General features: G+C 41.1%; 1 protein-coding gene across 2 annotated transcripts; it reads left to right on the forward strand.

Annotated features, from left to right (window-relative positions):
• The first annotated feature begins 30,599 nt into the window (after positions 1 to 30,599).
• Positions 30,600 to 98,955, forward strand: NPR3 (natriuretic peptide receptor 3). 2 transcript variants are annotated; one of them, XM_055325674.1, is made up of 8 exons: positions 30,600 to 31,947; positions 42,007 to 42,129; positions 52,466 to 52,632; positions 83,875 to 84,010; positions 89,343 to 89,437; positions 90,782 to 90,917; positions 92,385 to 92,472; positions 93,513 to 98,955. In XM_055325674.1, exons 1-8 carry the CDS (start codon positions 31,176 to 31,178, stop codon positions 93,622 to 93,624), a joined length of 1,629 nt encoding a protein of 542 aa, XP_055181649.1. In that variant the 5' UTR covers positions 30,600 to 31,175; the 3' UTR covers positions 93,625 to 98,955. The 2 variants fall into 2 exon arrangements, with proteins under 2 accessions (XP_055181649.1, XP_055181650.1); XM_055325675.1 differs by having other exon boundaries at positions 92,388 to 92,472.
• The last annotated feature ends 45,224 nt before the right edge of the window (positions 98,956 to 144,179 follow it).

Consider the following 144,179-nt stretch of genomic DNA (forward strand, 5'->3'; position numbering starts at 1 on the left):
GTTGGCCTTCCTGGGGCGCCTGGTGTCTACTCAGCCCTGGCTGTCAAGCCCTCTTATATATGTCTTAGTTCCTTCCTTCTGTACAATCCCAGAGCACAATCCTGAGGAAGTAGGCTTCCCTCCGCTTCCTTTACCTTCCTGAGTTTTCATTGAAGACATGCTCTGGGTCTACCTTCATTTTCTATTTTCAGCAGTCCAGCTTCCGTGTGCATTCTTCCTTTTCTAAATATGCCTGTCAGGAATGACTTGGGCTTACTGGCATCCAAATTCTCAGGCTTGCCAAAGAGATGTATGGCGGTAGGTTTGTTACTTGAATTTGTTTCTCAGGAACTTGTGACTGAATTTTTATACGTGTTTATTCCTGAATCTAAAGAGCTGTGTTCCTTTCTTTCTTCTTTCTGTTCTTTCTTTCTTTCTGTTCTTTCTTTCTTTCTTTCTTTCTTTCTTTCTTTCTTTCTTTCTTCTTTCTTTCTCTTTCTTTCTTTCTTTCTTTCTTTCTTTCTTTCTTTCTTTCTTTCTTTCTTTCTTCTTTCTTTCTCTTTCTTTCTTTCTTTCTCTCTTTCTTTCTTTCTGACTTGGCATTGTAACTGACACATAGGAGGCAATCAGGGTATGTTTGTTGGGTTGTAACGAGTGATGTTGACTGATGCTGTACCCCACAGTGTTTGAACACCTGATGAGCTGAAATTGGAAAAACTTCTGACTTTTAATTTGTTTGGTCAGCTGTCCCTTTGTTCTGGGGGAACTAGTTGAGACAGGCCTTTAGTACTGAAAGGTGAAGCAAAGACCTTTTGGAACTGACAGGTGTTTGCTAAATGACTAGTCTGTGTACACGGGGGGTGGGGAGCGATATGGTGGGCAGAGCCAACTCGCTGCCCATTCTCTTTGCATCAGTGGGGTTCTTCCAAGTACAGATCCAGGCCATGGAGTTTTGTACGTCAGTGCTCCAAACACTGGAGCAATGTGTATCTATTCTTGCTCCAGTATCAGTAGCAGAGACTCTGAAGAGTGTGGGAACACACACAGGCCCCAATCTTCTCTTGCCTTATGCTGGAGGAGAGACTGTGCCAAAGAGCTTTGCTTGGAGCAAAGCGACCTGGGTGGGACTTGGCTGACCCCAAATGGTGTTATTAAAGATTGAAAACCCCATTTGGCAAATGTACCAATACAGAAATGCGTTCTGATGTCTTTGGGGGCTAAAGAACAATACTACAGCCCTGGGAGTGGAGGCTGGAGTTTCCTGTGAAAGGAACGGACAGTCTGACCACCAATCAGTCATCCTGGAAAGAGGTCAGCCCTGAGGAAGGAGGTGGGAGCATAAGGGGTGGGTCTTAGCAGAGGCAGAGGAGGAGTGTCTTTTTCCTAAGCCCTCAGGTCAGTTAGCCTGGAGCACTTTAGGAACTATTTTCCGGAAAGCATCTATTTCACACACTCTTAGACTTACTTTGAGCCCTCCATTCCAACTGCCTTTCCCCTCCAAAAAGCCAATTCTTTGCCCCACGATTCTTTATTTTGGTAAACACGTTCATGTGTGTCCTGGTGGCTCACAGCACTTAATTATTGGTTTATCCAAGATGATTGTAAAGAAACAACGACATAAAATAAAATGCTGAAATGTCAAAGTGAACACATCAGTGATGATCTATGTTAGTGTCACAGCAGGGCTATGTTGATTTTCTGATGGAACAATTCTTTGTCGTATGGGACTGGCCTCCCCATTATAGGGCATTTAGCATTCTTGATTCCCTTAATTTTTATGACAACCAAAACCCACCCCACACAAATCCAAATGCTCCTGGTTGTAGGAAAGTACCATTCCTGTTGAGAACCATCAAAGCCTTCATTGCCTAGAAGTTATGAAGTCTGAAGTACTTGTGAGATTGCCAAAATTCCAGAGTGAATTAGAGAGCCAGAAAAGAAACCAAGTCCTCTCACTCCTATATGTGAATCTTATTATCCTCTTCACCTGAAATTAAGAAACTAAAGTTCAGTCCTTAATTGGTTAATTAATAATTATTAATTATTCATTAAGAATTCATAAATGGCGAAGCCTGTAGTCAGCCCCAGGCCTGGGTGCTTTCAAAGCTCATCCATTACACTTGATCACATGATGCTCATAAGTTAGCTCATATCCAGTTAGAAATGAAGACCCTGACATGCTTGGCACTTTCTACAGGATATCTTCCCCCAGCTTACAGCTAAAAAAGTGATGATCCATAGATTTTTCTTTCCTTTCTTTCATATATATATATATATATATATATATATATAGATTTATTTATTTAATTGAGAGAGAGAGTGAGAGAGAGCATGAGCAAGCAGGGGGAGGGACAGAGGCAGAGAGAGATAATCCCAAGCAGACTCCCCACTGAGATCAGGGCCCAAAACAGGGCTCAATGCTGAGACAAGACCCTGAGATCATGACCGGAGCTGAAATCAAGAGTTGGACGCTCAACTGACTGAGCCACCAGGTACCCCCATAGGATTTTTCTGGTATTTCTAAAATGTTCTAATTTTTCTCATGTAAGGTACAGTAAAAGTTGACATCTTTAAGTGACAGATGGTGCAGAAATCTCTTATTTTTTTTTTAGTTATTACTCAACTATTAACTCATTTGGAATTGTGCAAGTAATTAAACTTGCCCAACCTTGCATTCTTTCAGTATGACCAACTTCATCATGGGAGTTTTCATACAGACATAAAATGTTGACAAACATGTTATTATTATTTTTAAAAAGATTTTATTTATTTATTTGAGAGAGAGAGTGAGAATGAGAGAATGTGAGGTGGGAAAGAGGAGAAGCAGACTCCCCGCTGAACAGGGTGCAGGGCTCGATCCCAGGACCCTGAGATCATGATCTGAGTGGAAGGCAGATGCTTAAAATACTGAGTAACCTAGGCACCCCAAAACATGTTATTATTAATGTATTACTATTAAAAGCAAATTCTTTGAATTTCTAACTACGGAAATTAAGGGCTATATATAATATTATGTGTAAAATGAAACTAAATATCTTAAAAATATTTTATTTATTTAAGAGAGAGAAAGAGAGGGAGAGAGAGAGAGGGAGAGAGTGAGCGAGCATGCTCATGAGCTGGGGGAGGGGCAGAGGGAGAAGCAGACTCCCTGCTGAGCATGGAGCCAAGGTGCATCACCAGGGCCTGAGATCATGACCTGAGTTGAAGTCAGACGTTTAATCAACTGAGCCACCCAGGCACCCCAAAATGAAATTGTATATTAAGAAGATATTTCTGTATTGCCTCTTTTCATAAACCTAGACCATTAACTAGTTCTCTTGATCTATGTAATCAGGATCATCCTGAGATTTGGAACTAGCACATGCAAGATTACATTTTTCTTATGTGGGTGATATGAGAGCTCTTCTTCACTGAAATATTCTCAGTGCTATTTGTTCATGTTTCTAAGACACTTGTAAACAAGGCATAATTATAGATTAAAGAGACTGATGCCATCAGTGATAATCAGAATCTTTCTGTTATAGATGATCACCCAGATAATCAAAACATGCTGATATTAAACTTTCTGAGATTATTTTAGAAATATAAATGCACAATTCAAACATTCTTGAAGGAGCCTATCTTACCTATGGAAGCATTGCTTTTCAGCCATCAGTGTTTTGTTCCTTATTTTTTTAAAGATTTATTTATTCATGATAGAGAGAGAGAGAGAGAGAGAGAGAGAGGCAGAGACACAGGCAGAGGGAGAAGCAGGCTCCATGCCGGGAGCCTGATGTGGGACTCGATCCCGGGACTCCAGGATCACGCCCTGGGCCAAAGGCAGGCGCCAAACCGCTGAGCCACCCAGGGATCCCCTGTTTTGTACCTTATTAAGATGCTATAATTCTGATTCTAACTCAGCCATAGAATTTAGAATAATTTAAAAAAATGTATTTAGAAAGTCAATACTTGCAAAATCTGGTTGAGTTGATCTTTTTAAAAGGAGAAGAATGTCATTTAGTCTTACTGGGTCAGAAATATTTTAAAATCAAGTGTTGTGTTTCACAATCACTGGGAAGCCAAATTCTCCACATGTGCATTTACTCAGAATAGCTGGATAATTATTAGCCATTTTATAACTAGAGGAATGGTCAGAGTCCCAACCTTTACTAACTCAATTTACATGCTTTAAAACTAAATTTGACAAACATCTATTACCGTATTGGTAGGAATTGGAGCTTTCACCCACTCCATAGAGGTCATCACGAGGCTGTAAGGTTTTTTTTCTCTCTCTTTAAATACAACTTGCAGAAGACCAAGGGCATAAGAACTACCAGATGCATATGGAAATTTATACACCATATATAGTAGGAATTCATAGCAGCAAATCATTGTAAAACCCTTTCCAAAGGGTTCATCACACATTTATTCTAAGGATGATGCCATTGCTCGAACCACCTGTTCCTCAAACTGGAGCTCATGATCCCTGGGGTTCCAAGGATATAGTCTCAGATATCCATGCATTCTCCATAAGAAAGTTTAAAAGTTGCATTTAAGTTTCTAAAATACTCTAAAAAATTTTAATATCGGCATGTTATGGAGCATCTGAGCGATCATCCCGTAGCTGACGATTGTCAAGAATTTTTAGGTCTCTGTTTGCCTTTGTGTTTCTGATTCATTAACATCAAATAGTGCTCCTCTAATTATTGTGGGCTAATAAGAAAAGAGCACAGATATGATGGTCAAGTAATGACCTGGCCCTGCTGCCCCAAGGTGGGACAATCCCTGTGGATTGAAGGGATAAGGGGTGGGAGAACTGAGTCGTGGGCAAGCACGCCACAGCACAGCTCTGCTGGACTCTGAAATGCCTGCAGTGAGGCAGGCAGGACCAGATGCACGTTGGCAGTAGCAGCTCCGCCTCCAAAAAATATCAGCTGTCAAGTTCAATTTATGTAAGTAACTTGAATTTCACTGCTTTTGTCGTTTTGATTGGATTGAATTTTAAAATTTGTTGTGGCTTCATGATCCTATAAGTGCTATAAATCCAAGGATTTCGACCCCCATTTTCATAGTCGTACACATCTAAGTAACGTTGTAGTAAAAAGTAATTTAAGACACTAGATGGTCCATGAACTTTTTTAATAAAGATATTTTGTTTATTTTGTTAGAAGCGGTCCTTTTGAGAAACAGTACTCTAAACATTTTGGACCTTTTCTCTAGCATTTGCCTCTGGTGTGCCTTTCCTTGCCTGTTTTCAATATTCCAGATCTTTCTCCTCTGAGCGTGGATGTGCTGAGGTCACTGCAGCAGACATTTTGTTGCCTGTTCAGCACCCATGCAGCCTACTGATGGCTCCTGCCCCTCTGTTTTCCTTTCTGGAATGCAGTCTTGGTGGAACTGCCAATCCCGATGCCCCCTCCCACCTCCACCCCATTCCCTGGCCTGGGGCTGGACAGAGGATCCAATGATGTCAGACAGCCTGTCACTGGAATTTGAGGCTTGACAGCAGAGTGACACCAGGACTGAAAAGGTGGAGGCCCAAGGCAGCCTCCTGCCTGTTAGCTCCTGCTACTTTATTCCCTAGTTTTACCTGGATTCCGTCCTTTCCAAAATTTGCCGGTCAACCATTGCTTTAATTCTGTGGGCCGACGTTACTTTTCAACCAGTCACCACCACTTCTTCTTCTTCTTCTTCTTCTTCTTCTTCTTCTTCTTCTTCTTCTTCTTCTTCTTCTTCTTCTTCTTCTTCTTCTTCTTCTTCTTCTCTTCTTCTTCTTCTTTTCTTCTTCTTCTTCTCTTCTTCTTCTCTTCTTTTCTTCTTCTTCTTCTTCTTCTTCTTCTTCTTCTTCTTCTTCTTCTTCTTCTTCTTCTTCTTCTTCTTTCTTGTTTCTGTTACACATAACCATTGATGGAATCACAAGGGTTAAGTCTGGTAAAAAGGGTCAATGATAATGGGAGGAAATTTTGTCTGGGTCAAAAAAATAATGTCAGAATAAAGTCATATGTATAGCATTTATTGTGGCTCCTCATCTGGCTGTTCATTCCGTAAACACAACTGAAAAGAAGCTGTGGAGCCTGGTGGCATTAGCGTCAAATGGTGCTGGTTCTCTCACTTACCAGCTGTGTGTGTAACCTTGAACATGTGCCTCAAACTCCCCAAGCCTGTTTCCTCATAGGTAAGTTGAGGATAATAATAGTAAATACCACATGGTATTGTTGTGAAGAGTAAATGAGGTAAGATACATAAAACTGATACTAAATACTTAAAATATAAAGTGTTGTTATTACAATTTTGATATGCCTTATGAGATGGTCATTGAGCTCCATGCTGGGGATGCAAAAGTAGTAAGAGAAAAGAAGTCCATTCACATTTTCTTGGAGAACACATTGACTTTGAAGAAGCACACTGGTAATCCGCCTCAGGTGGAAAGCAAGGAATTAAGCACCTCCAAGGAAATGCTTAATTAAAAGTTGAGTGGGAATGGGAAGAGGAGAGAGATTAGTCCAAGAATGACAGACTGGGGATTTGAGAGTGAAAAGTGTAATATGATGCAGCCTATGTAAAGTTAGGGGACAGTTGTTATCTGTGTTTTATTCCTGTAGTTCTTTGTGGGGTTGTAGAATTAAGGGACAACTCCAGGTTTATAATTCATATTATCCTCAGAAAACAGACCCTTGAAACAGGATTTTGGGGTTGGATTGTGTGTCTAGTCAAGAAGCCCAGAGATCACGTGCTTGGTAGGGGTGACGGGAGAATGAGACATGGATAATTTGTGGCACCTAGCGGCACCATGACTACCCAAATGATCACTGCATGATGAAGAAGTGCAGATGGAGGTCAAGACAAGGCAGATGGCGATCATGTGGCTGTGGGATTTAATTGCAATAGTGATAGTCGTGTTTGTAAAAATCATGGGGACACCTGGTTTCTTCTAGATAGTCTGAGGGAAATGAAAAGCTTTAAAGATAAACTTAAGAATACACATAGGGAACCAGAAGGCCTTTATGACAGCTTGGAGGGAATCCTTCTTTTTTTTTGTAACTGCAGGGTTGATATGGCTGAGGGGTAAAGGGTAAGGAAGGTAAAACCTGCTAGACTTCTTACCCTACGGCAAGGGCACTGGTGAAGCTGGAGTGGGACATGAGGCCTGGCTGATTTGAAGACACTTAGGCAGACATGGACAAGGCTGAGAACTTTGAATCTGTAAGTTCTCCTTATCTCTCCTGCCTGCAGAGGAAACCGTACTCTTCTCTGAGAGAACAAGCCTTCCCCTCCTAATAGCCTTTTATACTTGGCAATTGCATCCCAAGCCAGTGTCACCACTCATTGCTTCTAGGCCCATAACAAGAGTTAAAACCAACAGAGCCCTGATGGAGAGGCTCAAGGGCTGGTCTGGGAAGACAGAGTTTATACACAGCTACAAGATGTCACCAATCTGAGATGGCAAGAGTCTGGGGAGGAACTGTGAGAGTGGATTCTAAAGGTGTTAGACCAAAAAGGACACTATGTGAGGCTCTTTTGGTCTGAATTATTAACATTGGAGCATGCTTCTGGGATTCTAGATGTAACGCGTTGGCTTCAGTGTGCTACACTGGCTAATCAAAATCTGGACTCAACAGCCATGGTGTGGCAGATTGTGTTTTCTGAAGTGTTTGTAATATATATCCCGTCCCATGTGCTTAGTCCTAGGGCTAAGTCAGTTCTCTTGCTCTCTATCACAGTAGAGTTTGGAGGAATATTGGTCATTTTGATATCCCATAGTGGATGGAACTATGCTAATGGCGAGGATATAGCAAACCACTTTGATCTCTTACCAAGAAAAAGGTATGCCTTAGGGTGAAAAATAAACCCTGAGAAAGTTTAGGGCTTTGATATCTTTGTTAGTTTTTAGAGCCTAGTGATCTGAACATTTTGGGATATTCTTCTAAAGGGAGAGACATGTTATTGCACCTTGCCTTGCTCGCCAGTAAGAATGAGGTATGATGCTTAGTGAACCTTTCTGCATTTTGGAGGCATGTGCCCCATTTGGGCATGCTGCTTTGACTCACTTACTGGGTAACCCGTAGGAACAGTTTTGAATAGGGTCTGGAATAAGAAAAGGTTGTGCAGCAGGTCTGGGCTGAGGTCCCAGCCACCCTGCCATATGAGCCTTATGATCCAGTAGAATCAGCAATAGGAGAAAATTTCTTTGGGAGAAGAAACTCCAATATAAAAAAAATAAATAAGATTTTTATTTTCTAATTTTTATAAAATAATACATGCTTATTGTGGAAATTTAAAATATACAAGGAAAAAGAAGAAAATAAATCAACTATAACCCTACAACTCATATAACTGTGGATCCTATTTTGGTGCATATCCTCCCGGTGTTTTGTTTCATTTTGTTTTGTTTTTTTCCTAATGGATGTTAGTACTTGTCTCTTTCTACAGAAGAGCAGATTGTATAGAACATAGAATTCTATAACTTACATTTTTCATTAAGTATGTTAAAAGCACTTCCTTATTCTTCAGCAACATTATTTCAAAAATGTGTTTCATGGTTCCTTGTATGGATATCTCATGATTTACTTAATTTCTTAGCTGTGGATAGTTAGAATGTTTTTGATTTTTAGCTATAATGACAGGTTTTGCTGACCAACATATTTTAATTTTTATTTTATTAAAACGAACCCCACAACCTGTAAAAGAAAGAAAACTATTACTTGAAAAGTAATATATATTTAAATTTTAAAAACTGAAAAAAATACAGATAGATTTTAAACGGGAGAGGAGGAAAGTAAAGTGTGCCTCTATCCTTACGATAATGTGAAGCTTTCTGAATGTAATACTTTTGTGATTTAGGTGATGGGCTCAGTTTCATATCCCACCAGCTTTGAGCAAAGTCTGGGACAGAATTATATGTCAAACCCCCAGATTGTATAGATTTCCTTTTGTGTTTCTCCATCAGAGTTGATGAATGTCAAATAGCAGTTCTACATGACATTTTGGTTTGGGTTAATTCTGCCAAAAAAACAACTTGCCTGAGAGTGGCCTTCTGTATTAATCATGATTTCTAGTTTCTGTATTTTACGACATTTGACATCTTGGGAGGCCTTGCTGGCTGGGGAGAGACTGCCCCTTCCCGGGCTAGCTGGTTTCTAGAGAGCACCAACGACTCCCTGGTGAGCGGCTTTCTCATCGCATCCAAAATCTGACTCCCCAGCCACTTCCTTTCCTTAACTCACACACCAAACCACTGCTTCCCGTGCCCTAAATCAGGTCCTGGACAGCTGGAGACCACCCCTAGAGCTTAGAGCCCCGTGAAATTATATTCAAACTATTCATCTTCAACTTGTTCAAACCTGTCAATCCTGCCTTACTCATTCCTTCCCCAAGAATTAAGGGCCTGGCTCATCCTTTCTTTGCTCCTTCCGAGTCTTGGTGCTTTCCTACACCCTGCGTGGTGTGGTGGGCCCCCCCTCCTTAATGGTAAACATTCTAAAGCTGCCTAGGGTCCCAATTCTATGCCCTTCCTGAGCCTTTCCCAGTTTATAGCAACATCCACGCAGGGCTGGTGTGCATCTAGCATTTTAGGATTGCCTGAGACCTGAAGTTCTGTGGACAGAGATTTCCCCCCTAATACAGAATGCCTTTTGGCTATTACAATTTATTTTTTATTTCTCTTGTTTTATTATTATTATTATTATTATTATTATTTAACTGGATCATCATGGTTTTTCCTTGTTCAAAAGAAGAAAACAATCCATTATTTTGCTTCATAATCTTTGAATAGCTGCATGAAACCAGAGGAACGCTGGATTTTATATGATGAGGATATGTCTATAGAAAATGTAAATTTTATCCACTGTGAATCTTCCCCCAAAGCCCAGTAATTGGGCATATAAAAGATGTCAACCAAAGCTTCTGTTTGATCTCCATAGCTCTGGCAGTTTAAAAGTGACTCCTGCTGAGAACGAGAAAAGTGCCTGCTTACAATGAGACTAGGAAGCACAGGGACTTCTAAGATAATGAGTGGTTCCCTAGGAAAGCATAAATCAAACAGAAGTAGAACCTGAGGGCTTATGTATGTATTAAAAATATTTTTTACCCTGCAAAATAAACTTGGTGGATTTTTTTTAAATGGCTTACTTGATAAAATGCTGAATTTAGAAAATTAAAAAAATTCGGTCAAACATTAAATGCTCACTGAGTAGCATGTCTACACACTACAGGCTCAGAACAATAATTGCAAAAGTTCTTAATAACATAACATATGATAACACAATTAAGATATACTGAGGAATGATGGAGTCCCTAAGTCTTCATGCTTGGCTTCCCTTAGTGGCAGTGGGTATTTTTAATCCCTTCACTTTCCAGGCCCTCCTTCACCCATGAGATGAAAGAGTAGGACTGGTTCCTTTCAGTTCTAAAATTCTGACATATCAATAATTTACTTGGGATTCTTTCTATGACTATTCCAAGCCCATCTTTAGATCTTTAGATTAGAAAACTCTCCGGTAGAGACCTTTCCTCTTAATAGATTAGCAGTCCCAAACACGTCTGATAAATGTCAAAATGTAGATGCATGCATTTACATTTTATAATGAAGAAATGAAAAAAAGGGGGCTCCCTGGGTGGCTCAGTCCGTTAAGCATCTGCCTCTTGATCTTGGCTCAGGTGATGATGTTGGGGTTGTGAGCTTAGGCCTCGAACTGGGCTCCGTGATGGGCGTGGAGCCTCCTTAAAAAAAAAAAAAGAAATGGGAAAAAAAAAGATTAATGCCTAAAATGGAAAACGCTTTGACAATGATTTCTCAATGCAAAAAGAGTAGATGGCGTTCAGCAGGGTTGTGGAGTTGGGGAGCCCACCTCACTGGGCGGCTCTGAGTTGCTCTCCACTATAATAGTGACACTTGACACTGGCAAATTCAATCCCAGTTCTGGTTGAATCCAAACACCTTGTTTTGCCTGTGGAATACTCCTTTAGGAATGTGGGCTTTTGAGTTAAATAACTGGGTTCAGATTCTGGCCCTGTCACATGCTTCCAGTGCTACTGCAGGCAAATTATTCCATTTTTTGGAGGCTCTAGTTTCATCATCTCTGTAAGGAAGCTGATACTAATGCCTACTTCAGAGAGTTACTGTGTGATGTCAACGAGCTAATGCCTGCAGGGCACTCAACAGTGCCTCGTTCTCACTGAGCAAGTGCTCAAAAGGTGGCTCCTCTTATTGTGCTATATTGCCTGCCTTCTTGGATCTCAATTCCATGTCCTTATGCTCTTGTGGGATTAGGAAAAGTACAGAAAAAATGAGATATGATTTATAAATAATATAAAGGAAGTTGAGAGGGTGGAAGTAGGGCATCTGGTATAAGAGAAAGATGAACTATTTCATGAAGGTAGAAACTAAATCCTAATAGAGTTTACAAAGGCAGAGAAATTAACTTATGAAATGACAAATAAAAAAAAAATCAGTCTCAGATTGGGAAGGAACAGGATATTGTGACTCTCATAAAGCTTTTGTATCACAGACATTTTGATGAGCAGATGGCTTAGGGTGTGATTGTTATTTGGGTGGTAACAGCAGAAAACCACCAGTGGTTTCATCCCTTCTTCATAATCCTGGAGAATAAAATGAAATAGATTCAAGGTCATTGGGCTTTTTCCTGCTTGGAGTCATAATTTGTCTTTTTCTCTCCTCTTTTAAGAGTTCAACCCTTTGTAAGAGCACTTGGCTCATGTTCTAAGTCTTGATGGGAGAAGACACCACCCTCCCTCATCAGAAGCCAAAGGGAACATTTTCTCTTCTTCCAACCCTCACACACGGCCAGAGGCAGGCCTTGACCTGAGCTCTGCAACGTGGACACACTCTCAGACTCTGGCTCCTCTAGGAGGGATACAGTGACGGGCGGACTGGGCTCTTCTCGCCAGGACTACCCTTCCTGAGTTCTGAGGATTATCTATTTCCCTGTGGTGAGCTCCCTCTCCCCTCAATTCTTGGCACCTCGAGTCACCTCCCATTGAAATCCCTTTCTGCAGAAGAGAACCTGTGTGGTTTGGTTCCCCCCAGGAGCAGTCTGGGAAAGAGCTTGAAAGTGAGAAAGTCCTTTGGCTTTTTTACTGGTTAGGAGAGTGGAGAAGTGAGATGGGAAGAGAGGCAACTGCTAGAAGGTGCATAATCACAGCCAGCACAGTGGGCCCCTGGAGGTGCCCTCCGCGGAACTCTGTGAGCCTGTGGGAACAGGGATCTTTGAGTCATCTTGCTCTCGGGGGGGGGGGGCAGGTCCTGGGGGAGTGGGTCCTAGCCTCAGGGCCCTCCTGGCTGCCCTTGGCGCAGGCGGTCTCCTGCTTCGGGGAGAGCCTCCAGTCTGAGCTGCAGCCGCTGGCAGTGGAGCCCGGGCTGCAGTTCACGGGGGATCCAGGTGGGCTGCCGAGAGCACCTGCTGCAAAGCCAGCCGGGCCCAGTTGCCTGAGAATCAGAACCGGGACGTGCGCCTGCTAGAAGCAGGCCGGTAGCGCCAGCATCGCTGGCTCCCGGACATGTGCACGTCCTCCTGACAGCCTCAGCCACCCGGGTGCCCCTCCTTCCAGATGCCTGGACCTCGGCAAAAACAGGCCTGACGGTGGTGCGCTGGCTGCCAGGGAGTGGGGACAGGAAAGGCTCCCTCTGACCCTGTTCCCATGGTAGGAGGCAGAACACTGAATGCCGCCTACTTTGTCCTGAAGTTGGGGGGTTGAGGGCCAGGGAGACTTTGTGGGAAGAGCCCCGACAGATCCTCATTGCAACCGTCACTTGGCATCTCCGTTTTCACGTTCATTAGCATCCTCAAACCCCACAGCCAACCTGGGCAATCACCTGCCTAACATGATGGGTTATTCTTCATGTGACTAAAAATGCCCTCACTTTTCCCCCTAAGGAAGACCAACCCGAATCACATGGGTTATGGCAAACAGCTCTGGCTCAGGACTTCTCAGTGGGGTCTGTCCTTTCTCTAGTTCTGCGCTGATCCCATCTCAATATTTCTGCAGCTGGAGAGCAGAACAAAGGGTGAAGCCCTAGTGTGTGATGAGAAGAGTGATAGTGCTCCGGAGGCGGCTGAGTTCCCAAAGTAGACAGCCTGTGACACCAACGTCAGGGCCGCGACTGGGCAAGAGTGGTGCCCTATGACGTGGGATGGGGAAAATCTTGAAGTCCCAGACTCATCTGGGCATCCTGAGCCTGAGGAAAGGGCGTACTAATCCCATGAAAAGCCACCCTCCCTGCTTGCTGGAAGACAGCACATGGTGTCTGCCAAGCAGCCCACCACGCAGCCCCTCAGGATCCACACCCATCTCCTCTTCGGGCCGCGGCTCAGAAAAGAGAGCATGGGAGTGGACAAGACTCTAAGGCCAGAAAGCCCACCTGCTGGTTACGCGCTGGGGAAGGGCCCAGAGGACAGTCCATCGAGCAACATGTTAAAGAATGCTCTGTCGAGAGGGCACCAGATTTGCTGAGAGTCTCTTTGGTCGTTGTCCCTGTAGGTGAGGCTGATGACAGAACTGAGCTTCCTGATAACGGAGGGATAAAAGGACTCCAAAATAATAAAGAACAGCAGGTCTTTAATCATCAGGAGCAATGAGGCTACAGGATCGGAGGGTCATGGGGGTGGGCAGGGCTGATGTCCAAGAAGGCTACAGAGTTAATAGATGAGCTCCCCTGGAGGGAGGCAGAGGGGCAGGCAGTAAGGGTATTGCTTAATTTAAGCCATGGAGAGAAATCAAGGATGGAAACTAAAAGGGCTGAATGCAGCCAGACCTAAAAGTCATGATCCTTTGGTCAGATGTAACCAGAGAAACAGAACCAATAGGAGATATGCATTAAAAAGTTTATTCTATGGGATCCCTGGATGGCTTAGTGGTTTAGTGACTGCCTGTGGCCCAGGGCGTGGTCCTGGAGACCCGGGATTGAGTCCTGCATCAGGCTCCCTGCATGGAGCCTGCTTCTCTCTCTGCCTATGTCTCTGCCTCTCTCTGTGTGTCTCTCATGAATAAATAAATAAAATCTTAAAAAAAAGTTTATTCCAGGTGCCTGGGTGGCTCAGTCAGTTAAGTGTCTGCCTTCGGCTCAGGTCATGATACTGGGGTCATGGGATGGAGCCCCACATCTGGCTCCCTGCTCAGTGGGGAGCCTGCTTCTCCCTCTCCCTCTGCCTGCTGCTCCCCCTGCTTATGTTCTCTTTATCAAATACATAAAATCTTAAAAAACAAGAAGAAAAAAATGGAGATTTACTCCATAGAATTGGCTTACATGTTGTGGGGCAGGCAAGGCAAGTCCTAAATTTATAAGGCAGGTTTTCAGGAATGGCAGGTTGGACTTCTTGAGTAAAAGCCTTATCTGCTATCCACAGGTGGAGTTCCTTCCTCATGAGAGCCTCAGGTATACTCTTTAAAGCCTTTTGACCAATTTAATCAGGCCCATTCAGGTTATTTATCATCTCCTTCACTTAAAGTCAATGGACTGTGGACTTTAATTACATTTACAAAACACCTTCACAGAAACACTTAGATTCGTGTTTGGTTAAGTAACTGTAGGACTATAGCTCAACCAAGTTGATTTATAAAACTGACCATCAGAGTATCTATAGCATTAAATTTGATCCCATTTAAAAATCGGATCTTAAAAAAAAGGCACCAAATTTATAGATGCAGAGAACAGATTGGTAGTTGCCAGAGGAGGGGGTAAGGAGTGGCAGAAATGGTTGAGGAGAGTCAAAAGGTACAAACTTCCAGTTATAAAATAAATAAATTATGAGGATGTAACATACAGCACGGTGACCATGGTTAATATAACTTTATTGTGTATTTGAAAGTTGCTAACAGAGTAAATCTTAGAAGTTCTCATCACAAGAAAAAAAAATTCTATAGCTACGTATGGTGACAGATGTTAACTAGACTTATGGTGGTGATCATTTCCCAACATATGCAAATATCCAATCATTGTTATACCTGAAACTGAAACTAATATGTTATATGTCAATCATACCTCAATAAAACAAAATATTAATGTTTTTAATTTCTTTTTAAAAAAGACTTCATTTTTTCCTTAAGTTTTTATTTAAATTCCAGTTAATGTACAGTGTAATATTAGTTTCAGGTGTAGGACTTAGTGATTCAATACTTACATACTTCTTTGACATTGGCCATAGCTACTTCTTATTAGATATGTCTAAGGAAAAAAAAAAGCAAAAATAATCTATTGGAACTTCATCAAAATAAAAAGCTTCTGCACAGCAGAGGGAAACAATCAACAAAACTTTTAAGGCAACCTGCAGAATGAGAGAAGATATTTGCAAGTGACATATCAGATGAAGGGATAGTATTCAAAATATACAAAGAACTTATAAAACTCAACACCCCAAAAACACATAATTCAGTTAAAAAATGGGCAGAAGACATGAATAAACATTTCTCCAAAGAAGACATCCAGATGGCCAACAGACACATGAAAAGATGCTCAACATCACTCGTCGTCAGGGAAATGCAAAACAAAACTACAATGAGATATCACCTCACACCAGTCAGAATGGCTAAAATTAACAACATAGGTAACAACAGGTGTTGGTAAGGACGTGGAGAGAGGGGAACCTTCTTATACCGTTGGTGAGAATGCAAACTGGTGCAGCCACTCTGGGAAACAGTATGGAAAACAGTTCCTCAAAAAGTTAAAAATAGAGCTACGCTACAATCCAGCGATTGCACCACTAGGATACAAAAAAAGGAAAAAAAAAAGACTTCATTTTTAAAGGGCAGTTTTAGATTCATAGCAAAATTAATAGGAAGGTAGAGAGATGTCTCATATACTCCTGCTCTTACGCACGTATAGTCTCCCCTGAATGATCAGTGTCCCCCACCAGAATGGTACATGTGTTACAATCGATGAACCTATACTGACACATCATAATCACCGGAAGTTCATTGTTTACATTAGGATTCATTCTATGGGTTTGGACAAATGTATAATGACATTTATCTACCGTTATGGTATCAGATATTTTCACTGCCCTAAACATCCTCCACGTTCTGTGTTTTCATCTCTGTTCTGTCCCCAAACTCTGGCAACTAGTTATCTTTTTACTATCTCCATAATTTTGTCTTCCTAAACTGTCATATACTTGGAATCATACAGTATGCAGCCTTTTCAGATTGATTTCTTTTGCTTAGTGATACGCACTTAAGCTTTTCCCATGCCTTTTCGTGGCTTGAGAGCTCATTTATTTTTAGGCAGAATAATATTCCATTATCTGATGTACCACAGTTGATTTATCCATTCATCTACTGAAGGACAATTTGGTTGCTTCCAAGTTTTAGCAATTATGAATAAAGCTGCTATAAACATCTGTGTGCAGGTTTTGTGTGAGTAGAAGTTTTCAATTCCTTTGGGTAAATACCACGGAGCATGATTGCTAGATCATATGGTAAGAGTATGTTTAGCTTTGTAAGAAACAGCCAAACAACCTTCTGATGTGGTTGCACCATTTTTCATTCCCATCAGCAATGAATGAGAGTTCCTGTTGCTACACACCCTCACCAGCATTTGGTGTCGGTAGTGTTTGATCTTGGCCATCCTGTTAGGTGTGTTGTGGTTGAATCATTTTTTTGACCCGGAAATTTTTAGATCTTTCCATTACTTTTGAGTTATTTGAAAACTCTTTTGTATAAAGAGTTCACCAATACCACAACAAATAAACCCAAGTGTTATTGGGTACCTGGTAGGACATTTGAGTTTTCACCTGTATTGTCTCATCTATACTCTTGTTACCCTCTTTCATTTTTGAGGAAAGTGAGATTTAGGGAAATTGCCTAAATTCACTCAGCTGGAGTTCAGTCTAGTTCTATTTGGCTTCAAAGTCTATGGCTTTTTATTTTGGAATAGTTTTAGGTTACAGAAAAATTGCAAATATAGCACAAAGGGTTCCTGCATTCCCAATGCTATGGGCTGAATGTGTATGTTCCAGAATTCATATGTTGAAGCTTAAACCCCAGTGTAATGATATTGGGAAGAGTGACTTGGTGAGGTGATTAGATCATGAGTGTGGGGTCCCAATCATGGGATTAGTGCCATTGTAAAAGAGACTCCAGAGAGCTCCCTCACCCCTTCCACAGTATGAAAACACGGCAAGAGGATGGCCCTCTATGAACCAGGAAGTTCACTAGACCCTGAATCTGGTGGCACCTTGGTCTTGGACTTCCAAGCCTCCAGAACTGTGAGAAATAAATGTTTTTGTTTAAGCCATCCAACCTATGGTATTCTTATTATAGCCACCTGGATGGACTAACACATTCTGTTTCCCCTAATGCTAACATCTTCTGTAACTGCGGCACATTTGCTGAAACTTTGAGCTTAACATTGGTATCTTACTATTAACTAAGCTCTAGACTTTATTCAGATTTCACCAGTTTTCCCACTAATGTCCTTTTTCTATCTCAGGACCCAATCCAGGATACCAAGTTGCATGTAGTGAACTTGTTGTTTTAACCATTTCACTCGGATTGCTCTACAGAGATTTATCATCTACAAAAAGGTATAAAGTTCCATAATTGTTCTATCAGCCTAATATTGGAACTGTTCAGGTCAAACATTTCTGGTTTTCTTAGAATATGCCAATCACTTTGATTTTCAGATATGCTTTGATTTTTGGCCTGACCTAAAACCTCAGAAACTTTTCTGAGCTTTCTGTAATAGCTTTCAGTAACACTTTTTGAGTTTCTTGGTTTTCCAGAGAAACAAACTCCCAAGTCACCATGTTAATGTTATTCGGAACTCTGCTGTCCTCTTGTCCCGATGACTTCCTTCGAAAAGGCTTTCAATGTCCTTTTTGTCTCAGTTCCTGTTGCTATCACATTGGTCCATACAGGAAAAGATTATTTCACATCTGGGCTATTATATGAACCCTTAAAGACTTTCCTAACCTCTAGATTCCCTTCAGTTCCAAACCCATCTTTAATGTCAAGACCAGACTAACCTTTTAAAATCATTAGCTTCATCATAATATCCCCCTGCCTAAAAATCCTCAGGCTCTGCTCAATGATTTCAGGAGAAATTTTCAAGTTCTTATATGTTATTAACAGTTTTCCCTATTCTTTTTCCATTCCATCTTCCTATGACTTTCCCATATGAACTCTTCACCTCAATGAGTCCATCCTCTGAGTCTAGCCAGCACACCGTTAACTGACTCAAAGCTCATGAGACTACTATAATTTGGGGTGTCCGTTGTCCTTTCTTTTCTTTCTTTCCTTCCTTCCTTTTTTTAAAAAAATATTTTATTTATTTATTCATGAGACACACACACAGAGAGGCAGAGACATAGGCAGAGGGAGAAGCAGGTTCCCCGTGGGGAGCCCGATGTGGGACTTGATCCCCAGGACCCCAGGATCATGACCCGAGCTAAAGGCAGATGCTTAACCACTGAGCCACTCAGGTGCCCCTGTTGTTATCTTTTTTCTATGTTCAAATATTTCCCATCTTTTTTTTTTTAATTTCCCATCTTTTAAAGAATGGTTCAAGGTTTATCTGATGGCTCTCCAGGACCTGTAAAGAGTAATTCTCTCCTCTTAGTCATTCAGAACTTGCAGCGTTTAAGTTTATCAATGTGCCTGAGTGATGATGGGAAGTTGATTTGTAATTCTAATTATTTCTAATTAATTCTAATTATGTACCCTCATGTGTCTTCTCATTTTATTATTACCACCACCCACGTATACACAGTCTCTGTCTAGGCAAGATTCTCTTGCCTTGTGCTCCCTGGATATAGCTGAAACAAGGACAGAGCTTTGAAAGACTTTCTGTAAAACAGGAAAAAAAAAAGGAAAAAATAAATACTATGTTTCAAAAAGCCACAAGTAACCCAATGTACATAGTACAAATTACTCAATTTACCTTGATGTACTAGTTAGGATTAAGTTCAGAAGTACTGGTTAAAAACTCAAACAAAAAGAGTGGCTAAAAAAAAAAAAAGAATGGCTAAAAAATATAGTTTGTTCACTCTTATAAAAGAAACCTACCAGTCTACCACTGGGGACTCAGATACTGATTTTCCTTCTCCACCATCCTTGGCACAAAGTCTCCATCCCAAAGGTCATTTCACAATGTAATATGACTGCTGGAGCTCCAGCCATCATGTACGTATTCCAGGAAGGAAGAAGTGAAAAGGCTGACAGATTCATCCATTAGTTGATGGACCCTTGGGCTGTTTCTACAGTTTGGCTCTTATAGATAATGCTGCTATAAGCAGGGGATGCATGTATCCCTTTGAATTAGGATTTTTATTCTTTGGGTAAATACTTAGTGGTGTAATTGCTGGACCATAGGGTAGTTCTATTTTTAACTTTTTGAGGAAAATCCACTGTTTTCCAGAATTTGATTAGCTATATTTAGCTTCACATTGTCATACTTAGTTTCAAGGGAGGCTGATCAATATAGTTTTTCAATAAAGAAGATTATTGCCTTGAATAAAATGGGGTTCTGTTAATAAGGACAAAGGGAAGAATGTATATTGGGTGGAAAACTAGCTCTCTCTGTCACAGATTGCATCCATGGCTGAGAATTCCTGTTCAGTAGATGTCCTCCAGCTCCAAAGCTCGAAGTCTCATTGCCTATTTTGTTTGTACCTTGAACTTTTCTCCAGTCTTCATGTGGGGATGTTGTCTTAAAACCCATTATCTCAGTGTTCTCTCAATCTTCTGGGCCAGCTTAACCCAGAAGAGTTAAATATTTCTCTAGGTTTCAGTTTTTGGCCAGGGAGTCATACCTTTTTCTAGGTGACTCTCAGTAAATCAGTACTTTTAGTGTAGTATGCTGTGGAACTGTCCTCTAGAATAGTAGATTGTTATTTTAGTGGCTCCCAATGAAGCATACATCTGGCACTCACTATCTTACGTGGTACCCTCCCACGTTGATGTTAGGTTTGGCTATGTGACATGCTTTGGCCAATGAGACATCAGCAAATGTCAAGCCTGATGTCCCCAGGGCTGGAACTATCATTGCACTGACATAATAAAGTCTATAATATGAGAAGCCCACAGTCAATATCATACTCGATGGTGTAAAGTTAAGAGACTTTAGGATCAGGAAAGGAAAAGGATGCCCACTCTCACCATTTCCATTTAACATAATATTGGAAGCCCAAGCCACAGAAATTAGGCAAGGAAAAGAAATGAAAAACATCTAAGTTGGAAAGGAAGAAGTAATATTATCTTTGCAGATGACATGATCCTATGTAAACAAAACCTAAAGACTCCACTAAAAAACTGTTAGAACTCAGTTACTACATGAATAAATTAATTCTGCTAAGTTGCAGGATACACAGTTAACATATAAAACTCACTTGTGTGTTTCTATACATTAACAATGAACTATCTGAAAGAGAAAAAAAGGAAACCCATTTATGGTGGCATAAAAAACAATAAAGTAGGAATAAATTTCACCAAGGAAGTGAAAGTTCTTTGCACTGAAAACTATAATACATTGATGGAAGAAATTGAAGACACAACAATTGGAAAATATACCAACCCAATGTACTTGGATTAGAAGGATTAATATTGTTAAAATGTTCACAATACTGAGAGCAATTTACAGATTCAATGCTATTCTTATCAAATTCCAATGGCATTTTCCACAGAAATTAAAAATAAACTATCCTAAAATTTTTATGGAGCCTCAAAGGACCCCTAAACCAAAACAATACTGAAAAGAACAAAGTTACAGTGTTGCACTTCCTGATTTCAAACTATATTATGAAACTATAATAATCAAAACAGTGTAATTCTGGCATCAAAACAGGCACACAAACCAATGTGTCAGAATTGAGAACCCAGAAGACCCATGCATATGCAGTCAACTAATCTTTGACAAGGGCATCAAGAACACACAATGGGGAAAGGATATCTCTTTAGGATGATATTGGGAAAACGATATCCACATGTGAAGGAATGGGATTGAACCCCTATCTTGCACCACTCACAAAAATTAACCTGAAATGAATTAAATACTCATATATCAGACCTGAAACCACAAAACTTATAGAAGAAGACAGGGAAACAGCTCTATGACTTGGTCTTGGTAATGATTTCTTGGGTAAGATACCAAAAGCATAGGCAACAAAAACTAAAACAAACAAGTGGAACACATCAAACTAAAGAGCTTCTGTTCAGCTAAAGAAACCATCAATAAATTGAAAAGGCAACCTGTGGAAGGGAAGAAAATATTTGTGAATCATATATTTGATAAGGGGTTAATATCCAAAATATATAGTGCCCATCCCAAATAGCAAAAAAGTAAACAATCCAATTTAAAAATGAACAAAGAACACGAAAAGACTGTATTTCCAAAGAAGATATATAAATTAATGGCCAGCAGATGTATGAAAAGATGCTCAATATCGCTTATCATCAGGGAAATGCGAACCAAATCCACAATGAGATATCACCTCATATCTGTTAGGGTGGCTTTTATCAAAAAGAGGAGATACATGATGAAAATGTGCATAAAAGAGAACCTTTATACACTATTGGTGGGAGTGTAAATTTGTGTAGCCATGATGAAAAGCTGTATGACAGTTTCTCAGAAAATTAAACATAGAACTACCATATGATCCAGCAAGCTCACTTCTGGTAATCTTTCCAAAGGGAGTAAAATCAGTGTCTTAAAGAGATATCTGCACTCCCAATGTTTACTGCAGCACTATTCACAATAGCAAAGATATGAAAACAGCCTAAATGTCCTTCAATGGATGAGTGGATTAAAAAATGCGAGATCTATTTGTATATACATATTTACATATATTTACATGAACGTATATAATGTAATATTACAATGAATATACAGTGGGATATTACTCACCCATAAAAAGGGCATAATGTAATTTGTTTTTTTCTTATTTTTATTTTTTTGCATAATGTACTTTGTAACAACATGGATGAACCTGGAAGACATTATGGTAAGTGGAATAAGCCAGACAGAGAAAGACAAATACTGTATGCTATCATTTATATATAGAATAAAAAAGAAAGCTGATTCCATAGAAACAGAGAATGAAATAGTGGTTGCCAGGCGCTGGGGGGAGAGGGAAATAGGGAGATGTAGGTCAAAAGGAATAAAAACTTTCAGTTATAAGAGGAATTAGTTCAGAGGATCAAATGTACAGCATGGTGACTATAGTTAATGACACAGGACTGTATACTTGAAAGTTGCTAAGAGACTCTAAGCGTTCTCACCAAACACATAAAAAGAGTTAACTATATGAGGTGATGCATATATGCATTAATTTTCTTGAACTTGGTAACTTGTCTACAATGTATATGTACACCACATCATCACATTGTACACTTTATTTTTTTTATTTTTATTTTTTTAAACTTTTTTTTTTAAATTTTTTAAATTTATTTATTTATGATAGTCACACAGAGAGAGAGAGGGGCAGAGACATAGGCAGAGGGAGAAGCAGGCTCCATGCACCAGGAGCCCGATATGGGATTCGATCCCGGGTCTCCAGGATCGCGCCCTGAGCCAAAGGCAGGCGCCAAACCGCTGCGCCACCCAGGGATCCCACATTGTACACTTTAAATATGTATGATTATACTTGTGAATTATTCCTCAATAAAGTTGGGAAAAAAGAGATTACCAGGTCTAAAAATTAAACCAAAGTAGTGATACAAAATTTTCACCTAATAGTTAAGATCTATCCGTGTTACTCTATGTGAAAATAAGAAATAGCATAATACGATTTCTATATTGGAACGACACAGGCATGCACAAGAAACATTCTTTTTCAAGAATATAGACCTACCTAATGCATATATTAAACACATAAAGAGGATCCCATGCAGTAAAAGGAATGTGAAGAGACCAATGAAGGAGAGAAAGTAAGACAAGAATCTTGCAGATTAAAAAAAAAAAAAGAATCTTGCAAATTGATAGGTGCCAGATTGTGACAAGAATTGATGATACAGTTAACTAAAAAAAATTTGTGCCTGAGGTGAAAAAAACCTCATAGTGATCATGACATGAATGATTTGCAATTTGAGACAATTTTGTACACTTACATACACTGGAATATGAGAAATTGTCCAGGTAGAAAGTCATTTCCATGTCATACCTCGAGACTTCGAAGAGTCTGCAATGTAATGGATTCAGGTTAAAATAATCTTTACTATTTTCCCCAGGTAGTTAGTAAAGGGAGAAAGGGACGAAGTCCTGAAAAGAGGACATTTTCTGTAGGATGGAAGAAGAGGAAAAGAATATTTAACGCCAAAGGAGTTAACAACAATTGAAAAGTAACAATGTCAGCTTGAAGAAACAATTTTCTCTGTTAGTGTTAGGGCGAAATTTGATGTCACAACATGATCACCGCAAATATGAGAGGGCAAATGTCAAGAATTTTCCTGATGTTTTCCTCATGGCATTCTTTTCTATTTTAGTCTCATGTATCAGCTATCCAAGATTTAATACCTAGTGGAATGTACTTGCTGGAAAGAAATTAAAAATTATATTTCACAACATTGCACATAGTGTAAAAAAATTTATCCTCATCACCTTAAATTCCTCTTCCTGACAAAAGATAATGTACTGATTTTTTTTAGGATACTGTAGTTTTCCCACGAGCAAGGAAATAATCAAGAATTGAATATGAGTGATGAGATGTTGGTGAATGAGATGTTGGTGAATCAGTGTGTTAAAGACGTCCTAAAATTGGCATTTAGGATTTCTGGCCACTTATATCATTTGTGTATTCAGAAATCCAACATGGTCATATCTGAATGTCTTGAAAATTATGGGCAGCCCGGGTGTCTCAGCGGTTTAGCACTGCCTTCTACCCAGGGCCTGATCCTGGAGACCCGGGATCGAGTCCCATGTTGGGCTGCCAGCAGGGAGCCTGCTTCTCCCTTTGCCTGTGTCTCTGCCTCTCTCTCTCAATCTGTGTCTCTCATGAATAAGTAAAAAATAAAATCTTTAAAAAAAAAGAAAATTATGAATTTAGAAGTTTATATATATGAGTTTGTATCTACGAGTGAATTTCTCTTTGAATCATCTTTTTTCCCTTTCATTATTTTGTTATTTCTCTTCTAAATTATGTTTTATGGAAAATTTATATTCTTTGGATTTATCATTGGTGAGAAAAATTTTAAGTGCCTCCTGTGCCTTTCTTGAAGGAGGGAATGCAGGATTAAAGAAAAAACTGCAGCTGTCATGAAGCTTATATTCTAATAGATTAATGCTCATTAATTCAGAGTATAAACCGTTGAACATTGTGATGTAATAACACCAGGAAAATTATTTTTATGTTTTTGAAATTTGATAGAATTTTGTCCTGATATTGTTTCTCCTAAACATAGCACAGTTGACTATTATAACGTGATTTTCTATCACATAGAAGTAAGTATAACTTGGGTCAGATCACAGCCCCAAACAAAACAAATGAATGTCTGATACAGTAGGTTTAATTAAGCCATAGAACACGATAGTCCTTGGCTCACTGTAGGTATCTTAAAAGGTTTGCTGAATTGCACAAGAGCGTTAAACCCTGGGCCTGACATTTTTATTACCTGGGTACTTAGCACATTAGGATATGTTTTATTCTTTTCTCATTATTTGTGATAAATGCCCATGATCTATAAATTAAATACATTCCTTCCAGCACAATCCTCTGTGCTTTCATACAATCTGCTTATTGCTTCCCCATCCCCAAAGTCCTGCCCCTCTGTGCAAGCTGCTTAATTTTTTCCCAAAAAGGGAAATCACTCTCTGATATATCCCTGGCTCCCCTGGCTCCCTTTAGCTCTCTCAGGCTAGAGGCCGCCTGACTTTCTGGAGGAGCCTCTTAGATGGGAAGGGCAGCTGTGGGGGGCAAACATCGGCTCCTGCTCTCTTTGCTCTCTTGTGCAGAGGGAAGGATATTGAACACGCTCTTGTCTCAAGCTTACCAGGAAATATCTGAGGTTGGGAATCACAGTGATTGCCCAAAAGGTTCCCCCAGGGAAGCCACTGTCACCAATCATTATTAAGTAAGGCCTGGTGATCAGGCGATAGATAATTCCAAGCAAGTTACACGGAAGGCTTACTGTTTGGGGTTTTGAATTAATTCCTTCATTCCATAAACATTTATTGAACACTTACTTGGTGCAGTACTCTCTACCAGGCATCAAAGGGAATTTAATAATGAGAACTGCCATTTATTAATTTCCTACCATATACAAAGCACTCTGCATCTATTTTTTTCCTTTTTTAAAAACAATTTTATTTATTTATTTGAGAGAGAGAGAGAGAGAATGAGAGAGCATGAGGGAGGCTGGAGCAGGGGCAGAGGGAGAGCCAGACTTCCACTGAGCAGGAGCGGGATTCGGGACTTGATCCCAGGACACTGGTAGCATGACCCGAGCAGAAGGCAGACGACTAACCGACTGAGCCACACAGGCATCCCCTCTGCATCTCTTTTTTTCTGATCCTTACTTTTACAATACTAGGACAATATTACTATCTCCAGTGTAAAGAAATGCAAGAAAATCGAGCTCAATGAAGACACCGAAGGTTGCACAGGGAGGGGATAACCTGCCCATGTGCTGGAAGGGTTGTCTGTGGGTGCTCTTTCCCCAGGATGCCACTTGGAAGCCCAGACCCCAGCCCAGACATACCTCCCTGTACAGGAAAATAACATCGAGTGTGGTCATGACCCCGAGGAACACTGTGGAAGCCCAGAGGGGAGAGATGAGTGTGGCTGAGGTTTGGGGCTATTAGCAAAGGTGTATGGGGAAATAGCATCGTCTAAGAGAGTAGGACCCAAAGGCCGTGACTTTGCCCTAAGGAGATTTTCCCAAAATTCCACTCTATGTATTTTTATTTGTGCCTTCACAAATCCTTTCTGGAAAAGCGCAATGCACTGTACAACTAAAGACACCAGCTGAATACAACAGTAACGGTATGCATGCAGGTGAGGCACGCACACTGCTTCTCGTCAATGTGCTACTCTACATTAAATAACTTCCCTCTAAATCAATGATAGGAAAATTCTTCGTGTGGCTTGCAAATCCGAGGGAACATACGCCAGTACTCGGGCTAAAGCAGAGCAGCTCCACATTTTTCAGAAGTCTTTTTCATGTCATTTTGTCTCAGGACGTCTTCAAAGAAGTGAAAAGAGATCCTGGTTAATGGGAACCTAAGAGGACAGGACACAGAAACCAATCTGGCCTCAAGGAAGCAAGTCCGTTAGAGCTGTTTTCAAAAGAATAACCCCGGGCCATCTGGAACTGCAGTTTCTGGTGAAATTGAATCACAAAATCAAATAGAAAAAAATATGCAATTGCTATTATTTATAGCGCTGGGAAAAAAATCAGAGATTCGTAAAATAGAAGAAAAGGGGTCAATGAATAGAGTCGCTGCTAAGGAAAGCTGAAACCCAGAGGCAACGTCGTCGATTTAATTTTTTGGCATTCACGGATTTCTCTCCCAGGTCTTGAATGGTCTCCCTCTAAAACATTAGCTATATGTTAAAACTAAAACCTCAATGCTCATTAAATTACAGAAATGTTCTGAACTGTGTGTAATATTCTTTCATCTTTTCTGCCTCTAGGGGGAAGTGTGTTTTCACCAATTCTGTCCCTGGAAGATATTTTCTCTGTGGGCCGCAGGCTTCACAGGGGTATCCTTCAAGGTGACCTCAGGGCTGGCTTCAGGAGGGAGAAGATGTTCTCGGAGAAAAATCTTGAAGTTCCCCCCCCCCTTTTTTTCCCTTTTTTTGGAAGGCCCTTTACTTTAGAAGTTGCCCCTGGGGTTGTGGTGGGGAGGTTATAGAGAGTATTAAAATTGGTGGAAAAAACTTCCTTATGATAGTTTCTAGCGCATTTCACAGGATGGCATGTCGAGGTTCTCTGGACAACGCTGTCTTTCCTGGTGGCAGAGTTAACACGTAGACACTGGACACGTCAAAGAGTTGGCAAACGAACACTGCATATAGAAAAGTGACCACCTTATTTTAGTAGCTTAACCTTAAAAAATAGTTTGTGGACATGGATGAAAACGTTTCTAAATCCTATAAAAAAAGTCTACTAGCTTTTGTAATAATCATGTTAGAGCTAACATTGCCTTTCATGTCGTTAATTTTATTTTGCAGAATTTCCCTGCAACTTTCTTTTGTTTTTCTTCAGCAATTGTAGCCAGAAACAAAGTACTAAATGAAAAGGTTAGCGATCTTTTTTTTTCCATTTCACTGTTTTATAGAGTTGAAAGGAACATGTTTAAAAATTGACTCTAAGGGATGAATTGTTGCTATTTTCTTTTTTCCTTCTTTCTTGGCTTAATCCGTCTTTATGTTTATAGTGCTGCAAAAATTCTATTATACTCTATTAATAGTTATCGTAGTGTACTGTATATCCTCAAAACTTAGCTGCATATGAAATAAAATTTTATTTTTTAAAAGATTTTATTTATTTATTCATGAGAGACACAGGGAGAGAGAGAGGCAGAGACACAGGCAGAGGGAGAAGCAGCCTCCATGCAGGGAACCTGATGTGGGACTTGATCCCGGGTCTCCAGGATCGGGCCCTGGGTTGAAGGTGGCGCTAAACCGCTGAGCCACCCGGGCTGCCCAAAGTAAAATTTTAATACAAAGAATGTTATTACTTGATGAAAGTTAGCTTTGTTTCCAAATCTCTTCTACACGGCATAATAGGTGGTACATGCTTATTTCTAATTCAATCCCATTTAAAAATATTCTCAGGGATGAAGATGTATTTAAATACCTCATTTTCAGTCTTTGGCCTTAATTTACCATCTAGTGAGGAAGGGGTGTCAGCTTGAGTGACTTCTAACATCTTTTCCGGTTCTGAGATTAGAGAACTTCATGGTATTCAAGAAATTTATACAGACTTTCCAGCTGCTTAGAAAAAAAAAATCTAATTTGATGGAAAGTAAACAAACTCATAACATTAAATTTCATATACTTATATTACTTCCATTAATGTGCATATTTTCAATTAAAATTTTTTTTCTTTAAAAATCCTAATTTCTCATAGAACAAGTCCTGGGGAGGTAATGTATAGCACGTTGACTATAGTTAAGATTGAGTTGCATATCTGAAATTTGCAAAGAGATCTTAGAAGTTCTCATCACAAGAAGAAAATTTTTGTACCTACGCATGGTGATGAAAGTTAACTAGACTTATTGTGGTGACCATTTCCCAATATGTACAAATATGGAATCATTATGTAGTGCACTTGAGACTAATGCAATGTTACATATCAATTATACCTCAATTAAAAATATCCTAATTTCTGCTCACAGGAAAATTTTAAGAGGCGCTTTGAGCACCAGCAGAGCGCCTCTCGGGTTCTGCTGTCTAGTTTGGGGGCCCTTCCTTTCCACAGCTTGTCGGTGCCCTTGAGTGACCTGCTGGAAGTTGAGAACTCTGATCCAAAGGCCACGGAGAGGCTATGATACCCCAACGTAAATGCACTGCCCTGGGCGTGACCCTTGGTGTGGCTGGGGCAGAGGCGTTCACGCCGGGTGCCACTGAAACCCCAGACTCTCCTAATAAGCCCACACCACTCAGTGTGTAGAATCATATCGCCATTGGCCGGTGTTCCCCAGACACAGGGCACAGAAAGCAGTAATAGGAAACCTCGGTCCCTTCACGTCTCCTGGCAACCAGTTTTGAAATCCATTAAGACCCTTGGAATTTGTGATTTAGTTGTGTCCTCCCTCTCTCCCTCCCTCCTTTCCTTCCCTCCTTCCCTCCTTCCTCCTTCCTTCCTTCCTTCCTTCCTTCCTTCCTTCCTTCCTTCCTTCCTTCCTTCCTTCCCTCTCCTCCTTCCCTTTTCCTTCCCTCCCTCCCTCTCTTCTCAGGAGTCCAAGAAGGGTTTAATCGCTGTGAAGTGCTAAATCTCCATTCCCAGCGTGTGCCAATGACTCTCTTTGTGGGATTAAAATTTTATACAGATGCCTCTTTTGCTACTGATTAGCAGCTCTAATTAAATACATGAGACTTCTTGCAGGAGTAGGAAGGTCCTACTTGAAGATCCAGGGATCATAGTGCATAAACCTGAAATCTAAGTGACCCAGAGGGTGAAACGTTATCCATAACTACACTTTCGGCGCCAGAAAGAGCGTCAAGGAGGTGCTGTTGCTTGAAGTTGCCACGTCTCCTGAAACCCCACTTGCCTTTTCACCGTCACAAATGAGAGCGATTGTTCTTTGGGGCCTCCGCGTTGAAAGAAAAAAAGGAAAAAAAAAAGGAAGAGCAAGGAAAAGAAAAGAGAAAAAGAGAAAAAGAAAGAAAAAAAGAAGAGAAGAGAAAAGAAAAAAGAAAAGAAAAGAAAAGAAAAGAACCGCCACCACCAAACCCACCAAGGGCAGCGCCTGGGGCGGGGGCGTCGGTGCTGGGTCCGCTGCAAGTCTCTGCCGAAAGAGGGCGTCGGCCTAAGACGAGGAGGAAGTCGCGGACACAGGCCAATGAGAGACCATTTGAAAACATTTTCAATTTATTTTAATCTGCGGCACTTCGGCATCAGGATTCCGCAGTCCCACGCAGCACGTTCGCCCCGCGGGTGACCTCGGTGTGGCCGGGCTGCACGGGCGCGGCAGGGCTCCCGCGGCCCCCCCGCCCCCCCCGTTTGCAGCCGGGTCTCCGCCGCCCGCGACCCGGGCCCTTCCTGGGCGGTGCGGAGCCGCGAGCGCGCGGTCTGCGGCGGCCCCGAGGAGAAGCGGTGGGGACGGGGGGAGGGGGGTGCTCCTGCCCGGAGGGGACCCCCGGGGGAGACTTGGGGAGGCGTCCTCCCGTCCTCCGTTACCTGGCTTGCCAGACAAAACCCCGAGGACGCTCGGAGATGCTCGACAGGCTCCTCGCCACCTCCAGAGGCCGAGCGCCGCGCTCGCCTTTGGGAGCCACAAGTTTCGCTTTTCCGCGCGCGGCTCGCGGGCCTCGGGGCTGTGCGGTCCCCGCCGTCCTGGGGACGCGGCGGCGGGGCGGGGCGGGGCGGGGCGGGGGCGCAGGTCGCGCCCGGGCTGGCTGCGAGTTCCCGGCGCCCGGTCCCGCCGTCGGCCCTGGGCCCCTGGTCCCCGTCCCCTGACCTTGCGCCAGGGGCCCGGGAGGGGCTGGGGCCCGCCCCGAGCCGGCGCGTCACGAGGGAATCTGGCCCGAGTGAGAAAGAGGTGAGAGGGAGCGCGGGACTTAGGCAGTTTTGCAACGAAACTACCCGCTTGGAGGACCACCCCCTTCCTCCAGTCCTGTTGTGTCTGTGCACCGCGCGCGCGCGCGTGTGTGTGTGTGTGTGTGTGCGTGTGCGTGTGCGTGTGCCCGCGCTCGTTTCTTCCCTTTCAAACACGTTTCCCCCTTTTCAAGCCTGGAGCTGGGGAAAGCGCGGCGGCGCGCGGGCCCGGGAGAAGGCGGGGGGACCCCAGGGGCGGCGCGGACGTGGGCGCCTGCGGCCCTAAGGACCCGGCGGGGCGGGCTGGGAGCTGTCGGGGTTAGGGACCCGGGAGCGCTGGGAAGGTGCGCGTGCGGGGAGGAGCCCTGATGTAAGAATGTTAATGAGAGGCCCCCCCGCCCAGCCCCCCCCGTCCCCCACCCCCGCCCCCCCACCCGCTGGAAATACAAGCCCGGCCTCGGAGCGCCTTGTGTGGTAACACGCTCCGCCGCCGCTGCCACGCTATTTAAACGCGGGCTATGGATCCGGGAACCGGCGCGAATCAATGAGATCAAACGCGGGGGAGATGCACCGTCAATTACAAGCACTGGGACAAGCCTAACTTTTTTTTTTTTTTCCTCTCTCTCTTTTACAAATACGCTTTCAAAAGCCATCTTAGCAACGCCCAAATAAGAAGCCACCTCTAAGCAAAATGGCATATATGAAGGGAGGGCGAATATATATATATATTTATACGTATATATAGAGATCTATTACAGGCGTACAGGTTTACGCGCGGTGAACTTTTTCTTTTCTTTCTTTCTTTCTTTCTTTCTTTCTTTCTTTCTTTCTTTCTTTCTTTCTTTCTTTTCTTTCTTTCTTTCTCTCTCTCTCTCTCTCTTTTTTTTAAAACGGTTGACACGGCCAGGAAGGACTCCTCCTCTGTCTTTGGGCGAAGGGGGTATTTATTCTGTTTTCTTAGGGCGCCCAAGGGGGCGCAGGGACCTCGGAGAGAAGAGTGAGGCGGCGAGAGCCGGGGTGGTGGGGGGCGGAGGGCGAGCCGGCGGCGAGGCAGGCCTTCCTGCGGCGCGATGCCGTCCCCGCTGGTGCTCACCGGCCCCGCGTGCGTCTTGCTGGTCTGGGCGTTGCTGGTCGGCAGCAGCGGCGGCGGCGGCGGCGGCGGCGGCGGCGGCGGGGGCGCCAGCCTCGGCGGAGGGCGCCGGGAGAGAGAGGCGCTGCAGCCGCAGAAGATCGAGGTGCTGGTGCTGCTGCCCCAGGACGACTCGTACCTGTTCTCCCTGGCCCGGGTGCGGCCGGCCATCGAGTACGCGCTGCGCAGCGTGGAGGGCAACGGGACCGAGCGACGGCTGCTGCCGCCCGGCACCCGCTTCCAGGTGGCCTACGAGGACTCGGACTGCGGCAACCGCGCGCTCTTCAGCCTGGTGGACCGCGTGGCGGCGGCGCGCGGCGCCAAGCCCGACCTCATCCTGGGGCCCGTGTGCGAGTACGCGGCGGCGCCCGTGGCCCGGCTTGCGTCGCACTGGGACCTGCCGATGCTGTCGGCGGGGGCTCTGGCCGCTGGCTTCCAGCACAAGGACACGGAGTACTCGCACCTCACGCGCGTGGCACCCGCGTACGCCAAGATGGGTGAGATGATGCTCGCCCTGTTCCGCCACCACCAGTGGAGCCGCGCCGCGCTGGTCTACAGCGATGACAAGCAGGAGCGGAACTGCTACTTCACCCTCGAAGGGGTCCACGAGGTCTTCCAGGAGGAGGGCTTGCACACGTCCGCCTACAATTTCGATGAGACCAAAGACTTGGACCTGGACGACATCGTGCGCTACATCCAGGCCAGTGAGCGAGGTGAGCAGGAGCGCGCCCCGGGCTCCCGGCCCTAACCCCGCGGCTCTCCCTACACACCCGTGCGCTCCTCTGCGGACCCCGCTGCCCCCCTCCCGCCCCCGCCGCACCGAGGACCCGGGGCGGACGCGCACTAGGGGATGCCCCCGGGCGTGCGCTGCTTGGCTGCGACAGCCTTTGACCGTCGCCCTCCGCGGTCGCGAGGTGAACGCAGAGGTCCTGGGGAGGCGGTGGACCGGGGAGGGGCGCCTGAGCCGCAGCTGCGAGTGCCCAGGTCCGACAGGTGCTGTCAAATCGCTCGGGTTTTCCTTCTTCTCCGTCCCATCGCCAGCGCCGGGCTGGTGACTGGGGGCGCACCCCCGGCTCCCTGCGGCAACCAGGGTCTGCAAGCGTCCCGACGCCGGACAACGTGTTCCCCAGCCCTTTACCAGCGCGCGCCCCCTCCCAGTGCGCTAGCCTGGGCATTCGCTCCGCGGCCGGCCGCCGCTGCCGGGCTAGCTCGCTTCTCCGGGTTTCCCTGGCTGCTCCTTCCGCAGATCCCAGCTTTCTTTTAAAGGGTCATTGTTTCGCCCTTCTCATTCCTTCCGTGGCGCTTATAAACGAGCTTCTGTGGTTTCCACCAAAAATGCCTCGCGTGTCTGGACCCGGCGACGCTCCGTCCGCCCCTCGCGCCCCCTGCCCCCAGCCCCCCGCCCCCAGCCCCCAGCCCGCGCCACGCGCCTTCCGCACCAAGGTCTCTGAAGCGCCTGGAGCTAGGCTGTGCGGGAGCGCGCGCTGGGGAAGTGGGCGCTTACAGCCTTTGCACGTGCGCCCCAAGTTTTCTCCTCCCGTCTGTGGGAGTTTGCATAACCAGCAAAAGCGGACAAAGCTCGTGGCTGAGGATGGCGGCCGCGGCTACGGGGAGCGGGAGGAGAAATGGGGGGCGGGGGGGGCGCGGATACCTAATCTCAGAAGCCCCCAGTGCGGCCCATTTCCCTGCAGTGTAGGGTGCGTGGAGGTGGGCTGAGGTGCCAGCATAGGAGAGTTGCCTCCTTCCTGGTGTCAGGTTTGGGGTGCACAGTGCTAGAGAAATCCCCCCTCGGCGTGCACGCCCCTGGATTGCCGGTGGGCAGTCCCGGCACAGCTCCCCACGACCCCACGCGGAGAGGCCAGAGGCGTGAAGGGCTGCGCCCCACGCAGGGCTAGTCCACGATCTGGCACGGGCAGGCGCCAGGCACTGTGGCCGGGGGACAGCGCCGCCGGAAGCTAGGGGCCCCCGCGCAGGTGAGGGGGGCGGGGGCTCCCCGGGGGCGCGCCGAGGCCGCCCCCAGCCCGGCTTGGCCGCTTGCACGCGGGAGCGCACGCGCTCCTCGGAGAAGCGGCGGGAGCTGTTGGTGGGTTCGTGACCTGCAGGCCGTGGGCGCCCAGTCCCTGCCCGACAGGCAGGCGGGCGCGGGGTTTGCTGATGAGGATAAAGGGCCCTTGCGTCCCAGCGCCGCGCCCTCGCCACGCCCGGCGGACAAACCCACGTGTGCTTCCTCCCGCCCGGTCCCGGGGTCCTGCGCAGCCCGGTAGACCCGGGGTTGCTCCGTTCCCCGAACCTGACTCTTCCCCGCGGTTGCTCTCGTTCCCGCAGGGCCTGGCACGTCCGGGGCCGGCTTTGGGGCAGGAGGCGCGCGGGGGTGGTGGTGGTGGGGGGGGGTTGACCTGCGGGCGGGAGACGCGGCTGCCAGGGCGCCTGTGCGGCCGCAGCCCTGCGGGTCGGGACGCTGGCGGCCACCCCTGCGCGCGCGGCCTGAGAGTCACTGGTCCTAGGGTCGCCCGATGGGGGCGGATCGCGCCCCCGGACGCTAAGTCTCCCGAGGCTGAGGCTGAGGCCGGGGGCAGGGAGGCGCCAGGGCCCTGGTGGGCCTGGGGGCTTCGGAGAGCTTGGGCTGCTGCTGGGTGCCGCGGAGTATCTCTGATGACCGAAGCCTCATAGCTGTTCCCAGGTCTTTTTGCAGCAGCAGCAGTAGCTGCTGCTGCTTTTATTTTGTCCAAGATCGAGTTTAGTGGTGAAAGTTTGCGGGGCTGCACTGTGTGTGTTTTACAGGTGATGAGGCTACCATTCTTTACTCTGAAATATATTTCCGACAGTGACTTGGCAGAAAGAGAAACATTCATAAATAATAAAACAAAAACAGTTTCGCTCCTAAGTCTGTTAAACACCCCGATTCCCACCCTAGGTGCTCGGTAACAAAGCTCTCTCCAGGGATCTTTTACTAATCACCCTTACTTTGCCCTAAGCGGTTAAAGTGTTTCATAGGGCTTCGGTACAGGGGTTCGGTGGAGTTTGACTTCCAGAGCACCTGCCCCGGCTCAGGCGTTACTGGCATAAGAGGTTGACCTGCTACTACATCTCACACCTCAGGCTCCTCAGGTAAAGGGGAAGTTGTTGGGGTGGCCTGTCTTGGGGATGCCGAGAGGGTTAAATGAGCTGACCCACAGTGTGTGCTGAAACGGTGCCAGGCACATACCCAGGGCTCAGTAAACGTCAGGTTTGATTGTGGCTCTTAAGATTTTATGTATATGATGATAATCACCCTCACCGAGGTGAGGCCACGTCATGGAGAAAGAGCCCTGGCAGGAGAAGCAGATGCTCTGGCTTTGGCACCTCCACTCGGCGGCTGCTGCTGCTGCGTGGCCTCTGCAAAGCATTTACCTTCTCGGAGGGAGAATTTCCTCCTCCTGAAACAGTGAGGTCAGATGAGAATCAGGCCTCTTCACACTGATCTGTGGTTTGGATTTGTGCTCATTCAAATATTAAAAACATAACCGACCACATTTTTGTTCTTGAAAGCTCCGTATTAAACATCATAGAACCAGAGAGTAGCCTCCCCCCTTCCAGCCCCCGTTTTTTGGAGATAACATTTTTAGCACTTTTTCTGAACTTACTCTCATCTTTAAAATCATATCACAAATGTTTGAATTTCTTAATGGGTAAAAACTGATGTGCCACCATCTCAAATAGTAATATGACTAGAATTTCACTTGTCTGTGTGCTGTAAAAGGAAGAACTGAGGAGCATTAATTATCCCTTTCAGGGATTTACCTTTGAAGTAAATAATTAAAATTTTTTTCCCTCTTTTGTTTTTAGCCAACATGCATCATCACCAAAATACACATACCCGAGTCTGTATTAGTAAATAAGTGATGATCTTTACTTAAAACTTATTCAATTCTACAGTCCACTACTGCCCTCAGTATTCTAGAGTCCGCAATAAATTTATTTTTAAAAAGACAAGTTTAAAAATAATTTTTTTTTCAAGCAACAGAAGCTAGCAGTTGTCTTGTCTATACACCTTAGGAGGTGCAGAACTAGAGGTAGTATGTACACACATTTTTGTATAATGAACTGCAGTTTTATCCTTTTAGTCATTAATGTTGATGTGGGCCTGCTAACAACTATAGAGATAACAGTATTTAATCAGTACAAGAGTCATTTATTTTTAGAATTAGGCTGGAGTAAATGACCAAGTGGTTGATAAGCAGAATTTTTAAGCAAAGAATGTATGATAAGTGTAAAATAACTAACAGCAGGGGAAAAAAGAAGCATTGTAAGCTGCAGTGTAGAAGCTCTGAAAGCCTTTGGAGTGGATGGACCTTTGTGAAAAACAAAAATAAAAGTGCAATCTCTATTTTGCAAATGAAACCCAATATATAGTGTAGAAATGGCCAGAAAGAAGTCCTTTTTTTTTAAAAAAAAATATTAATTTTATGGGAGTTGGTTATACAGCTATATAGTTTAAAAAGTCAGAGGATTACAGGAGCCTAATTAGGAACAAAAATTTCCTGTCTCCTGCTTCCCATGCCTCACGTCCCCAAGGAAAGCACTTGCAACCCTTGCAGCGACTTCTGTAGGTATTTGACTTTGTACTTCTAAATGACATGTTACATTGATTATTTCAGTTGGAGGTTTTCTCTCCTGCCATCCCAGGGGCAGATGATAATTTAGTTCTCTTCCCTTGCATGGGTAATCACATGCTCAAGCTCTCCCTGCAGACATCCTTTCAGAATGGTTTATAAAAATTTTTTGGCTAGCTCAGCTTTCAATGTCTATATCATTATTGCCTTCTAAATGCTATTTGCAGTTGGACCAAATGGGCTATTACGACAATATTTTCTTTATTGTTCTGGTTTTCTTTGGGTTGAAAAAAAAAAGCCCGTTTTTGCTTGTTTGCTTAGTTTCCTATGGACTTAAAACTAAATCATCCATCAACTCTATTTTAAGCCCTGAGATGTTCCAGTTTGATTCTTTTTTTCTTTCCCTTTTTAAAAAAGATTTTGTTTCTTTATCTGAGAGAGAGAGAGAGAGAGCACAAGCAAGGGGAGGGCCAGGGGAGAGGGAGAAGTAGGCTCTCTGCTGAGCAGGGAGCCCAATGTGGGGCTCAATCCCAGAACTCTGGATTATGACCTGAGCTGAAGGCAGATATTTAACTGACTGAGCCACCCAGGTGCCCCCAGTTTGGTTATTTTCTAAGCAGGCTGCACAGTTGTCACTCTGGAGTCTTTCTTTAATACCCCCTACAACTTCCATGGCCTCCCTTTCTCCCTCTCTGATTAGATCCCTATGTGTTCCTCTTTCTTGGTTTATGCTCTTGTTTGGTGAAGCACATCCTCCGGGAGCTTTCTCTGAAAGGAAGGATGAGAGCTAAAACTGGATACCTTTCATGACCAAAAATGTCTTCATTCTACCCTTATACATTATTATGGACATCTAGGTTGGAAGTCATTTTCCCTCAAGATTTGAAGGATTGTCTTATATGTAAATTCCAATCTTGCTACTAGGAAGCTTGAATTGATTTGGGTTCTTGACCTATTGTTTGTTATCTGTTATTTTTTTTTCCTGAAAAATTTCAGAATTTTCTCTTTGCTCTCAAAGTTTTAACATTTTGTTATGATGTATTTTCATGCCAGTATCTTGCCTTATGCACTTCAGAATATTGGGGGATACACCTTTTCAGTTCAGAAACTCATGTCTTTCAGTTCTAAAAAATTTCTTAAATTATTTCTTTTATCCCCTTCATTTTCTCTGTTCTGTCTGGAAAGACAGAACGGAGATGTTATTTGTGTTATTTGGATGTTAGACTTCTTGAATTGAAACTCTATCTTTCTTATCTCTTTTTTCCTACTTCCTACCTGTTTTTTAAAAAGAAATTCCTCTTATTTAGATATTTCCTTGACTATTCCCCAAATTTCTCTTAAGTTTTGGTTTCTAATTTCTGCTATCATGTTTTCAATTTGCGGTACATTGCATATCTTGGTTTGCTTCCATGAAATAACGTCTCTCTTCTTTTTTTGAGCTTAGAATCAAATGGAAGATGGGTGCAAGAGTCAGCTGGAGAATATGAAAGTGTTTCTTTCTTAAAGATTTTATTTATTTATTTGAGAGAGAGAGACCGAGCAAGCACATGACTGGGGGAGAAGCAGAGAGAGAGAGAGAGAGAGAGAGAGAGAGAGAGAGAAGCAGACTCCCCCTGAGCAAGGAGCCTGATGCAGGACTCCATCCCAGGACCCTGAGATCATGACCTGAATAGAAGGTAGATGCTATACTGAATGAGCCACCCAGGTACCCCGAAAATGAAAATACGTTTTTATTATTGATAAAACCTATTGGAAAACAAGGATTTAGATTTGTTGCCAAAAGGGCCTACTTACTGTTACTTCTCCCTTAATATGTGCCCTCTGCAAGCAGACACATACCTGAAAGAGGAAGGGAGAAAGGACTGGCATGGCATTTTTGTTTTTAGATTCACCAATCCAATAATTTACTCCTTTTCCTCCGGTGGGAGAGAGGATGAATGAAGGCACTTGTGGGATGAGGAGGGTCACCCTCTTAGAGTTTGCTCCAGATGAAAACATGAGACTGGGGAAAAGATACCCCCCTAACTCAGGTATGGTACCTGGACTGTTTCTGGTTCTCTGAGTTGGCTTCTTGTGGCCACCCCCTGGCACTTCTCTCTGCCGTTCTTTTTTTTTTTTTTCTCTCTCTGCCGTTCTTAAGGTGATTGCAAAGTCACTTACAGAGGACACTGGGAGTCAGATGGTGGAAGGTGCCGTGGGACATCACAAATTCTCTGGCAAAGAGAGAGAAATAGAGCAGAATGCTGAACAGTCCATCCAGAAACTTAGAATCACACCATCATCCCACCTTCTACAAGTTCAACAATTTGACCAAAAAAATTGACTATGTATATATTTAACTGTGCTTAAATACAGCACAAATTGTCTTAATTGACCTTCATTTAAGCAGCCTGCAGCATTAACTGCAGCTCTCTTTTTCTCCATACACTTTATTGACTGTTGGTGAATGCTGGTCATTGTATACTTCTCCTGATTATGCCCACACGCTTCTCACACTTGCCCACGTTCTTTCCAAGAGTTGTCACCAAATCCGTTTATACCAGTTGTACTTATTATAATAAGTGTGTAATTTAATTAGTTATTATATAAACTGAAGAAACATGAGTCGGAAGAGAAAGCTATTTCAGTGAAAACTATTTTAAACCTTCTGACAGATTGTATAAAGGCAAGATGCTAAAAATAGTTGCTGTTGAATTAGGCATGAATGAAACAGCCCTAAGGGATTCGGGAACATCCTAGAAATCTAAAAGGATTCTGCGTTCCCTCTGCTTTGCCAGTGTCTGTAAGTGCTTGCTCCAACTTAAACTGGATGATAATGTGCATTACGGGCTTCTTTTATGCAAGAAAAAACAATATCCTGCCCATGAACTTCGAAACTAGGGTCTCCTTTTTGAGAGTTGAACTGCATGGTCCACACAAAATGGATGAGATCTAAAATAATCAAAGTCTGCTCGGAGAGCCTCAGTGCTGCCCTGCGTCACTCCTGCTCAGTCCCAGCAGGTACTGACATTTAAAGAAGGAGTTTGTCTGTCAGAGGCCTATCTTGGTGGTCATGGAAAAAGGGAGAAGGAGATGGGCCAGAGCTGTAAAAATAGACAAAGAAGTGATGGGGGGCAAGTGTTGGGCAAGGGCCCAGCCAGGACTTAGGGAAGTCTGTGTTCCATCATGAGGGCACAGCGGTTAGGTCCAGGGGTGGTAAAGCACTTACAAGGATGCTTAGGGTTACCAAGGCTTGATGCCTTTGGATGCCTGAATCCTCCAACAGACCTCCCTGATTAGGATTTCATCCTCACTAACATCCTACTGCGTACAATTTGGCTTCTCATTTGGCATGCCCAGGTACATGTTGACACAAATGTGTTTGTGACAATTCTGGCCCTCATTAAAATGAAGGAATATGCATTTGAGAGTATCTAAAAACATCTGAGTTAGGTTATTGGGATTCTGACTCCAAACAAGGACTCTACTCTTTATGCACTGACAGGTTCTCTATCTGGGGGTTTAGGGCCAGACTCCGGACTATGATCAGCTGATCACAAGATGACGAGGGCTGCTGGTGGACAGTCAGCTAGAGCCCCCGGGGGCCTTCTGTAGATGCCCACTCTTGGAATCTGCACTCTTCAAACTTGTCCAGCCTCCGCCTTTTCCTTATTGGCTGCTCTGTTGCGGGCACTGTGGCTCTTTCATCATTTCTGGGACTAGAATTTGAATCCGAGCTAAAATAAGGGTCTAGGTCATAATGAGTGATGAAAAGTTTCTTTCAAAGCTTCCTTACTGAGGCATCTTGGTATTTGACTCTTTATCCCAAATATATAACAATATTTCGAGGCACAAACAACACCTACTCCCACAGTTAGAGACCTTTTGGAATTTTGTATTGTTAAAACTTGTTCTCTAGACCTTTAGCCTGCACAGCAAGCCCTTCCGTAGTAAGAAATGTCAGAGTCATGATCTAACACTCTGAATTAACATGTGTAATAAATGAAATATCAACAGGCGCCTAACCCTTCATGGAGGTTGCCAAGGTAGCTCTGGCACAGCCTGAAGTTTGCTTTATGTCTTTCAGCACCCATGCTTTTACAAAGAACAGACACATCTCGGAGGGCTGGCGTGCATGGTGATGACATGGGGACAGCCCCCAGGGTTCTCCGGGTCCCCTTCTCTGTGTGTGAGAGTGGTCTGCATGGTGGGGACCAGGCCGTGGACAGCGATCCAGTTAACTGGAGAACGGCCGGGCACCCACTTCACGCTAGCCTGTTGGAGCTCTTGGGGGGCAGACAACCATGTTCTGGAGCCACTTAAAGCTGCTCAGGTTTGGCAGTGTGGGTAGAAACTGAGCAAACATGAGGAGGGACCTGCAGTCTTGTTAACTATTTCCTATATAGGGTGAGACAGCTTGAGAAAAATGTTTCGGAATTCAGGCAGAAAGCTTATACTGCTCACCGCCTCCTCTGATTTGCCAAACGACGGTTTCCCCTAAAACCACTCAGTTTGCTTTTTTGGGAAAATGTACTTACTATGCTATTCAGTACAAAAAGCAGGTGATACTCTTCACTGGCTTACGCTGGGCAAATCTGATGACAGCTTTGAAGTATTTTTTAAAAACTTTATTTCAAAATAATTTTATACTTTTGGAAAAGATGTAAGAAAGTATAAAGAACTTTCCCCAGCCTTTACCCACACTGTCACCAATTGTTAACATTTCGCCCTATATGCTTTCACTCCAAATCTCTCCCCAACTCCTTCCCTTCCTACCCCCTTTCAACACACACACACACACCACACACACACACACACCCACCAATCTTTTTATGAACCATTTGAGAGGTAAGTAGGGCCATCATGCTCCCTTACTCCTAAATACTTAAGTGTGTGATTACAAGAGCGAGGGCATTCACTTACATAACCACAGTGTAAGTACGAGAAGCAAAAACTTTTTTTTTTAAGATTTTATTTATTTATTCATGATAGAGAGAGAGAGAGAGAGAGAGAGAGAGAGGCAGAGACACAGGCAGAGGGAGAAGCAGGCTCCATTCAGGGAGCCTGATGTGGGACTGGATCTTGGGTCTCCAGGATCCCGCCCTGGGCCTAAGGGAGGGAGGCGCTCAACTGCTGAGCCACCCAGGGATCCCCGAGAAGCAAAAACTTTAACACAGATGCAATACTGCTAATTTACAGCCCCATCTCTCCAGTTGTCTCAATGATGCCCTTTCTAGCAAAACATATATTTTTAAAGATTTTATTTATTTATTCATGATAGACATAGAGAGAGAGAGGCAGAGACACAGGCAGAGGGAGAAGCAGGCTCCACACAGGGAGCCCAATGCGGGCCTCGATCCCAGTCTCCAAGATCACGCCCTGGGCCAAAGGCAGATGCTAAACCGCTGAGCCACCCGGGCTACCCAACATTTATTATTTATTTATTTATTTACTTATTTATTAAGATTTTTTATTTATTCATCCATGAGAGACACACAGAGAGAGGCAGACACAGGCCGAGGGAGAAGCAGGCTCCATGCAGGGAGCCCAACGCAGGCCTCGATCCCGGGTCTCCAAGATCACGCCCTGGGCCAAAGGCAGATGCTAAACCGCTGAGCCACCCGGGCTGCCCAACATTTTATTTATTTATTTATTTATTTTATTTACTTACTTATTTACTTATTTATTAAGATTTTTTATTTATTCATCCATGAGAGACACACAGAGAGAGGCAGACACAGGCCGAGGGAGAAGCAGGCTCCATGCAGGGAGCCCAACGCGGGCCTCGATCCCAGGACTCCAGGATCACGCCCTGCGCCAAAGGCAGATGCTAAACCGCTGAGCCACCCAGGGATCCCCCCCAACATTTTTTTTATTACCTTTCTTTTAAGGATGCAAGATCACACGTTTCGTTTTCTGCTCCTCGAAGTCTTTTTGGCGCAGAGCATTCCCAAAGCTGGGTGTTGGGGGCCCCCGCCCAGCTCCCCGGTGCGCAGTGGACCCCCGAGGTGCGGGGGGCCGGCGGGCGGGCGGCCGCGGCCTCGTGGGTCACCTGTTGCGCGGGCGTGGGCTGGCGGCCTCCGGTCCAGCTGCCGGTCTGCCCCTGCGCCGTTGGGAAGGAACGAGTGGGGGGAAGGCTGGGGGCGAGGTGAGCGCCCCCGCCCCGGCCGGGCTCTGACGCGGTGTGCTCCTCCCCCGCAGTGGTGATCATGTGCGCGAGCGGCGACACCATCCGCGGCATCATGCTGGCGGCGCACCGGCGCGGGATGACGGGCGGCGACTACGCCTTCTTCAACATCGAGCTCTTCAACAGTTCTTCGTACGGTAACTGTGCTTCCAGCCCCCCAACCCCCAACCCCAACCCCCATCAGGTGTCAGAACAGGTCCCCAGGGCGGCCCGGGTGGCCCAGCGCGTGACCCTGGAGACCCGGGATGGAGGCCCGCGTCGGGCTCCCTGCGTGGGGCCTGCTGCTCCCTCGGCCTGGGTCTCTGCCTTTCTCTCTCTCTGTCTCTCATGAATAAACAACAAAATCTTAAAACAAACAAACAAACAAACAAACAAACAGGCCCCCAGGAAGCCAGCAATGTGAATTCCCTCCATAGATTCGGTTCCATTCAAAGGATTTTTAGAAATTTGTGATACTCTCCTAAGTCCTCAAGCTCTTCTTCTCTGGGAACCCCGAGCAAGAGGGTGGCTGGGGGTGCCAGGGGACTTGTCCGGGTGAGAGCATAGCTCTGGGCGCTCCAGATGGTCACGAATCCAGCCCCAAAGACCCCCCCTTCCAGGGTGTTTCCAGCTGCAGGTTACCACCATGAGGGGCTTTGGGAATATTTTAATGAGATGTGGGCATGATTTTTAGTAGAATAGACTAGAATATGTCGAGGTAATAGGACATGTCAAAATGTGTAGCACATTGCATGCATATTATTACTTCATAAAACTTATTAATATAATTGTACGTGTGTATCTATTTAAGCACGTTACACGTACGTACGTCTGTAATGGGCTGCAGTGTGAAAGTAAAATACTCCTTACCGGCGAATTGGGGTAAAGCATTTTGAAAGCTACTGCTCCCAGCCCCTTCCTTCCAGATGACCACAGGTTAAGCCTCCCCTCTTTAAAAGTTTGAGATCCACCAACGCCTCTGATTGAAAGCATAGGATTCTTTAAAACAGATCTGGGGAACTTCTGGGTGTTTCTGTGCTGGAGGGTGGTTGAGAAGGCCAGGGAAATCACAGGCTCAAAACACGTCCTCCACACGTGGTTAGGGCTCTCTCCAAGGGGACAGCATGCGACAATGGAACATTTTCTCAGTATTTCTCAAATACTGCACATTGGCTGCTCAGAAGGGAGCAGTGATAGGGAATCATTAGTGTACTTGTAACAAATGGCTTGTTTATGCTGAACTCTTCTTGCTGTGGAGAGACAGACAGGATCTAAACCTTAAAGGATACACCTCAGTTTCCTGCTCTGATTCCCTGGCTTGGTCAAACAACTCAAGCAATAGAACATTGTGCATAAACAGATAATAAAACAGAGTTCTCACAGGGCTAAAGAAAAGTTGATGAAACAAAAGTAGCTCCTGCTTCCTGTAGTGGATAAGGTTGAAGAGTTGAGGCTTGCAGGATGAACACCCATTTTTTCCTCCTTGCTGTCATGGTTCTCTTTCCCCTTCTTTGGCATAAGCCAAATGGTGGTCTCATTTTTTGACCCCAGATCAGAATGTAATTATATTATTGGCTATAATATTGAGTTCACAGAGATAGTGACAGAGACTGGTGAGAATTATTAAACATTTATTCTGAGTTTTGCACATTGGTGATGCAAACATAGTATTTATTTGGAGAAAATGCATGTGAATGCACATTATAAATGGGCCAGTGCAGTGCAAATATTAGGTATTGGAATTCCTCGCATCCACAGATAAAGTTTGTAGTACTTTGCTAATCACCATACGTGAGTATTACAGAAAATTTGAGAAACAGAAAATCACAGGGAAGAAAATAAGCTACCGCCCAGAAAATTCTGCCGCCCAGCTAAAGTTTAATCATAATATTTAGAAGCATGTGCATCTTGCTTATTTTATAAAAAATATATTTATAAAAATATTTTTCAATAAAATGGTTATACTATTTCAAGTGTGGCTACACGGGGTTTTATAATGCTGATAGGCCATCTTTACCTGACCAGTCTCTCATTTTTCAATATTTATGTTGTTCTCAGCTTTTTACTATTAAGAATAATGCTATATTGAGTAGTCTTGTGTGTGCATCACATATGTGTGTATATATATATATATGCTTTTGCAACAGACTATGAGTTTGTATGTTTTCCTGCATCCTTACATCATCTAACTTTTAAATTATTTTTTCAAATTTCTTTTTATGCAAAGTTTTGCAGTTTCTTCATTTATATTCTGTACCATTCTTGTTGAATTCATTTTTAGATATTATGCTCTCGGTATTATTAATGATCATGTTCTTTTCCCATTACATTTTATAACTGTAGTTGTTTTATAGAAAAGCTAAGAGATTCTGTTTTATTTATCTTGCAAGGGTTCCATATATTAAATCCCCTATTCCAATAACTTTTATATCATTTTTATATAGCAACAAGAGTTCTTCCCCATTTTGTCAGTTAAACATTTTCTTTTTCTTTTTGTATTGCATTGGCAAGAACCTCCAGGATAATATTATATAACTATGATGATACTTTAATTTCTGACTTCTTGAATTGAAGTAGATGTTAAAGTATCCTTTTATTTCTAGTTTGTTAAGTGTGGTTAAAAATTGGAAATGAGTGTTGAATTTTATCACGTACATTTGACCTATTCTTTTAATACATTTCCTAAGACTGAACCAATGTAGTGTTCTTGGAATTAAGTATACTTTGTCATGATGACTTTTTTAGGTGTACTGCTGATTTTAACTTTTTAGTTATCTTATTTAGGATTTTTGAGTCTATATTCATGCGTGAGATTGGACAGGGTTTTCTTGCCTTGAGGTGGTATTGCCAGATTTTAATATCAGGTTTATATTAGCTTTATAAAATTAATTGGGACACTTTCCATTGTTTTTGTGCTCTAGAACAGTTTATATACCATAAGAATATTCCTTGAAAGATGGAAACAATTCAACTCTGTATCTGGACCTAACTTCTTTTTAGAGGTAATCTTTGAAAAACTTAAAAAAATTTATTTTGAAATAATTTAGACTTACAGAAAACTTGCAAAAATAATAGAGTTCATATATACCTTTTATCCAGATTCCTCTAATGTTAATAATTTAAATAACCATAGTATAATTATCAAAATAAGAATATTAACATTGATACAATACTACTAACTAAACTACAAGCCTTATTTGAAATTGACTACTTTTCCTCCTCATGATCTTTTTCTGTTCCAGGATCCAATCCATTTAGTTGTTGTATCTTCTTAATCTTCACCAATCTGTGGTATTTCCTCAGTCTTTCTTTGTCATTCATGACCTGACACTTTTGATGAGTCTGTTATTTTGTAAATTGTCTCCCAATTTGGATTTACCTGTTGTTTTCACATGGTAAGATTAAGTTTATACTCATTTGTCAAGAATACTACAAAAATGACATTGTGTCCTTCTCATTGCATGGTACGGCATAAGAAGTCATAGCCATGTGACTTACTCTTGGTGATTTGGGGACAGCTTTTTAAAATGCAGTTTTCCTTGTGTTCAATTTTTCTGCTTCTTGAAACTTAAACTGCGTAGAGTTTATACATTGTGCTCCATACAACTTTCAGAGTATCCTTGGAGTTTCTGATTAGACCTCTTTTCATTTTTATCTTTTATGTAATGGTTGCTTAGGCTTTGGGCTCTGGTATCAGTCTGGCAAATTGAGGTAACCCTGCCCTCCCCTGCCGGCCTCAGTTTCTTCTAACTGTAATAATAGTACTTACCTCATGGCATCAAGCTGAGTAATAGATGAGGTAATGTATGTGAGATACATAGCAAACACCTCGAAACATAATGGGTGTTTAATAAATGTTAGCTATATTAGTAGTCTCAGTTTACTTTGATGATTATATATAGTTCTTAAAAAATGGTAAGTTTATACATTTTTCTTGGTTTAGTTTATTTTTAAAAATATTTTATTTATTTATTTGAGAGAGTGAGAGACAGAGAAAGTGAGTGAGGAGGAGGGGCAGGGGGAGAGGGAGAGGGAGACTCCCACCTGAGCAGGGAGCCCCAGGTGGGGCTTGATCCCAGGACCCTGAGATTATGACCTGAGCCAAAGGCAGACACTTAACCAACCCAAGCACCCTTCTTGGTATCGTTTTATAGATAAATTTAGGCCATATAGTCTGTTAACAGATTGGCCAACTTTTATCTAATACGGTTTAAAAATGGATGTAGGTGCATTAGGAACTACATTTGCATACAAATAACCAAGACTTCGGCCTATAGTGATTTAAACAAATGTAGAGGTTTATCCTCTCACCTGTAAGAAGTCCAGAAGTGGGCAGCCCGGTGTAGAGGTGGTGGTTCCATGTCATCAGGGATCTAAGCTTCTTCTGTATTTTGGCTCCCTTAATCTTAGTGAACAGTGTCCATCCTCAAAATCATAAGATGGTGGCTAGGACTCCAGGGATGGTGTCTTCATTCTAGGCAAGACGAAGAGGGAAAGATGACAGGCAAACAGAGACCATCTCACCATCTCAGTTGACTCAGTTCTGTTTGAAGGTCTCTCTGGAAGCCCCACTCGCTAACTTCTACTTACTTTGCTACTCCTAGTTGTGAGAGATGCCAGGAAATGTGTATTTTCAGCTAGACTCAGTGTCACCCCAAAGCAATTTAGGAATCTGTTACTAAGGAAGAAGCAAGAATGGGTATAGAGAGGCAAATGTCTATTCTTGCCACAAACCTTGAAGCCCTGTTCCTCCCTAGGGCAGAAGCAGTAAACAGAATCTTCTGGCAGGCAGAGAGACCTAGATCAAGGTTCTGGTGTCTATCATCAGTAAGGGATCTTCTCTGAGATTTTTTTTAAAGATTTATTTATTTGAGACAGAGAGTGTGTGAGTCCAGGCACACACATGTGCAAGAGTGGGGGAGGGGCAGAGGGAGAGAATCTTCGAGCAGACTCCCTGCTGAGCGTGGAGCCCCATGGGGTGCTTCATTCCACGACCCATGATATCATGACTTGAGCCAAGACCAAGAATTGTAACCTTAACCGACTGAGCCACCTAGGCTCCCCATTGTGCCCTAAGAATCAGATACATGTTCATGAAAAGTTCTTCAACATCCTTTTCTACCTGTGCTTCCTCACACCAAACTCTACACCAGTTCTAGAAAAAGGCTGTTATTTTAATTAATACGTACTTGCTATTAGATCTTAAAAGAACCCCATACTGATAATGTCCATATTTACTAATTACTGGATTGTTTGTTCTTGATGAGAACTCAAAAAAATTCTCAGATCTGCTCAAATTATGATTATAGGAATTCAGAATATATTATGGAGGATTTCAAATGATGGAAAATAAGACTGACAGGATAGGTTTAAAAAAATCTAGAGAAGTGGTGTCTGGGTGCCTCCCTCAGTTGGTTAAACATCTGATGCTTGATTTCAGCTCAGGTCATGATCTCAGGGTTCAGGGAGTAAGTCTTCTGTCAGGCTCTGTGCTCAGCATGGGGTCTGCTTGAGATTCTCTCTCTGCCCCTTCCCCCTGCTCACACACATGCTCTCTCTTGTAAATCAATAAATCAATATATCTTTTTTAAAAATCTAGAGAGAAGATGATATTATATTGCCCTGTAGAGTTCTAAATAGCACCTATCAGCATTCTTATTCACTGGCATTATCATCTTTGGACGTAAGTGAGGTGGCAAGTTATTTGGGTGATCCTGTCCAGGGCTGTTAAGATTATTGTAGAGCTTTCTTGACTTCCTGATAACTCAGAGGGCACTAATTAAGGTGAACATGGAAGTATAGTAGAGTTAGGGGATGCACATCAATTATTTGACTTGCTAAAAGTGGAAAGAGAAAAATTGAGGAGAGATTAGATTTATTATGTTTTACTGTAAAAGTAATACATATGCACATTAAAGTCAGTTTGGGATGATGTGAAAAGAAAAAGAATTCTCACACAATCTTTGAACTGTAACAGTTGTTAAACCACATTTAGACACTTCCTCTTTTGATCTTACTTTCTGTGTTACTTTTGTTTTTTTTTAACATTTTGTCATCCCATCGTATGTTCATTTTTAAAGCTTGAGACACCTCAAAGTCTCGTGAGATGAATATGGAGCAGGGATGGCATGGCAGCAGTGTTTGGAGTCTGGCTTGCATTTGAATCCTGCTTCTGTTTATTAGCTAAGGGACTTGGGGCACATCAGTCTCCTTGAGCCTCAGTTTCCTCATCTGTATGGTGGCAGTTATACTTACATCTTCCTCATGGAGTTTTTAAGAGGATTAAAGAATGAAATGCTACAGCCAATGCCATTCACAATGGCATCACCCACTAAGTGGTGCTGTTATTACTGTTGGGAGCAACTGGACCAGCCTAGTTCGTGGCAAGCATGTAACACCTGGACATTTGGAGAGGGTGGGATGAGCAGAGGTCAAGAGCCATAATGCTACACAGCCAGCCCAGGTGAGCTCCAGGCATTCATTTCTTGGACATCTTCTGTGTTGTCTCGGCTAGTTATCCCGGTGTGGGTACCCCTTGCCAGCGCCAGCTCCATGGCCACGAGATTGCTGAGTACAGGGCTTGGTGACGAGCAGGTTATCTCTTTCACAAATTTTCTGTGCTCTTACTCTACACACAAGTTTGGGGCTCCATGATGTTTAATACAAAACAAAGCAAATTCACTTTCCTTGTTTCTGAAACAACTGCGAAGAGGCACCTTCCCTACTTTTCACTCAGTAGACTTCTTTTTCCTCCTCTTAATCTCATGCTCAGGACCACTGGAAGAATATGACATTAGTGCTCGTCACTCTGCAAGTGTTATCATCAAGGTCACTGACGGCCTTCTCCGTGCCTCTAAAGAAGTGTTGTCCAATGGGCCTTTCTGTGATGCTGACTGTGTTCTGTGCTGCCCAGGGTGGTGGCTACCAGCCCCATGTGGCTACCGAGCACCCTACGTGTGGCACGCGAGACTGGGAAACCGAATTCTAAATTGTACTTAACTTTAATTAATTTAAATCTAAATAGTCACACATGTGGCTGGTGGCTGCTCTCTTAGGCAGCACAGCTCTAGAGCATTCCATATTGTTTCCACCAGTTTCTTTCTGGAGACCCAGGTTTTCTTAGTGTTGGTCGGCCCAGCATTCTTTGGTTCCATGTCAGCTCCTCTCTGTCTCCTCATACTCTTCCTGCCCACTAGGAACACCATCCCCAAAGTGTCTGTGCCCGGCCCTTCCCCCTTCTCTTTCTTATCCAGCGCAGTCAGGCCCTGGTCTAACTCGAGGCCATCTGGAAATGACATCCAGCTCTCTCTCTAGCACTCACTTCTCTTTCTGGCTTCATACCACTATTTCCAGCTCCAGCCTGGTGTTGTCACTTGGGCATTCTGGAGTTGGTCACCTTGGATTGACCGTGACCCTAACTGAAATCATTACCATTTCCACATCACTTCCCTCCTCCTCCATCTGGCTCTGCTCTTTCCTCTAATTACAACCCCTTTTGCTTTCCTCTCTGGCGTCACCAGCGATGTGCCTCCCTTCCTGGTGTCCCTCACTCCCTCACTCTGGTAGAGTCTTGAGATTCCTTTGCACTGTCCTCTCCTTTCATTCTCAAGGACTCTCCCTCTTCTTATGATTCTAAAAGCAGTAAATATTGAAAATTCACTAGATTCACACACCCACATATGCCAAAAAAAAAAAAAAAAAAAAGAAAGAGCAAAAGAACACTTGCTCGTGATTCTAACTACGCAGAAAAGCACGTTTGGCTTTTTGGAGTGTGACTTCCTCGCGTAGCCTCCCGTAACCTCTTGCCGGGACGGCTGTGGCTGTGAACCCTCCATGTCTCCCCATGCGAATCCATTGCTATTTCCCAAGGCGTGATTCTGATCATGTCATTCTTCTGTTACACTCATAAATCTCCAGAGGCACCCAGTTGTCTACTGAATTAAATTTGTCCCTACTGATGGGGCATCATGCCAAGCCAACTCTGCTTTTCCAGTGTTCAACAGCCTGGGTGTGGGCAGCGTTACTGACACATTACAATAAGGAGCACCCACAAACTCAGGCAGTCACGGGATTGATTATGGTGGTGACCAGATAAGTATTTAATTTGGATTAGATTTATTAAGCATTACTGTTTTCCTTTTGTTTCCTAGGAGACAAAACTCCAAAGTTATTACCCTTTAGATTGCGGTAGACAGATGTATTGTATTGTATTTTTTTTTCTTTCAGAAAAAAAGTGTTTTCCTATTTCAGTACGTGTGGTACTTGCTGTTTCCAGTTCTGTATGTGTTTTCTAATTCTGCCCCTGTAGGGTTAAGTATTTTCTTTCTTAGGCACCCGGAGAGTACTCTTTCCCAGAAACTCTGACCCTCTTGGCCTGCAGAGCTCACCCATGTTGTCTTGATATCTCAAATCAATGATAAAGAATCAGTAAATTTTGATTGCATGCTTAAAAGAACGGGTTCCTCCTTGGGATGAAGATGTTCTGGACATTCTTAGAATTGGGGGGGGGTCTTCCTAGTGAATGGATTTGGCTCCTCAACAAAGGCCACGTTGTCCGTGTCTCGAGCACCCAGCTGGCTGTCCCCTGGCTCGGGGCAGGACCTGCAGTGAGGTCACTACAGGTACCGCTGCCTGCCCTGCATGCGGTCGCCTCCTTGGTGTTTGGGAGGTTCCTACGGAGGAGGACTTTGTCAAGTTTGGTTTAGTGGCCTGAAATTTAGAATGGATCTAGTCTTTAATGAATTCTGTTCTCAGCTCTGTCTTATTTATCTTTTAACAGCTCCCTGGCACATAGAAACAATTAGTAAATGGCTGCTATTATGAGAATTATCATTAGACAACACCACACACAAGCTTTTGCCTCTGCCTCTTCTCGAGCTCTGGACTGGGGCTCCCAGCTGCCTACTGGGTGTCGTATACATTTGCACCTTTGCCTGTGCCATGGCTCTGCCAAGCACCCCTTTACGTCTTGCTGTCCTTCTATTAAAATCTTGTTCATACATTTAGGACCCGGGATGCTGCCTCCTCCTTCCTTCCCTTGCCTCTTCCTACACCCTCTGCTTGCTTCTTTGTACTCTTTGGCGCCTCCTTGCCCAGAGTGACCTAGCTGTTACCCTGTCATAACTTCAGCTATTTATATGGTGGCTCTGAATCCCTTTTTTGAGGCTGGCGGAGGCTGTTCCAGACATTCGTAATGCCTACCGTGGTGCCCATCACAGAACCTTGCGGGGCATACGTAGTTCACTGATATTTGTCTGATTTAAGCACTGATAGGAGTTCTTCACCACGCTCTGTCTGGAAGAGGAGAGGGATGCCCTGGAGCCCAAGCATCCTCACTACTCAGCCGCTGGGCTCCAGGTGTCCGGCCGTGGACTAGGGCTCGGTGTGCACAAATGACTCTGATGTTGGACTCCAGCAGGTTGAATTCTTAGAGGTGATTCCAGAGATCTGTAGGGATCATAATGATAATTGATAGAAACAACAATTCATTGCCAAACATTTTGTTTCGGGGTCCTGCAGGTCACGTGTGCCCTCAAAAATGAAATCATAAAGAGAAGAGTAATATATCTTATGCACATCATTTGCCTTTGCTTTTGTGAACGGGAGCACTGCGAGGCAAGGGGCACTCAGTTTCTCAATGCCTCTATTTCCCCATCTGTAAAAGGGGATAATGTACCCGAACCACAGAGTCTTGTGAAGAGTTTTTAAAAAATATATAAAAAAATATTTTATGTAAATTCAATTTGCCAACATAGACTCTTGTGAAGATTAAATGAGTTTATACATATACAGTGTTCAATAAATAGAGCTTTGTTATTATAATAGTGCTCAATGAATGTTAGCAATTTTTATTTTATCACCATCGATGCACTGATGGATGTGGCCCAATAAATAATTTTTATATGACGTTGCCAGCACTGGAGAGAGATAAGTCCTCATGTTCACCTAAGTTACTTTCATTCTGAAGAGATTCCAGAAAAATTTAAAAAAATATCAATAATCTCAAACTTTTTTCTATGACTAGCGCCAACTTTATCATACTTGTGCATATCAGTTGTCATACATGGCATTCCTGTCATTCCACATCCACATAACATCAGGTTTATTGTACCAGCGTAACAACTCAGTTGACCTCCACAGTTGATTGTAGGTATTTAAAAAAAAATGTGAATGGAAAGGAGTAAAAACTTTCTTCTTATTTCTGCAGTGCTGCAGTTCTCAGAGGCTAAAAATAACAGTTACGTGGTTATTATAAGGCAGTTAACTCTAGCGTGCTTTTCTTTCTCTCTCACATTTCAAAAGAACACGTGTTCACAAGGCCTTCTCCTTTGAGGATCTTGGCATTGTCAGGTTATATCCAAGTGCAAAACGATGACAATACCTCTTGCCCCAGCTGCCAAAAGTAACATGCAGTGACACACTGCAGTTGAAGAGGGAGAATGGTCCCTTTATGGTGACTGCCTTGGAATTATAAATATTTTTATTTCTCTGTAGGAGATGGCTCGTGGAAGAGAGGAGACAAACATGACTTTGAAGCTAAGCAAGCATACTCGTCCCTCCAAACAATCACTCTACTGAGGACAGTGAAGCCTGAGTTTGAGAAGTTTTCCATGGAGGTGAAAAGTTCTGTTGAGAAACAAGGACTCAATGAGGAGGATTATGTAAGTGCTTGATTATGGGCCTGGACCTTCAGCATCCCGAAAACAGTCTTCTAATTAAATCAGAGGTGACAGTGTCCCACTCTGAACCATTCAAGACTTCCTAGGTTCGTGTCTGAATGTCACTGAGCTTTCTGTGTGTTTTTTTTTCTGGCCAGTTTCCACACCCCCAGTCACCCCCACCCCACTTTTTCAACTGCTGCAGGAGGGAAAATTGCTCTTTGTGGGTACTTGTGGTAATGCTGAGCAGATGTCCGTAGACTTCCATCGCCTATTTGGCTGTGAGCGTGTTGGGGGACAAGATGGATGATGGAGTGCCAAAGTTTTGCATGCTTAGTTTTTCCAAAGCTTGATGGCAGAGATGTTTTGAGTTTCAGAAGTCCCTTCTGGCAATCTTTTTGGCGAGTCTGCTTTTCTCTCTTATGGCAGTGTAATGTCTCTCAGGTATTCCAGATCTTCCCACTCCATGAGTGCTGTTGTTACAGATACATTCTTTGGACACACTATGGACCAAGCAAAGGAACTCATCCAAGAGGTGGCCCCAAAGACAGCTGACCATACCAGGGTTGGCACCATTGTTTTGAGGCCTCTGGCACACTTTGCTATGTGGCTCCTCAAAACTCTGCATTACTCCTATAGATTTTTTCTCAGAGAAGGATGAGCAGTGGACTCCTCAGACTGGTTGGGTTGGTGTGCTGATTTTCAAAACTGTTAACTCCTCAGTATCTAAGGCAGAAAAGGAACCTTCTCAGCAATAGGTAGATCACTTTGGATAGTTCTTGCCCAAAGTGGATAATGGCCATCTTCGTATGACCAGTTTCACCTGGGCACTTCCAAACAGGACCTCTCTCAATTTCTTTATTTGAAGTACTACTGGTTACAGACGTTGGCCTCAGACAGACCTACATTCAGAGCCTGAATCTAACACTTAGCTGTGTGATCTAGGGCAAATTACACAATCTCCCTGGTCCAAACTACTCCTCCCTGTAGGGAGGATTACTGATAATTCTATCTGAAGCATTTAGTGTTAGCTCCATCAAAAAGTTGGAGCTCAATAAAGGATGCCTCTTTTATACTATTGTTATATTATACCTGTCTTTATAAGAATTTGCTATCAAAAGATATATAAAGGGTCTTAAAAGCCTATTTATTCATGTCTTAAATGTTACATGTAATACACATATCATTTAAAATACCTTTTGACTTTCTAAATCAGTACTGCCCAGTGTGTGTGTATATGAATATATGTTATATACATATTTGTTATATATATGTGTGTGTATATATATATATGCCACAGATGTAATTTAAAATTTCTAGTAGTTACATTTTTAAAAAGTTAAAATAACCAGGTGAAATTAATTAATTTGAATAACACATTTTATTTAGATATAAATTTAAATATATAATGTTCTTTCAACATTTAATCAACATAAAAACTATGGAGGAGATTATAAATTCTTTTTATTATGTAAAGTCTTTGAAATCCAGTGTGTATTTTAGCCTTACAACATATCTAATTCTGTTCAAATGCTCAGTAGCCATATGTGACTAGTGGCTACCATATTGGACAGTGGGTTCTGAATCATGAAAGAAGTAGAGCTTCTGCAATAGAGCCCAAGTTTGAGGAAACCTATGATAGTATTGTCATCATCCAAATCCTTTGCCTCAGGAATAGGAAAGAACATAAAAGCACTGAACATTTTTTGTTTGGCCTCCTACCTGAGGCTGTTGAAGTTCAAGTATTAAAATAGAGGCTGTTCCACATAATGATGTTTCTTGGACAAAAGAAGTATGTTCCTCTGTACCTATTGTAAAGATCCATAATATATTCCAAGCCAAGTGCTACTGCTTTAGAGATTAGATGTAGTTGATTACAATATTGTTTCTCTCTGATGATGGGATCATTAAAAATGACTTTATAAGTAAATAAGAATTATAATTTTAGGTAGAAATTAGAGCTTATAAGAATTTATGCCAATTTTGAACATGTGTCTACTTTTCATATTTTATGTGTTTTTTTAAGATTTATTTATTTTTAGAGAGAGCGCTTGAGAGCAAGCAGGGGTCGGGAGGGACGGAGGAGGAGGGAGAGAGAGAGACTCTAAAGCAGACTCCCTGCTCAGCACAGAGGCCTGGCAAGGGGCTGGATCTCATAATCCTGAGATCATGACCTGAGCTGAAATCAAGAGTCAGATGCTTACCTGACTGAACCACCCAGGTGCCCCAGCATATTTTATGTGTGTTCTGGTTGGGCTCTTTTCAGCTCCAGTTGCAGATGTTCATTGGGTTAGTTTAGACAGGAGGTTGTAGTGAGTATTGTGGAAGAGGGAGATAGGGGAGTCAAAGACCCAGGAGCTGCTGTAGCTGGGAATCATAGGTGCTAGACCTTGATCTAACGCAGGCAGGAGATGCTTAACACAGCTAGCAAGGCTTGGTGGTCTTCATTCTGGGACTCAGCTCTTTTGTAAAGGTCTTTGCTTCTCTTCTTTGTACTACTGGGTTTTCTTATCTACTTCTTTAGAACTTCAGCTCATGACACTCATCATGGGCTTTTCAGCCTCTGCTACTGATTTCAAATCCAGCAACTTTGGTGGACTCCCTTATGAGTTCTAAAGTTTACCACTCATTTTTTAAACAATCACATGACTTGTGAATAGTGGCAGTTTTGTTTCTTTTCAATTCTTTTCCGAGGTATGCTTAATTAAAAGTATACTTCATTAAATTAAGTATAACTAATTAAATTAAAACTTTTAATGGCACTGGCTAGGATCCCAGTACAGTATTAAATATAAGCAGTGATAGTGGGCAACCTTGCCTTGTTTTTAACTTTAATATGAAGAACACATAACATCTCATATCTATTCATATCATCATTTTAGCATAATGTTTAGTCTGGAATTTTGGGGAGAGTCCTTGTTAGATTATGGAAGTTCCCTTCTATTCTTTGTTGGTGAAGCTTTGTTTTGGCACAATTGCATCTTTTATTAGAATAACTGAAACAAAAATAGCACAACAAGCATTGAAGTTTATATAGTGTAATTTAGGGAAAGACTTTGGACATAGGTTTTTATCATAGGCACTGTGAATTGTAATATATCCCTGACACTATGTCATATGTGTTGTACTGCACTCATCATATTTAGCATGTTGGCAGCAGCCTTGAAAAGGTTCTGATCGTCTCAAAATGCAAAAATTTGAAACTTTAAACTTTTGTAAGTCTATACAAAGGTTGAGACTTATACAAAGACTTATACAAAGGTTGAGAGGTTGGAGTGGCTCTGATTTTTTAAGTGAAATTACTATTAGAATAGTAATTTTGATTTCAAATTTTGATTTCAAAATTTTGAATTCAAAGATTTTGATTTCAAATTTTGATGGATTAATGCAACTTTGTTTCCATAAAATTGATTTTCTTTTCCTTTATTCCACCCTTTTTTCCTCCATCTTTACCTCTTAGCCTCTCTTTTTAACATTGAGATGCTTGCAGTTTTAAGATGCAGTACAGAGAGATTGGTTGTATATATTGCCCAATTTTCCCCATCAGTAACATTTTGGAAAATTATGTATATGATTGCAATACAGATATTGATACTGATACAATGCATTGACTTGTGTGTGTGTGTGTGTGTGTGTGTGTGTGTGTGAGGGTGCATAGAGTGTGCATATTAAGTTTTACGCAATTTTATCATCTGTGTAGGTTGGGGTGTTTGAATTTCATTAAATGCCTTTTCTGTATCTGCTGAGATAATCAGATGATTTTTTTTCTTAATTCTGTTATAATGTGCTAAGTTGCATTACTAGATTTTTCTCTCTTCCAGTTTTATTGAGATAAAATTGACATATATCATATAAATTAATATTTTATATATGTATATACGGCATAGTGCTTACCACAGTAAGTTTAGTTAACCTCCATCACCTTGCATAGTTACAAAACATTTTTTTCTTGTGATGAGAAGTTTTATAATCTACTATCTTGGCCCCTTTCAAATATACAATATAGTATTAACTATAGCTATCATACTGTACATTAGATTTCCAGAACTTATTTATCATATAACTGCAAGTTTGTATCTTTTAAACATCATTTTCATTACTAGATTTTTCTAATGTTAACAATGTCTGCACTCTAGGCATAACTCTAGTCTCTGTATACTTCAAGACTTTGAGCTTCTTTATTTCCCAAGTCATATTGTGGGGAGTAAGATTATGGTTGAACCTATGCATGTTTGCCTGGGTACAGCTTCTTCAGCTGCATCATCTCAGAGGCTATTTATTGGAAACCTGTACATTAGCATCTCTGGGTCAAATATCTACTCCTGTTTTCCTTATCTGTGGTGGGTAGTTTGGTGGGTGCATGTGTGTGGTGTGATAGAAAATCAGACTGCTTAGGGCAGGGCTATCATTGGGGCTGTATCTGTTGCATGTACTGTAATGGACTAGTTCTTAGTACATGTGTCTTTAGGATGATGTTTTCACCATTCTTAGAGGTAACATAAAAATATAAAATATATATATTAAAATATTTATTTATTTATTTTGGAAAGAGAGAGAGAGAGAACACGTGCAGGTGGGGGGAGGGGCAGAGGGAGAAGAGGAGGGAGAGAATATCAAGCATATTCCCCACTGAGCACAGAGCCCCATGACATGGGGCTCAATCTCAGCACCCTGAGATCATGACCTAGGCCAAAATCAAGTCAGCCACTTAACTGACAAATATTTTTAAAGTACATTTGTCCTTTTATAGTGAACCTAATGGAGACCTATTCCATTCTGATACATCATGTTTTAGTAGAGCCCAGGGGCCATTACTGGAGACAGTGGAGCTTGATGGTTAAAATATGTGGCCTTGGGGTTTCGTAGACCTGCCTCTGCCTCTTACTGTTCTTAGCTTGGGCACATTTCTGAAACTCTATGCCTTAGTTTACTGACTATAAAATGAGGATAATAATTTTTAACTGACAAGGCTGTTGAGAGAACTAAAGAATTGTATATAAATAATATTTAACACAATGCCAGGCGCTTAGTAAATATTCAATGGACAATAGCTATTATTTCTCTTACTTTCGTTTCTTATACTCCATACCCGTGTATATGATGCTTCTGCACGTCTGTGGTCCCTACTATTCCTGTTTACCCTTTAGATCTCAACTCAGACACCACCTTCTCAGGACATGTCTTTCCTGACACTCCACACTATCTTAAGGCACTCTGATCCTTTCCATCATAGCCTCTAGCTATGTGTGGGCTTTTCTAATTAAATCTGGCCTCTTCTACCAGACTGTGACCCCTGTGAGAGGAGGAACTATTTCTGTTCATTCTTGCCTCCCTTTGTTGTGTGCTTGGTACAAAGGAAGCAGCCAATAAATGTAAACTTTTATTGTCATGCTTATGATTTTAGTTATCATTAAACCAGAGAACATCAAATCCGACCTACTCTCATCACAGTGATGGAAAGGTAGAAACTGAGGCCCAGGCAGGTGAGGTGGCCTTTCCAGATGTAACTAGTATGCTTCACTCAATATAACAATGTTGGGTGGTGATGGAATCCTGTACCTAGACCTTGTTCAGTCCACAAAGTGAGGAGTCAGTTTCACTTACGCTGTGGGAGATGGTATTGGGGAATAGTAATGGGTTTTCATAATGGGGATTCTGAAGATTCTCTGAGAATCATCAGAAACCTAAAGTTAGAAGTAAGACTCCACTGGAGAAGCCCTCAAGTATCAGAGGGGCTCCCACCGTGGCTCAGACAAGTGTTTGGAAAGTGCCTGCTTGGCCTTTTCTGGTGGAGCCACATGAGCAGTGAATCTCACTCAAGGGTATCTTAATGGGTGTTTGGCCTTTGCCGTGTGAGTGGTTCCAATTCTAGAGCCCTGGCATTTGGTTTTAGAATGCACTGTGTGGTAGCCAAGCCAAGATTAGTTGCATCCCCTGACTCCTGCTTCAATGACTTTCTTTTTCCACTACATCAGTCTGACCCTTTTATTAACAACGTGCCCAACATGGAGGTGAACCCATGACCTGAAGATTAAGTGTCTCGGGCCCTACAAGTGAGCCTGGCAGGCAACACAGGCTGAAGTACTTCCTTCCTTTTCCTGCACCCTGCCTGCCCAAATACGCTCTTTTAAGATATCAATTTCTCTTTACTCTTTTACACGCTTGACAAAATCTGGCTAGTAGTCTGTCTCTTCATCTGCAGCAACCTGTTTTCCTTGTTTTCTTCTGCAGTGTAAATCATTATTTTCTAGATCATGAGATGCTGTTTACTGAGTTCTCCAGATAGCATGGTTGTGAGCTTGATCTGTGACCTTGCAGTGGTCCTACCTGGGGTGAGGTCCTCTTTACCTAAAAATACTGAAGCAGGTATATCCATGGCCATGAGCTCTGGAAGCCCACCAGAGCTGCATCTCTATGCTAGCATGGATATAAAATATTATGCACCACAACGTAAAGCATTCTGGTACACTGACAGTACTCACAGAGGTGTGGACAGTTTATCCTGTAGCAGACCCTGTGTGGTGTATATGTGAAAATATCCATGGTCCTAGTATTTTTAGGTGATGATCTAGGGAATAGGATGCAGGGTGCAGGAAAAGGAAGGAAGTACTAGGGAGTAGGTGTATGTTTCTGGAGAGAGGGGCCAGGACCCTTCACCTGATTCTTAATGGGGTCAGTGTCACAAAAAAGTAAGAGTCATTGAACTAGATGATGGCTAGTCAGCATTCCATTTGCCCAGTTATTGTCGGAAGCCCTGTGTATTCTCATGGGTAGGGCATAACATTGTGCATGTGCAGCTGCATTGAAAAATCACTCCCCTGGAAGAAAATGAAGAACACCTAAATGTTTGAGTATTTCCTAATTTTAATTTCTAAAACTATTAGTTTATTGCTGAGATGAAAGAGATACTAGGTCATTCCTTCCATTCCTTCATTTTGGACTAGAGAGTCAGTCTAGTCTTTCTAGTTCCTAGTGTTTTCACATTATGACTTTAAGAGGTAGACTTAAATTTGTCCTTCCTGCTATTTCTCAATTTGGACTGAGCCAGGGCTGGAGACATCTTTTCCCCTCTGGCAGCCTGTCTGACTTTTCAGTCGTGTAAATCCCACTCTTGGCCTTGCCCCATTCTCCCTATTGTGTTTGGCACTTCTGCGGCCCATTCACTGGCTGGCCTCATGAACAGTTGGCTCTGCCTTTGGGTGAAGCTCACCTTCTTCCCCTGATGTTGTTGTTGTTGAAACCAAAGAAATACAGGGCTTTCTAGATTGAATACAACAAATGAAAAAAGAACCTGACTGAATTAAAAATAAATTTATGGTACTGTAAGAGTTATGGACAAACAGCAGTGTCCTGTTCTCTACTCCTGACTCCCATCCCTTAGAGGCAATAATCCTTAATGTTTTTATTGGCTTCTTCTGCTGTTTCCCTCTATATTTTTAAAACAGCTTATTTATACTGCTGTTTTTGATATGAAAAATTTGATATCTCATTATTTTCTAAAATGGAAAGAAATTTACACACTTTTTCTACAAATACTACTTTTCCTTCCATCCTTCCATTCTCCCAGTATTTTATAACATAGTTTTTAGTTAAAGGTACATTCTTAAAAAAAATTGAAGAAAAGCTACCCCTCATATTCAGAGTTATTATTATTATGACTGTATAATATTGAACCAGGTAGCAGAACCATGTGGTGTTTTATGATTACATTTCCTTTCCTGTATAGCCCTTTTCCTCTGAAGTTAATAATTTTCTTGTTTTTTATTTGCTTCCATGTAGTTCTCGCTATTTCATTCTCATTCCCTATAAGGATGGTATTGATTTTTCTTTTTCAGTTCCTTGTTTTTCTGCTCCAGTTTAGAGTAATTGCTTCCTTTACTATCAAACTGGAAATGTCCTTCAGTTTTTTCCTGTATTTGTTCTCCTTTTTCTTGGATGTCAAATCTTCTTAGTTGAATTTTATTCTAGTTTTGAGGGAGAAGGTGGTATGAGTGGAAATCTTTTGAGACTTTGAATATCAGAAAACATTTTGTTTTATTGTTTTATATAATCGATTATTTAGCTGGGTATAAAATTTTGGGTTGAAGATTAATTTTCCCTCAAATTTTGATATCATTGCTCTATTGTTTTGCAGCTTTTGGTGTTACCATTCTGATTATCTTTTTCATGTCACTTTTTCCCCCCTCTACCTCTAGAAGCCTTTAGTTATTGTCGATTGTTTAATCAGGGTCTGGTCAAGAAAAACTAGGTAATTCAACAGAAGGAGTTTAATAGGAGAAGCTAAATTTAAGGTGTAGGAAAAGCTGAAATGCCAACTGGAATAGTAAGGCAAACCAGAAACTGCAACAGCAAGAGCTATTACTACTTCCAGAGCTAGCAAGACCAGGAGAGAAATAGTTATACCAAAGTGGGGCCAAAGAGTTAGGGCTGGTCACAGGAGCTAGAAGCATGGAAGAAATACATCCTTTGCCAGAGATGGTTGCTACCTAAGGCGAGATGGGAGAGAGGAAGAAATATCCTGGCTTTTCCCTTCTTCCTGACTTTTCCACCAGTGCTTCCTGTTGGGTGAACCAACCAGATGTCAGCTGACACGGCTTTGCAGCCTGGAAGAATTATCCTCCTATGATATAGAGCAGAGCAAAGCAGATGTAGGGAGGGGAAATGAATTGGAGGCCACAGGCAGACAATTGGCTCACTGGTGCTCTGCTGTTTCACAATGATGTGTCTTGGTGTGGGTCTTATAAAATCTTTGTGCTGGTCATTTTGTTTGCTCTTTCCATAATTTTAAAGTTGGATGTCAGCTCTTTTCAGTTGATTCTCCAATTTTTTTCTGCCATTTTCAACTCTGCCTTTTTCTTTTCCTTTCTGAGAGATTGCCTCAACTTTATTTTCCAAACTTCCCATTGAATTTTTAAATTCTGCTATCATAGTTATAATTTCCAAGAGCTCTCTCTTATTATCTGAGTACCTCTCTTTCTAAAAAATAGTACTCTTTTATTGTTTCCTGGATTTAATATCTTATCTTTCTGTATATACCCTTTCATCAGTTTTAGAGTACACTTATTTCACATTTTAACTTATCTGAAGTTGGGATCCATTTATAATTGGTAGACTGTCATCATTTAGTAAGTAGAGTATTTTCTAAGGGAACATAAAACAGATGATTTTTGTAATTCTGGTATCTTTTGTTGAAACAAGTTGTTTTTTTTTTTTTGAAACAAGTTGTTTTTTGTAAGTTTTCTTTTACTTTCTTCATTACTTATTTCAAATTCCTTTAAAATATTACTTTTGATTTCTTTCTTTTTCATATTACAAGGTTTTCTTAAACTATTGGTAATCCTTAGCTATTTACATTTAGGGGTGATCCATGAAAGAGGCTATCTAGAAGCTCTGTGTGCATGAGAACTGGTTTAGAGGTAGATATTATTGTAAGGTGATAAGATACTGAGCTAGCTTTTTCAGAGGTTTATCCCAAATATGATTAGCTGGAGGTTGTTTCTCTTAGGCTCATCAGGTTAACTAAAGAATTCTCCTCCAAATCCCTTCCTGAGAGTCATAAGGCTTCTGTACATTCTGGGAGACCATGGTGGGGAAGCCTCACCTCTAGGATTGTAGAATTTTCACTTAAACCTCACTTTCAGTTTTATGGTCACTGGGACTCCAGCCGTGCCTGATATCTTCCTGTTCAGGTATTTTTTGTGTGTCAACACTTTCAGCCGATAAACCTGTTTTCTGCCTGGATAGAAAGGGATAATTTATTCTCTGGGTAAGGTTTGGCGGTGGCTGGGGGAGGGATGGGTTCATCTGACTTGAGGTGATCTGTACAGACTTTCAACTAATCCTGCCATTTTCAGCTGTATGGCATCCCTGCCTCCAGAGATAACTAGTGTCTCCAATTCTAGAATCTCTTTACAAGAATTCTTTGTTTTCTAGTGGAGCTCCCTGCTCTGTTCCTGTGCACACTCTAGCTTTAGTTTTTTGGGTCTGTTGTGTTAGTCACCCCTTTCCAGCTTTCAAAATTTTGTTGATGTTTCTCATCTATCTACTCTTTCCTTCCTGCACTCTTTCCACTTAGAAGTTTGCACCTTAAAAAATTCTTGTAATTTTTTTTTTGGTAGGGATTTTGGAGGGACTTTGTGTTTTTCCAGAAGTCTCCTTGGATTGTTGAATCTCAGGACTACGCAAATGTTCAAAGATGGCGATGCCATCCTGTTTTGTGTGTTTGTTTGTTTGTTTGTTTGTTTTTGGTAGTGACAGGTGTGGGTGAGTAATCTTGCTATATTTAAAGCAAGGAAGAGAGTTGTGTGTGTTTGAGAGAGGGATCTATCATGTTTCTTTTGGTTCCCAATGCTGTAGCTCCTTTAGAAATTCCTGTTTGGTTCTAGTTTCCCTTCTAGTGGCTACTTTTTCTTGACTTAATAGCTTAGTGCTCACTTTCTCACCCTCACAGACATGCTTGCCTTCTATGATTCTTTGAAAACAACTATACACAAACAACACACATCAACAGTAATACTAAGGAAAGGGTTGTTCTTTTACAGGTTTATTATACTGGTGTATGAATTTTTTTTTTTTTTTTACTTTATGTCTAGGGCTAAACTCCTCTAATATAACTTATATACCAGCTTCACTTGAAAATGATTCTTTTGTACGTATACAGGAACATCAACTAGGGATCCTTTGGCCAGTCAAAGTAGACGTTTAGGTTTTAAAGTAGATGTTTTAAAAGCCAAGTGGACTTTTAAGGTTAAAAGATGGGATATTTAAATGACAATAACGGGGGCTGTTTGCATCCCGGTAGGTTATTTGTAATTTATTACCATGCAGTGGCAAGGATTTAAAACCCTTTCTAGAATCTGTTAGGACTCTCTTATTGTAAAACAAAATACTTTGGAAAACAAGTTAAAAAGCATTTAAAGACATTAAACATGTTAAGATGTCCCCATTCTGGGGCTCAGTTACCTTCCAAAGCAGGGACTGTCTCCTCTGAATGTGATCCAACCTCTGGTAATCTCCAGTATTGCAGACAGCATTATTCTAGAGCCAAATGCAATCCAGCTGGGAAAGAGCTGTAGGAGAGAAGGCAGATTTCCTGACCATGGACTAGGGCAGTGGCCTTGGGCAGAGACAGCCGTTGGCCAGGTCCCTTTACCTCTTGGGGCTTCCTCTCTTGTAAAACCAGAGATTCGGGCTACCGCATCAAGGAGCTTTCCCATCCCCGGGTTTCTGTTATTATGTATTGAAAGTGTTTTTCTGACTTTAGTCTTAATTTAGAGGCTGCCTTTCATTGTCTGTATCTGGGTTGGAAGGTACATATCCCTTACTGAAAAAAATCACAGTGTAACAATCATCACACACACACCCCTTCCAAACAATCCCCTTTTAGGAGACTTTTATTACAATGCACTATACTGCTGCTTGCGACAATACCTCAGAAAAGTCTCTTGGAAATTTTTATTACTGTAGTTTTTAAAAACAAGAGACCAACTTTTCTTCAGGTTTGAAGTGGTTGCCATTCTATGGCACGTGTTTGTATTCACAGAACTCCTCTCTGCATACGTAATTGCAGTGTTTTGTGTTCAATTTGCATTAGCAAAGATACGGCTGCAAGTGTGCTTTTGCAAGCGCAAAATTAGAGCCTAGTTTTTAAGAATGGACCAGAACTGTTTTTTAGTATTTCTCCAGTTAACCTCAGAAATGGCTTTTTGTTATTAAGAAAGGGTGTTCTAGTTATAAAGGATGTATAGAGTCCATTTTTTATGAAATAATGCTGCATCCTTAGTGCTTTGGCTTTCAAATTCAGTTTCGAGCTTCTTAATGCCACCTCTGTTTTTGACTTGGGGTAGAATTTGGTAAATGCTGTTTTCATTTCTAACCAGGTATTCTGAGCAGGGGGTGATTTTATAACCTTGAATATTTGCTCGTTTGAGGTTAGCGGGCCACCCATAGCTTGTTTTTTCTCCTTATTTAAAAGTTGAAAATTTAACTAATTAAACAAATATTCCGGCAGTGTTTGATGCACAGCAGTATTGTTAGGGAGGTGGGATGTGTATCTGGGCACTGACTCTCTCCCACGTTTCCCTCTGACACTCAAAAATGAAATGGGAGCCTGGGGAGCAGCCGATTTATCTAGCCAAGGTATTTGAACAGAGACAGGTTTAATAAATCATTGTTTAGATAGGCCACACATTACATTTTGGAAAGTCCAAAATGTTGAAAAACAACACTCTCATTTCCTTCAATGAGGGGATGGCCTAGCAGTAAAGCTGTCTAAACCAGCTTGTATTTTGACACTGGGTTTGCACAGGAAGAGTGGGAGGTGACATCAGTTGAAAAGTTATCAGGTCATCAATAAAATCTTGGCCAGGCACTTCACTCCCTCTTGTCTTAACATAATATCATTTAATGGACTCTGTATACTTTTACCGAGATTTTTAAAAGTTCGCCCTTCAGTAAAAGAAAAAAATGCAGCTGATGGATGCAAGCCGTGTTTGCCCCACTTCTGGTGGGATTGTGCACAGGCGAGCTTTTGTGTCTGCCAAGGATGCATCAGAATAAAGGAGACCCTCCCCCTTTTGCCCGGCCATCTCCCCTTTTTGTCCTCACCCCCTTTCTTTAAAGCCAGCCAGGGAATAATTTGTCCAAATGAAAGGGCCCTTTCAGGCACTGGAGAGCTTTGCTAATTGTATTTGAAAGAGTAAAAGCGAACCACAAGTTGGCTTTTAACAACAGAAAAATAATGAGTTCACATGCCAACATATTAATAAGATTAGTTTTATTAGGAAAACGTAATCAGGCAGACAGTGGCACTGCAAAAGGAAGGGCTTATTAAAAGCCATTCTTTTTGCTAGCTAAAGAAATACCAGTTGGCTTTCAAAACACATTTAAATAAAGATGCCCTGAAATCTAAAAAATAGTTTCCTTTTCTTGAAATAGGAATATTCTGAAATTTTTTATTCCTATCGTTTTTAAATAGCTTTAGTTGTGCTAAATTAGAATATTTTGAAAACTTGGGAATCTCCTATTTCAAGTGCTTTCTGTTTGCTTGTAAGTAATTATCCATATGCTTGTGATTTTTCACATTTTGGCAGGTGTGGATTTATTAATTGCAAAAATACTGTTGAACAGGTGCAATCTGAAAATGTTTAAGGAAGACCACAGTACCTATGAAAAAGGATTTTTTCCAAACAGTAGGTTTCATGTTGACCTTTTGAAAGACAATCTTTGTTTTTTAATTTCCATTATGTACAGTGATGTAATTTCAGTTATAAAGATATTTTGCAATAGCCGCGACAATATACTCAAATACGCATGACTAAAATAGCAAAGCAGTGGGGAAATATGTTTCACAATTGGAAGCCTAAGCTGTTTTACTTTTTTTTTTTTATTATTTGTATTGTCACTGCATAGAGTAGAGGATATTTTAGCACATTTGGCCAAATTCTTCACAACGAAAATACAATTTAAGTTCTTTTCAGAATAGTCAGATCACTTAAAATATGGACTGTGGCTACATTACCAGTTCAGCTTGCAAAAAGAACATGCATCAGCTCTAACAATTATATCCGTTAGTGCGAGTGAAGGAAGAGACAACAAAATTGGAGAGGATGCAAGCTCTGATTTTTTGTTTTTCCTCCCCTGATGCTCCTGGGGGCTCAGAGTCTCAGCATCCCTCTTTTCCCATATGGTGAGGAGTTCATTTACACAAAGATATTGGGGTTCAGTAGATTAACATTACCAGGATGTCGCACTTATAGGAAGAACCTAGAAAAGGAAGACTTACAGTAAATGAACCTAAAGGTGGTATTTTGCTGTCAGGAGGAGGAGGTGAAAGAGTCACCTGTAAGCCAGGATTCGTTCTTTCACTGAGAGCTCTGCTCAGGAAATGTTGCTTTGGTCACATTACAGTCCCCCCACCCCCCACCCCCCAGCTGGAGCAGCATGGCACTTTCAGAACTTCAACTCCCTTACATGAAGCCTTGCATTTCACGGATAGAACGGCAGCAAAAGGCCTCTGCAGTTGACATAATGTGACAGGAGCCAGAAGAGAATGCCTGTGTGTTCAGCCTTCCAGCTTGGGAGAAGGGAGGAGGGCGGCGCCCAGGTCCCGGGCAGCTTCATGGGCCGCTGCACTAGCCCCGGATTCTGGTGTTTGATGCTGACAGCAGCCACAGGTTTTTGAAGTCCGAGGGCAGAGTGTGGTTCATAAGGCCTGGCCATTGATGCTGCTTATCCGGGTGGGTGGATGTGGTGGAGGAGCCCAAGGTAGTGGTTCAATAAATATTAATTAATGGGCATTAAAACAATTGATGATTTCAGGGCATGCCACCTTGTGTGCCAGAGACTTTAATCTGCGAAATGGAGAAAACCACACTGAGTTGCTCTTGGGAGTTATGAAAAATGATTGTAAAGGGGTTTTATAAGCTTAAGCGCCTTGAGTGATAGTGTCCAAAGAAAATAGCCCGGCAGCTGAGAGCAGAACATCCCATAGCCCTGTGAGCAGTGTGCAGTAGCAGTTTTAAATGACATCCTTTCTGGGGTCCAGCCAATTGTTAAAAGAGAGGAACTAGGATAATGTATTGCTGGGGACTCAATCCTCTTCCCAGTTGTGATGAAATCTGAAAGTAACTCAAGCTGTAGGAAATTATTTTGGATTAGTATTTGTCTTCTGATTTTTTTCTCCCCCTGGAGTGAACTTGCTTCATTTATAAAGTTCTAAAAATCTTGCTTCCACAGGCTGTGATTGGAGGTAGGGAGGAGGTGAACCGAGGAATTTTTTTTTTTGTATAATAATTTGATAATTGGTCTGAATTTGGGGATCTTTATTAATTACTTCCTTTATTCTTTCCATTTCCTGTTATCTCTAGGTGAGATAATCACTAATTCACTGAACTCAGATAGCTGTGTTTTTATCCTAGACTAAAGATCTTGAAGATTTAATTTTTCTATTAGCAAATGGCCTCATGTCAGATTGGCGCCCCAGTTTGCCCAGTGTTGGCATACGAATGCATTTCAATTTTAGGACACTTTTCCTTTTCTATACACAGTAGTGACACATATTATGTTAAACCTCCATCCAAGAATTTCTTGGGGAGAACAGATTTCAGATATAGTCTACGCACTCTCTCGGTGCACATGTATTCTTGCGGAGCACTTGACCCAGAGTATCACCATGCATATAGTTGAGCCTGAAGATGATTATTGTGTGAATCTGTATGCATACCATCCAGCATTTACCATGTCCTTCCTTTGGTCAAGGCATTGTGCCAGGTCCTGTGAGGATGATTCAGCATCTGTGTGGATGGCTCTGGAAGTAGAGGGAAGAAGAGATAGGTACAGATGAGCCTCCTAAATGAGGCTAAGTGAATCCAGGCTTAGAAGTCGGAACGCCATTAGACACATTTAGGGAATAGTGAGCAAAATAACCTGGCTTGACCAGACGGATTTCACAGAGGAGTAGTTTGGAAAGGTCTCTTTCTGTGGTGAAATTTGCCCTTCCCTTGGCTGCCAAGACGCCGCCATCTCCAAGTTCTCTGCCTACGCAGCAGTCCTTCCTAGTGTCCTTTCATGAATCCTCTTTCCCACTTGCTCCACAAATATTGGTGTTTCCCAGGGTTCTTCCCTTGGCCCTTTTCTCTCTAAACACAATTTCTGGGCAGCACATCCACTTGTCTGGGCAGGATGTTCATCTCTATGTGGATAGCACCTAAATTTATATCTCCAATTGCAACCTCTCTCTTGAGTGACAGGCCCCTGCTTCCAATTTCCCACCAGTACCTCTGCCTGAATAACATGGTGTCTTCCCGCCTCGTCCTTTTATTGCGAACTGCTCAATTTCGGTGCTTGGCTGGACAAAGCATAGAGGGGAGTCAAGGAGGATGGAAGTTTGAATTCAAGGAACTTGTTCTATGTGCAGAAGGAAGTAGGAAGTAGGAGACTAGTCAAAAAAAGATTGTCAAGGATTTTGAAAGTAGAGCAGCTCCAGGTGATGACAAGGTCTAGGGTCTTGCTACTCAAAGTGTAGTCTCTGGAGCAGTGGCATTAGGATCAACTGGGAGACTGTAGAAATGAGGCATCTTAGTGCCTCATTCCTTGGACCTACTGAGTCAGAACCTGCATTTGGATGAGGTTCCTAGGTGACCTGTGCGCACATTAAAGTCCGAGAAGCATTGGTTTAGGGTGTGTGCATGAAAGTGAGTTGAAACTGAGTGGAGATGAAATTTGTCAAATAATGGCAATCAGGGAACCAAGAGGCTATAGTGTTAAATGAATGAATAATGCACAGGGACGTTGAAATGGCCCAGTATGAATGCAATAATGTGGGTGGAGAGGAAGAATGTGAGCTGACTGCCAACCTCCTTAATGCATTCATTATGCCCTGGGAATGAGGGAGGGTCCTTGAATCAGATGACAGTGAGATTTGAGAGAGGATTTTTGACATTTCAGTTCTTTGAGAATAGAGTCTCTAATTAGGACTTTTCCTCTTTAAGTTCCATGTCTCAGCTCTTAAAATAACATAGCAGGTTCTTAAATGATGATGGATGGGCTTTATGAGCAGTGGACCTAACAAGGCTAAGCCCTTTTTTCTGGCTTTATGTCAATTTATAATTTTTCTTTTCTTCTTCCTTTTTTTTTTAATAGCAGCAAGAGCTGGCTTTAATAATCTGAGACCCGATATTCTCCCTTTGATCCTATTTTCCTGACGATTAAAAATGTGTTTGCTAGGATAAACTTTCACATTCTGTTTTTTCTTCCTCCCGATATGCAGATAACATCTTGGGAATCTTATGTTAGAGAAGTTATATTAATCTTTGAAAGAAGAGGCCAATATCTGTGGTCCTCTATCTCCGGTGCCTTGCTTGATAACACTGATGATGAAGGTGCTGGTTTAGAGTCAGGAGACTTGAGTTCTGGCTATAGTTCTGTCCTGGTATCTGTGTGACTTTGAGTGAATCAGGCCACTGCTGCGCGCTTCAGTTTCTCATGTGTACAATATGTTGGTTGGACTGTATGAGCTCTAAATTCCCTTCAATTTGTGGAATTTTTAAATTCTCTGATTATTTTGGGCTGTACCCAGGAGCTTCTTCTATTGCGGCCAATAATATTTATTGAGCTCAGTGTTATTGTGCCTTGCAAAATATTCGGGCTACCACCATGATTCAAAATCATGACACATGTGCACCCAGAGTATTTTACTCTGACCATTTTGGTAACTTTCTTAGAAGTACTGAGTCTCCTCACATTAGCTGAGAATGTTAGCTCTACATGTTTTAAAAAAGAAATGCAGTATATTTTAATTGTTTAAGGGAATGAAACAATTTTCTTAATGAGATAGGCTTAAAAAGATCAATCTCTTCAAAATGTATAATAAGATGCAGCATGATCTATACTTGTGAAGACTGTGGGGCATTTCTTGAAATTTGAAGACTTAACTGAATTCTCAAACTGTAGACCTGAAGGCGTACTTTCGGGATAATTACAAGGGATGACTATTTTTCCTGGTAGTTAGTAAGCATATGAAACTCATTATTTGCATAGTTTCCAACGGCTGTCCTAAAATGCGTTCCAGAATGATTTAGATAAGTTCATTATGATGGATTCCAAATGGCATTGAGAGCATGTTGATCATTTGGTGTGTTGCTCTATTCTTTTAGGTTGATATCTAAGATCTACGAATATCTTTTTAAAAAGTATTGATTTAAAAATTTTTGATTGATGATAGAAAACAGAACTAGATAAAGCATGCATGTTGACCTGATTGTTATGTATTTTCATATGTTCTAATAGCACCAACTCTGAAAATTTCTACTACTTTTCAGGCTTGAGTTGTTCATCTAGGGAATTGATTAATAAAGAACACTTTTTATTGTGGGAAATTTCAAATATATACAAAAAGTAAAAGCGTGGTATAGTTAAGCTCCATGTCCCTGTCACCTGAGCTTCAACAATTACCAACTCAGTCTAATTTCGTCTATAAACTTGCCTGCCTTCACTCCCAACACCTGATAATTTTGAAGCAAATCAAAGGCATCCTCAAGTCATCTGTAAATATTTTAGTTTGTATCTAAAAGATAACACTCTTTATTATTTTTACAAGTATACAATACAGTGTTGTTAAGTATAATTACCATGCTATATATTAGATCCCTAGAACTTACTCATCTTACAACTGAAAGTTTGTACGCTTTGACTAGCATCTCCCCATTTCTCCCATCCCCAGCCCCTGGCAATCAGGCAATCATCATTCCACTTTCTATGAATGTGACTTTCTTAGATTCCACTTACAGGTGAGATCCTCGAGTATTTGTCTTTTTCTGTCTGGCTTATTTTGCTTAGCATAATGCCCTCCTGATTCATCTTGTCATATTGTCACAGATGTTAGGATTTCCTTCTTCTTCTTCTTTTTTTTTTTTTGATTTCCTTCTTTTTTATGGTTGAATAATATTCTATTGAATATCTACCAGTTACTTTATCTATTAATCCATTGATGGATACTTAAGTATTTTTTGTGTCTTGGCTATTGTGAATCATGCTGCAGTGAACATGGGGTTGCAGATATCTCTTCAATATATTGATTTCATTTCCTTCAGATACATACCCAGAAGTAGTGGTAGTTCTATTTTTAATTTTTTTGCGGAATCTCCATACTGTTTTCCATAATGACTGTAACAATTTACATTCCTACCTATGGTGCACAAGTGTTCCTTTTTTTCCATATTCTCACCAACACTTGTTATCTCTTGATTTTTGTTTTGTTTTTAAAAATTTTTAAGATTTATTTATTTATCTGAGAGAGAGAGATGGAGAGAGAGAGAGAGAGAGAGAGAGAGAGAGAGAGAGAGAGAGAAAATGAGTGCTGGGAGAGAGGCAGAGTGAGAGAGAATCCACAAGCGGATTCCCTGCTGAGCATGGAGCCTGATGCCAGGCTTGATCCCAGGACCCTGAGATCACAACCTGAGCCAAAATCTACAGTTAGACCCTTAACCAGCTGAGCCAGTCACCCCTGTTTCCTTTCCTTAAATAATGACCATCCTAAGAAGTCTGAAGTGATATATCATTGTGGTTTGATTTACATTCCCCTGATGATTACCGATGTTGAGCACCTTTTCGTGTTGACTCTCTGTATGAACCTTTTGGGGAAAATGTCTGTTTAGGTCCTTTGCTCATTTCTAAATTAGATTACTATTATTACTTGCTGTTGAGTTGTATGAGTTCCTTATATATTTTGGATATTAACCCCTTAACAAATAAGTGGTTTGCAAGTATTTTCTCCTATTCCATATGGTGCATTTTCATTTGGCTGATGTTTCCTTTGCTGTGCAGAAGCTTTTTAGTGTGACATAGTCTCACTTGTTTATTTTTGCCTTTGCTGCTTATACTTTTGATGTCATACCCCCCAAAAATCATTGCCAAGACCAATGTCCAGAAGCTTTTTCCCTGTGTTTTCTCCTGGTAGTTTTCTGGTTTCAGCCTCACATTTAAGACTTTAATCCATTTTGAGTTAATTTCAGTGCACAGATCTTGATTAAATTTATTCCTAAGTAGTTTGTTGTTTTTGATGCAAAACACTCTTCTTGCTTTTATTAGCATGAATTTGTTTTGCCCACTCTTAAATTCACATGGCACATACTGTATGAATGGAATCATACAGTATATACTCTTTGGCTTCTTTCTTTCATATGCTGTTTTTGAGATTTTACATGATGTTTTATTTATTAATCTTTCTTTTTAAAATTGCTGAGTAATATTTTATTGTGTACCATAATTTCACAATTTATTCTCCTGTTGATGGACTTTTTTTCCAAGTTGGGACTATTATGACTAAGGCTGCAATGAACATTATTGTATAAGTCTCTTTGGGGACATAGGCTTTCATTTTTATTGGGTAATATCTAGGAATGAAATTGCTGGGTCATAGCATAGGTGTATGTTTAATTTTATGAGAAACTGCGAAAGTAATACTGTTTTAAATTTCCACCCACAATGTATGAGTTACAGTTGTTTCTACAATCTCATCTACATTTGGTGTTGTCAGCTTTTTACTTTTAGTTATTCTGATGAAGGTAGAATGGTACCTCATTGTGTTTTTTTATTTTTTATTTTTTTTTCTCATTGTGTTTTTAAATTGCATTCTCCTGGTGACTAGTGATTTTGAACCTTTTTTCATGTGCTGTGTTGGCTTACTTCATTTTTGTGATGTTTGCTGAACTATTTGCCCAAATTTAAACTGAGTTACTTATCTCTCATTACTGACTTTAAAAGTTCTTTTTAGGGGATCCCTGGGTGGCTCAGTGGTTTAGCACCTGCCATTGGCCCAGGGTGTAATCCTGGAATTCTAGGATCAAGTCCCACATCAGGCTACTGGCATGGAGCCTGCTTCTCCGTCTGCCTGTGTCTCTGCCTCTCTCTCTCTCTGTGTCTCTCATGAATGAATGAATGAATGAATGAATGAATGAATAAATAAATAAATAAATAAATAAAATCTTTAAAAAAATAAGTTCTTTTTAAATAGTCTGAATATAAGTCAGATTTATGTATAATGAATATTTTCTTTCAGTTTTTCACTTTTTAACATCTTTAATGACACTTTTTGGTGGCATAATTATTTTATAATATTCCACTTTCTTTCAAAGCTTTATAGTTTTAGCTCTTATATTGAGATCTGTGATCCATCTCAAATGAATTTTGCTGAGAGATAGAAATCAAGTTTTAGTTTTTTCCTATATTCTGGTTTTTTTCCATTGTGACTTGCTTAAGTGACTTGGCCAAAACTCAGATAATGATGTAAGTGTGAATTCTGAACTCTTTATTCTGTTCCATTACTTGATTTGTCTGTATTTATACCAATTCTATACTGTCTTGAATACTATGGCTTTACAGTTAATTTTGAAATCTGATAATACAAGTCCTCTAATTTGCCTTTCTCTTTAAAGGAAGTTTTTCATCTTCTAGGTTCTTGTTTTTTTTTTTAAGATTTTATTTATTTATTCATGAAAGAGAGAGAGAGAGAGAGAGAGAGAGAGAGAGAGGCAGAGACACAAGCAGAGGGAGAAGCAGGCTCCATGCAGGGAGCCCGATGTGGGACTTGATCCCAGGACTCCAGGATCATGCCCTGGGATGAAAGCAAGTGCTAAACCACTGAGCTACCCAGGCATCCCTACTTTTTCTATATAAATTTTAGAAGCAGCTTGTCAGTTGCTACAAAAAAAGATCCTGGGATTTTTGTTTTTATTTGGGTTGTATTGATCTGTAGACTTATTTGGGGAAAAATTGACATCTTAAAAGTATTGAATCTTTCAATCCATGAATATGGTCTATCTCTCCATTTATTTGAGTTGTCTTTAATTTTTCCTCAGTAATGTTTGTAGTTTTCTGTGTGGAGGTTCTACATCTTTGATTAAGTTTATTGCTAATAATTTTATGTGTTCTAGAACTGCTGTAAGCAGAATAAACTATTCATTTTCAATTTTTTTGTTGGTAGAATATAGAAATACAGTTGGTTTATGTATATTGATTTTGTATTGTTTCTGTTCTTTAAATTGAGATGTTTACTATTCATATATATCTTTTAAATAGTGGATTCAATCTGTTTTTAAACTTAACCAGTGAGTATTTATTTTTTCAGTATTGCACTTTTCAGTTCTAGAATATCCACTTGTTCTTTTTTAAAGATTTCATTTCTCTGCTGGTTCCATATTTGGTCATTCTTTGTGGTCATCTTTTTCTTTAAGCCTTTGTACGTATTTGTAATAGCTGCTTTAAAGTTCTTATCTGCTAATTTCAACAATTATAAATAATTAAATACTTTTTTTTAGTCATTTAGAGTCACTTTTTATTCACTGTTTTCTTGACTATAGATCATTTCTCCTGCCCCTGAATGTCTAATATTTTTGAGTTTGTAGTGGATGTTGTGAATATGTTATAAAGACTGTATTCAGTTATGTTACTCTGAAGAGTAATTTTTGTTCCAGAAGGCAGTTAAATTACTAATTACTTTGAGATTTTGGAGGCTTGGTTTTATTTTTTATTAAGGTGACTCTCTTTTGGTTTGCTTTTAGCTTTAGGACAAATCCTTAATCTCAGTACAGAGAGGTGTGGCCCAATAGGGTTTTACTAGAAAGCCTGAGTTATTTCCCAAGTTACAAACTCCAAATGCTCTTCTGTGCAGAAGGCAGCAATTTAGATGTTCCTTAGCTTCTTCAGCTTTCCAGCTGTTGCTTTCTACAGGATTCCTTGGTGCCTTTCCTGTGTGTGTGCAGTTTAGGAATCAACTAAGGACGACAGAATTTATGAACAGATTTGAGTGCTCCCTTCTCTCTGGCTCTCTTTTTCCCAGGATTTACTCCCTCATTTATGTCCTCAGTATCATCTCTGAATTACATCATCTGACCTCTAAAGCAAAGAAGGCTGTGACTTTCTGCTTGAGTCCTAGCTACCGCATGTCTTCTGGACAAGGAGTACCCTTAAAGGATATTCATATACATTTAGTTCTCATAAAATATGGTCCTTCTTTTCAAGGATCAAATCTCCTACATTTTCTGTCTCTTTTCTTCAATTAATTATTTAAAAAAATTTTTGTTCAGAGAGTATAATTGTTTTTGAAATGTTAATCTGATACAAACAACTCTGCTTTTTAAAGAGAGTTTAAAAAGAACTCTCTTTTTAAAACAGAACTATGATGCTATTATCACACCTGAAATTTTACAATAATTCCTTAATTTCATCAATAAAGTGTTCAAAATATTCAGGGAATTAAGTTTCTTGTAAGATAGATAATCTGTGTGTGTGTGTGTGTGTGTGTGTGTAGCAAATTTGATGGAAAAAGTTTCTTTAAAAAGTTCATTCATTCACTGGCTGAGAATTATATTGTTAGTTTCAGCATGAGCATCATGTATCAGTTTTAAAATCTGGAGGTCTTTCTCTTAGTAGCAGCTGCAGGATCAATTTAATGGCAATCTCAACTATATTAGATCCAGTCAAAAGCAAAGAAGTATGTGAAAAAGGCCTTTGAGCAGCTAAAATCAACATATAACCTATTCATTTTATCATAGGAGAATCTCTCAAATTCTTACTCAGAAACTGTTTACCCCATTTTACGTGTAGTCATAATGTCATAATGAGCTATGTGATTTCTTCCTCAGTTTACAGAACATTAGTAGTAATAAGTCTGAGAGAAGGAGAAGGCATCAAGAGAGGCACAGTGAAAGTAGTAGGTTAATGACAGGTGACAGTGGAGTCAACTCAAGTGAGTTGTGTTAGATGCAGGGCTAGATCCAGGGAAACTAAGATACCTGCCATAGGGTTTGTGCAAGTAGCTTGTGGAATGTCAGAGCACACAAAAGTGCAAGATAGACTGGTGTGTGAGATGATATGAGTTGGCACTAAGTGCACTTGTGGAAGAAAGGAGGAGTAGGGTGGTTCAGCAAAAGATCCAGCAAGAACAAGTTTGAGTGGCTCACAGAAGGTTGATCTGTCCATTAGGATCCTGGAAGGAAATAAAAGACACATTGAAAGGAAATGAAAGAGAACTCAGTGAAGGGATGGTCACAGAGTTATGTGTGGAGTTAAGGAAAATCAACAAAAGATGGCAAAGAACCCCATGACCTGTAAATGTGGGAAGTTGTTACAACTCCTAGACCAGAAGGGGCAACAGGAGGGAAAGGTTACTAGCACCCATGAGGCTTGTGGCAGTTTTGGAGAACCACCTGTGACATCTGATGGAGGAGTGCAGGTGACATCCTGATCTTTATCTCCTTCTACCCTCTCATCTGCTGAACCAACCAGAAGCTAGGGGACAAGGGAACCCAGTTGAGTTGTCCATATAAGTCAGCCTCCCAGAGCACAGAGCTGGTTGAAGAAGGGTGGAAAGTGGATCTGGAGGGAGTAACCCAAGAATATCCAGTAAAGTTGAGTAGGAGTTTGCTTTGGATGAGACAAGGCCCATGGGGAGGGCATTCCAAGCCCAGGGGCTAATGTGTAAAGGTACCTCATGGCATGCTCAGAGAATCCAAGATATTTTGTAAAGAGTAGGGCATAGAGTTCATTTGAGTCATAGTCTTCTTTTTTATAGACTCTTACTGCTCTTTCCAGTCTGTATACTCAAGATACTTTTAGAGCTATCAAGCCAATTAAAAACACAGACTAGAGCACAAAGCTGTTTTCCAGTATTAGTTGGCTGAACACATGTGTCAATAGGATAAATGTCATAACTAGGCAGTCCTGGTTTGGACTCCTACTAAGAACTTGTTCATCCAACATTTTCTGGGATTCTGACCCCATCCATTGACTCAGATATCTCCATTCTGTAAGAGTCTATCTCAGGGATAATACAGTGCCTATCTATGAAAGTTTTGTAAGGACTAAGTACAATAGAACTTAACTGTTTACGTAGCCCCTAGCATGTAGGAGATGTTCAAGAAAAGTTAGCTGTTCTAATAATTACCTGGCACTAAAGAGAACTGCTTGACGTTGTTCAATCTAGCATTTTGTAAACTTGTTAACCACAATCCTGCTATTTATAGAGTCATCCATTAACATTTTAAGGAATGCTGCTGCTCTGTGAAATATATCTTGGGAAACTCTGAATTAAGAATTTAATAAAATTAACCTTTTGACTAGTCATAGTGATTGAATAAATCAAGAATGCTTGAACTAGGAGTTGGGGTTCTGGATCTTAGCTCAGTTCTAACTACATCTTGAAATTGCTTAAAGAAAAAGGGGGAGGGAGGAGTTTCATTTTAAGATACAGGACATAAAAAAATTAAGTTAAATAAAAAAAAAATAAGATACAGGACATAAATGAAAAGAAGTCCACCCAAGAAAAAAATCCCCAAAGCCTGGATTTTTGCCCATCTTTTACTTACCATTACATCTCCAGATGACTCAGGGGATGTAGTCTGAAGTTATCAGGATGTTTAAAAGGATGTCATCAAGTTGGAGAAATTAGAATTTACATGTCCCTTCTGATTTTGGCCTTTTAGAAATAATGAAGCTAGAAATTGTCTTTCTGTGTTTCCCTGTCTCCATCTCCCTTTGGCTTTGTTCATCAGCCTTCCTCTTGTCTTGGGTCTGCCTCACCACCTGGCATGAACACTGCAGGCCACACAGGGTCCTGCTGTCTGGCCCAGCCCTTCTCCCATTGGATTTTGGTTTACGCATTTATCCACTTCAACATTGTGCTTGGTAGGACTACAGATCCCTGGGAAGACAGGCCAATGAGTATCCAGAGCAGTCTGTGGGGGTTGGGTCACCAAGCCTTGCAGAGGCACATCTATCTGGTTGGGCACTGGTGGGATATCAAGGCCAAGACCATCCATCACTCATTTGATCATCTGAAAGCCAGGGACAATTAGGTCATTATGTATGTGCATTTCTCAACTAAGCCTTCAAGGGTAATGGGTGATGGAGAAGTATCCGGATATGACGTGTGTGTGTGACATATTCAGAGGGCAAACATATCAGATGACTGAATTCTCTGCATGAGCAAGGGGAGAGTTTCTGAGTCATTCTCATTTGCTTGTGCTCCACAGCCACCAATTTGAAGAATCCAATTCCATAGAGTCTTCCCCTACTTTGTTGCTCCCTACCAGGCGGCCCCATGTGGCTTGGGTTGCTGAGGTATGCTCGTGTAAATGGATGCCATATATCAGTGTTGTGGTGCCTGTGTTTAGCTTCCACGGCTGCTGCAATCATTAAAAGGGCAGCCAGTTGCTATAGTAGGGGACGGGTCATAACTTAATGATCTTCCCAGGACTGCTTTTGTTTAATGATCCATTCTGTTTTAGAGAGAGACAGAGGAAAAAAAAAATCTGCCTCTGTCTGAGGGCAGCCACATTCTAGGCTGTAAGATCTGAGTTAATCCCAGGGCAGGCATGGCTACAGGGGTGGATCTGAGCCCAGGATAGAGACAGTCATTTGGGAAACTTAGGGCAAACTCCCACCCCATGTAAGTCATAACTTCAGTATAAGGAGGAAGAAATCTGCCAGACATGATGGCAATGCTTCGGCCAGCACACAGCTGGGCCCTGGCTCTCTCCCTGATGTGCTGCATAACTGTTGTTAGTAAGCCTCTTGACCTTTGCATTTCCTCAGAGTTCAACTAGGATAAGGATTTAGATTTTCAACTTAACTTTCCTCAAGGCTAAAATAAGCAAGTGACCAAGTGTGAATTCCATGAAGGCAGGCCCAGTAGAGAAGAGGCAAGCATTGGAGAGTCTGCCAGTAAGAATGAGAACTCCCTCTTTTTGGTATTGAAGAGATTGTGATGTCACTTGGTTTATGGAAATTCTTGCTGTTACTCTAAATTATAGATTTTTTAACTTTATGATTCAACAGAAAGTTGAATTAAAATCTCTGTTTTTATTGCATGGAGATCACTTATAAAGTGTTCATCAAATGTATAATATTCTTTAACCTTTGGTCTATCCATGTAGCATGCCCAGGCCATTTCTTTCCCCCATTCACCACCACAGGGACCCAGTAGGTCAGGATAAGTTTCATTTATGAATTAGACAAGCTGTCATTGTTCCTGCTATGAAGGGGAAGGGGCACGTCCTAGACCCAGTTCTTTTCTCACCACCAAAATTTCCATTTCTTGGGGTACCTGAGTGGTACAGTTGGCTGAGTGTCTAACTCTCGGTTTCAGCTCAGGTCATGATCTCAGAGTTGTGAGATCAAGCACCATGTCAGGCTCTGAGCTCAGTGTGGAGACTGCTTGAGATTCTCTCTCCCTCTCCTTCTACTCCTCTTGCTGTCTCCAAAATAGATAAATAAATCTTTAAAAAATTTCCATTTCTCTCATCTCCCCTTCAACTAAGTGAGAGGTTAAAGGTCATGTCTTTTTCAAAAGACTCTTGAGAAATGTTGCCCAATATCCTTTGCTTTCTTCTTTTGCATTGGGAACCACTGGTTTGTGGTAAGGAAGATAAAATCACTGTGTGATATGCTTGAGTTATGTGAATACCACAAGCAAAATCCCAGGACAGCCGAGCCTTGCATTTAACTTTGGTAGCTCTCTCCCAGTGGCCTCTGTCTGAGAGCTTTACAGGCTTTCTCAGATATCCAGACGACCTGGGGAGCTAGATTACTGCTGTGTTATTCACTCTCACTTTACAGAACAGCTGAGGCATGCAGCATACTCTGCTTACTTGTTTGGAACTCAGGCACTGTGGAATTCATCTATGAATTTGCCCCTCCAAAGAGAAATGAGAAAGACTCCACTCACTGTCACAGATAGGAGTCCTGTCATGAAGGGCAACTCTTTATGATCAGTTAAAATATAACAAGATTTCAATTCAGCTTTCTCCAGGATAGAGGATTAAAAAAATAACACAACACTAATAGACATGTCTGACAGGTGCTCTCAGAGAGGAAGGCCAGCGACAAAATGGCGCTTCTTCATTTGGAAGACCTGCTGCTGGCCAACTACAGAGGGCAAAATCAAGAGAATGGAGATAAAATGATGAGACCTCTGTTAGTGCCAGCATGCTATCTTGTTCTGGCAAACTTCCCAGAATGAGTGGAAGATGATGAGTGACTTCCATCTTGTTTAAAGGATAGGCATTTTACTTGATACATAGCATAAGTACTTACTACCTCGAAGCTTGCCCTTCATCATGCTCTACTTCATAACTTTGTTGTGTAAAGTCCATCTGTGTGTTTTTGTGGAGCTGTGGTACTGTTTGGTTGGGATTGTAAACTCCCAGGGCTCATGAACTATATTGTTCAGCATCTAGCAGGGGAATGGCTGTGTTTAGGAATTTAATTAAGACTATGCCTAATGACAGTAAGGAAGAGCTTTTTGGCTAGAAATGATGCTAAATACTAGAATACTCAGGTGGGGGAATCCTATTTTCTTCGATTAGTAACAATAGCATGATCTGTCAGTCAGGACTTTGAGGTTCAGATTTTGTTATGACCAGAAGCAGGGGGACATACCAGATGACTTTGTTCCTTTTAGCCTGGAGGTTTAGTGAAAAATGTTTCAAGGCAACTGAGTACTCTGGATCTTTTTCTCCTTCATTAAAAAAAAATTACACTTGTGATTTTCAGTGCCTATAATGTGCTAACGGGCTTTCCTCCCATTAAAAAACACGTGTGGATGTGAGAATGTTCTCCTTGAGAAAAGATGGTCTCTAGGGTTTTGCTTCTGGCTTGAAGTTCTATGAGGTAGGTGTTATGAAACCTCCCCCGCAGCAGGCTGGGGTGCCAGTGAACCTCAGCGCGGGTCAACAGCTCTCTTGCTAATTTTGGCAGGAGAGGGAAACACTCAGCTACTTTGGGGGGAAAGAAGGTAAATTTTGCGATCCATTTGCAAATCAAGATAGAATGAGTTTTCAGACCTGGACACGTGTCCAGAGCTATCTGTTCTCTTCTCCCATCAAACCTGTTAGAAAAAGAGTAATTTGGATGCCTGGGTGGCTCAGGGTCTGCCTTCAGCCCAGGGCGTGATCCTGGAGTCCCAGGATTGAGTCCCACATTGGGCTCCCTGCAGGGAGCCTGCTTCTCCTCTCCCTGTGTCTCTCATGAATAAATAAATAAAATCTTTAAAAAGAAGAAAAGAAAAGGGTAATCCAAGTTCGTGTTTCTCAGCCAGATAATTGGGGAGTACAGGGGGCAATTGAGAGGGCCTATCAAGGAAAGAGGATGGGCCAGAAGGGGGGTGGTACTGGGGCACATGTCCTGTGCTTTGGGTCACCAATGGCAGCATGATGGCCCTAGGTTAGGATTTTGAGAAGGAATCAAGAGGAGGAGGAGAGAGAGAAGTGGACAGCTGATACCCAGTAGCTGGTACTTTACAGTGTAAGCAGGGACCATACTCGCTCCCCAGGAACAAGGACTAGAGAGGGAACGAGTGTAGGAAGACTGATAGGGAATGATGCTCTTTTGGTTCCAAGAGTAAGGAGATTAGACCAGAGCTTTTTTAAGGTGTCTTCCATCTCCCATATGCCAAGGTTCTGTGACTTCCTTTTGTAGCAGGTTGAGTTTTATACAATTAACAAAGGGAAGATAGATCTTTTGAAAAAAAATATTTTTATCATGGTCAGAGAAACTGTACAGCTAAAGTCCACTTACTAAGATGCATTAACTCATCAGCACACACACTTTCTCAAGCCATGGTGACTTCACAGCTTAAGTGAAAATTTCATATTTCTTTGGAAAATTCAATTAGCATATCTAAATCAGCATATCTGAATTAGCATATCTAGAAAATTATCTTTGACTAGTAGATGTTATTTCTACTCCATTCTTCTTTGCCTAAGAAAATAATGACTGAAACTTAAGTTTGATGACTAAGAGTAAAAGCCAGTGTCTACCATTTGTTTTTGTGGCCCCAGAAACTGTTTTATATGCACTAATTCATTTAATTCCCAGAAGAGCTCTGTGGGATGAATAGGTGCTAAAGTCCCATTTAGCCAATGAGGAAATTGAAGATTAGAGAGATTAAGTAATGTGTCAGGGCTAGGATTAGACTTTGGGTCCAGCAGCTAACTCTTGAGCTTTTCTGTTAATCAGCACTCTTCCCTTCCTCCTTCTCTCCTAGATGGTCAGTGGAATTGACCAGTGTGGGGTGCACACTTCATGCTCTGGCAGAATTAGGGGTGTGACCACTCTGGAAGTAAGAGAACTGCTTGGCATGTTAAAGCATGAACAAGGAGCCTTAGTTTCCATGAAATGTAAAATGGGTCCACAAGATATGTTATACCATAAGTGGATTGCTTATTTTCTGAATACTGCTATTAGGAATTAAAGGCTAAGCAGGATCCCTCGGTTTATAATTCTCTATAGGTACACAATAGCAACAACAAAATCTAACTGTGAGCACTGACTCTGTCAGGCACTGTTGGAGGTCTTTCACATCTAGTAATTCATTTAAACCTAAGAGCAACCTCATGAGACAAGTACTATTATTTTCCTCATTTTCCAGATAGGGAAAACAGGCTCAGAGTTGCGGAGAAACACATCTAGGAAGTGGCAAAGCTGAGAAGTGAGCCCAGGTTCTAGCCATTATTCTAAACGGCCTCTCAGCACTGGGCTTTGGCAAATCCAAAATATTTGCTTCTGTGATGAAAACTCATCATCCTTAAGGGCCGGATGAGGCCACCTAGTACTGGACATTGGGCTGTGTCTGCTGTGAATGCTTGTATTTGAATGAGGTGGTGCAGGTCAGTGTGTCTCTCTTCCTGTGGGATCTCTTTCTAGGGGTGAGCATAGAATGCCTCCTCCCCAAGACTCACAGTGGTCGGCTGTGGGATGCTGGATTCATTCTGCTCCATGGCATTCCATTCTTGTCACTTTCTCCTGAAATAAGACTTGTTTTTAGTTTTGTTTTTTGTAGTTTATACAGAATTTGTAAGCTACTCGGTTTCAAGATTGTATTTGCCCATTTCGTATTCAATGAATGTTCAGTGGGTTTAAATATAATATCAGAACTTTCAAATGGTACTTACGGAATGAAACAAGGCTCAAAGAAATTAAGTGACTTCCCCCAAAGTACTTGCAGCTTAAGTTTCTTGAGGACAAGGGGTATCTTATTTTACCTAGAACTCTGCTGGGATAAACCAGTCGGGTCCAGGCCTATTTCCATTCCTGTGGTTAGAGCTTAGTAGGGTAGGGGTGGGTCCAGAGTTGGGTAGGGAGGGGTCAGATGCTCAGGAACCACTATGAACACAAGCTGGAAAGAGAAACTGAGATGGAAGAGAGGACACAGATGCTGGGCAGGTTAAAATGGCAGTGCCTACTCTTTTTTGAATCCTTTTGAATCCTAGAGTAGGTGTTCAATGGTGTCTGAAAATGAATGAATGGACCTGCACTGTTCTTTCAGTCAGTGTCACATTCAGAGCATGGAGAGATCGTGGGGACTGTTGAAGATGGTGAAGACCTCAAGGGAGAGGTTGGACTTCAGTTGGCTTGAGGTAGAGAACAGATGTGAGGAAGGAGGAGGGCACCTGTGTAGAGGCCAAAGGCAGATGCACCTGGAATACTTAGCCTCACCAACAGGTACAATTTCCTCGACTTCTGTAATATCTTGTCTGCTTTCCAAATTCCCCAGCTGAGGTATGGTTTTCCTTCTAAGCCAGGGCCAGGAAAACCATGGCGTGATTCTTGTTAGCTACTCTTCTGCTCATCTCTGCCACTGCTTGTGGACCTCAAGTCTAACTTGTTAGCTGTTTTGATTTGCTTACATTACTCATGAATGTCGAGACGTTGGTGTTTGGGCTCACCCAACTGGGGTTTCCTTTCCAGGTTAACATGTTTGTTGAAGGATTCCACGATGCCATCCTCCTCTATGTTCTGGCTTTACATGAAGTACTCAGAGCTGGTTACAGCAAGAAGGATGGAGGGAAAATTATCCAGCAGACTTGGAACAGAACCTTTGAAGGTGAGGATTCAGTCTGTAAGGTGACAACACTCTGCAGGTGATCAAGCTGCTTCTTCCCTGGTTCTGCTTTTCTCTCTTGCACCTGTGGTACTTTGTCAGTTTCTTGTTTTTCTCAGCTGTGAAGTAAGGAGAGTAGGTCAAGATCAACCCACCTCACAGGCTTGTTGTGAAAATTAAATGAGAGAAAGCTTGTGAAAGCGCTTTGGTAGAGTCCCACTGAAACAGGAAGTGCCTTGTCTCCTTCTGATTTTTAGATAACAACTCTGCTTCTTTAAATTTGTCGCAAGCCTCATTCACAACAAATAATCAGTTTGTGAAGAGTTCTGTGATGTTTTAAAAGAAATTATGCCAGGTAATATATTTATCTGTTCAATCCTGGGTGGTCTGAGATGATAAGCAAGTCCAGTCAAGTCCTGTGCTTTTATTTTACTTTTAAAATGGTAAATATCAGCTGTGGGCTTTCTTAAGGACAAAGAAGTGTAAGAACCTTGGAAAAAAAAAGGCCTATAATCTCATCACTCAAGCAATCTCTGTTGACACTTAAAAATTGTACGAGAATGAGACTGTTCTTGGCTGGAAAATTTAAACAGTACAAAAATGTACAAAATGAAAAGCGAAAGTTTTCCTTCCCACCCTAGTCTACTTTCCCTAACGTAACCACTATTAACAATTTCCTATGATTCGGTCTAAAAATATTTTGTGCCTTCTGCCAGCACATATGCATTTGTATATCTTATCAAAAAAATTATACAAAAGGAATATATAATGAATGCCACTCTTCGTCTCAGCTTTTTAAACTTGTATATCAAGTAAAAAAAATGGCCATACGAGCACTCAAAGATTCAGCACATTTTTAAATGATAGTTCCATGGATTTTGGCCATATGGCTGCACAAAGATTCCTTTAATCAGTCTCCTATTGATGGATAACTTCAGTTTTTTACAGTTTTTGCTGTTATGCAAAATGCTATCACAGGCATCTTATATGTCTTGATGAATATTTGCGAGTACATCTGACAGGGAACATTTCTAGTCATGAGATATCTGGGTCCAAATGTATGTTGGTGTCTTTTTTTTAGTGCCTTTTAAAGTGCATTAAATATTGTCAAATATGTTCCATCAAGGTCTACTAGTCTAAATTCTTGCTAACAGCATACAGAGTGCTTGTTTCCTCTCACTTCACTGACACACTCAAAGAAAATTGACATGAGAGTCAATGAGAATGATCCAGCTGCTGGAGCTTTGGAGCTATCAACTTCATATTCATTCAGTCATCAAATATTCTTAAGCACCTACTGTGTGCCAGGCATTGTTCAAAGTGGTGAGGATTCAGCCATGCACCAAAGAACCTCCCTGAAACAACTGAACTTTCAGGGTAGTTGGGGAGGAATTGGTGACAAACAAATAAATACACTGTTTCTGGGGCTATATCAGAAAGCAGGGTAGGGAGACAGAACGTGACAGGAGGGGGTGGTAGGAGGACTGTTACTTTAAGGAACAGGGGCCAGGGAAGGTCTCTAATAATGTTGCAGTTGTGTAGAGACCTGAGGGAAGTGAAAGAAATTATGTAGATATTTAGGAGAGAACATTCTAGACAGAGCAGCGAACACAAAGACCTTGCATTGCCTGTTGAGAGAGAGAGTGCTGAGTTCCCCTGGAAGAAGGAAGAGGCCTGTGTGGCTCAAGCACAGCGTGTGAGGGGCAGTGAGTTAGTAGCCACCCTCAGAGAGGCAGCGGGTAGGTAGAGGGCAGATCCTGTGCACCTGGAAGCTGTGCTGAGGACTTTGGGTTCCACCCTAAGTGAGATACAGAGCCAACCAGAAGGTTTTGAGGGACGTGGTCTTTCTGGAGTTTTTAAAAAGGATCCTTATGGGGATCATGTGGATGGGTGTCATTTAAAAAGCCTTGATACAAAGTATAGATTGCTGGACCGGGTTCAGGACCTGCATCTTAGTCCCTGACACAGTGTTTTGGGCTTCTCTTTCATTACGTGTACAAAGGGGTCAGACTAGCCGATGACTGATGATGCATCATGCTAACTCTTTCCTTGAGCCCTTTCATACACCGGGGCTATGTCTACATTTATTTGCAATTCAACTGATAAAATTTTTCAGTGATGCAAACAAGTAGTGCCAGGTCTGGATTTGGGGCACATATATATGGTTTCTCATTTGGGACTTCAGTGTATTCAACTGCCTCATCCTGTCCTTGTCAGGTTCTAGCTGCCTGGGCAGCAGCTATGGTGATAATTGGATGTGGATGTAACTTCTCCTTGGTGGATTTAGTGAATGCCACATCTTACTTAAAACTAGAGTGACATCTACTTTAACTTTAGATAGATTGTAGGACATGAACAAGTAAGTCTCTAGGATTGTCTTGCTCAACTTCTGACTGCTTCAGTTGAGGAGCTGGAATCAAATAGGATAATTCAGGGGGCATGTTAGGACAGAGTCAAATTTCCCAGAAGTTGTGCCCAATACACTGAGAAACTGGCGTGTGTGGACACAACCTTGGTAGGCCACATCCCGTTCTTAGCTATTCCTTGCTACATGGTGTGGTCATTTGTTCTTGGTCTTCTAAAGGAGGTTGTTAAGGGAAGGGCAGGTGCCCACAAGGGCTGGAATTCAGTTTTGTATAGAGGGCATGAACTAAATTTTCCCATAGACTATCTTGGTGCTTCCATTCTAGGGCCAGGTCTACACAGGCAATATGAAATGAGTCCAAAAACAATTGACTATATAGTTCAGTCTAAACTTAGAATCTTATCTGTCCGAATGTAAAGATAATTGAAGCCAATGTAAGTTTTGAGCTTGAAGTGTTTGGAAAGCCCATTTTATTTGCTAAACACTGATCAATCTGAGGGTAGCCCCCAAAAGAACTCTGAGAAATGGTTGCTCTGTAAGTGACCATTAAATTGTCAAAGGAAAAATACTCTGGATGTTATTTGACAAATTTGGATTTTATTACCATGAAACCTATGACCATCATTCAAGGCTCTCAATAAATGGCTTGGGAAGAAGCTGAATTTCCTCTCTGTGTAAGAGGTCAGAGTGACAAGGTAAATAGGACTGTGGCTCAAACCTTGAGGTCCACTACAGGCCAATAGAAATGAGGGTGGAAAGTCTCATTACTTAGGTACAGGAAAATTCTGCTGTCAGCCTGACAATCTCACCTTATACACAATACTCTCAGGTGAAGTCTCACTTGCTAATTGGCCACCTGAGGGTTATCACCCCATTTCTTGGCAGAATTGTAATAGCCTAAAGTGTAATGAGGTCTTGGATTACTAGGGCCACTTTGTCTCATAAAACACTCTGCAAAAGCCTTAGCAGAACACACCTTTATAAACACCTCTGAACGGAATGACAGATGGTTTGGGGTAGGCAATATGTTTGGAGACAAATACGCCTTTTAAAAAAGATGTTTCTTATTTAAAAGTTGTAGAGGCTGTTGAAGATAAACACGTTCAATATAGGTGTATCCTTTGTAACCAGTCTATATTAAAAAGACAAATCAAGATGAATGGTAGCTCCATTCTGTTTGTGGCAAAGTAGACCAAGGTCTGGAAAAATCAGTGGGCCTTCAAACCACAACCCAAAGGACAGTAAACCCAAATACTTGCCCTCTCCAAACCACACCAGAGGATGGAACTTTCCCTTGGGATCCCTTTTCCCAGACATTCACTTTACTTCCGGAGAGAATCAAATCAATAGAAACACTAAGAATTACACTGAACTCTATTACAGTTTAAAATGAAAGAAAACAAATAGCCTTAGTTAATTAGGATGTGGCTGACATATGCATTCTCTTACTTTAGTTAATGAAAATGACAATGTAGACATATTTAGTATCAAGTAATGATACACACTTGTTTTTGCTGATGAGCTAAGCCACTGTTGCTAGCTAGGGCAAAGTCAGATCCTTCGTGTGGGCACTCTGGCCACCCTATGCCAGTCTTACTACCCCTCACTGCTTCCTTCGACACACCTTCAGCTACCTCCCCCAGAGCCTCATGGTCTCTCTGCTTCCTTTCAGCTTTCATCCCCTTAAATACTCACAAGGCTAGCCTTTCTGCTGAGAGAGCTACTCCCTGATGGCTGCTTGTCTAAATCATGGACTTTTACTAACATTCCTATAAAGACCTGCTCTTTTACTAGGTCTTCCTTGAGTCTCCAACTAGATGCCCATTCCTTCTTTGAGTAGTGTGGGCACGGTCGGATGTCCTCTCCCAGATTGCAGGCACAGCGGTAGTAGCCACAGCAGAAGAAGACAACTAATGTCTTTCACACCTGTGGCAGAAGTGCTCAGCCTGTTGTAGCTCACTTACCTTCTCAACAGCCTCTTGGCTGGGAGGTGCTAGTGTGCCTCTTTCACAGTCCTGAAGACTGAGGCCCAGAGGGCTACGTCCTTGCCCACAGTCACAGAGCTCATCGATGTGAAAGCTAGGTTTCAGATGCACGTAGTCAGAAATGCTTAGTCCAGGCTGCCCCTGTCTTGAGTGGGGAATGTGTCCGGTTCATCTCTGCCTCAGTGGCAGCATTAAATTCAGCACCTAGTCATGGCCCAGAACTCATCTGGATAAACAACGAATGATTTAATTATCCCTATGAGGTGGTGGGTGTCAATTACACTTATCGTGGTCATCATTTCACAATATACAGAAGTCAGACCTTTATGCCATATCCTTGGAACTCATACAGTGATGTGCTGATTATATCCCAGTAAAAACGGGGAAACAAAACCCCCAAAACAAAATATAACAAAAAGGAATGAACACAAGTGGGGTAAAGACTAGCTCTTCTTCAGCGCTTGGCTCCCATGACCTGTGAAGCAGGCCCTTTGCTCTTCTGTGCGTCACCGGAGCCCATAATGAAGTGCTTTCACTGAATCCTGGGCCTGGAATGAGTTTTCTTTTATAATGTTTGGCCAGTGATAACACAAACTCATGACAGGTCTAGGAGCTCATGGCACCTCCAACCTTTCTCTCCTTGAAGTTTTTTTTTTTTTTTAAATTAATACAAAACTCTGGGATAAGCATGCTACTTTCAGGATTAGCCTTAATCTTTTTTTTTTTTGAACATATTCCCCAAAGAAGGTCATTTATTTCTTTTTCTTTTCATTTTTAAATGGAGAAATGTTAAGAATTTAGGAATGCAGACACAGATGAAATTACAATGTCTTTCCAAATGCCAACAAAAATGCTCAGAGTCTGATGAGATTCCCTGTGGCATGAGTTTGTTTAAAAAATCCTGTCAATTCATTTTCTTGTTTTTGTTGGAGGACGGAGGTCTTTTAAGTCACTAACTTGGAGTTCTTCACATCTCATCCTCTAGGTATTGCCGGGCAGGTGTCCATAGATGCCAATGGAGACCGGTACGGGGATTTCTCTGTGATCGCTATGACAGACCCAGAAGCAGGCACCCAGGAGGTGAGCAAACGAGACTGTGCCTCAGCTGCTCCTTCTGCTTGTTGAGATTCCAAGGAATGCATGTGTCCTGGTGTCCAAATAGCTGTCCCCAAAGCAGCCTTCAAATAAAAAATGAGCTGAAAATCTTGGAGTTTCCAAGTAGGGAAGGCTCACTTCTGGTCGAGGGTATTTTGGAAGATTTCAAGAAATGGTTCCATGTTGACCTGAAGTGGGGAAATCCCATGTTTCCAGTGGCCGAGTGTCCTTGTTGGTTGGCTCCCACCCAGAGTTGATGTCCTTGTAGCGCTTGATGTGACCTGGCATAAGGGACTTGCTGCTTTTCTCTTAGTATACATGTTTGGCCTTTGTGGGAGGAGCAGAGCCAGCAGGGACTTGCTACATTCCTGAATGGTTTTCTAAAGCTTAGAGTGGTCTGGGTCTCATGTACGTTCTAGTCTCTCCCTCTGTAAAAGGCGGATAGTAACAGTCCATTATAGGGTCGCTGTCAGCACTCAGGAGTGAATGTGTGTAAAGTACTCGGTAAGTTCTCAGCACATGCCAGCGATTGTTATATTTTGGTGATTGTCTAGTATTCTTTTTACTATGACATGAAATGGCCTGTGGACGCTGGCTGGGCCTCCTTCTGGAGAGAGAGGGGAGATGTCACAGGCCACTCAGGAGTGGTGTGCTGGTGCCCAGAAGAAAGAGAAACAGATCCCGAGAACCTGGGTGGGAAGGTACTTCTAGATCAGGGCTCTGGTAGCTGGTGAAACCTCAGTTGGAACTAGAAACTGTGGACAGACCTTGAATTGAGTCATCCAGGAATACCGAGCCAGTTGAAAAAGAGAGTTCAGTCTGGAAATGGGGGTGCAAATAGGTAAATTCATCAGAGAGGAGAATGTAACTCCCAAAGTCATGGACTAATCTTCCAGCCAGAGAAGGGTGAAACAGGATGTTCCTAAAAGAGACTTCTTGACTTTTTTTTTAATATTTTATTTATTAGAGAGAGAGAGAGAGAGAGAGAGAGGACAAGCAGGGGGATGGGCAGAAGCAGAGGCTCTGAGCACTGAGCAGGAGAAAAGCCATAAATTCCGAGGTTATCGTTTTCTATATAACCACTTTCCTGCCATGGGAGCCACAGTGCTCCCTAAATTCAGCTTACCTTAAAAGCATCACCAGTGACTGCAAATCTTGATTGACGAAGTCCTCAAGGATGCATCATCATCGTCTGCGTGATAGGGGAGCCCACCCTGTGCCTCCTCTGGAAACAGAGAACTTTGAGCTTTCAGTTTGCATACACACACACACACACACACACACACACACACACACATATATATATATATACTTTTTGTCTTTACATAGGTTATTGGTGATTACTTTGGAAAAGAAGGTCGTTTTGAAATGCGGCCGAATGTCAAATATCCTTGGGGACCTTTAAAACTGAGAATAGATGAAACCAGAATTGTGGAGCACACCAACAGCTCTCCTTGTAAATCATGTAAGTTTAGAGACTTAATTGTTCTGTGTTTTGCCATCAACGGTATTAACCATAATGCAACTTTAAAAGACAGATGTTATCTAGGAGCTCATGTTCCGAAAAGTCCAGCTTGCTTTTGGTAAAAAGCATGTGGTAAAACCCATGGGATGAATTCACAAACTGGCAGCCCACTTGCCTCAGAGGTTTCTAGGTCTTTCTTATTTTTTCATAGTGGTAGAAGGCTTCTCCCCATTATTACATCTCTTGCCATAATATAGTCCCTTAACATTTGAGACTTCCACTTAGGGAAAATAAAGAGATCAAATTAAATGTGTAGCAAGTCTCCTTCTGATTTTGAGTTTGTACGTGTCCTCCTACCCCCTCAGAACCGAACAGATAATGTCCCTTAAACATGACCAAATTTACAAATTGGCAAATATGTGTAAAATATGCTATTTATGAGCAGCCTTGCCATACATATAGAAGCAAGTGGACATTCTCAGAAGGAGCTTACAAAGAGGAAAGTGTTGGAAATCGTTGCTTCAGAGAGACCCTTTGATAAGCTGGTGAGGGAGAACCAAGTGAGTATCGGTATTTCAGCCCAGTTCGTCACTGCAGGCTAACATGTATGTGCTTACTACTTTGGGACCAGCCTTCAAACCGTGTTATTTGTGTATATGTGATAGTTATGGGAAGGAGAAAGGCAGAAGTGTGTTAAGAACAGTCTGTGGAGTTACTGGGTGTGGATTTGAAATCCCACCCTTGTCATTTACTGGTTTTGTGACTGTAGGAATGTTCCTTTACGTCTTTAAACCTCAATTTTCTCATATGTAAAATGAAAAAAGCATACCCAATCCTTTGGGCTGAGGATTAAATGGGATAATGCATTTAGGGCTTGACACTACACTATTTATCATGTTTATATAATAACTTGGACACTACTGAACTCGATTGTTTCAGATTGTTGCTCACATTTTCACAAAGCTATATAGGACATTTTGACATGAAAATCTGGCTTTGGTGAGAGAACATCTAAAAACAGAACACTAGCCCAATGCATTTTTCACCAAATCTTCTAGCACTTCGAAGTGTCATCATCTGTCTGTGAAAATAAGATGTGCTGGGTCAGTGCCGTGGTCTGTCCAGTTGTCTTCTCTGACTAGGAGCTCAAGTGTGAATGGACGGACCTGAAAACCTCCGTTTCCAGTGTTGCTCGGATCCTCCTTGAACCTGCTTCATTCCCATAGCTCTCACTCTTGTAGCAGTGTGTTCATTCATCTGGTCCTTCCTTAAATGCTTCTTAAGCTTTGTACTTGGTAAAAAAAGGAAAGTGCAGGATCCCTTAGAAAAAGCTTTCTTAAAAAACAACAAAAAAAGGAAAATGTGCCATAAGTGGGAAATTGAGATAAACCCTCCAGGGACTGAAACTTGAGACATTTCCAATTGTTTCTCCAAATGAACTCTGATTATCTATGTTTCTTTTTTAAGCAGGTGGTCTAGAAGAATCGGCAGTGACAGGAATTGTGGTGGGGGCCTTACTAGGAGCTGGCTTGTTAATGGCCTTCTACTTTTTCAGGTTAGGACTGCTTTATCAAGTTTTAAAATTCACTTTCTTTTATTGCCTTTATCACTCACCTTTGCACGGTCCTTCTTATCACTTGTCTGTATCTTGCTTTTCCCCCAAAAGCATGGTAATTAAAAAATGGAGCCATTCATTCGTGATGGTATTCGTGACCCAGCTGGTTTGGTGGTTGATGGGTTAGCATCCTGGGCAGTGGGACAGGGCTTTCTATTGCATCCCTCTATGGGCCACAGAGCCACGGCTATCATTTGATCATAAGTATCCTGATGCAAATTCCTATCACCCACCAAATTCTTAAGTGGAGAGGGAATTTGGACAAAGGAAAAACAACTTAACCTATTCTTAAGCTTCCTCCAATTCAGAAATAGGTGTCTGGGTTTGCCTTCCAAAGAGGAGGAGGTGGGTCTGAGCAGTCCACATTCTTGGGCTGGTCTGTGCTCAGTATTTGGAGAATCCACACATTTAATTGCCACTGTGGTTAAGCCCCAAAGCTCGTAAAATTGTAATATTTATCTGTGTTCAAGATACTGATAGTCCCAAATCATGAGGGCGGTCCATTCCTTTGTAATCTTTGGTGATTGAGTTTGTGGCTTAGTCCCAAGTCATTAGACCAAGATTTCTTCATTTCTGTATGGAAATGTAACCCTGAGTGTATGTGACTCTTTGTGGGAACAATTGTATTCCTGTTCCTTTGGTCACAGTCCACTTAATCTGATCTTTATCTCGGACATATCCTGGGAGTTAGGGAGAGTTTCTGTGGCAGAAAGACAAGACTTAACCCACAAGGCACCCAGGGAAAAAGGGGAGGGCTTGTTCTTTGGCATTTCAGAAAGCATGCCAATTTTCCTTGTTGAGTAAGGGCATAACGCCTTGGGGCACACTGCTTTAATCTCTGACCAGGGTTTCATATTCTATCACTTCTCATTTATCAGCCCAAACCCAGATGTCCCTTGAGGGCATTCTTTGTAAGAGAAACCATAGTATTTTGTAGCCAAGGAAGGTTTTATTACTACATTCACTTTCCCTTTACACAGGAAGAAATACAGAATAACCATTGAGAGGCGAAGCCAGCAAGAAGAAAGTAACGTTGGAAAACATCGAGAGTTACGGGAAGATTCCATCAGATCCCATTTTTCAGTGGCTTAAAAGAAAGCCTTTTCTTTTGGCCTGAGATTCTTTAAGGAGATAGATGGGATGAAAGACATCAATGGAACAGAAGGAGCGCTCTTGAGGAACTCATTCTTTTAAGCAGTTAGTCATTTTGTTGTAAAATTTCTTTAGAAGCTCAGGAACTGTTATTAATCACCATAAGCCTCCTGGCCTTTCACCTCATGACAAACAAATATGAGAATATAGCCTCACTCTGTTAAATGTTCATACTGTTTCAAGGGCATATGATTAGATTTGTGTTTGAAAATCTGATGTCTCCATATATTGATGGTTTTGGGGGCATGTCACATAAGGCTACAAAAATGTGGTTTTCTTAAATGAAATGTTTTATAGCTAGAATAAAGTTTTTAAAAGTAGAATATTCTTGGAAAAATTTAACATCCAAAAAGAGGAAAATGTAATGAAAAATATCAAGGTTGGAAATACAGTGTTCCTTTTTCTAGTGCTGATGGACAGATTTGAAGTTGAGGACTGCTCTGTCCAATGTATATATTTAGGTCCTGACTTTGTATCTTGAAAAAGGATTTCCTGCCTGTCTCCTTCAGTGTCTCATAAAAGCTATTCTGGAAAGTTGTAACTATTAATAAGATAAGAGGATTTATATAAGAAAAGCAAATCTAAAATGTTTCACCTTTTAATGTAAAAAAAAGCCCTATTTCACACTAACACTTTATTTTTAGGTATTTTAATCTTATATTTTGCTATTAGAAAATGTGTCTATTTTTTCATTTTGAAGATTAAATTCCACTTATATTTTAAAAGCAAAATAAGTGTACAGCAAACCAGCAATGATGAAAGATGCTTCACTTTTTCTCCTTGTTTCTCTCTCCCCCTTGGCCATAGCCAAATGCCAATTGCTGCTTTAATTACGGAGATCTAGAAATGTATTCAGATCACAGACTTTACAGGAGTACATCAATTTATCTGTCTTATTTTTTAAAAAAATTTTTCATTTTTTTCATTGAAGTTCAATTTGCCAACATATAGTATAATACCCAGTGCTCATCCCATCAAGTGCCCTCCTTAGTGCCCATCACCCAGTTACCCCACCCCACCCCATTTTTCTGTTTTAAATGAAAAGTTATTTTAGGGATAGACCTCTTCCAGTTCTGGTCAAACGATGAGTTTCAACATAAAGGGGTGGAATTTATTAGAATTAATTAGGGTTTAAGGCAGCCCTTTTTCCTCAAGGACAACTTTATACAGTGTTATAGTCATCCACTAATAACCCATGCAATAGCGGGTTAGGTGTAGATATAAGGGATTTGGACAAAGTTAAATAAGTATTGAATATCTGAATATCTCCTTTGTACCCAGTACTCTATACATAGGTTTAAACTCAGGTTGCCATTTTTGCTGATAATTTATAGAGAAAATGGTAAGAGAATAGGGAGTTGCCAAATTAGTGTACCATCTTGTAATTATGTCACTCGGGGCTTTCCTCAGTAACATTTTGAACATCTGGAAAATAGTTTCTAAAATTACCTTAGTGACTATAAAAGACCATGTATAGGGAGGAAAATAGGGGAATTCAAGCAATTCCTTGGTAGTGATGAAGGTGTAGTCCACACAGGTAGTAGTGGAGGCAGGCAGAGTGAAAGCTGAATATCTTGGAAGCTGGCTGAGCATGCTTCCCTGAAGGAGTCTGCCTCTGTCACTACTATTTCAGCCAGCCAAGTGGCTTATTTCAGTGAATCGATGATTTCTGTGTGAAGCATAGTTCCCCTCTACATTTAAAAAACGGGATTCGGGCAGCTGGAGAGCATGATAACAGAATGAGTTATGATCAACAGAAATGACTATGTTGTAGTTCTCCAGGAGGATGCAAAGGAAAAAGTGCTGACTTCAAAAAAAAGATGGAAAAAGAAGGCAAGAAAGGCAAGCTCCAGAAATTCCAATGTAGGCAGAGAGTTTGGGAAGTAAAATATAGGAGAGAAAACATTTAACAGCTCAGAAATCTTCAGAGTGAAAACAGAATGGAAGGTTTGCATCCATCTTTTTTTTTTTTGTGAATTGAGAGCTTATTTCTCTCTCATTTTTATTTTTCAATGATGTTTTCAATGTGTTTTAGAGATATTCATTTTATACTATCTTGTGTTTGTGAAAAAAATGTAAATTTCAAGCCTATGTACAGGGAGAAAATCACTCTACCTGGTTGCAGTCTTTGGATATAAACATTTCTAACCCTTCTGGAATTTATATGGGGGCCTGATAACTGTAACATTTTTAAAGCAAATATCTTTTATTTCTACTTCAGGGACAGGAATAGTTCTAAAGTTAATATTATATCCCCAGATAAAATGGTAGAAATAAGGCATTAGTTTTTTTTAAAGATGGCAGGACAAATCATGAGGTTTCATAGATACATGCCATTCTGTTCCAAAATTAAAGCAGTTCTGGGGTTCTTAAGATTGATTGCTTATTTACATGTCTATTTCCACTTCTTTCCTCCTGAAAATCATCATATGAGTCACCAAAACTCCATTAAGTTGGAAACCTTCGCTTGTAGAGAGCATGTAGATCTCACAAGTGTAGGTGTTTGTCCCAAGCGTACCTTGGGTTAAGATCGCTGGAGATTATAATCTGGGACTTAAATTCCTAACTGCTAAGCAGCATCTTTGACAACTAATCATTCATATTCCACCAGAAGCCAGATATATACAGCAAAATAAATAGGGCTTTAGTTCTTAAATCAGCCTATAAATGTTTACCCTGAAGTCTAGGGTGTTCAGATTTTAAAAGGGAAGCTTTATCAGTATTTTCTCATCTGGCCAAACAAGATGATATTTATATAGGTCAAAATGAGTATATACTTTCCGTATATATGCGTATATATGGCGTATATACAGAAAGTATATACTCATTGTGTTGGAAATAAGTGTAGGTTTTACAGTTATCATTGTCAACTTTGTAGATTTTTCTTTTCTGGGCTCAAAAATAAAAGTTTTCTCCAGATAATCACTTTTATCCAGAAATAATTTTCTGTATCAATCGTGTATCTGCCCGCGACAGATACAACATTACACTTCCCAGAACTGTCAGCTTATCCTTTCCTGAACCACAGACATAGTTCCATAGGCTCTGAAATAGTTTTTGTTTTTGTTTTACATTTCAGAAGCGATTTTTAACAGAGGGAGAAGAGAAATGTATGGAAAGAGAATGTCTCCTTTTCTCCTCTTCCTTAAAATTCAGACTTTTGCTTTAGAATATCCCATCAGTTCTCCCTGTTTACAGGTTCTAGGGTCCTTAACTTATTCAAGGAACCTGTGCCCCCTTTGTCCCAGTTTTACCACTTTCTTTCTGATTATTCCTGATTTTGGAAGTGTAGGTTATGCCATTGGCAGTAAAATTGAAGCTATTGTATAGACCTCAACAGACAGTGACAATTCAGAAATGAGCTTCCCGTGGCATCACCACCTTCTGTGAGTGAGTATACAGGACTATTTGTGGAAGTCTCTTTAGGAGGCCAAATAAAATATTATACCACCAGTATTAAGGGAGTATTTATAAACTGAAAAGAGTGCATACTTATGTTTCTTGGGACACAAAGAGCCCAGATCCTGAGTGGATACAGTATAAAACCAAACACCAACCAAAATTAGGCCCCTCGATCTATATTTCATGGGTTCTGTTTTAGTATGCCCTGGTGGTTAGCGCTTTATGGGGAAGCTGAAAACGGGCTAAATTTCTTCTTCAGTGGAAAAAACTGAAAACATGGAATATGTTTTTGGGGCAGTGTGGAAGCATAGAGAATGAGAAGGTGCTGTTCAGAGGGATCTGTTTCTTTTTCAGTTGATCTTTAGAACTACAGAATACCCAATAATTTAGCCCATCTTCAACAGCCAGACTCAGCAAGAAGCTTGGGACACACCCAGCCAGAAGAATCAGGAGCTTGATCCTCTGAAAGAAACAGAAGAGGGTGGCATCGCAAGCTGCCACTGTCCTTCCCACCCTTCCTCCCTCACTCCCCCCTCCACCATCCATCGTGGCTCCAAGATGCATCGGCATCTTGCCCAAGCAGGTAGAAACTTGTGAGTAGGACCTCTGTGCTTCCTCAGAGGGAAAGAAGACAAAACAGTGCTGCCTATAAGAATGTAGCTGGCTTTGGATCAGAACCCTTATGCTAACTTGACCACACACGCAGGACAAGCCTGTGATGTGCATATATTCCAACAAGCCTTGCTTTGGTTTTCAGCATGTAGATCTCACAAATGTCTCTTACAGGCATACCCCACAGCTAGACTCTAGGATTAAAATGACTTTCAAAAGGTGCTGGATTGGAGTTTGTTCAAATTTTTCATTAACCACTAATGTTAATTCAGACCAAAGGTAAAGCAATTCTAAACCAGCTGATGCAGTTAATGTTCATGTTTTAAGCTACTTCAAACATGGTGAAAGGGTTTCAATGGAAGCTGAATCTCAGAAGTAAAAATCCATATGTTATAATAGCTCTTTGATGTATCAGGTGTGGATTGATTCTTAAGGGAGAGATTTGAATAAGCAAAACTAAGAGTTAGCAAAAATGCTGTTGCTTTGATTCATGTGTTTAAAGACCTACATTTTATGCACAGGAATAAAGGGCCCTTCCAACAAAAAGTGTAAGTCGTAACATGGACTACCAAATTGTTTATTTGCTAGGGGACCAAAGCTGTGATAGCACACAATCACTGGGCAGAAAATGTCGAGAAAGAGGAAAATTTGGATTTCAAAACAGGATATCCTATTTATTATTCAATGCCAACATCTGAAGAAGTCCAGTGTGGTGTGTCTTACTTACAAGACAGCAATGGGGTGCCCTCAACAACCTGGAGATGCTGTGAGTTTGCAGACTTTTTGTTGGGTCCTGGGAATCTGAGCTTTGTTCCCCGTTTGTTCACGGTGAATAGTTGAAACCAAGAGGACATGGAATAGATACTGTGGAGGATTACTTCTGCAGCCCTTGTCTTCTGGGCCATATTACTCATTGTTATTTTAAATATGGGACTACCAAACAATACAGATCTACCAGGAGTATGGTAGAAAAATAAAATTAAAGCCGCACAAGCTACAATTTATTATTCTAATGTAAGTAGAACTATCTGCATATAATGTGATTTAATTTATTGTTTTGTGTAGAAAATGAAGATTAATGACTGTGGATATAACCCCTGTTTTGTATAATATATTTTATTTCTGGTGCAAACTGGTCATTTAAAGTACTTCATTTGGTGTTTGGATATAAATGTGTATGTGTTCTTGTAAATGTTTCTCTTAAGCAAGAATGCCACATGCTCGCAGTATAACAATGTGTTCTCATTAAAAATACATCCCACAGAAACCTTTTCCTGTTTATGATTCAACCAACATACACTGCACATATCCATATTCTCTGAGGACTTTCTGTTTTCCTAGGGCAAGTTTAAGTAAAGATCAATTAGTGGTTGTGATGAATCGTACTGCTTGAATGGTACCCATGAGAGAACTCAAGAATTTCTGCCCAGCAAAGGGGAAGTTTATAGGAATTAGAAAATAATATATTATAATGAATGGTAAGCCTTGATGTGGCAGGTAAGGAAAGAACTCTCGAGGAATACTATTATCATGCATCTCTATAGCTCTACACAGTTACACAGTTGGCCTCAGTGACTCATATGGTTAGGTCGCTTGCCCAGTTTGAAGAGATCCTAGGTCAGTTTTGCCACTCCAAAGAACTCCTTAGGTTCTGGCATTCTAAGCAAACTGACTAGCTTCAAGCATCTCTAGTTGCCTCAGGATTGTAAAAAGCTGCTTCATTATCTGGGAAGTTACTTACAGTTTGTTTTAAGCTGGAGAAACAGTGATTCTCATGGTCCAAATGATGTTTCCCTGGTCCTGCTGTGGCTACCACTGCCAGTGAAGTCCCTGGATAGCACCACAAATGCCATTCACACTGGGTGCCCCTGTTTGCGAAGACTGAGTAGGATGTGATTCCTAGCTGGAGGTGGGAGTGGGGGTTGGGAGAGGGGTCAGAGAGGGCCTGCCAGGAATGAAGGGTGGGGTCAGGAAACCTTCAGGAAACACAGGCTGTCTCAGCCCATCTGGGCTGCCATACCAGAATGCCACAGACTGGGGGTCTTAACCAACAGAAATTAATTTCTCACAGTTTTGGAAAGTTTTCTCACAGGCTAGAAGTCCAAGATCAATATGCCTGCCAGTTTGGCTCCTAGTGAGAGCTTTCCTCTTGGCTTATAGAAGGCTGCATTCTTGCTATACCCTCACTTGTCCTTTCCTGGGTGCATGCTTGTGCAGAGAGAGACAGAGACAGAGATAGAGGTATGTGTTGGAAAGATGGGGCTAGTGTACTGAATTAACAACAGGCAGAGTACGATCTTATGAATGAGAAACACAAGGCACCCACACAGGTTGGCAAGTAGCTCCCTTGGCATTGGAGTTGCCGCTTTGGGGAAGTAAAAACCCTGGGGTTCTTTGGATTGAAGGCACAATTTCAATATACTTACACAAAGGAAGTCAAGTCACAAGATATATTACTTACAAGTCCCAGAAACAGGTATGTATGTGTGGGGCAGGAAATGCAATGAGGGTCTAGGGTGGGATGAAGGCAATCCTCTGACCCAGGTCATGAGTCAGCATGAGATAGACGTCAAGGTAGCAAGCACCTGTTATTTATAAGGCAGTAGGGGTAGAAGTCACTAACTTTTCACAGGCTTAACTCCCAAGTGGTTATTTTATAGAGTGCCCTGTGAAAAACAAAGCAGGAACTTATGGCAGGATTCCTAAAGTCCTTGTCTAAATGTCTGTGGATGTAAGGTTACCATACTGTAAAATGCCTAGGCAACAACAGAAAACAAGTTATTTTTCTTATCACAAGATAGAGATAGACAAGTAGAGGAGGGGGGCCTCTTGTGTCTCTTCTTATGAGGACACTAATCCTATTAGATCAGGGCCCCACCCTTGTGACCTCATTTAATTTAATTACTTCCTTAGTGGCCACATTTCCACATAGAACCACACTGGAGGGTTTGGACTTCAACATATGGATTTGAGGGGGGACACAAACATTCAGTCCATAATGTACAGGGTATTCCTACTACTTTCTCATATCACCTTAGGGACCACAGCCTCCTCGATTCTTTCCATCCCACATCTTACCTCCTCATCTCTCTCTGAACTTCCTCATTCATACACAACATTCACAACAGGCCAAAGATGCCTCATCACTGTGGCTAGTGGGAACTATGTTCCCTGGAGGAGCCCTAGAGAGCTCCACTGATTCGGGCCCTTCCCTAACTCTAAATCATGGGCTTCTGGAGTTGACATATTGAGAACTATTAGGAGAGGTATCAAGGACTGTGTAAAAAAATAGTCATTTAATAAACCATCTATTGGCACCAAACTAGAACTAAGAAGAATTTTTCAGGTTTTGTGCATCCCTCTCTATCATTAGCTGTTGAAGCTCTACCATTGCCATTTCAGAGATGAGGACACTCTTTGAGCTGGGTCATAAACCTGTGTGGAAGTGGAGGTTACTGTAGTCCTAAGCTCACTAGGCTGATGTGAGGACTTCAGACTTAGAATCCTGCCTGGCACATAGTGAAGCATTCACTAGGTTGATTATTATACTCTCCTGTTTCCTTGGATAAGGAGACAAAGCCCAGTTGATCATTCTTGATGACCTTCAAGATAATTTGACTTGATGACAAGTAGCCCTGCCCTCTTGTAGGATGATATGAGAGGAAACGAGGAGGAAGAGGTCCCTTTTCTGTACATCGGCCCCTCCTGAAGGGTCCAGACAAGGGCCAAGAGTGGGACAGTGATGACCACATCGCCTCTGAAGCCCTCAGAGGGTCTGAGCAGTTTCATTCAGATCTGTTTTCTCCTTGGGTGGAGGTCCCACTGTGGGCCTGGTCAGCACTGCTGCGCACCTGCTTTCTTGTCCTGGCTGATACGGCCCTAAGAACCACTCCCTGACCTCATTACTGTGGGGCAACCAGGCTAGCAGTTGTGATTGGTCAGAGCAATGCCTGCTCCCTTCCCAACATAAAGGACCCTCATAGGTCCTAAAGAACATATTTCTTACCAGTGGCTGCGCTCAATCCAGGTGTCTCCTAGGAATGCTGGGATTTTGTCCTAAATGCAACAGTGGCACCTCATAAGGGTATTAGTGGGTGGGTAGGGGGTTGCTTAGTGCAGACAAAAGGGGTTCTTATTCCACTGCTAGTCCAATGAGTCAAGGGAGACCAGGCATCAGACAGGCTGGTGGGAGATGATGGCATCAAAGTCCTGAAGTTCAGTGTATACAGGGGCACCTCTCGGGCCCCGGGACACCAGAGACTAGGAGAGAGACAACACTGCTCTTTCAAGAGGGCCTCTGATAGTTCAGAATGAGAGTCAGGTAAGACAGGTCTGGGAGGCCGCATTCCAGGCTGTGTCACCCCCTCCTCACCCCTTAGTGTGGTGGCCAGTGCTGGCTACCGTCCACCGAGTGCTTGAAAAGAACCAGCCATGCATGAAAGATCTGTGCTCCTCCAGCAGGAGCGTCTTGGGTGGTGCCAAAGGTATTTTATGCTTTCAGGCAAAAATCCAACCAAAGATTGTATCTAAATGGAACTTGTCACCTGGTGTCTTAATTGTATACCCCTCATGACCATTCTCAGCACTGTATTCAGAAGGGAAGTGAAGAGTGAGCAAGAGTGTGTGCTGGCTATTGAGAGTTCACTGCACTCCAGACTTCTGAAGCATTATATGGTTATCCATATGCCAAGCTGAATAGGGCCATGGTCACCTTGGAAGTGTATAAACAGAGGCACGGAGGTTAAGCAACTTGCCCAAGGCCTCCCACCTACCAAGTGGCAGAGCTGGGGTTTGAAGTCCGGCTGCTTTTCCAGACAATGACTAGGCCAAACCACTTAGTCCAGTAGAATAGTCATTTTCAGTCCAAGTAGAGCTCGCTTCCTTTGCATCACCTTCCCTGTCCAGTCATGTTCCCATCCATCTCTCCTCATCCATCTTCCCTGCCACCGAACAAGTCCTTTATTACCTGACCCCAACATAGTGGGGAGCAGCCTCCTACCTCGGGCTCCCCTCTTCTCCTCATTCTTCTTATTACTGCCGTGTCAGTTTTCCTAAGACATTGCTTTGATGGCATCACTCTCTTGCTCAGTAACCTCTAATGACTCCCATTCCTCCAGGTCGGATTCCATACCCTGTGTCTGGTGTTCACAGCCCTGTGCCCCGAGTCTTGCTTTACTGCCTCATTAGTCCCTAGTCCTTGGTTCAATCACGTTGTGCTGAATGGGACTTACTTAAACTGGTTTGCTTTCTCACTATTGTCACATGCTAAATATTCCCCACACTTTCCTGATTGCAACTTTCTATTCCCTCTGTTCCTCCTGCTTGGAAAACCCTTTGCTTTCTAGGCGGGTCCATCCTTTATCTGTAGTTCACATCCCAGTTCCTCCATAGACTTCCCTGTCCACCCTGGCTTCGGATGAGCTCTCCCTTATTTTGTGGCATTTATTGTCTCAGGGGCTATGAATGTATGGTCTGCAGATGCGTTCTGTTGGGCCAGCTAGTGCTTAGAGAAAGAAAAAAGGAATTTTAATGCCTCCGGTGGGGCTAATACTCTCCAATTCCCCAGAAGCCCTATACTCCTTGATGTTTTTATGTCCAATTTTCTCCACCAATTCACAATAGGTTCTGGGGCTTGCAAACCCTGTCTGTTTTGAACAATCATGTGGAGCTTTGTACTCTCTCTTCTGCGGCCACTTTACTTATCCTCTTAATGTCATAAGGTCCATGCTGTTGGCCTTCAAAGAATATACTCACATCTTTCTCTCCTTTTAGCTTCTTGGTCAAGTACTAAATATTCTAAAATAAAATATTTCCTGCATTAGGGGAATTATTACCCAAATAGTTTTTTTTTAAGATTGTTTATTTGAGAGAGAGAGAGAGAGGGAGGAGACAGAGAGAGAGAGAGAGAGAGAGAGAGAGAGAGAGAGATGCTCTTTCTCCCCTCTGAGCAGGGAACTGGACCTGAGGCTCCATTCCAGGACCCAAAGATCATGACCTGAGCCACTCAGGTGCCCCATCCATATAGTTTTTGTAACACTGATACTCTATAGTGTTTCTGCTTTGTGAAATTTTTAAAAAACTGAGATATTCTTAAATGGTCTGTTTAAATCTTTTTTTTTTTTTTTAGGTGTGGGGTCTCAGCAAACCACAGGCCTTTGTTAACCTCAGTTTCCTCCTTCATACAAGCAGGAGGATTAAAACTACTTTGAAGGGTTCAAGTGGTTCCTGAAATGCAGTAGCAGCTCAACAAATGGGGGTTATTACTCTTTTCACAAGGTAGCCTTAGCGCCTTAGGTTCTCAGGCTCTTGGGGTGAAGACTGGCCCATAAATGTGGTCCTGAGGTCTTCGTCGTACGTGACCTTGTGTTAGACTCTAACAGGACCCTCCAGGGCTGAACTCCCTCACGGTCCCTGCCGCAGGCCTATGCAGCTGGCACCACCACCACCACCTCCGAGACACAGAGTGCTTTGACACTTTGCCCTGGTCCCCCAGCCAGGAAATGACAGAGCCAGGCCTGAGAGATGGCAGCGGCTGCTGCAGCAACACCGGGAGCCTCTCCTGCCTTTAATTCCGTTACTCACCGCCCTGTCAGATACCAGCCGGGGCGATAAGGAAAAGGTGGTGCCCTTCCAGAATTTAAGACCTCGGCTCAGAGGTTCCCACGTACTATTTGCAGGCCGGTTGCCAACCCGGGGAATGTTACCAGTTCGTGCTTTAATAAGGAGAATAAGGACAACAATAGGGAAGTGTTCATAAACACGAATTGATTTAATATGTAATGGTTTGGCTTTTTTTTTTTTTCTGAGATTACAGCTGTGATTTTGTGTCCGAGCTGTGAGAATACTTTTTCTGTCATTAAATGGTAGTGATAATAGTGTTTTTGTTTTTGTTTTTTCCTTTTAGGTCTTTACTTGACAGAATTAAATTTTGGTGATTTCAGCTTTTATAGCCGAAATTCATGAAATTCATCAGTCTAGAGACATTATTAGTCTGTTGTGGCGATAGGATTACATAATGTCTGCTTGTTTATTCACGGTGACATGAGAAGAGATCCTGTCTTCTGGGCCAGCCTTCCCCCTTGTTGTCTCTCAGTGGCTTAGAGATACCCATCTGTTCAGTAAATCCTTGTTGGCTGATTCTTTTAAAGGCCACATGAGACCTCTGCCCAGCCCAGATTCCTAATAGTTTATCCTTGTTCTCCTTGAGAGATCTCTCACATTCTCCCTAGTTGAGTGATTCATGGATCATCTTAAAACCAAAACTGTTGGCAAAACAAACATCTCAGACCCCTGCTCTTTCCTTCAAAGATTTTCCTGTTTCTTAGAACCAGCCTCCAGGGTTGAACATTTAGTTACATTTACAAGCAGCTCCTGTGGTGAAACAGAGCACCACTTAATCAGATTATAACCACGATAGTGATAGCAATGTGACAATACACTCACATTAAAACATTTTTTTCTTACTTTATTAAGCCTTTTCTAGCTGCTTAAATTTTTTTCCTTAAAAAATTTGAGTACACTTGACACACAATGTTCCATTAGTTTTAGGCGTACAGCAGAGCGATCCCACATCTCTTTCCCTTCTGCTATGCTCAGCCTAAGTATAGTCACTGTGTCACAACCCTATCACAGTGTCACTGACTAGATTCCCTATGCTGTGCCTTTTATTCCTTACTTACTCCTTCAGTAGCTGGAAGCCTGTCTCCCCCCATCCCCTTCACTCATTTTGTCCACCCTGCACCCCACCCCCGTGGCAACCATCCGTTTGTTCTCTCTATTTACAGGTCTGATAATGTTTTTTGTTTATTCATTTATTTTGTTTTTTAGATTCCACATGAGTGAAATCACATGGCATTCGTCTTCCTTACTTGTATACTTGCAGATAATCACACTGAAACATTTTTTTCTTACTTTAAGCTTTTTATAGCTGCTTTGACTTAAGAGAAAAAAACAAAATCTACTGATGCCAAAACCCTGCATATTAGTGTGGATGCTTTTTTGCATTTTATTCTTAATTTCTACCCATCCAAGATCCTATATCTTCTCATTGAAGTAATAAGCCTTGTCCCAAAGGCTTTCTCAGATTTTATTTAAGAATTAATTACCTATTTTTCTCTGGTTCGTTTGTCATATTAAAAAAAAAATCAACCCACTAGTGGTATGTTAGAGTTCTTTGTACTGGCTTGTGAGAACAATTTTATAAAATTTCAGAAACTTTCTGAACTGATTAACAACATTCTTAAAAGCTAAGTTATATAAGCTTATAATTAAATACATTTTATTTTATTATTAATTTTTTTTTTTTAGATTTCACTTATTTATTTGAGAGAGAGCCTGAGTAGAAGGAGCCGGGAGGAGTAGAGAGGGAGGGTGAGGGAGAGAAAGAATCTCTCAAGTAGCCTCTGAGCTGAGCACAGAGCCCAATGCAAGGCTCAATCTCACAACCCTGAGATCATGACCTGACCCGAAACCAAGAGTCAGACACTCAGCCAACTGAGCCATTCAGGTACCCCTAAATAAATTTTATTAAAAACAAAGGTAATAAATACTCAAAACATTACTTTCAAGTTATTTCACTACATTTTACTATTATCCATGCATTTGAGGTTATTTTCATCTACTTTATCTGTAAGATACCTGTAAGGAAATGCAAAATAATCATGCACTACTGTATATCTCTTCTTAGTTCCACATCCAGTGAAATCAAGTTGGTAGCTTGACATTGGCCATGTTATGAGTATTTACACCATGGACATCAACAAATGCTACAAATCATGGCACTTTCTCTCCAGAGACCTATGCCTCCCAACATACCAACTGTCTACCATTCTCTTCTTCTGACTAGGTGAACCCAGAACACAACCCATCAGTGATGTTTCTCTTTCTCAGAAAAAGAAATTGATATTCTGAGAAGTTAAATGATCTGTTCAAAGTCTCAGTTGATAAACAGTAAACCCAGCACTAAAGCCCAGGGCTTCAAAAGCCTATCTAGTGTTCTTTTTACACTAGAGAATGAAGGACACCTCAGACTCTAAAAAGAACCTTGAGTATTACGATAAACTTCCCAGCTTAATAATGGCTCCAGAGAAAGTTTTGCCCTGAAGGCATCCCAAGAGATCAAAGATTTGATTCTGGTGACAGAAATCCTTAAAAACAAAAAATGCTATTGGCCATAGCTAATAGTCCCAAATTGTTTTATAAGAAATCCTTGGTATTTTAGTAAGGTTTGTATAAGCAGTGGAAGTTGGAGAATGGGAAGGGGAGGTGCTGGAAGGAAGAGCCCTTTAGGAATCTGATAATTGGAAGCTTTTCTTTTGCTGAATCTTTTAGAACATCCATCTCCTCCAACATTTACAGCTCTCACCCCCACATACCACATATCCATACATGGCACACATGGTAAAGTTAGAAACATGATTAAAAATATAGAAAATAGTAGGTCTTCCAAGTAAGACATCAGTCCATGCATTTGCATAATACCATATCTTGTGGCATTTTCAATACTACATTTATAATGTAGAACCAATCTAAGCATGCTCATAGTACAGCAGAGAAATATTACAGGCTTCCTCAAGAGTAATGAATATAATTTCAGCCTCCTAAATACAAACTCTCAGAGACCCACTGCTATTTTTTAAATCACTTATAGAACAGTGTTTTTAATATACTTAGTTTTTTTCCCATTAAATTGATAAAATGAATGTAATAACAGTTAATAAATTAATGCTTGCCTCATTGTTTCAGGATGTTATTTGCATGGCCCAGCTACTGCACTCTAAGGATCAGTGTTTTCTTTTTCTACTCTCACTGGCCAAGCATGTTCAGTTCCTCTGTAAGTGCCATATCTATATTTCTGTGATGGTATTTCTCCCATTCAAGGACTAATCAGGCCCGACCCTGCTTAGCTTCCGAGATTAGACGAGATTGGGCATATTCAGGGTGATAATGGCTGTAGACTGTGATAGTATTTCTGACTCAACATTTGACTTTAAATTTCATACCCAACCTCCCACTCCTCAAATTTTATTTTATTTTCTATCATAGGAACTCAGACACATTATAAATATTTCCCTTGACAACCACAATATATACTGTTAATTAAGTATTTGTTTAGATGCAATGTTATTCTAAGTAAAAATGGGCAGGGAATATTCTCCATGTCAAACCTTAGACCTAGGTATTCAAATTACAATGATCCCTTGAAAATTTTAAGTATGAGTGATGCTTTCTGATATATAATGAAGGACTGTGAATAAGCAGGAAATAGATACTGAGTACATCTACTGGCCTTCTGGAAGGTTGGGAATCATTTAGATGTTCACGTGATTCTCCTCTTCACTATTGTTGCATTCAAGCAGAATACTGAGAGGTGTAGGAAGCTTATGCTGTTTAGCTTAACACAGAACTTTGTTTTAAAAAAGATTTTATTTATTTATTTGACAGAGAGAGAGAGAGAAGAGAGAGAGCACAAACAAGGGGAGTAGCAGGGAGAGGGAGAGGGAGAAGCAGGCTCCTGGATGCAGGGTTTGATCCCAGGACCCTGGGATCATGACCTCAGCTGAAGGCAGATGATTAACTGACTAAGCCACCCAGGAACCCCTAACACAGAACTCTCAATGACAAAGGGGGATCTGGGTAACCTTGACAGATTTTATATTGCTGTGTTCATATGTCATGTAGAAGATACAGAGTCCAGGCATGCTGTACCTCAATTAAAGTCAGTCTCTAATTGCTTCACTGCATTTGGCGAAGAAGACTCCTGATGTGATCTGGACTTCTCACCCTTTACTTGGGAAGCCCATGGTAACTCAACGGTACTGATAGGTCCCCAAGAGCTTCATTCCTTAAATCCCTTTCAAACATGTACAGGAGACATTCCTGCAGCCTAGTTAGGAAACTATTTCTTGAGGTATGGTCATCACATTTCTGAAAAATTATGGTGGCAGCTGATCCAAAATCTTGGCCTTGAACTCCAGCCAATGTTTTCTTGACTCCAAAGTGTCCTGCCAAAACAAAGTAATTGCACAGCTGACAGGACCTCTCTTGTTACCTCTTAGGAATGACCATAATTTATAGCCAGCAATGCCAATGGGGGTCTCCCAGTGAGCATACAGCCATCTCGGTACATTTCAGTGTCATCTCAAGGCTAACGATCTTCTCATACTTACCTTCTCAGGAAAGCACAAAATTCCTTGTCTGAGGAGAATGAACATCCCTGATAAGGAGTTCTGTTTCTACTGTAACTGTGCGCTCCTTTTTTCTCTCTTGATGTCTACTGGTTTCCTGACCTGACAGTTTGGTACCACTTCCTGAGACCTCCAATTCTTCACCTAGGTGCTGGTTTCAGGCTTGAGGTGGCCATGACCAAAACTGTCACTGGCGAAACTTGTTAAAGGAAAGACATCTTATTTGGCTTTAAAAACAGGTAGGCAGGTGAGGTGGTTGTCAGAGGGGAGATGGTTAGAGGGCTGGACAGAACAGATGAAGAATATCAAGAGATACAAACTTCCAGTTATAAAATAAATAAGTCACAGAGATGGAAAGCATAGCATAGGGAATGTAGTCAGTAATATTTTAATAATGTTATAGGGTGACAGATGGTGACTACAGTTATCATGGTGAGCACTGAGTAGTGTCTAGAATTATCACAGCACCAGTAAAGTATAGAATTGTTGAAGCACTATGTTGAGTAATGTATAGAATTGAAGTAGTAGTTTCAGTGCCCCTGAAACAAATATAACCCTGTAAGTTAATTATACTTCAATAGATTAAAAAAAAAACTAAGCTCATACAAAATTCAACTTAGCTATTTGACTTGAAGTTTGCAAAACAGGAGGAAGCCAGAACGAGGAGAAAAAAGAAAGTGAGAAAGGCTATGAAGCAGAGAAAGGCTGGGAGACTGGTCAATAGGGGAGGAAAAAGCCATCCCCTGAGTGTGGGATTTCCCTTGCTGTGCAGGGGAAGACATCACCCAGTCTGTTAATGTTCTAAGTAACAACGGAGATCGTAATCCACAAAAGACTCCCTTCTATGCTTAAAGACTGATTACATGATGTATAAAGGGCTGCGATATTTCATTGGTCATTCAATAAATTTTTTTAATAGAGAATGTGTGTGTGCTCATAAATGTGAGGGGTGGAATTAGAAGGGAGGGAGTGGGCAGGGGGAAGTGCTGGAAAGAGAGGGAGAGAGGATCTCAAGCAGGTTCTGTGCTCAGTGTGAGGCCCAACATGGGGCTTGATCCTGACCCTGAGATCATAATCTGAGCCCAAATCAAGAGTCAGATGTTTAATCGACTGAGCCACCCAGGTGCCCCTTTTCAATAAACGTTTTAAGTACTTTGCTAGCTGTTGGGGACATAATGATGAAAAAAAAAAAAAGGAAACCTAACTAAACAAAAAACATGGAAGCTTCCTTCTTCTAGAAGGAATAATTGTTGAATTTTTCTGAAAGAACATTCTAGGCTTAACTGTAGGGTCTGCGCTCAGGATCCTCTGGGCTATAGATTCTAAAATCTCGGAGCCTTGTAATGGGGCAGAAAGGAAGATGTATCCCTAAACCTTGTGAACCAGGGTGAGAATATGAGAAACTAATAGCCCATGGATGCCTAAATGGTGCCCAAGCTAGAAGACTCTGAGGGTCTCCAGGGTTTGTTATTGTACTTAAGAAGCTTCAATGTCCTCTGCTTTCTGATAGAGATAAGTACATACAGAAGAAGCACTGAAGAAAGTTCATTACTTTCATCTTCAGGACCAGTCAATGGGAAGAAAGATTTGGGGACTGGTTCTGACAAGGAGGCTTGTAGTCCACCAAAGGTCACCAAAGAGAGACACCTAGACATGGCAGATTTCTCCAAAACATTCATTCTCTATCCCAGCATGGCTATTAAAACCCAAGTCCTCGGTTCTGTAAAATGACCTCCCTTTCATGCCAAGGACAGTGGCACTTAGGCTCATGCTCTTACTGCTCTGAAGTTCATTCAGTTCCTTCTGCATTGGGGGCCCTGGAGCTTTCCCTTGATTTTTTTTTTTTTTAGAGGAATGTTTGATTCTCTCTTTCTCTCTCTCTCTTTCACTGTTTCCACTATTCTGTAGTGGGCTGTTTCCCAGGTAATCATATCTTCCATACTGGCAGAAATAAAGTCTTTGGAACCCAATGAAAGGTAATGGAAAACTAGAAACAATGGGTGCCTTTTCTTACTCTTAGTTGGGAGGGTCAAGCATTGGTGAAGTCCTCAATCAAGGTCTTTGAGGTGAGATGAGTTTCTGTGTGGAATGGTTTGCATTTCTCCTGAGAAGAGCTTTCTGACAGGGCATCAGTTACATTTGCTGCAGGATTCCTGGGTGTGCTGGACCACCTGACTGAGTCCCTAAACCTCCGTTAGTTATACTTAACCACCTGGGGAATGGAGGCTCCTATTCATGCTTATGGTCTGGACTGCTGGTCTCTGCTTCTTAGGCTCTGACCCACTGGCTAGCCTTGTGTTTAGTTCTTTGTTACCCTGTGATTTCTCACTGCCTGAATGTTTTGAATCAATGCCTTGCTCCAAACTAAATAACTATGCATGTATATCCACCCTTAGCTCACTCACCCGATTCCCAGGTTTCCCCCAAGCCCAGTCCACTCTTGTGTTTTAGCTCCCAGGATATAAATACTTTCTTTTAGCCTATTCCCATGATGGATGGGGCAAATCATATGAAGATACTGCCTTGACAATTCAGGCAGTACAGGTTTTAAGGAGGAGATAGAAATTTGGTGTATGGCCTCAAAAGATGTGGATCTATCAAGACATCTAGAATTGGGGATACATGAAGTTAGCAGAAAGGAGGTCTTGCAAAAACCTCTTGAATCCCTTTTGTATTCTGAGATTATTATCTCAGCTCTATCTTCATTTACACTCAATACTTCCCAAGTTACTGGGAAGGACAGACAAGTCCAGACCCCTTAAAACTTTGTATTCTTTCTCCCATCCATCTTCCTGTTGTCTGTGAAGAAGTCTCTCACCAGAACTTTACTGAAGTTCATTGCCGACAAGAGAATTTGCGGTCTCTTATTGTGGTAAAAAGTACATAACATAAAATTTACCATCTTAGCCATTTTTTTAAAGATTTTATTTATTTATTCATGAGAGAAACAGAGGGGGGCGGGGGTAGAGACAGAGGGAGAAGGGGAGGGAGAAGCAGGCTCCATACAGGGAGCCTGACATGGGACTCCATCCCTGGTCTCCAGGATCACGCTCTGGGCTGAAGGCGGTGCTAAACCACTGAGCCACCCGGGCTGCCCCATCTTAGCCGTTTTTAAGCCCAGTAACGTTAGGTATATTCACAGTGTTGTGAAACAGATCTTCAGAACTTTTCTATCCTGCAAATCTAAAACTCTATACCCATTAAACAATAACTCCTCCTTTCCCTGGTAACCCCAATTCTTCTATTTCTGTGACTCTGATGACTAGATATATAAGTGGAATTATATAATATTTGTCTTTTTGTGACTCACTTATTTCACTTAGCATTATGACCTCAAGGTTCATCCATGTTGTACCATGTGGCAAGACTTCCTTCCTTTTTAAGGCCTAATAATAGTCTGTGTATGTATTCAATTTTGTTTTTATATTCATCTGTCAATGGACTTTGGGTTGCTTCCATGTCTTGGCTATTGTTAATAGTGCTGCTATAAACATGGGTATGCAAATATCTCTTTGAGACCCTAATTTAAATTCTTTTGGGTATTTACCCAGAAGTCAGATTTCTGGATCATGTGGTAGTCCTATTTTTAATTTTTTGAGGAACCTCCATACTGTTTTCCATAGCAACTGCATTTTACATTCCTGCCAACAGTTCACAATGGTCCAGTTTCTCCACATCCTTGCTAATACTTATTATTTTCTGTTTTTTTGATAGTAGCTATTTTTGATAGAGTGAGGTTGGCAATGTCTTTCTTATACTTCTTCATAAAATCACTGGAATTATAGATGTTTTGAAAATATCTGATAAGCTAACTTCTGGTAGCTCAGTTAAAGTTTCAATAGCAGATGAGGATTCAAATGATCTTCAAAATTCAAAGAAACTGCAACAAATTAAGTTTTCTGATCAAGAGTGGAAAACATCCAGAACATTCATGTTTGTTTTCCATCCAAAATTATCACTCAATTAATGTTCACCACCAAATTCCACCTGGTTTCGTTACATAAACTTTACAGTGCTCTCCTTACAAGACTTCTGTGTGTTTTCCTAATGATGGAAAGACCACTTCATCTTGGCTTCTGCTTTTCTCCTGTGAGCTCATGCTAAGGTCATTGTGTCATGTCTTTTATACGTTTGAACTAGGCTAGAACTCCAATCCCTTTTAATTCTAAGTCTTGGTCTCTCTTCAAACTGGGGCAGTTGGCTTCTACTGGAGGTCACAAAGGTCACATTGGCTACTTCTAAGTAATGACCACAGCAGCAATTTTTCATTTTAAATGACTTTCTTGTTCATCACATTTTATTTGAAGTTGATATTGGATCAAAACCTGGTATACTCAGCTTGGCAGCCTGCATTCCTAAGAGCATCAAGCCATTCCCAAGGAGGGATCTCATGGTATCTTTCTGCCTGGTGTGCCTCTCCTCTAAAGCATGGCTCTAAAATAAAAAAATCATACCTCTTATATTACCTTTCATTTCCTTATTATCTCTTGAGGTACAGCCCTCCCCACATTCAGCACAGCAAAGTACATGGCAAGGAGAGAATTTATGACTCACAATTGAATATTTCATCTCACTGGGAGGTAGACTGAGGGCAACACAGTGTGCCAAACTGTGCTTGACCAAATACCATTAAACATTTCAGTCCAATACAACTGAATGCTTCTGCCCTTGAAACTCATTGGCTATTGGTGCTTATTACAAATAAGTTGGTATGGAACCATGATATTTTTGGTCATGTGACCAAGGTGGTGGTTCTCAAACCAGGCATACTGTTGAGGCAACAGATCCTATGAACCCTATTTACTCGTACTTGAAAATACCTTGCAAAATTACCCTTATCATAATTAAAGGAACAGTAAAGTGTGTAAGGGACTGGTACGGAAAGGAATTTTTTTCATGATCAAGACTACGGTGAGCATAAACCAGAAATCTTACAAAAAAATTTCAGTGGCAGAGAAGAAAGATTTGAAAGAAACCGGGTCTCTGATGATGCTGATGATCCACCTGGAGCCACTATTTTAAGACTTACTGTTAAGTGACATAATTATTATTTAAGATAGGTGAGTGAGGGCTCTCTGTTATTTGCAACCCAAAGCATCCAAAACTATGAAGCCATGTGTAGGGTTTTAACAAATGAACAATGGGAAGTTGCTAAAAGCTTTTAGCAAAAATATAACATGGTCAGGTATTAATTGCAAAAAGATGGTCCAGTTTTAGTGTTGAATGTGGTGTCATATAGGTTTAAGGATCATTGCATGGGGTAAGTACAGAAGAGGACCAGATTTGAGGGGGAAGATCATGAGATATATCTCAGACATGCTGACTGTAATCTGCCTTTAAGTTTTCCTAGTGAAGATGCCAAGTAGGTAGTGAAATATATGGATCTTAGAAATGAAATCCTGTTTGGAGGGATAAATTTAGGAGTCATTAATATATATAGCTATTGAAGTCCTACTTATGGATGGATGGGCTTGGGATGAATCCTTGAGGCACTTCAATATTTAATGCCAGGATAGAAGAGGATGAGTCTCCAAAGAAGACAGAGAAGGATATGCAAGGTCTGAATATCTTAGTCTATGAATTTCTACCTAAGAACCCATGGGACTAAGGCCTGGACTTGATGATTTCTCGGAATTCTCCTACTTCTGAGATCTTTGATTCTAGGATAATTATGATTGCTCTATATTGTGGTATCAATGATAAATATTGTTGAATCTTTATTTGAATCCTGCCAATCTCAAATAATCCTGCCTTTGGACTCATATTACATATTATCTGTATTCCTGTTAGGGCACATCCTACATTGTATTGTGGTTGTCTGTGACTGTGTCTCATTTCTTTCCTTAAAGGCCAGAAATTACATCTTATTTATGTTTTTATCTTTCTTCCCAAGTTGCTCAATCTAATTGGCAAGGTGTTGCGAATATAATAGGACCTCAATACATTCTTTGGTGAAATGAGTATTTAGTAGGTAATTTTTTATATGTAAATTTTTTTATTGGAGTCTGATTTGCCAATGTATAGTATAAGACCCAGTGTTCATCCCGTCAAGTGTCCCCCTCAGTGCCTGTCACCCAGTCACCCCATCCCCCTGCCCACCTCCCTTTCCACTACCTCTTGTTCATTTTCCAGAGTTAGGAGTCTCTCATGTTTTGTCACCCTCTCTTATTTTTCCCACTAATTTTCTCTCCTTTCCCCTTTATTCACCTTCACTATTTTTTTATATTCCCCGAATGAATGAAACCATATAATGACTGTTCTTCTCTGATTGACTTACTTCACTCAGCATAATACCCTCCAGTTCTATCCACGTTGGAGCAAATGGTGGGTATTTGTCGTTTCTAATGGCTGAGGAATATTCCATTGTATACATAGACCACATCTTCTTTATCCATTCATCTTTTGATGGACACCAAGGCTCCTTCCAGTTTGGCTATTGTGGACATTGCTGCTATAAACATTGGGATGCAGGTGTCTCGGCTTTTCACTGCATTTGTATATTTGGGGTAAATCCCCAGCAGTGCAATTGCTGGGTCACAGGGTAGCTCTATTTTTAACTCTTTGGGGAACCTCCACACAGTTTTCCAGAGTGGCTGCACCAGTTCACATTCCCACCAACAGTGCAAGAGGGTTCCCTTTTCTCCACATCCTCTCCAACATTTGTGGTTTCCTGTCTTGTTAATGTTCCCCATTCTCACTGGTGTGAGGTGGGACCTCATTGTGGTTTTGATTTGTATTTCCCTGATGGCAAGTGATGTGGAGCATTTTCTCATGTGCTTATTGGCCATGTCTATGTCTTCTTTGGTGAAATTTCTGTTCATGTCTTTTGCCCATTTCATGATTGGATTGTTTGTCTCATTGCTGTTGAGTTTAATAAGTTCTTTATAGATCTTGGATACTAGCCCTTTATCTGATATGTCATTTGCAAATATTTTCTCCCATTCTGTAGGTTGTCTTTGAGTTTTGTTGACTGTTTCTTTTGCTGTGCAGAAGCTTTTCATCTTGATTAAGTCCCAATAATTCTTTTTGCTTTGTTTCCCTTGCCTTCATAGATGTATCTTGCAAGAAGTTACTGTGGCCAAGTTCAAAAAGGGTGTTGCCTGTGTTCTCCTGTAGGATTTTGATGGATTCTTATCTCACATTTAGATCTTTCATCCATTTTGAGTTTATCTTTGTGTATGGTGTAAGAGAATGGTCCAGTAGGTAATTAAAAATACTGAGTGAATTGTTAATTTTTTATACTGAATTCTTGAATGTGAACTAGAAAGTCTGATTGAACACAAAAGTAAATAAAAATCGCATCCTGGAGAGATCTAAGGGTTATGGGACATTTGCCTGAAGCCTTTTACCCAGTAAGCATCCAGCTGTCTGTTTAAGGTGGTAAGATAATTACTAATCACCAACTTCCAGATTTCTGATTCAATCTAATGATCAAAACAGAGCATAAAATAATTCTTACTCTAACCATCACTCTTATGTCCCCAAAGTTGATCATTTTCCAATTTCCTGTAGTGTTACCAAGTTGTATCCTTCCTCAGCTGAGGAAGAAAGGAATGTTACATTTGGCCAAAGCAGACTTCAAAAATGAATTCAGCATCAGAGACTGGTATAACCTTCAAGATAGTCAATATTATTAGCTCAGTCTTACTATAGTACAGTTTCATGACTGTTTTTAACTACTTTCTACTCAAAACAACACACTTAACATTCAGCTGAGTTCATTACAAAATTTAAGAGTTGGCACAAAATTGGTCTATTGTTATAGGGAAATTGGATAAAGCATAGAATGAAAGATTAAATGAGACCTAAATTTATTGATAGCTTCTGTTTGCTAGGCTCTTTACATTGTTATTTCATTTGACAAGAAAACATTGACTTGTTTTCAGGTCTTACCTATATATTCTTAAGTAATTAAGAATTTGAAGTATTATTACACCATTCATAATAATCAATTTAAGATAAATTAATTAAATGACTTCCATGTCCCAGGTTTTAAAGATATCTGGATAGGCCCTTCTGCTTTCACATATTGTATAGTCCCTCAAAAATTCCCTCTTTTTAAAGCCAGCAACCATTAAGTTACTCTTAAACCCACACTAAGTACTATTTAACACAGGGGACAGAAAGCCAGATAGGTCTGGTTTCTGGTATCAGTAGTGTCTTTGTTGTGGAGAGATGTCAGTTTCCAAATTCTTACTACACTGTACAGACCTGTGTACCTCAGGCAACTTTATAGCCCAAACCCCACTCCCTGGGGACTTATAGCAACTTGTAAATCTGTGAGGAATTTTTCAGCAAAGTTCTATTTCTTAGTTTATTCATGGATTAGACTTATAAGAGTAGATTCATTCTAAGACTCTAATGAGCAGGGTTTTTTTTTCTTCATACTGAAAAGAACACTTGCTTCTCTTTTTCCAACATTCAGCTTATGATGGTTTTAGAATTTATGTTCTCAGTTATATCCCCCATTGACTTTGAAATCTTAGAAAATACTCACCGTGGTTCTTCCCAGAATCCAGCACTATTCAAAGCCTTTCTTTATGTAGTATTAGAAAATGGAGACCCACAAAACTATTTCACATGAGTTTGTTGCTCTGGTTTACTTCTAAGAACATTGGCTCTGCTCTTCCGACTAACCAGAAGTCATGACAGCGGTCTAATAACTGAGCAATGTCTGTTATTAGGGGTGGAGAACACGAAGAGGATTTCCATATTAAGTTTCTCAGAGCTGGGCTGAGGGTAAGTTCTTTTTTCTTTCACTGGAAAAGATTGAGCTAGAATTTTTTTTTTTAAAAAAACAATATAAGTCTCCAGAATGAAGTCCATAAAACCAATCTGAGAAGTACTAACAGCCCCATTGCTCACTTGGTTAGATGTGCTAACATCACATCTGTGACTGGTCTGGGTTATTTCATTTCATTGACTTCTATGAGGCTATCAGTACATGGGCTTTAAAAAAAATTTATTCAGAGCTGAATTTCCTTTTAGTTTTCAATAGTTGCTCATTTCTGTTCCAATATTTCCAAATTTCATTCCTTTCTGTTTCACCTCACTTCAAATGCATTTCAAGGCTATCTTTTTCTTTTTGGATGATAGGACATAACATTTTTGAGTTTAAAGGTCCCTTAAAGTTCACTCATTATGATGCTCTTATTTTACAGATGAGAAAAATGAGGCACAGAGAAAGGAAGGGAATTGCTTGCCATGATTTAGTGGGATTTGTCTTAGATCTTAGTTCTTCTGAGTACTGATTTAGCCATCTGCTTAAAGAGGCAATATAATCTGAAGCAAGGGATCAGAACCAAAGCACATATCTGAACAGTTTTTTCCCTCATGATATGACTCTATATTAGTTTTCTATGCTATGTGACAAGTTGCCGCAAACAATTTCTTAAAACAATACACATCTATTATCTATGATACCATAACTATGTGTCCTTAGCTCCTAGAGGCTATCTTACCCTCTTGACATGGGGCCCTTCCAACATGCCCATTTCTTTCTTCAAAGCCAGCAAGAGAGAAAATCTCTAACAAGATTGTGTCTTATATAACTTAACATAATCAAGGAGAGACATTGCATCACCATTGTCATATTCTATTGGTTAGAAGTAACTGACAAGTAGTGCCCAGACTCAAGGCAAAGAGATGATAGAAAAACATGAATACCAGAAGATGAGGATCTCTGAGGATCACTTTAGGGTCTGCACACTACAACCTTAAACAAATGATTTACTTGGCCTAACATCAGAATAAATTCAAAGCAAGCAGTATTTTCACTGTGGATCATGGTCACTTTGCAAATATATTTCTAGAGGTGTGTCTCCAAGATCCTCTACCTTGTTTAATAATTGAATCCTTTTTACCAATGACTCCATGAAGATACAAAAGATGAATTTTCCAAATTTATGGGTGAATGACATCAGTAGTAACAAATAATTTGGATGACACAATTAGGTTCCATTTTTATTTCCATGCTAATGTAATGGGGATAATATTTTTTATTTATACAAAATGATCTTCATATTTAATTTCCTTGTGTGTGACCTTCTAGACAGCCAGGGGCACCAATTTACCTTGTAAAAATTAAGATTTTTGCAGCAAGAATGCAAGGACAAAGATAATGCTGAACTTTAAATTCCAAAATGGAAGCTTTGCATTCACAGACTGACAATATTTTGAAAGACAGGCTTTGGTAGGGGAGAATAGATTTTTCTAAGCTTCTTTATCTCTGAGTAACAATTTTGATCATTGAGGACAGAGGGGACTTAGGTATGATGTCACAGAAGCCACTAAGGAAGGAAGGAAAAGTCACCCCTTGCAATCTCAGAGAGCTGTGGGAAGGAGAAAGGAGACAGAGTAGGATATGGAGGTCTAATGCTAGGGCCCTTAGGGTCCTTTTTCAAAGCCTCCAAAATTCAAGGGTGCAGAAGTATCCAGATATGTTTATGGAAACTCAGTAATATTGGAATAATTGGTCAGTTTCCATAGGCATAGCCTGTGGTAACCTGTAAACTTCTGGACTTTGTCTCACAATGGGCTGGGCATCCATAGCTTTCAGTACAGTGTATCACTGACAGACAGATGGACCTAAGGCACCACTTCCAGATTCCTGTGATCCATTTGTGTTACTCATAGAGCCCAGAAATTCTCACATGCCCTGGCGAGGGCACATGGAAATGCTGAGAGGACTTGGAGTGGAAACCAAGGTTCATAATGACAATGTTGGGCTCTTACCTGAGCTCTTACCTGAGCTCTGTGATCCTGGGGGAAAAAACCCTCATCCTTTTGTGATCTAGGAAAGGGTTCACTCCAAAGAACCATCACACCCCCCCACCCCCGCCATGTGACCTAGATAAGATTCTCCCACGGTGCCTGGTTTATTTACAACAAGGCCATACACACACCCTCCAAATTCCCATTTTGGCTCATAAATGATTAGATGAACTGCTTATGGCTATTGACTAACCAGAAAAAAAAACTTTTTAATTGAACTTCATTTATTCATTTTCTTTTTTTAAGTTGGCTTTTTTTTTTTTTTAATTTAAGTAGGCTCCATGCCTGGTTCAGAGCCTTGAACTCATGACTCTGAGATCAAGACCTAGCTGAGATCAAGAGTTAAACACTTAACTGACTGAACCATCCAGGTGTCCTCTAACTGAACTTTAGTTAGTTAGGACTCTCTTTATCCTTTGGTCCACCTTCAGCTCTCCTACTAATAGGCTGGCCTCAGGATGAAATATTCTCTCGTCTACTATTCCATCATACCACCCTATCATCCCACTTGCTCACAACCAGTTCTTTTTAGCCTTGTTTACTCCTCTCTATAAAAGAAAATCTCTATTTTCTGAATTCTTTAGATGTTTCCAGGCAGACATTATACTCAAGACGTCCTCCCTATAATGATAGTCCCTACTCCTATCGCTCTTTTCCCTTTTGCAACAATCCTTCTGAATAAAATATTTCCTTAGTAAGTCTGGATTTGTTTCTATTTGATAACAGCATACTAAGTTTGTGACAAGAGTGAAATGATCAGGGCCACCACTTAGTTGCAGATACCAGTATGAGGACCCAAATGTTTAGGTGAGGTCATCAACATCTCTGGGATGAGACCAGACAAATTGTTCCACTGTACAGACCAGGGAGAAGGACCAGAGGAAGACACTCGGATTTGAGGTCCCATTTCCATCATTGTGAAATCTCATGATTCTTTCCTCTAGCCAGTCAACATCTTGGAGAAGAGGGGCTGAAGTGTTCCAAAGGACTGAAAATTTACTCAAAAGAATCGAGTCAATTTCTTCAGGCTTAAGAGTCTTTTTTGAGACACTGTTACCGGAAAATTTATTTTTTTCTTGCCACTCAGCAGGGTCTTATGAGGGTGACTAGCTCTGTTACCCAAAGTTTACAAAAGCCACTTTTTCTTAGCACAACTGACAGTAGTGTGTACAAATTTGCGACCAGCTACACTAGAATTATGAATCAAATAAAACAAGATGATGTTCCACAGCAGTAAATGTAAGATCCTGCCTTTGAGTTGAAAAACATGTGAGTACAGGATGCGAATATTTGGTTTAGGAACAGCACGGCAACACTCAGGAAGAAAAAATTAGGGGTTGTATTAGTCAGGAATTTTTTGGTTGCAACTTACAGAAACTCAACTGGAATTAGGCAAAGGGGCAAAAAAGAGAATTTATTGGCTCTCGGAATCCAAGAACAACCAGACGGAGGGAAGGAATATTGCTGCTGGGTTTTAGGGATAAATGGGGCAAGGGATACAAAAGCCCTGGGGCTCTCCATTCTAGTCTTGACCTCTCTTTGGGTGGCATTCTCCTTTGGGTTTTATTGTTTTATTCTCTCTCAGTACAGGCCATCTTTCCATGCTAGGCAGCATTATGACCCTTAAATGCTTGTGAATCTTACCTTTTCTGACTTTTGCTACTATACTTGAAAGAGGCTCAGAAAATTCTGTTGAAGAATTCTGATAGGACACCAGGAAAGGGCTCCTCTGTAGCCAGGGAACATAATTATGTAAGAAAGGGAAGCTTTCAAAATAGCCATTTAAATGTGCTTATGGGGAGGGGGAAAGAGGAGGGCCATTCCAAAATTTCAAGAAGTAAAGGGAGTTTCTGGATAAATAACCCCATACAGTCCAAGTGTAAGTGTGCAGCCAACATTAATATTAAGTCAGTGAGAGAATGTGTTTTTCAGAGAAGCTGATATAGCAGGAGGTTGGGTCTGTAGATGTGGAGTTTGGGGTGCAGCAATAGATAACACACCTGGAGGCTGGGGTTTTGTCATGGTGGTCATATTTATAGGAGATTACAGACCACATGGAAGGTGTTTCTAGGAAAGCAAGTAGACGGGTGAGGCAACTCAAATGATTCCGTGTTTATTGCTGATGCAGCTATCCTAAGGCCTCCTGAAAGCACTGAGGATGTTTAGGCTGGAGAGGAGAAAGCCAAGAGACATAGCAGCTGTTGTCAGCTGCTCCTATTCTTTATGGACTAATACATAGAAGCTTCAGGGCAACACACTGATTCAATATAAGGACTTCCTCACAATTAAAGCTGTCCTGGGATGAATGGGTGTACATGATGAAGTGGTGAGGTAACAATATATGGCAGTATGGGGTTCATTCATTTACTCTTCCATCTCTTCATTCACTCAGCAAATATTTATTCATTAACAAGTAGACAACACTGACAAATAGACAACATACTCTGTGAGAACAGCTCATCCCCACACTACTTACCTCTGGTTCACTGTATTGGCACTAAACTAGTATTTTTTTTAAAGATTTTATTTCTTTATTCATGAGAGACACACAGAGAGAGGCAGGGATATAAGCAGAGGATGAAGCAGGCTCCTGTGGGGAGCCTGATGCAGGACGCGATCCCAGGACCCCGGATCACAACCTGAGCTAAGGGCAGATGCTCAACCGCTGAGCCACCCAGGTGCCCTGGCACTGTTAGTATTTGTTAAATGAATGAAAGATATGAATGAGTGAGGGGCATGGTCATTGTCTTGGGTATTAGAGAGGACCATAGGTCCTTCAAGGAACTGATAAACTAATAATTGAGGCAGCCAACCAAACAGTGATGATGCCCTGTGTGTGGTGCTCCGATGCACAAATTGCTCTGAAAGGACGGAAGAGTGGTATTGGCAGAAAGTACTCCTGGGGCTCAGAGCAGGGCTAGCACAGTTAGAAACTTCTTATTGGAAAAGGTGAGCAAGGTGGAGAGGAATGGGAAGGACATTCCCGGGGCAGAAAGAGTATAGGGAACGGGAAGAGGTGGGGCTAGGTGGGGCCTCCTGCTTCTGGGTTGTTCCCTTGCCTGATGGAAGCCCCACTGCAGGCCCTATGGTGGTGGGTTCTGTTCCTTCCATTTCTGCATTGCATTTCTTATTCCTGCCCTGTGATATGTGCTGAACTGGAGGGGGACAGCCAGGGAACTCGAGGCATGCTAAGGAGGCCTTAGGGTGGGGAGAAAGAGGAATTGGCTATCTTAGAAAGTGAGTAAAAAAGCTAGGGTATGTGTTCATCTTGGAAATGTTCTATTTAACAACTGGGTCATGCATATCTGTAACTTTTTTTTTTTTTACCATAAGTGACACTAATAAATGTTTTAAAAATGTTATTTAAAAAAAGTCTCCACCTTCACACAGGGAAAGAGCAAAGATCTAGGATCCCAAGGTGCCCTAGCCTCCTTAGAAGCCCTTCACTCAGTCCTTCCTCAGAGCATTCCTTCCACTGTCACCCCCTCCCTTATTTAAGCTGACCTTTTTTCTCTGTTGTGATGTGATGTCATGCAATATTTTCAGTCTCATAAAGGCATAAATGATAGAACAAGTTTAATTTCTTACCCATTCAGGGTTCATTTACATTTTATTATTAATTTATTTATTTTTAAATTTTTATTTATTTATGATAGTCACAGAGAGAGAGAGAGAGAGAGAGAGAGAGGCAGAGAGAGAAGCAGGCTCCATGCACCGGGAGCCCGACGTGGGATTCGATTCCGGGTCTTCAGGATCACTCCCTGGGCCAAAGGCAGGCGCTAAACCGCTGCGCCACCCAGGGATCCCTCATTTACATTTTAATAAAAGAGTTAGCGAAAGCAATGTCATCCTCAATGGGAAAAGATTTAGAGGATTTATGATAAAATTAACTTCTTTCCCTCTTGTTCCCAAGAGTCTTTTTTTTTTAAAGATTTTATTTATTTATTCATGAGAGAGACAGAAAGAGAGGCAGAAACATAGGCAGAGGGAGAAGCAGGCTCCCTGTAGGGAGCCCGATGTGGGACTCGATCCCAGGACCCGGATCATGACCTGAGCCAAAGGCAGATGCTCAACCACTGAGCCACCCAGTCGTCCCCCAGAAGTTTTTTTCACACTGTATATCATGGATTGGGAAACCAATTTTGTGAGTTACAGCTAGTATTTTAAAAAGAATGAAATAGAATTGAATAGGATAAAATAGATGAACATATCAGAGTTCATAGCATGTGGTATGAATAATTGATGTTTCACAAAATGTTATTTATTTATTTAAAATTTTATTTATTTATTCACGAGAGACATGGAGAGAGAGGCAGAGACATAGCAGAGGGAGAAGTAGGCTCCCTGCAGAGAGCCTGATGCGGGACTTGATCCCAGGACCCCAGGATCACAACCTGAGCCAAAGGCAGATGCTCAACCACTGAGCCACCCAGAGGCCCCAGAAAAGTACAATTTGATTTTGCCCAAATGAGTTGGCTTTTCTTAGACTAGGGAACAATCTTCCCTAGTCCATCTTGCATGGTGGTAGGTTCTAAGCAGAATATTTTAATTTACTTTTTTATGTCTCATATCAGAGGAGTGAAAGTCTCAGTTTTTCCAAGTTTGCTCAGGGAAAGAAACAAAATGAAAGGCCTACAATCTCCTGCATATCTAAGCAAATAGTTTTTTGCCTGAGATATCCCCAAGGGAGCATTATAAGAGATGAAAACTTAATGTTTGTTAAGTGTGCCTTTGAGGATTAGAGTCATTAATAATGCATATCTGCTATCCATAAGAGTAAATGTGGATTTCCTATTGGACTTTTCTTTTTGTTGAAAGCAAAAGAACCGACATGGCTTGTTTAAATCAAATAAGGTCACTGAATAACTAATCTTGAGGAAGAAAAGCTAGATCCATTACCAGTATTGAAAAACATTCCCCTATTCCCAAAGGCCAGCTCTATCCTTGAGTTTACAACACCAGATAATGGGGCAGAAGAAGGCACAAAAGTGTTTTTATGATTATTCCATTTTAGGATAACTGTACATGAAAATGATAGTCTGTACAAACATTTTTCCCCCCAGAAAATCTTCCTGTGCTCTGAAGAGCTGCATGGAGGATTCCATTTTACCAAGAGGATGACTGAAAATGTCAATTAAAGTGAAATAGATCCCACTGGAAATTCAGAAGGACAAGTGGGAGAGTTTTTGCCCCAGGGAAACCACCCAGAATTGTAAACTAGTTATTTATATGATAAAGTTTGCCCAGGGTCTGTGCCACCCAGATGCAAAAAAATAAACCTACAATTCTTTGGCCAAATTGATAATGAGTAATGATTAACAAAATGTTCTCTTCCTTGGCTAGACTCCCAGGAGAGAGATTCTGTTTTTCCCAGGTGGCTTAAAGAGGAGTTTGCCTTTGTGTGTTCACCATGTTCCAGGAAGAGGGAGTGCAGAGCTAATACCTCTCCTGCAGGTGATTCCTTGCCTTAGGTGACCTTTATGGATCAGGCTGCCTAATTACATCATGATCATTTTAAAAGTAAAACTCCAGGAAGCAGTGGGCCAGTGAGAAATTCCTCTGACTTTTCGGAATGCTCAGACACACAGGAGTAAGTGGTTACCTTAATGTTCTAATATTTCACAAGCTTTACAACATAGCCTGGATGCTCTCCATATTATATCATCCCCAAGGAAACTGCAACGTGCTGAAAGAAGTCACCTCCAAGTCTTATATGTTATCTAATTTTAGGATGAAAAATTTTTTACTTAAAAGGAATGATAGTTTGGGGAAGGCTGGGAATATTCAATACTATTAGTATTTCTCTCACATTTGGCCCCACAGAATTTGAACAGACTTATTCATAATTTAATAAATAAATGTCTATAAGGAAGCAATGAAATTAAAATGGCATGCAGGGTCCTAAGTATGCACTGTATTAGGGAAATACAGACCACCATGATTATCAGAATGGAGGAGGATGGCACTCTTAACAATGCTGACTGAGAAATGGCAAACATGATCTTTTAAAATAGAGAGCTTTGCTTAGAAATGAATGGTCTGTCTTACATTCTTGCAAAGTTACAGGAATTATATCCAGTATGATCCAAGTTTCACTGGAAATGGTTTATGGACCAGAGAAGTATGTTTGGAGAGACAGTTGAAGAAAATTCAGTAAAAGCTATGAAATGTAAATGAAGTCTAAGAGGCTGGAGCCTTCTATGAATGCCTGTAAAGAGTTTTTTCCAAGAAGAGTTTTTTTGGGATGTACTTCTCGATTCCTGTTTTCATTATTTGCAGCCTAATATATGCATTTCTCCTCTGTGTGAGCTGAGCATGTGTATACTTGATTCTCCCCTGATTCTCTATACCACTTAACAGAATGCAAGAGTTTCACAGATAAAGGTTGAAAAGAAGGACGAAAGAGAAGAAAAATGAAAGGATATAATGGGGAAAATGGAATGAGGGAAAAGAAAAAAGGAAAAAGAAACAAGTGCTTTTAGAGCCTAGAAAACAGAAGGAAGACAGAAATAGAGGGAGGCCTCATTTATTCTGTTTCAGTCTCGCTGTAGCCAGGACTGGTGTCTTCTTCCTCATCCTGGGAGAAGAGGTGGAGTCTTTTCTGTCTGGGCTTGGGATATGACCAGGAGTGGGGCTCTAGAATAAGCTGTACCCACAAGGTCTCCTAGGAGGGCCAGTTGAATGAATTTTAGAGAAGAGAAAGAACAAAGGAGAAGAGAAAGAGGGAGCCCAGAGGCAGTATGTGGGAAAGAACTGGGCAAGTGAGTTTATTGCTGACGCAGAGCAAAGGCTTTGTAGGGTGTGCAAACTAACAGTAGATACATGAGGTTGGTCTTGGCACAGAATAGGTACCCAATAAATAGTCTCTGAGTGAGGTCTGATAATGGAATCTGGGGGTGGAGATGTAGGTGCTAAAAGCTTTAAGGGAATAAATGATTTTTGAGCATATTGGAAGAATTTATATTTCAAATTAATGTGCCAATTATACATCATTTTATTTTCTTTGGTGAAACAATTCTCCTAAGGATCTTGTTGGCAACACGTGTGTGTGTGCGTGTGTGCGCGCGTGTGTGTGCATGTGTGTGGTGTGTTCCACTGTGATCATCAAATGGACCACTTCTTAATTCAAGACAAGTATTTTCTTCTTGTGAACCGAAGGCCAAGCTAGAAGCTTATCTCCCTGCAGGCATCACTGCTTCTGTGAGGGGCCACCTTTTCCTCCTCCTGTTTCCTTACTCCCCATTTCTACCATCACTGTCACTTAGCAAGGACTGGGACCGCCTTGTAAACTGTGGACACCCACTGCTGCTTGCTGATAGTCACTGAAGGCCTAGACCTCTGTTGCTGCCATCACCTCATCTCCCCCCTAGGATCCCCTTTCTGCTTTCTGAGATCCCCATCTCACTGTTGGGAGTTCTGCAGATTACTCTGGCTGGAACAGAAGGGAATGAATGAGAGTCTCAGCATAACTCCCTAACATCCTCAGTGGGAACTTGGGAGGTTTTAGTTTCAAAAGTAGATTGTTGAAAGTGGTAATGAGATCTCATCGTACTATTAGAGCAGTACTATGCTTCAGGAGAAAAATGGGTTAAGGAAGCATCTGGGGATTGGCTCAGAAACTAACCACAATATTTCTATGGCAAATTGGCTACTAATTTGTGAATTATCAACTTAGAAATGACTCTTAGAATCAAGACATATTCACTGAGAACTAAGAGAACTAATATGGTCTAACTATTTCAGATTTTGTATAAAACTCAGATGGATCTAACTTGTCTGAATTACGGTTTCAAATAAAGTAGATTGAATACATCCTATTCTAGTAGGCTTGCCTTCATTACGGGCCAATTTGCCCATTGGGAAAGCGGCAATAAAGTCTGATATTCTGGTGGTACTAACACCTTCTGGATGTTTGTAGAAGGAACAACTTTGGGCCAAGTGAACAAGAAAAAAGGAAGTTCCTGAACCACTTGCAAAGGGTTGAGGCTGAAGAACAGATGTCTCTGGGCTGCCCAGACGTCTGCCACATGACCCAGCAGTGCTACCGCTGCCGAAACCCCAAGTCTACAACTCAGGGTGGTCTGGAAGTGGAGGATTGTTTTCTTGAGAGTGGTTTCAAGAATGTAGCTCCTCACCTAATAAAAGGAATGTGCAATGATTAACTGAGTCTAATATTAGCATCTGCAAAATAAAGAGCAATTGGGCCTGCTATGAAAGAGAACAAACCTTGCACGTACCCGCTGCCAGGTAAAATCTGTTCTTTCTTGGTCATAAATCTTTCTTGGAAGCCAGAGAAGAATTTGACTTCCGTCAGAAACACTAGATGAACCAAAGAGAAAGAACATGCTGTTTTGGAGATGAAAGCATCTTGAGTTTAAAGCTCTCAGTGTCTTTATTGCCTGTTTTGCTGGCTTCTTTCGGATGGAGTCCTTGACTTGACCATGCCTTGCATTATTTTTCATAGGATGAGGCAGCAGTGGGGGAAAGGTAAGGATGGGACATTTGCTTCAGGCTTTAGCTTTAGTCAGAGAACTAGCATCTGACATTGAATTGCACTGTTCTCTAGGGAGGACCCTTGGTTACACTTTGCACAAAAAAACCTTGATAATTCTGAAGCATACATTGATTTTATGGTTTTCTTAAAGTCAAGGACATCACTAGTTGAGTTGCAGAAGTAGACTTGACTTGTTCACTAAATAACGTTAGCACTCTTGCTGAACCACAGATTCAAATTAGCAGAAGCCACCTTACCTATATTATCTCCTTTGTCTTTATGAAATCCTCTCATATAGGGCAGTGGTTCTCAGAGTATGAGCCTCACAATATTAGCGTTACTTGGGAACTTCCTAAAAATGTACATTCTTGGGCCCTACCCTAGACTTACTGGGGTGACAATTTGTGTTTTAGTTAAGTCTTCTAAGTGTTTCTGATGCATAATATAGTTTGGGATCCACCTTTGTAGGAAGCGTTATTACCAAAGAATTTATTATATGCCATCTTATCCTGGATCTTTGAAGTCCCTTATAGTTAAAACTTTCAATGTTAAATCCTAGATTTCCAAGGATTTTTGGTATTATGTATGCAGTTGGCAGTCAATAAATGTTCCCTATGTGGCCTCTCTGAGGTACTAAGTAATTTTCTAATTTCCTCCCTTCCTCACTCCCTCCCTCTTCCTCTATCCTTCTTTCTGCTTCTTTCTTCTCTTTATTTTTTTTAGTCTGGCCTTATATGACTTTAGGGAACATTCTCTTCCCTTTTACATATATTTTAGATGGGGCTGACAATCAACTGGATCTTATGTCACCTGTTGCTTGGTGAGCCACTAAGTGGCTAAGCCACTTAACCCATGCTCGCCATTCAAAATGCTCCACTTTCTGGACAGAGTGATTGGTTCAGAGGTTCTACTAGGGCTACTGAGAGTCTCTGGAGTAGGAGAGATCACCGTAAACTCTATGAAGGAGAGATTCCCTATCTGTGGCTTTGTGAAGACCAAGAAATCAGGTGAACTTGGAACTTTTGGAGGCACATTTGCTTCCACATGGAAAGAGTCTGCCTGGGAATGAAGCCAACTAAGAGGAAGACAAAGCCAAGGTCTGTATGGAGAGAGGGCAGGGAGCTGATGTCACCTTTGAAACTTCATGCCTTAAAGCTGGAGTCTGCTCTCTTCCCAAGGAGAGATTCATAATTAATTCAGCATTCCTTTTGAATACCTTAGCTTAGGATCTTGGGGACATTCATATCAATGCTTGTTTTCCTTATCACAAAAGTAAGTAGACATCCAAATTTTATCTTAGGTCTTAGATCTTAGAATTGTATCATGTAGAAAGTTAAAGTCCTTTGTTATCATTTCCATTTCCTGAAAATCATTGTATATAGTTTTGTGCATATTCCTTTAGATATTTCCATCAATATAATAATGAAATGGGATTTAATTAAGAATTTTATTAATGTGTATTTTGCCAGAGGCCCATAAAATCAAGCATAAAACAATAGGTGTCAATACCTACATTCTAGAGTGAGGTTATCAGACTGTTTATGTAGGATTTGCAAAGTAAGTAATTCAAGTCTGCCATTATTAGCTCATATAAAAAGTTCTGTTTTTGAGAAGGCTATGAATTAATGAGGAGATTGACAAGGCCAATAGAAGTACATTTCTGGAGAACATTTTTGGCATGGTGGGTATAACCCCCAAGGGTCCCTTTAACCCTAAGTCAAGAGGGGGAGCAGACCTCAAGAAATCACTTTTATACCTCCCTGGAATTTGGGGGGAATATGGTACTTGGTAGCTCATTCATCATCCCTCATTCCTACTTGTAGGGCAGCAGAGGGAACAGATGAGACCGAACTCATAATGTGATTTGATTTGATTGTCTGCCAACTGTTTCTAATTTGGAATCATTGCAAAACATGAAATCATCCAAGTAGAATGCAACTATCTGGTTTGGTTGACACTTGAGAAACTTTCCTCCATCACATCACAGATTTCTCCTCCAAAGCCACAACCTTTCTTTTACACTCTCCTGAGTCACTGCTCATATCTTGGGTTGTTTCCACTCAGTAGATTCAGGCACAGAACAAATGAAGTTGCTACTGTGTGAAGAGATTTTGTAAGAACCACTTATATGTATAATGACTTTAGTTATGAGTGTACAGACAACAGAAATCTTTACAATAATTTCCAGGTCTATGTACCAATTAACATCAGAATTTCTGGAACTCTAATTCATCTTCTGGACTGTGTATCTACCTTTCCAATCCCAGTTTTTTCTTCCTGTACCCAAATGAACTCTACTGTATAAACTTCTTGAATTCTGCCTAAGGTATCTTCCTTCATTGAGTCTCCTCTTTCCTGAGCATCTAGCTTTTAGCTTCTACTCCTTTATAAATACTGTAAGAATATTGTTTATAACAACCACTTATTAACTTTAAAAAAGTGCTTTTTTTTTTTGCCACATTACCTCATTTTCTCCTCACAATATCCCTGTGACGTATTACTGTCTCTGTTTTGAAAATGGGAAGACAGAGGCTTGGAGGGATTGAATGATTTGCCCAATGTCACAGCAAATTAGTAGTGGACACAGGACAAGAATTCAGATTTTCCTGCCTTGTATGGTCTATATCCTTTTTCTTACAACCCCATCTCCTCAGCTGCCTGCTGTATGAAGCCACAAGATTACACTTATTTTTTACCAGCTTCAGCTTTTTCTCTCTGCTCTATAACTCCATCATTTTCCTTCAAACTCCCTAAAGTTTCTTCAAATTCTTTCAGGAGTTTCTAGTAGTAGAGTTGTATTTCAAGTATTCTGACCCTGGTCAGACTGACAGTTGTCAGTTTACAAAGGAATTTTGGGGAACCAATTGCTTCAGCTAATCAATCCAACTTGAATATTTGAGACTTCAATTAATATTTCCTCAGAGGTGTTTTCTTTTTTTAAAGAAAAATGTTTCCCTTTGTAAAGAAAAGAGTTGAAATTCTCATTTAAGGAGATTTCTAAAAAAACAAAAAACAAAAAAATCAAGACTTTTCTAAAAAAGCAAGTACTTGAGCAAATATCTGAAAAATGTTGGTAAATTAAAACTTACCTCAAAAATCATTATTTCATTATTATCCTGTATGTATGTAGCATTTATTTTTCTTCTTCCCATATTACTTTTGGTTACTAGCAGGGTTTTTTAAAGATTTTTTTTTTAAATATTTTTTCATGAGAGATACATAGAGAGGCAGAGACAGGCAGAGAAAGAAGCAGGCTTCATGCAGGGAGCCCGATGCGGGACTCTATCATAGGACTCCAGGACTACACCCTGGGCCGAAGGCGGGCACTAAACCACTGAGCCATCCAGGGATCCCGGTTACTAGCAGATTTTATTAAATCTTTGTTCTATGTAACTATGTCTTGGTTACTTTTCAGCTAAAAGGAGAAAAAAGGATAACCTTTAATATTATGACTTGCTTTTGATATTGTATCATTTAAAAATAGCTGACACCAAATAATAATGAAAATAAGGAATGAAAAAGATTAGTTTTACTTGTATATGGCTGCTTGAACGACACTAAGTGATTTTTTATAGCTGATTTCAAAATTTAAATCTTTCTTTTTTAAAAAAATACAGTTTCAAGTATGTTAGTCTTTATCTTAATCTGTTTAAATATTAAGCTTCCTGGTTTATATGTGTACTGAAAGTGGCTTGGATTAACAACATTTATTCTTAGTTCTTGGAAAAAAATGACATCTTAATTTTATATGTCCAAAAACACAAATCCTCAAGCAGCATTTACAGTAAATGTTTACATATAAAACCTCACTTGACCTTCAAAACAACCCAGTGAAATGTTATCATTATTTACAAGGTGAGAAGTATAAAGGTCAAAAGGCCCTTATTCTGTAAATATTGATTAAGATTTACATGGCTTATGAGAGGAAGGGTTCGATGGAGCTATTTGGCCCAATCTGCAAGTTTAAGAGGGATTTTCACTTTTGTTGCTATGAAGTGGAGATTTTATCTATGGAGACAGGATTTGCCTTTGTCTCTGATGCCAACTTTAACCTGGATTTATTCTATCTTTTTCAAAAAGCCACTTTGCTGTAATTTAAGAAAATGTGATAGTCACTCAGAGGAACTGGGCATCCCCAGATAAATTTGAATTACAGATAAACAATGAAACATTTTAAAATATAAGTATGTTACATGCAGTATTGGGACATATTTACACTAAAAAATGTATTATTTGTCTGAAGTTCGATTTTAACTGGACATCCTATATTTTTAATTTGCTAAATCTGGTAACCCTGCAAATTGACTTCCTAAGCAAGGAGCAGCTGGTGGCCTGGTCCAAGCTTTAAGGATAATGAATCCATTAATAACACTATGGGAGGGGACAAACATAGAAGCTAACACTGGATTGTTTGCTGCTTACGAGTGTACTGAGTCTCGGTTCTCTCCTCTGCAAAACAGCAGATAACAGTGTCTATTTCCTTAGGATTGTTGTGAGAATTACATAAAGTAACCCAGAATACCTTTCACATGATGAATGCTCACTAGACTTTGTTTTTATGTTAGTATTCTATATAGTGTCTCCTTTCCCAGAGAATGCAGTGATGATAGTACTTTGAATTATTCATAATATATATTTATATCTGTCTATGTCTAGATCTATAGCTATATATAGAGTTTCTTACTGGCCAGGATGCTTATATTTAGTAACTGCATTGTCTGATGAATCTACTTTAAAAATATTTGTTTCCATTTGTAGTGTGTTTTGTATTAAGTTGCCTATATTTACTATTATTGGTTTCAACTCTGGTTTAAGAAAAAGGGTAGTATTCAATATAAAAATATTTGGTGATATATTTAACTTCATTGTTTTGTTAGCTTCATTATAGTATTTGTAGACTTTTAATGTATAATGCATTGTAAACTTATATAGTTTTATTGTCAGTTGGAAACTATTTTTCCATTACATCTTAAATGTCTTGAATTTTGATATTAATTAGGAAATAATTTAGGGAAAAATGCAACTATTGTATGCTCTGAATAGTGCAGGTATTGCAGGTTTACCTAAGTCATTTTCTTGTATGTGTGTGTCTGCATACCTATACCTACACATATATGTAGGCATATATACAATAAATGTTTTTGGATTTGACTCTTTATCTTTTAGTTCATGGTTACCATATGATTCTACCTAGAACTCATAAATCTAGTAATAGCTACACATGAGGGACAAAGGACCTCAGCATGATGCTTTTAGAAAATCTTGTGAGGACTCTGTACTTATCAGTGTGCTAAGTGTTGTGGGATCACGTTGTGGGATCATGCAGAACTGCATCAAATTTGTGGGGTTTATGATTTGTTTGAGAATGGAAGAATGGGGAATAAAACATACATAAAAGTAACCACAGTAAAAGCAGCAAGTGGTAAAGGACTTCAGATGAGTACTGATAACGTCTGCTATGGGACTAGATGTGTTTGTTTGTCCTATTGCGATGACAAGAGATAAATCCAACTGCCACATATGACATGACTTTAAGGTAAAACACTTTCCCACTGAGGGTTAATTTTCCCTTTTCTTTTCTTTTTCTCTTCTCCTCTCCTTTTCTGCTAGACACAAACTTGCCCATTAAGATCAACATGAAAGGTGATACTTTACAATACTGTCTGTTGCATGACACCCCTAAAGAGCATGCTTAAGTTTTTAAAAATTTTGATGGTTTTCAAAGCTTTCAAAATATTTCAGACTTAAAGTACATAAAATAATATTTTAATGTAAATGAAAATAAAATTAGATTGACTTTTCTATACAAAAATGAACAAAACTGTACTGAGACATTTACCCTCCAGTGCCTAAATGGATGTATTCAACTTGTTCTGCTGAGGTCTGTTGATGGTAGTGGAAGTAACCACACCCTTCAGCAAAGTAGTCTGTCAACAGGCATCAAGAGTCCCAACAATGTCTATATTTTTGTCTCAGTAATCCTGCATCTGAGCAACTAGCTTAAGAAAACAATAAAGGGAAGAGCTGATCACACACATGTAAATGCATGTGTATGTGTTTCCTCTGTTTATTTAAATCTATATGTTTGAAGAAACTTATAATTTTTTACCTTCATATTCATATTTGCAGTATTAGAAAAAAACAGGGCTGGCACCCACAGGGCAACCAGTGCAGTTGCATAGGGTCCCGTAGCTCAGATAGGGTTTCTTGCTTGGGGTTTAATGCTCTGTGGTTGTCATTTTGAAGTTCTAGATACTTTTATCTTCAAACTTGTGCTCTGTAAATGAACTCCAAAGGGACAATGAAGCAGGCACAGGGGGTTTGGAGCCTTGATTTACCTGTGCTCCTGTTTCCCACCACCTCTGTTGGATGGGTTCTCTGCCTCCCACTCCCTGAGAGTGCCCAGTTACTGCCGCTGTCTTCTAACCCTGGTGGGGGCATGGAGGTGGATAGAAAGAGGCTTGGGGTCAATTATATGCACCCTAAACTGTGGGGCAAGGCCCCAGACACCTGTGAGCTCACCTGGAAGTTCCCTGTTGCAACATTAAATAGCGAATAAAAAACCCCTTATCTTGACCAGCTGAAAGATCACAATAGAAAAATTTTTTTTCTTGCTTTTGTGGACAAGGATCTCATATTTGTGTATATATTTGCACAGGGCCCTGTAAGTTATGTAGCTTGCTCTGGGAGAAAATGCTAGTAGGTGAAATTTTAGGAGGCTTGGGGTTCCAGTTCAGTTCTAGCAAGAAGCTATTCTAGATAAAATGGGACAAAGGCAAACAAACTCTTCCCCTTAGCCTCAGACCCAGGCTTCAGGAATGAAGCCAGGAAGGGAGAGAATGCAGACAGCCCATGTCATTCTCTTGAACAGGGTGAATGGCTTTTCCCACACTGGTAAGAAAAAGTCTTCAACTCTTGGCCCTGAGAATTATTGCCCTTCTGGGCTGTGTGTGTGTGTGTGTGTGTGTGTGTGTGTGTATGTAGGAGGGAGGTGTGGAAGGCAGTGCTTCCTGAGTTACTTTCTGTAATATTTCTTGTGACTTTCCTCTTTGTTTCCTTTTTCCCTCCATTTAAAGAAATCATCCCATTATTTGTGATGAGAATTGTCCCAGGTTTTCAGTTCTTGTGTGTGAAGATTTTTGTTCAGAGTAAGAAAAAAGAACTAAGGTAGATTCAGCACTCAAGGAAGACTCATCAATCTTGTCTGTAATTGGGTCTGCCATTGGTGAGTAGCCACTTGGGAGGAAATTGCTCACCCATGTGGAGTGAATGAACTCTTTCAGGCTGCCGGGCCTCCACAGAGGGCCGCACCATGGCCTCCAGCCAGACAGTATCCTCGTGGTGCCTGGCTCAGCTGCAGACTCAGGTTCAGACCAGAGAGCAGTTTGTTCCTCTGGTCCTGCAGATAAGCATCTGTTTGCTCTCCCTTTTCCTGGTTCAGTAGGGCTGAGGTCCCTTTAGAGAGGCATTGACATTTAAATGCATGATGGCTTGTGGTGATGGGAATAGGGATATGGACTTACCAAGAGCTTTGAGTCCCTTTGTTTGAAGGAGAGAAGAGCAAGTAATAGTAGTTTTTGTGACGTCAAGGTGAAAGCTGATGAGGTCATTCCTGCTTCCAGTCCATTAATCTCTGGACCATTTGAAGCCAACTGTTTATAAAGAAATGCCAGCTCCATTGGCAGTTTCTCCATAATTGTTCTAAAGAGCTGGCATTACATTTTCTCCCCTCTAACATATTCCAAATAATGCCTTGTTGCAAGAGACCTCAAGTAAAATAGTTATTCAACCAAATCAACAATGTGAGATCACTTCTTTTAGCCATCAGAGGCATTGGAGATAAATAAATTGATAAGGAAGTGGAATTCCTGTGTTTATGCTTTTAGATGATTTAACTGAAAGAACATTTAGCTGCTGCTCCTTCCTGTTTTGAAAGAACTCTCTGCTTGAGAGGCCAGTGACTGAATTCACATCTTCAATATTTTGCATAAAATCCTTCAAAAGCTTCTTATCTTGATGAAGTCCCAATAGTTCATTTTTGCTTTTGTTTCTTTTGCTTTCGTGGATGTATCTTGCAAGAAGTTACTGTGGCCAAGTTCAAAAAGGGTGTTGCCTGTGTTCTCCTCTAGGATTTTGATGGAGTCTTGTCTCACATTTAAATCTTTCATCCATTTTGAGTTTATCTTTGTGTATGGTGCAAGAGAGTGGTCTAGTTTCATTCTTCTGCATGTGGATGACCAATTTTCCCAGCACCATTTATTGAAGAGACTGTCTTTCTTCCAGTGGATCGTCTTTCCTCCTTTGTCGAATATTAGTTGACCATAAAGTTCAGGGTCCATTTCTGGGTTCTCTATTCTGTTCCATTGGTCAAGAAGGCCTCTTGAATGAATTTCATGGCACAAAAGCCCAGGTGCTTCTTAGCTATTATTGGGAATGGCATGGTACCTTGGAGAAGAGGGTCAAAAATCTCCCAGTAACCTTGGGCTATAGTAGAGCGATAACTGAATAAAGAATTAATGGCTTTGTATAAAACAGACTTTCTAGGCCCATCCGTTAGGAAAAATAGAGAACAATACTCTTCTAGAAAGATCCAATCTAGATGAGAAATATTTACATTTGGGGCATAGTGAAGAGTCTAAGAAGGCAAAATCATGGTGATGAGCCCATAATTTAGTTGAGGACAAGACTATTGAAAAATATTCCAAAAGCACTTTGTTCTAAATCTCTTAGCAATAATCACCTTGGATTATGGTTTTGTGTTGACTTGTTGATCTCTCCCACTTACCTAAGTCCTCCAAGCTTAGTATTTGGAACAAATGCAATCCTTAAAGGCTTAGCAAATGGAAGAATGAATGAAAAGACTCATTTCTATGTGCTGAGGTATAGAATAAGGAGGAGCAGTCAGGGTGTGGTGATACCCAGAGCAAAACACTTGATGTGTTTTTAAGGCCTTTGCCTCAAACAAGCCATGATGAAAACTTTCAAGGGAAAAATGCTCCCTGAAGGGAAGACTATATTAGCAACACCCACAGTATCTTAAGCAACATTAAACACAGCTCTTGATAGATGAGCTTGGAATTTGGAGCATATATGCCCCTGGGAAATCAGCCAAAAACACTGCATGGCTATATATTTTAAATCTATAGTAACAGCTCAGACAAATTGAGGTTGTTCTCAACTCTGACCCTCACAGGGCTCCTCCCTGGTGAAAGCTGCTTTCCTTTCCCCCTGGTGTTCTCATTTTACTCTCTAAAAGAGAGCAAAATGTTCTGCATGGAATTTTATCTTTAAATTTCTGTGGTCAGTGAGGAGAGCCCAAGGGCATGTCTCAGGAAAATGGAAGGACCCAGGTGTGCGGTCTCATCTTCACAGCATGTTATATTTAACACTTTAATAGTCTAAATCAAACACATTGAACTTGGAGCCTCTTTCTAACTTGGGGAAAAAAATCATGGTTTGACAAATTCCATACCGTTCAACTGAAATCAAGTCTGTTTACCAGAATCAAAGGCCATCGGCAACTGTCGTTAATATTTCTAAACTGTTGTCTAAATAGGCTCCTGAGATGACATGATTGTCCAGAGTAATGTTCTTTCACAGGCCAACCTGACATGACAGGAACGTTTCTCAAAGAATGAAATTCACGTCAGGCATGAACATGTTCAGCTGTCTCCTTCATTGCTGTGATTGAATCTGTCGTAACACAGGATTGTGCTTGCATACCTGGTTTACCCAGAGATTTTTTTGTGTTTGACAGTTGTTACTGTAGGAGCCTAACATCCTGCTTGCTCAGAAGAAGGCTAAATTGTCTTTCTCCAGTTTTGCATCATAGAGGCAAGAGTATAACTTGCTGGGTGTGGCTAGTGTTGTAGAAAAAGAAAAGCATGAGAATCAGGAATCCTTTCCTTGCTGGCATCTTAGGTGGCATTGAGTTACAATCATGACACTGAACAGAATGGAATAGTGGTTTCTTTAGATCAATCAATTCTTCCAAGCCTCCAGTAGCCTCTATTTGTGCCTCATCCTGAATCCACTCCCTGGGGCTAAAACTAGATCCGCCTCTGGAGATGGGATATTTAGTGAACAGCCCTCTGTTGAGCAGCGAGGACATCCTTCAAGGTAGAGAAGAAGGAGCTAAGCAGAGGGGAAGGGTTGCATGTGATCACAGCATCAACATGGACCAGGCTGAGGAGAACTGGAAGCCCACCTTAACCAGGGCCTTCTCGGCAACTGCAAACCCCTAAAGGAAGGAATATTCGGGAGAAGCGTCTTCTCCCCTTGGCCTCTAGCCTAAAGCCCTAGTCCCTTGATACAGCTTTTAAAGCCTTCCTCATATGGTCTTGCTTACTTTCCCAGCTTAATTTCTTGCCTTTCCAGCCTCAAACTTTACAAACTGACAACCCCCTTCTTCTGTACATACCATGCCACAATCAGGCTTTGCCATACTGCATCTCCTTTGTTTGCCTATTTTTTTCTTTACCCATTAGGATTCAAGTTAAGCATCATCCTGTTCAAGAAGTTTCTTCAAGACCTCCAAGACTGGATTAAGTTCCTTTTTTTGGGTCTCCATAATACTCCATGCTTGACCTAATGACATTTTTGTGTAATTATTTGTCTCTTCTCCTTTCTCTAACACAAGAGGTAAAAGAACATATTCCCTCAGATGCTGGAAGTGCCACTGGAGACAGCCCTCAAATGTCAGCTTCCTATGGGGATTGCCTTTGTTGAAAAGAGCCACCTAAGCCAAGTTAGGTCCCTTTTCTGGGGTGGTCAGCATCCAGTGACTACCCAACATAGAGCTTAAAGCTTGGCCCTTACACCTAGGTGGGTTCAAATCTGAAGCTCACTAAAATTTCAGGACTCTGTAGAGAGAGTCCACTGATAACGCATCACAGTTCAACTTCTCCTTGTGCCTAATCCTGTTTCATTCTTGCCTTTCTATGGGTGTTGAACTCCCATATTAATTTTCTGCATGCTGTTCTCTACCTCAGAATTGGCTTCCAGTGATCTCAGTGTGTGACACCTACCTTCATTTGATCTGAGAAAGTTGAGGACAGAGATGCCTTGTCATTTTTGTAATTCTAGCACACAGCAAGGTGTCTGGCACAGAGTATGCTTTCAACAAATGCTGGTGGGCAGGTTGAATAAATGAAATTCAAAGTGAGAGAAGCATTTGGTGTTGTTAAAAAAAAGAATGAAGCAGTCAATCAGGTTTCCTCTAGAAGGTTTCATCATACTGATAGCCTTGACAATTAAATAGGAGAAGCCTATTTAATTCTCCAAGCCTGGACTTGGAGTTAACATATTTGGGTGCAAGTCTTATTTTTCTCCGTACTTATTAAGCATGTGCATTGTTGGGTTCTAGCACCAAACAGAGGGCACACTCAAACCTGGTGATTTGAGAAGAATTTAATAAGGGGACTACTTACAAAATGAAGGCCTGGTAAGAAGGGAGTTGGGGAAATAAAGGCCTAGAGCTTATTCTCCATTGCCCTCCTCTCTCCTGCTAGTGAGAAGGTTGGTCATTGGCCAAGCCTAGTGAGAAGCCAGAAGCCCAGGGGGCCCTTGCTGTGGTCCAGTGGCTTCGCAGGCACAGAGGATAGAGAAGAGGGAGAGAGTGAAGAAAGGAAGAGAATGAGTTTGGAGTGACAAACAAGATACTCTGCACAGGGACTATACAGACTTGAGACTTTAACTGATTTGCCTCTTACCTGGGGAAGGGAGCTCCACCTAGCCCACTGGATGGGTAAGATATGTGAACATGCTTTGTTAACTTTAAACTGAAATACCGATATTACATATGGTTTAATTGAAAATATCCACTTAGTGTTTTCAAGAGTAGGTCTTCATACAATCCAAATCTAAGAAAAGTTGCAGCAGACAGTGCTACTGATTCAGTAGCAGGAAATCAGTCCCATGCCTGCTGGCTATACTGCATTTTGATTCATGGGGACTGGGGTTTGGAAAGGCTAACTTTCTGAATCGTGACCTTGTGCCCTGAAATTTTAGTTCTTCAGTTCATACATAAGCATGTAGCATGTTTCCTTCTGTGAGTGGCTTCAGAATTATGAGCCACCAAGTGCTGCTGGTACAGTTCAGCATTATTTGGGAGAATGGTACCACTTGATTTATTTGGTCAATATTCACAAAAAAAAAATGTATATCATACCTTCTGTAACTCCTGCCATAGCTTTCATCTTCCATCTAGTGGAAACTGGCAGGATTTCAAATATTCTGAAGTAAAGAAAATGTGTCCAGACTCAATGTCATTTGTGGGAAGGGAATTCACAACAGTTGCATTTAGTTTTTAAAAACTAACAATTCTTTCATTTGATTTTGATTTATATTTTATTACTTTAAAATTCCATTGTATTATTTTGTTTGTGGATATGTGTGTGGCTATGAGACCTAAAAAGCCAGAGAGTTTGAATTTCCTGTGTCCCTTAGCGAAGGGCATTGTGGAATGTGTGCTCACAAAGCAGTTTCAGTTTCATCATTTAATCTCCCCCCCCTCCTTCTGCCTCCCTTCCTTCTCTCTTTCTTTCTTCCAAACATTCATGCTTGTGTTCACTTCATACATATTTACTGAAACCCTGCCATATACCAGTCACTATTCTAGGGAGCAGAGATACAGAAATGAATAAACTGAGAAAAACTGCTGCTTATATTCTAGTGGAGGAGACAGACAATAAACAAGATATGTAAGTAAAATATATAGCATGTGAGATGTTGGTTTGGGAGAAAAATCAACTAAAAAAGGGAAATGGGGGAGCTAAAAACAGTAATTTTTCAGTGATAAAGGAATGTCTGTATTTAACAATACAGGTTGCTCTAAATCAACATAAAATAAAGTTATACTCTGTATTATGAACAAAAAAAATTTGGTTCTAACTCTTTTAATGTAAAGACTGGATAACTCAGTGAGATTCTCTGAGTCCCACATATTTCTCCTGCAAAGTAACAGAATAGGGTGGGGCAGAGAAGGTAGAAATGCTCTAACTGTAGTGAAATGATTTGGTATAATATAGAAATATAATACTCAAATCATTCTTGACTCCTCTCATTCTTTCAGTCTGTTAGTAAATTCTCTTGGCTCTGCTGTCAACATATGTCCAGAATCAGAGCACATCTCTCACTTCCCCTGCTATCCCCTTGATCTGAACCACTATTATATCTTGTCTGGTTTATTGCAATGAACACCTCACGGCCTCCCAGCTCCTAACTCTACACACATCAGTTAGAGTGAGCCTTTAAAAAGTCGAGTCTTGTCACTCTTTTGTTCAAACCCTGCATTGGCTTCCAACTCATACACAGTAACTGTCAAAATCCTTACAGTGGTCTTCAAGGCCCACTTTGACCTTTCCTACAGCTCTTGCCCTTACTCACTTCCCTCTGGCCACAGTGGCATCTTCATTCTTTGCTGAATGTCAAGAATTTTCTGCCTTTAGGCCTTTGTTTTATCTTCTATCTGGAATGCTTTCCCCAACTTATCCATTTCACTAACTCCCTCAAGTCTTTGTTCAGTTCTCTTACCAGTGAGGCCTATGTGGACTACCCTCATGAAACTTCTCAACCTCTCCCCTTTACCATTTGTACCCCTGACCCTCATCTTCTGCTCTACTTTCTTATTTCCATAGTACTCATCACTTTTACACACTTGATAACATTTACTAAAACAATTGACTTATTATGTTTGTGTATTTCTCTGCCTGCTAGAAGTAACTCCATGAGGGCAGGCTATGTGCCAGGAACACTGCCTGGTTCAGAGCAGGCACTCAATAAGTATTTGTTAAGAGATACTTAATGTTCTCTCATGTGTGTGCGCATGCATGTGCACGCATGTGCACACACACACAAATATACACACAGACCTCATATATACATTTTCTATGTCCTCATCTTCTCTCATGTTGTCCTTGGTCCAAACCACTTTCTCACACACTTTTTGGTCATATATCCTACAGTTATGGACTGAATGCTTGTGTTCTCTGCGAGGTTCATATGCTGAAGCCCTAACACCCTGTGTGGCCATATTTGGAGACAGGGCCTTGAAGGAAGTAATTAAGTAAATTTTTTTTGAGAGAGAGATTGGGGGAGGGGCAGAGGTAGAGGGAGAGAGACTCCCATGCAGGTTCTACACCTCCTGATGTGGGGCTTGATCTCACAACCCTCAGATCATGACCTGAAAAGAAATCCAGAGCTTGACACTTAACCAATTGAACCACCCAGGCACTCCACTGTCTATCAGTAATTAATAATTAATAGTAATTAATAATTAAATGAGGTCCTAAAGGTGAGACCCTAATCCCATAGGATTAGTCCTTTGTAAGAAGAGACAACAGAGAGCTCACTCTATTTCTCTATTCTTACTCATGCACTGAGGAAAGTCCTGTAAACACACATTGAGAAGGCAGCCATGTAGAAGTCAGGAAGAGACTTCTCACCAGGAACTAAATTGGCCATGGCCTTGATCTTAGAATTTCAGTTTTCAGATCTGTGAGAAATAAACTCTTATTGTTAGGCTACTTCGTAGTTGGTGTTTTGTTATGGCAGTCCTAGCAGACTAATACACCTATCCATGTGTTTAGACTCACCTTAAAGCTCTCTTCCTCCATTAAGTCATTGCATATATTAATCCATAGGGACATCCATTTACTGACTTTTGATAGTATTTTGAGGTAAATGACAAATTTTAGAGTTTGAATATAGTTTGTATTGACTCATTTTGTTTTATGTATATGTATCTGGTCTTCTCACAAAAGTATAAGCTGCTTTATGAGGGCAGAGGCTGAAACAAATACAAGTCCATGGTGCCAAGTTCTTTGAGGAAAGCAACTGTGTTGTATTCACAGAGAGGATTATAGGATTATTTTATTGCCCAAGGTCACATAAATGGTCCTGAAACATAACTGGATACCATTCTCATAAATCCTAGACCAGGATTTCATTTTTGAGCAAGGGTCATTTTTGATAGATGTTGAATTCATAAATAAATGAAAGCTTTATAAAAAATATATGTGTGACAAAATGTAGTTCCTAAGGACACCAAAGCGTGTCTTCCTGACAACAAACTAAAGAATATGAGGCAGGGTGTCAGAAATGAAATCCTGGATCTTATCTCATCTCTCAATTATCTATGACATCGTATACCCTCACCTTCATGCTGTGCAGGCAAGCTCATCAGTGACACCATGGGGCTGAAATAATGAGGAAGAGCAGGAAACTGGGGGAAGGAGCATGGACTACGCATTCATCGATCAAACAGGCAGGCAGCTGAAAGGAATAAGAGGATAAACACATTTAGATAATTACCCTTGTGGAAAAAAACAAGCAACAATCCTTTGGTGTGTACGATTATGGGAAAGGGAAGGCTGCTGTCCTGACTTAAATAGGAGCTTGCACAGACTTTGACTGGAGACGTTATACATATACTTTTCCATAATATACATTTCTAAAACTAAACAAACTATTACCAACTAAGATGGGGTTTTAAAAATTCCTTTTTTTAAGTTACCATAGTATGTTTGGTGGTTGGGTTCCCAAGTCAGCCCGCAAAGTTCTCTTTGACCTAAAATATTGCAATTTTGGTGTAAAAACTACACCAAACTGAAAATAATATAATTTACTGCTGATGGTTAAGTTAAAAATATTTCGTCTGAGAAAAAGGATAAAGTGGATGCACATTTCTGTAGAAATTCTGGAGGAATTTTGAGTATCTTCAGTCTTTGAATAGTGCTGTTGTTTACTACATTTATTTTTAGTTGTAAAGGCACAATTTTAGTTTTCTTTAATAGGTACCTGTCTAGTACTACTTTTTCACATATAGAACAAGTCAAGTAAGAATGAATGAAAAAAACAAGACAGGAATTTTTATTAGGAAGTGAAGCAAGAAGAAACAAAGAGAAAGAGGTTAAGGGGAAGTGTGATTGAATGTTCAAAAGAGCGTGCATGATGAGAGTGGGCTGGAGTGGTGTAAAATAAAGGCGGAGGCTGAGCAAGTGGATAGTCCTGCGCAAGCTGATAGAAAG

This window comes from Nyctereutes procyonoides, unplaced genomic scaffold (assembly GCF_905146905.1).
Source record: "Nyctereutes procyonoides isolate TBG_1078 unplaced genomic scaffold, NYPRO_anot_genome, whole genome shotgun sequence".
Lineage (NCBI taxonomy): Eukaryota > Metazoa > Chordata > Mammalia > Carnivora > Canidae > Nyctereutes > Nyctereutes procyonoides.

Bases quoted from the DNA above. Each gene is read 5' to 3' on its own strand.
- NPR3 (XM_055325674.1), top strand. From the start codon at position 31,176: ATGCCGTCCCCGCTGGTGCTCACCGGCCCCGCGTGCGTCTTGCTGGTC. The intron at 84,011-89,342 runs GTGAGGATTCAG...CTCATCCTCTAG, and splicing joins TTGGAACAGAACCTTTGAAG to GTATTGCCGGGCAGGTGTCC. The intron at 89,438-90,781 runs GTGAGCAAACGA...GTCTTTACATAG, and splicing joins CAGAAGCAGGCACCCAGGAG to GTTATTGGTGATTACTTTGG.